A 144179-nucleotide genomic window follows, 5' to 3' on the forward strand; every position below is an offset into this window, starting at 1 on the left:
TTAGTGCACAATGGGGCCCGGTGAGCAGATGCACAAGAGTCAGGCCCGTCGAGAACCCCTCTATACTGCTGCTCACCGGGCCCCATTGTGCACTAAGGGCAGTAATGCCCTGATGGCGGCCCTGGGTGTGCTTACTATATTGCACAGTCTTTCCCAGAGACAGAGCCAATTTTTTACCTTAAAGCGGTGTTTTCTTCTACCATTGGATCAAGGAGTGGTATCCTACTTGTGCACCCATTTACTTAGGTAGGAATTTGGAGTTGACAGGGATATGGTATTTTGAACTCACATGTGCCTTACAGAATTTTATAATATTGGGACATGGAAATAAAACATTTTAGTGGTAAAAAAAAGTAATGTTATATTAGCTGCAAATTTTTCATTTACGCAAAAGGTAATAGGTGAAAATGGTCTCCTTAACATGTTACTCAATTTCTCCCTAAACCATTGATACTTCATATGTCATCGAGTAGCGCTGAGAAGGTAGAAGTGCTATTTAGCTTTTAGGCTATGTGCATAAGTTCAGGAATTTTCGTGTTTTTTCGCTATAAAAACACGATTAAACCGCGAAAAAAATGCATACATTAAGCATCCTATTAGAATGCAATCCGCATTTTTTGTGCACTTGCTGCATTTTTTTCCGCAGCGGAATTGCATTCCGGAAAAAAAGCAACATGTTCATTTTTTGTGCGGAATCGCGGGGATTTCGCACACATAAGAATGCATTGATCCACTTACTTTCTGCATTGGTCTATGCCCACCATGCGGGAAGTAAGCGGATCATGTGCGGTTGGTACCCAGGGTGGAGGAGAGGAGACTCTCCTCCAGGTCCTGGGAACCATATAATTGTTAAAAAAAAAGAATTAACCCCTTCCCGACCCATGACGCCACGTAGGCGTCATGAAAGTCTGTGCCAATCCGACCCATGACACCTATGTGGCGTCATGGAAAGATCGCGTCCCTGCAGATCCGGTGAAAGGGTTAACTCCAATTTCACCCGATCTTCAGGGACAGGGGGAGTGGTAGTACAGCCCAGGGGGGGGTGGCTTCACCCCCCCCGCGGCTAAGATCGATTTGATTGGCTGTTGAAAGTGAAACTGCCAATCAGAGCGATTTGTAATATTTCACCTATTATAACTGGTGAAATATTACAATCCAGCCATGGCCGATGCTGCAATATCATCGGCCATGGCTGGAAACACTGATGTGCCCCCACCCCACCCCACCGATCGCCCCCCCAAGCCACCGATCAGTCCTGCACACTACCCCGCTCCCCTCCGTCCTGTGCTCTGCTCCCCCCGTGCTCTTGTCCGCTCCCCCCGTGCTCCAATCCCACCCCCGTGCTCCGATCCAACCCCCCTGCACTCCGATCCAACCCCCCCGTGCTCCGATCCACCCCCCGTGCTCCAATCCACCACCCCCATGCTCCGATCCACCCCCCGTGCTCCGATCCACCCCCGCGCTCCGATCCACCCCCCCATGCTCCGATCCACCCCCCCCCGTGCTCCCCCCAACCCCATCATACTCACCGATCCTCCCGGGGTCCGTCCGTCTTCTCCATGGGCGCCACCATCTTCCAAAATGGCGGGCGCGTGCGCAATGCGCCCGCCGAATCTGCCGGCCGGCAGATTCGTTCCAAAGTGCATTTTGATCACTGAGATATAACCTATCACTGTGATCAAAATAAAAAAAATAGTAAATGACCCCCCCTTGTCACCCCCATAGATAGGGACAATAATAAAATAAAGAATTTTTTTTTTCCACTAAGGTTGGGGTTAGAACTAGGGTTAGGGTTAGGGTTAGGGTTTCGATATGTGCACATGTATTCTGGTCTTCTGCGGATTTTTCCGCAGCGGATTTGATAAATCCGCAGTGCTAAACCGCTGCGGATTTATGGCGGATTTACCGCATTTTTTCTGCGCATTTCACTGCTGTTTTACAACTGCGGTTTTCTATTGGAGCAGTTGTAAAACCGCTGCGGAATCCGCAGAAAGAAGTGACATGCTGCGGAATGTAAACCGCTGCGTTTCCGTGCAGTTTTTCTGCAGCATGTGTACAGCGATTTTTGTTTCCCATAGGTTTACATTGAACTGTAAACTCATGGGAAACTGCTGCGGATCCGCAGCATTTTCTGCAGCGTGTGCACATACCTTTAGAATTAGGCTATGTGCACACGGTGCGGATTTGGCTGCGAATCCGCAGCGGAATAGCCGCTGCGGATTCGCAGCAGTGTTCCATCACGTTTACAGTACCATGTAAACCTATGCAAAACCAAATCCGCTGTGCCCATGGTGCGGAAAACACCGCGCGGAAACGCTGCGTTGTATTTTCCGCAGCATGTTAATTCTTTGTGCGGATTCCGCAGCGTTTTACACCTGTTCCTCAATAGGAATCCGCAGGTGAAATCCGCACAAAAAACACTGGAAAACCACTGTAAATCCGCAGGTAAAACGCAGTGCCTTTTACCCGCGGATTTTTCAAAAATGGTGCGGAAAAATATCACACGAATCCGCAACGTGGGCACATAGCCTTAGGGTTAGGGTTGGAATTAGGGTTGTGGTTAGGGTTGTGATTAGGGTTATGGCTACAGTTGGGATTAGGGTTAGGGGTGTGTTGGGGTTAGTGTTGGAGGTAGAATTGAGGGGTTTTCACTGTTTAGGCACATCAGGGGTCTCCAAACGCAACATGGCGCCACCATTGATTCCAGCCAATCTTGTATTCAAAAACTCAAATGGTGCTCCCTCAATTCCGAGCCCCGACGTGTGCCCAAACGGTGGTTTACCCCCACATATGGGGTATCTGCATACTCAGGACAAACTGCTCAACAATTATTGGGGTCCAATTTCTCCTGTTACCCTGGTGAAAATAAAAAATTGCTTGCTAAAACATCATTTTTGAGGAAAGAAAAATGATTTTTTTTATTTTCACGGCTCTGCGTTATAAACGTTTGTGAAGCACTTGGGGGTTCAAAGTTCTCACCACATATCTAGATAAGTTCCTTGGAGGGTCTAGTTTCCAAAATGGGGTCACTTGTGGGGGGTTTCTACTGTTTAGGCACACCAGGGGCTCTGCAAACGCAACGTGACGCCCGCAGAGCATTCCATCAAAGTCTGCATTTCAAAAGTCACTACTTCCCTTCTGAGCCCCGACGTGTGCCCAAACAGTGGTTTACTCCCACACATGGGGTATCAGCGTACTCAGGAGAAACTGGACAACAACTTTTGGGGTCCAATTTCTCCTGTAACCCTTGGGAAAATAAAAAATTCTGGGCTAAAAAATTATTTTTGAGGAAAGAAAACGTATTTATTATTTTCATGGCTCTGCGTTATAAACTTCTGTGAAGCACTTGGGGGTTCAAAGTGCTCACCACATATCTAGATAAGTTCCTTTCGGGGTCTAGTTTCCAAAATGGGGTCACTTGTGGGGGGTTTCTACTGTTTAACCACATCAGGGTCTCTGCAAACGCAACGTGACGCCCGCAGACCATTCCATCAAAGTCTGCATTTCAAAACGTCACTACTTCACTTCCGAGCCCCAGCATGTGCCCAAACAGTGGTTTACCCCCACATATGGGGTATCACCGTACTCAGGAGAAACTGGACAACAACTTTTGGGGTCAAATTTTTCCTGTTACCCATGGAAAAATAATAAATTGCGGGCTAAAAAATCATTTTTGAGAAAATAATTTTTTTTTAATTTTCACTGCTCTGCGTTATAAACTTTTGTGAAGCAGTTGGGGGTTCAAAGTCCTCACCACACATCTAGATTAGTTCCTTTGGGGGTCTAGTTTCCAAAATGGGGTCATTTGTGGGGGATCTCCAATGTTTAAGCACATAGGGGCTCTCCAAACGTGACATGGTGTCCGCTAATGATTGGAGCTAATTTTCCATTTAAAAAGCCAAATGGCGTACCTTCCCTTCCGAGCCCTGCCGTGCGCCCAAACAGTGGTTTACCCCCACATATGGGGTATCAGCGTACTCAGGACAAACTGGACAACAACATTTGGGGTCCAATTTCTCTATTACCCTTTGCAAAATAGGAAATTCCAGGGTAAAAAATCATTTTTGAGGAAAGAAAAATTATTTTTTATTTTCATGGCTCTGCGTTATAAACTTCTGTGAAGCACCTGGGGGTTTAAAGTGCTCAATATGCATCTATATAAGTTCCTTTGGGGGGTCTAGTTTCCAAAATGGGGTCACTTGTGGGGGAGCTCCAATGTTTAGGCACACAGGGGCTCTCCAAACGCGACATGGTGTCCGCTAACGATGGAGATAATTATTCATTCAAAAAGTCAAATGGCGCTCCTTCCCTTCCGAGCCCTGCCGTGTGCCCAAACAGTGGTTTACCCCCACATATGAGGTATCGGCGTACTCGGGAGAAATTGCCCAACAAATTTTAGGATGCATTTTATCCTATTGCCCATGTGAAAATGAAAAAATTGAGGCGAAAAGAATTTTTTTGTAAAAAAAAGTACTTTTTCATTTTTACGGATCAATTTGTGAAGCACCTGAGGGTTTAAAGTGCTCACTAGGCATCTAGATAAGTTCCTTGGGGCGTCTAGTTTCCAAAATGGGGTCAGTTGTGGGGGAGGTCCAATTTTTAGGCACACGGGGGCTCTCCAAACATGACATGGTGTTCGCTAAAGAGTGGAGCCAATTTTTCATTCAAAAAGTCAAATGGCGCCTCTTCCCTTCCAAGCCCTGCCGTGCGCCCAAACAGTGGTTTACCCCCACATATGAGGTATCAGCGTACTCAGGACAAAATGGACAACAACGTTCGTGGTTCAGTTTCTCCTTTTACCATTGGGAAAATAAAAAAATTGTTGCTAAAAGATCATTTTTGTGACTAAAAAGTTAAATGTTCATTTTTTTCCTCCCATGTTGCTTCTGCTGCTGTGAAGCACCTGAAGGGTTAATAAACTTCTTGAATGTGGTTTTGAGCACCTTGAGGGGTGCAGTTTTTAGAATGGTGTCACTTTTGGGTATTTTCACCCATATAGACCCCTCAAACTGACTTCAAATGTGAGGTGGTCCCTAAAAAAAATGGTTTTGTAAATTTCGTTGTAAAAATGAGAAATCGCTGGTCAAATTTTAACCCTTATAACTTTCTAGCAAAAAAATGTTATTTATTAACTATTTTGTGTCACATATCTTTCTGGTTTAACAGAATAAAAATTCAAAATGTGAAAATTGCGAAATTTTCAAAATTTTCGCCAAACTTCCGTTTTTATCACAAATAAAGGCAGAATTTATTGACCTAAATTTACCACTAACATGAAGCCCAATATGTCACGAAAAAACAGTCTCAGAACTGCTAGGATCCGTTTAAGCGTTCCTGAGTTATTACCTCATACATGGACACTGGTCAAAATTGCAAAAAACGGCCAGGTCATTAAGGTCAAAATAGGCTGGGTCATGAAGGGGTTAAAATAAAAAATCATGATATTCTCACCTTCTGGCGTCCCCGCGTCCTCGTGAGACAGCTACATCATCCGGGGTCATTATTGGGAACGGGAGTTGCCGGGAGCATCGCGAGAAGCGGGAAGCCTGCGAGGAAGGTGAGAATATCACGATTTTTAATTTTTTAAAATTATTTTTAACATTTGATCTTTTTACTATTGATGCTGCATAGGCAGCATCATGTTGGTCACACTTGTCAAACACTATGTTTGACAAGTGTGACCAGCCTGTCAATCAGTTTTCCCAGCGATGCTACAGATCGCTTGGAAATGCTAGCATTCTGCAAGCTAATTACACTTGTAAAATGCTAGTGTTCAGCGGAAAAATGCATGCTAATTTTGCATGCGTTTTTCCTGCGGCACGGAGTTCCGGAATTGCCACGGAAATTTCCGCGGCAATTCCGGATGTGTGCACATAGCCTAAGAGCGCAAATTTTGCTGGAATAAGTTGCGGGTGACATTTGCAGATCTTTTAAGGTGCTAGAACAGCAAACAATTACTCATTTCACTTACTGTAAATTATCTACTGCTGCAGTGAAATATCTGTAAAGTGCTGTAGGGTGGTAGTTGCGACTAAGTTGCTGTCCGGTTTCGCTCTGGCACTTTACAGGCACTTTACAGACAAGGGGTGTCCCAGTCCTAGTGTGCTGTCAGGTGTGGAGCGCATCACACTCACTTGTAGGCCGCAGGCCTCCGCTGCTTCCAGGCTTCTGTCCTCAGGAGCAGCCGCTCACAATGCATGGGAAACCAAGTTCTTTGTAACAGTCAAACTTTTACTATGCAGTCCAATTTCATCAGGTGGGCACAGGTGAGATAGGGCACGGCAATTCACATGTCCTTCATCCTTAGTACAACTTCTCTCCAGCCTTGCCACCCCTTTCATCCTGGACTACCCACAAGCCCACTGACTCGATCAGCCTCAGGGATTCATTGTCCACTCCGGCAGTGCACCCGGGACCACTCACCTGCCCACCAAGTAATTCCACATACACCGACCTTGTGATGTCAGAAGACCAGACCAGCTCCTTGGTACCTGGCCCATGCCCTAGGCTTCAGACGCTGTTGGAATGTTTTTAGGGAACTCTATTCGGCCTCCCACTGCCTCGAACAGTTGGACCATGGTGACCCCACCAACCCACCCCACCTGTACTTGGCCTTCACTAGGCAATTCACTAACTGACACTGAACTCACTTACCAGGAAGTGCCCCCCCTTTTATCAGAACTAGTGCCCACCAACTAGGCTAGTTCCATCCTTAACCATTTCCTATCTTATATGCTAAACCTATTATCCTTATTCTATTTTTTCTGTTGTCTTGTTTATCCTATGCTATACTCACATTATGCATTAACACTTTACATACTGTAAATCCCCATAATACATTACATTGGACACACATTACTTTTACGTATCAACCCGCGCAACAGTATTCACATAACCCGTCTGTTGTCTTCAGGGGTAGGAACAGGGTAGACAGTCCACAGCCCTACATATCCAATCCATGCTTTTTTATGCTGCTGGAGACATGCACCCTATGAGTTCTTCTCTCCCCGCTATAGCAATGCTAAACTTGTGGATACGAAACATTAGGCACACTGTGAGCCTCAGAACGGAGGGGGTAATTTGGATATGGGAGCATAGATTTCACTGGACTTTTTTTTTTTAAGGGGGTGGGAGGGAAGGTGTCTTTCTTTAGCAGAGCCTTTGTCCTACTCGTAATGTGGAAACCCCCTACGTTTGCATTGACAGATGACAGACCTGAGGGGGGACTTGTTTTTTCTGGATAAGGAAATTTTATATTGGTAACATTTTGAGCTACATAACATAAAATATTTATCACTTTTAATATAAGGCTCGATTCATATTTATCCTGAGCTCTATGATGATCACTTATCGTTTGTTTTGTCTAAATCCTCAAAAAAAGTGGATCACACGAAACCCTCCAAAGAACCACTCACTATAATGAAGCATCTGCAGTTATTTTGAACTCCGTTTCATCACAATTCAGTGGTGTCCTGTTATTTTAGGCATGAAAACTGTGGTCAACCAAATTTTTATGCGTTAAAAAAGATGGACACTGCCGGAACAGAGGCCAGATTAATTATAGTGAATGGCTCCATCAGGGGTTTTATCGTCTGAATCACCTTCTTTGGGGATTGGCACATAAACCCCAAGGTAAGGGTCTAGCAGTGGTGTTACTAAAGTCTGATTGCCCCCCCGTAATAAAATTTCCCATCCTGTAATAATGTGCCCCTTCCTATAATGTCCCCCATGCTGTAATAATGTCCCCATCCTGAGATTCTTCCTCTAATAATGCCCCACATCCTGGCCTCTTCCTGTAATAATGTGATCATCCTGTAAAAATGTCCACCATGCTGGGCTCCTTCCTTTCATAATTTCCCCATTCTGGCCCCTTCTTGTAACAGTGTCCCCCATCCTGTAAAAAAAGTCCCACATCCCGGGTCCCTTCCTATTATAATTGCCTCCATCCTGAGCTCCCTACTGTAATAAAGCCCCCATCCTGGCCCCTTCCAGTAATAATATCCGCCTACCTGAGCCCCTTCCTCTTATAATGTCCCCGGCTCTACCACTCTTCTCCAAAACATTAAAAAAATAAATAAATAAACAATTCTTCTTTCATTCTCTAGCTCCCATGACAAGCGGAATCCCCTACCATATCTTACATAAAGGCCAGCAGTTGAATTCAGTGTGTTCAACATGGGCGGCCCATGATTGGTTGGTGGCGTATATTGCAGTGCAGGGAGCCAGTGGGTCTCTGTGCCACAATACATTTCAACTGAATGCGCCTCCTCGGATACAGATAGAGCTGAAATAGACACTGGTGGAACTGCCTATGGCCAAATGGGCTACATGAGGGTTTATTCTCGGGACAAGTTGATGTTTACCATTTTTGTTTGCATTACATTTTTTAAGTGCTTTTTATTCATTTTAATCTGATGCAGAATGAACAAAAAACAGCAATTCAGCTATTGTTTTTAATATTTCTTTTACGTATGATAACACAGATTTATTCTTCAGGTTAGAATGATTACAACTGACACCAGATTTATATAGATTTTTGATGCTTTCCTACTTTAGACACTGAAAACAATATTTTACAAAAAATGGATTAAGTTACATGACAGTTTTATAGTTCTGGGTGTTCTGGACACTGCAATACCAAATAGATGTACATTTTTTTATTTATTTTTACACAAAAGCTGGGTTTCTAATTGCAAAACAGCTATAGGTGAATTTTTCTTGCTTTAATTTTGTGTTTGTTTTTTTAACATTTTTACAAACTTTATTAAAACCGTTTCAAATGTTCTACTTACTTTTATAATGGGACTTAAATATTTCTTACTTTGATTGCTGATCTTATACACTGCAGTACTGCAATACATGAGACCTCTCAGTTTCACAGACACAGCCTGTTAGACTTTGCTTAAAGCAAACCTGTCAGCAGGATTTTGCTCAGTAAACTAGTAAAATAGGAGGCAGGTCAGTGAGGTATCAGTGGACTGTCATAAGCCATACAGACGAATATGTAAGCAGAGCACCACAGGAAGACCACCCCACAGGCCGCATATCGTTAACTCAGAACTGATAATAAAGATTAAACAACCACAAGATGGATTTAATCAACCAAGTAATCATGTATGTAGGTTACTGAGCACAATCCTGCCGATAGGTTCCCTTTAAAGCCACATTCACACGTTCAGCATTGATGATTATGGCTTACAGCCAATGAAAACCCAAGCGTAATTATCTCAGTAAATTAGATAAACAAAAACACCTGCAAAGGCTTCCTAAGCATTGAAAAAGGTCTCAGGCTCCACAATCATGGGGAAGACTGCTGACTTGACATGTCCAGAAGGCAGTCACTGACACACTCCACAAGGAGGGTAAGCCACAAAAGGTCATTGCTAAAGAAGCTGGCTCTTCACGGAGTGCTGTATCCAAGCATATTAATGGGAAGTTGAGTGGAAGGAAAGAGTGTGGTAGGAAAAGGTGCACAAGCAACCGGGGTAACCGCAGCTTTGTAACAATTGTTAAGAAAAGGCCATTCAAAAATTTGGGGGAGATTTACAAAGAGTGGACTGCTGCTGGAGTCATTACTTCAAGAGCCACCACACACAGACGTATCTAGGACATGGGCTACAAGTGTCGCATTCCTTGTGTAAAGCCACTCATGACCAATACACAACGCCAGAAGCGTCTTACCTGGGCCAAGGAGGAAAAGAGCTGGACTGTTGCTCAGTGGTCCAAGGTGTTGTTTTCAGATGTGAGTTCATTTTGCATTTCATGTGCAAATCAAGGTCCCAGAGTCTGGAGTAAGAGTGGAGAGGCCACAATCCAAGCTGCTTGAGGTCTAGTGTGAAGTTTCCACAATCTATGATGGTTTTGGGGAGCCATGCCATCTGCTGGTGTAGGTCCACTGTATTTTATCAAGACCAAAGTCAGCACAGCAGTCTAGCAGGAAATTTTAGAGCACTTGATGCTTCACTCTGCTGAGAAGCTTTTGGGAGATGGAAATTTCATTCTCCAGCAGCACTTGGCACCTGTCCACACTGCCAAAAGTACCAATACCTGGTTTAAAAACAACAGTATCACTGTGCATGATTAGCCAGCAAACCTTAACCCCATGGAGAATCTATAGGGTATTGTCAAGAGGAAGATGAGAGACACCAGACCCAACAATGCAGATGAGCTGAAGGCTGCTATCAAAGCAACCTGGGCTTCCATAACACCTCAGCAGTACCATAGGCTGATCGCCTCCATGCCACACCGCACTGATGCAGTAATTGATGTCAAAGGAGCCCCGACCAAGTATTGAGTGCATTTACTGAACATACATTTCAGTAGGCCAACAGTTTAGATTTTAAAATCATTTTTCAAGCTAGTGTTATAAAGTATTCTAATTTACTGAGATAATGACTTTTGGGCTTTCATCGGCTGTAAGCAATAATCATCAACATTAACAGAAAAAAAAACACTTGAAATAGATCACTCTGTTTGTAATAACGTTATATATTAGTTTCACTTTTTGTACTGAAGAACTGAAATAAATGAACTTTTTAATGATATTCTAATTTTGTGAGAAGTTCCTGTATAAATCCCCCCCAGTGTATGCACATGATTTGCTGGTTTCTGAACCGCAACTGAATGGAATGTATGCATTATACATACTCCTTTCCAGAGCTCGTCTAGTGGACGCAGCTTCGCTCCATACACTTTTATGGAGCAAGGATGTGCCTTTTACTTAGCTACGCCCACTGCATGGCCTCATCTTCAGTCAGGGTGCGACCTCGCTCAATAGAATTGTATGGAGTGAGGCTGCGCCCACTGGAGGGGATTATATACAGTACGGACCAAATGTTTGGACACACCTTCTCACTTAAAGATTTTTCTGTATTTTCATGACTATGAAAATTGTACATTCACACTGAAGGCATCAAAACTATGAATTAACACATGTGGAATTATATACTTAACAAAATATGTGAAACAACTGAAATTATGTCTTATATTCTAGGTTCTTCAAAGCCACCTTTTGCTTTGATGACTGCTTTGCACACTCTTAATTCATAGTTTTGATGCCTTCAGTGTGAATGTACAATTTTCATAGTCATGAAAATACACAAAAACCTTTAAATGAGAAGGTGTGTCCAAACTTTTGGTCTGTACTGTATAACACAATCATACCCTCTGGTCCAGGCTCAGAAACCGGTGAATCCCCACAGCGCACAGTGTGGGTGCTGGTGGAAATCATAAGTCTGCAGTCAGACAGAGTAACTTGAGACTTATCGATCTGGACCAGGCAACCCATTTAAATGTCCCTGTTTGTGGCATCTGGATAAAAAGTATTTGCACTGTTCTAAAAATCATGTGATGCTTCTCTAATTTGTGTAATTAACAGCACCTGTAACTTACCTGTGGCACCTAACAGGTGTTGGCAATAACTAAATCACACTTGCAGCCAGTTGACATGGATTAGGCTAGGTTCACACTAGCGTTGCGCCGCCCTGCGTCGGCGACGCAACGCGCGACGCACGTAAAAACGCGCGCGTCGTTTTTGACGAAAATCGGACGCACAGAAAATGCTACAATGTAGCGTTTTCTTGCGTCCGACGCTAGCGTCGGAAACGACGCACGTGGCAAAAACGCCACCAAAAACAACGCACGCGTCCCCTATGTTAAACATAGGGGCGCGTCGCCGCTGCGTCGCCGCTGCGTCGCCGGCGCAACAGCGACGCACATTGGCGGAACGCCAGTGTGAACGTAGCCTTAATGTTGACTCAACCTCTGTCCTGTGTCCTTGTGTGTACCACATTGAGCATGGAGAAAAGAAAGAAGACCAAAGAACTGTCTGAGGACTTGAGAAACCAAATTGTGAGGAAGCATGAGCAATCTCAAGGCTACAAGTCAATCTCCAAAGACCTGAATGTTCCTGTGTCTACCGTGCACAATGTCATCAAGAAGTTTAAAGTCCATGGCACTGTGGCTAACCTCCCTAGATGTGGACGGAAAAGAAAAATTGACAAGAGATTTCAACACAAGCTTGTGCGGATGTTGGATAAAGAACCTCGACTAACATCCAAACAAGTTCAAGCTGCCCTGCAGTCCGAGGGTACAACAGTGTCAACCTGTACTATCCGTCGGTGTCTGAATGAAAAGGGACTGTATGGTAGGAGACCCAAGAAGACCCCACTTCTTACCCCGAGACATAAAAAAGCCAGGCTGGAGTTTGCCAAAACTTACCTAAAAAAGCCTAAAACGTTTTAGAAGAATGTTCTCTGGTCAGATGAGACAAAAGTAGAGCTTTTTGGGCAAAGGCATCAACATAGAGTTTACAGGAGAAAAAAAGAGACATTCAAAGAAAAGAACACGGTCCCTACAGTCAAACATGGCGGAGGTTCCCTGATGTTTTGGGGTTGCTTTGCTGCCTCTGGCACTGGACTGCTTGAACGTGTGCATGGCATTATGAAGTCTGAAGACTATCAACAAATTTTGCAGCATAATGTAGGACCCAGTGTGAGAAAGCTGGGTCTCCGTCAGAGGTCATGGGTCTTCCAGTAGGACAATGACTCAAAACACACTTCAAAAAGCACTAGAAAATGGTTTGAGAGAAAACACTGGAGACTTCTAAGGTGGCCAGCAATGAGTCCAGACCTGAATCCCATAGAACACCTATGGAGAGATCTAAAAATGGCAGTTTGGAGAAGGCACCCTTCAAATATCAGGGACCTGGAGCAGTTTGCCAAAGAAGAATGGTCTAAAATTCCAAGAGAGCTTTGTAAGAAACTCATTGATGGTTACCGGAAGCGGTTGGTCGCAGTTATTTTGGCTAAAGGTTGTGCAACCAAGTTTTAGCCTAAGGGTGCCAATACTTTTGTCTGGCCAATTTTTGGAGTTTTGTGTGAAATAATCAATGTTTTGCTTTTTGCTTCATTCTCTTTTGTGTTTTTTCATTTAAGACAAATTAAATGAAGATAACAATACCAAATAATTTGTGTTTGCAATCATTTTCAGAAAGAAAATGAGTATTATCTGACAGAATTGCGGGGGTGTCAATACTTTTGACCATGACTGTATGTACAAGAATATAACTACTATAATATTGCCCCTATGTATAAGAATATAACTACTATAATACTGCCCCTATGTACAAGAATATACCTACTATAATACTACCCCTATGTACAAGAATATAACTACTAAAACACTGCTCCCTATGTACAAGAATATAACTACTATAATACTGCTGCTATGTACAAGAATATAACTACTATGATACTGCCACCTATGTACAAGAATATAACTACTATAATATTGCCCCTATGTACAAGAATATAACTACTATAATACTGCTCCTATGTACAAGAATACAAAAACTATAATAATGCCCCCTATGTACAAGAATATAACTACTATAATACTGCCACCTATGTACAAGAATATAACTACTATAATACTGCCATCTATGTACAAGAATATAACTACTATAATATTGCCCCTATGTACAAGAATATAACTACTATAATACTGCTCCTATGCACAAGAATACAACTACTATAATAATGCCCCCTATGTACAAGAATATAACTACTATAATACTGCCACCTATGTACAAGAATATACCAACTATAATACTACCCCTATGTACAAGAATATAACTACTAAAACACTGCTCCCTATGTACAAGATTATAACTACTATAATACTGACTATATGTACAAGAATATAGCTACTATAATACAACTCCTAAGTATAAAATTGTAACTACTATAATACTGCCTCCTCTGTACAAGAATATAACTATGATAATACTGCCCCTATGTACAAGAATATAACTACTTTACACTGCCCCTATATACAAGAATATACCTACTATAATACTGCCCCATGTACAAGAATATAACTACTATAATACTGACCCTATGTAAGTGAATATAACTACTATTACACTGCCACCTATGTACAAGAATATAACTACTATAATACTTTTTCTATATTTATGTATGGAGGTAGCTGCTCCTGGTATGCACCTATTCACACTAGTTTGGATGTGCGAGTCTTTTTTTTGTCATTACTATAATACTGCCCCACGTACAAGAATATAACTACTATAATACTGCCCCCTATGTACAAGAATATAACTATTATAATACTGCTCCTATGTACAAGAATATAACTACTATAATACTACCGCTATGTACAAGAATATAACTACTATAATACTGCCACCTATGTACAAGAATATAACTACTATAATATTGCCCCTATGTATAAGAATATAACTACTATAATAATGCTCCTATGTACAAGAATAAAACTACTATAATACTGCCCCCTATGTACAAGAATATAACTACTATAATACTGCCACCTATGTACAAGAATATAACTACTATAATATTGCCCCTATGTACAAGAATATAACTACTACTAGATGGAGGCCCGATTCTAACGCATCGGGTATTCTAGAATATGCATGTCCACGTAGTATATTGCCCAGCCACTTAGTATATTGCCCAGCTACGTAGTATATTGCCCAGCCATGTAGTATATTGCCCAGCTACGTAGTATATTGCCCAGTGACGTAGTATATTGCCCAGCCACGTAGTATATTGCCCAGCCACGTAGTATATTGCCCAGCCATGTAGTATATTGCCCAGTCACGTAGTATATTGCCCAGTTACGTAGTATACAGCACAGAACCACATAGTATATTGCCCAGTCATATAGTATGTTGCCCAGTCACGTAGTATATTGCCCAGTCACGTAGTATATTGCCCAGCCACGTAGTATATTGCCCAGTCACGTAGTATATTGCCCAGTTACGTAGTATATTGCCCAGTGACGTAGTATATTGCCCAGCCACGTAGTATATTGCCCAGCCATGTAGTATATTGCCCAGTCACATAGTATATTGCCCAGTCACATAGTATATTGCCCATCCACATAGTATATTGCCCAGCCACGTAGTATATTGCCCAGTGACGTAGTATATTGCCCAGCCACGTAGTATACAGCACAGAGCCACGTAGTATATTGCCCAGCTACATAGTATACTGCCCAGTCACGTAGTATATTGCCCAGTCACGTAGTATATTGCCCAGCCACGTAGTATATTACGTGACTGGGCAGTATACTATGTAGCTGGGCAATATACTACGTGGCTCTGTGCTGTATACTATGTGGCTGGGCAATATACTATGCCACTGGGCAATATACAGTCATGGCCAAAATTTTTGAGAATGACACCAAAATTATATTTTCACATGATCTGCTGCCCTCTGGTTTTTATTAGTGTTTGTCTGATGTTTATATCACATACAGAAACATAATTGCAATCATATTATGAGTACCAATAGGTTATATTGGCAGTTAGAATGAGTTAATGCAGCAAGTCAATATTTGCAGTGTTGACCCTTCTTCTTCAAGACCTCTGCAATTCTCCCTGGCATCCTCTCAATTAACTTCTGGACCAAATCCTGACAGATAGCAGTCCATTCTTGCATAATCAATGCTTGCATTTTGCCAGAATTTGTTGGTTTTTGTTTGTCTACCCGTCTCTTGATGATTGACCACAAGTTCTCAATGGGATTAAGATCTGGGGAGTTTCCAGGCCATGGACCCAAAATCTCTTTGTTTTGTTCCATGAGCCATTTAGTTATCACCTTTGCTTTATGGCAAGGTGTTCCATCATGCTGGAAAAGGCATTGTTGGGCACCAAACTGCTCTTGGACGGTTGGGAGAAGTTGCTCTTGTTGGACATTCTGGTACCATTCTTTATTCATGGCTGTGTGTTTTTAGGCAAGACTGTGAATGAGCCGATTCCCTTGGCTGAGAAGCAACCCCACACATGAATGGTTTCAGGATGCTTCACAGTTGGCATGAGACAAGACTGGTGGTAGCGCTCACCTCTTCTTCTGTGAATAAGCTATTTTCCAGATGTCCCAAACAATCGAAAAGGGGATTCATCAGAGAAAATGACTTTGCCCCAGTCCTCAGCAGTCCACTCCCTGTACCTTTTGCAGAATATCAGTCGGTCCCTGATGTTTTTTCTGGAGAGAAGTGGCTTCTTTGCTGCCTTCCTTGAAACCAGGCCTTGCTCAAAGAGTCTCCGCCTCACAGTGCATGCAGAAGCACTCACACCAGCCTGCTGCCATTCCTGAGCAAGCTCGGCACTGCTGGTAGTCCGATCCCGCAGCTGAAACAGTTTTAAGATACGGTCCTGGCGCTTGCTGGTCTTTCTTGGGCGCCCTGGAGCCTTTTTGACAACAATGGAAGCTCTCTCCTTGAAGTTCTTGATGATGTGATAGATTGTTGACTGAGGTGCAATCTTTGTAGCTGCGATACTCTTCCCTGTTAGGCCATTTTTGTGCAGTGCAATGATGGCTGCATGTGTTTCTTTAGAGATAACGATGGTTAACTGAAGAGAAACAATGATACCAAGCATCAGCCTCCTTTTAAAGTGTCCAGTGATGTCATTCTTACTTAATCATGACTGATTGATCGCCAGCCCTGTCCTCATCAACACCCACACCTGTGTTAATGGATCAATCACTAAAATGATGTTAGCTGCTCCTTTTAAGGCAGGACTGCAATGATGTTGAAATGTGTTTTGGGGGTTAAAGTTCATTTTCTGGGCAAATATTGACTTTGCAAGTACAGTAATTGCTGTTAAGCTGATCACTCTGACATTCAGGAGTATATGCAAATTGCCATTAGAAAGACTTTGGAAAAATTAATATTTGTCTCATTCTCAAAATTTTTGTCCATGACTGTACTACGTGGCTGGGCAATATACTACGTGGCTGGGCAATATACTGCGTGGCTGGGCAATATACTACATCACAGGGAAATATACTATGTGACTGGGCAATATACTACGTCGCTGCGCAATATACTATGTGACTGGGCAATATACTACGTCACTGGGCAATATACTACGTGACTGGGAAATATACTACGTCGCTGGGCAATATACTACGTGGCTGGACAATATACTACGTCACTGGGCAATATACTACGTGACTGGGAAATATACTACGTCGCTGGGCAATATACTATGTGACTGGGAAATATACTACATCGCTGGGCAATATACTACGTGGCTGGGCAATATACTACGTCTCTGGGCAATATACTACGTGGCTGGACAATATACTACGTCACTGGGCAATATACTACGTGACTGGGAAATATACTACGTCGCTGGGCAATATACTATGTGACTGGGAAATATACTATGTCGCTGGGCAATATACTACGTCTCTGGGCAATATACTACGTCTCTGGGCAATATACTACGTCACTGGGCAATATACTACGTGACTGGGCAATATACTACGTGACTGGGCAATATACTACGTCGCTGGGCAATATACTACGTCACTGGGCAATATACTACGTGACTGGGCAATATACTACGTGACTAGGCAATATACTACGTCGCTGGGCAATATACTATGTCACTGGGCAATATACTACGTGACTGGGCAATATACTACATGACTGGGCAATATACTACGTCGCTGGGCAATATACTACGTCACTGGGCAATATACTACGTGACTGGGCAATATACTACGTGACTGGGCAATATACTACGTGACTGGGCAATATACTACGTCACTGGGCTACTGGGCAATATACTACGTGACTGGGCAATATACTACGTGACTGGGCAATATACTACGTCGCTGGGTAATATACTACGTCACTAGGCAATATACTATGTGACTGGGCAATATACTACGTCGCTGGGCAATATACTACGTCGCTGGGCAATATACTATGTGACTGGGCAATATACTACGTGACTGGGCAATATACTACGTCGCTGGGCAATATACTATGTGACTGGGAAATATACTATGTCGCTGGGCAATATACTACGTGACTGGGCAATATACTACGTGACTGGGCAATATACTACATCTCCGGGCAATATACTATGTCGCTGGGCAATATACTATGTGACTGGGCAATATACTACGTCGCTGGGCAATATACTACATCACTGGGCAATATACTACGTGACTGGGCAATATACTACGTGACTGGGCAATATACTACGTCTCTGGGCAATATACTACGTCACTGGGCAATATACTACGTGACTGGGCAATATACTACGTGACTGGGCAATATACTACGTCGCTGGGCAATATACTACGTCACTGGGCAATATACTACGTGACTGGGCAATATACTACATCTCTGGGCAATATACTACGTCACTGGGCAATATACTACGTGACTGGGCAATATACTACGTGACTGGGCAATATACTACGTCGCTGGGCAATATACTACGTCACTGGGCAATATACTATGTGACTGGGCAATATACTACGTCGCTGGGCAATATACTACGTCGCTGGGCAATATACTACGTGACTGGGCAATATACTACGTCGCTGGGCAATATACTATGTGACTGGGCAATATACTACGTGACTGGGCAATATACTACGTGACTGGGCAATATACTACGTGACTGGGCAATATACTACGTGACTGGGCAATATACTACGTCGCTGGGCAATATACTACGTGACTGGGCAATATACTACGTCGCTGGGCAATATACTATGTGACTGGGCAATATACTACGTGACTGGGCAATATACTACGTCACTGGGCAATATACTACGTGACTGGGCAATATACTACGTGACTGGGCAATATACTACGTCGCTGGGCAATATACTACGTCACTGGGCAATATACTATGTGACTGGGCAATATACTATGTCGCTGGGCAATATACTACGTCGCTGGGCAATATACTACGTGACTGGGCAATATACTACGTCGCTGGGCAATATACTATGTGACTGGGAAATATACTACGTCGCTGGGCAATATACTACGTGGCTGGGCAATATACTACATCACTGGGCAATATACTACGTGACTGGGCAATATACTACGTGACTGGGCAATATACTATGTGACTGGGCAATATACTACGTGACTGGGCAATATACTACGTCTCTGGGCAATATACTACGTCGCTGGGCAATATACTACGTGACTGGGCAATATACTATGTGACTGGGCAATATACTACGTGACTGGGCAATATACTACGTGACTGGGCAATATACTACGTCACTGGGCAATATACTACGTCACTGGGCAATATACTACGTGACTGGGCAATATACTACGTCACTGGGCAATATACTACGTGACTGGGCAATATACTACGTCTCTGGGCAATATACTACGTGGCTGGGCAATATACTACGTGGCTGGACAATATACTACGTGACTGGGCAATATACTACATGACTGGGCAATATACTACGTCACTGGGCAATATACTACGTCACTGGGCAATATACTACGTGACTGGGCAATATACTACGTCGCTGGGCAATATACTACGTCACTGGGCAATACACTACGTGGTTGGGCAATATACTACGTGGTTGGGCAATATACTACGTCGCTGGGCAATATACTACGTGGACATGCATATTCTAGAATACCCGATGCGTTAGAATCGGGCCACCATCTAGTAACTGCTATAATACTGCTCCTATTTACAAGAATATAACTACTATAATACTGCTCCTATGTACAAGAATATAACTACTATAATACTGCTCCTATGTACAAGAATATAACTACTATAATACTGCTCCTATGTACAAGAATATAACAACTATAATACTGTCCCTATGTACAAGAATATAACTACTATAATACTGCCTCCTATGTACAGGAATATAACTACTATAATACTGCCTCTATGTACAAGAATATATTTACTATGATACTGCTTCTATGTACAAGAATATAACTACTATAATACTGTCCCCTATGTACAAGAATATAACTACTATAATACTGCCCCTTATGTACAGGAATATAACTACATTATACTGCCCCCTAAGGATGAGATATTTCAGAACGTATGTGTGTGTATATATACACTGTACTATTTATTTTTGACAGTAATTCCGGAACTCACATATCTATGCACAGTCATTTGGGATCTTGCTGTTAAATTATTCAGTAAGACCTCTCTCTTTCCTTGCTCCACTGAAACTTTTCACCTTTTTTATTTTATGCCTGATTTTTATCAAGTACAAGAAAGAAAATGCCGCCACCTCTCTCTATGCGCTTTCTCCTTATGTGACCTGGGTGTGTGTCAAACACTTTCTCTTTCATCATGTAGACTTCTAAAGCAGCCCACAATTAATTGCAACAATTTATTTATCGCTATATATTGTGGCATCAAATAAGTGACTAAATTATGCAAACTGTTCGTTCAAATGTACCCACAAGCCATATGTATTTATGGATTTAAACATCCAATCATTATATAATGCCAAATTAGTAAACCTCCAATTTGTCCACAGTAACGTAAACAAGGACATCTAATTCCCTGTGTACACACATTACAGTATACTATAGAGCTGCACTCACTATTCTGCTGGTGGAGTCACTGTGTACATACATTACATTACTTATCCTAGTCTGATGCTAAGTTACATCCTGTATTATACTCCAGAGCTGCACTCACTATTCTGCTGGTGGAGTCACTGTGTACATACATTACATTACTTATCCTGTACTGATCCTGATTTACATCCTGTATTATACTGCAGAGCTGCACTCACTATTCTGCTGGTGCAGTCACTGTGTACATACATTACATTACTTATCCTGTACTGATCCCGAGTTACATCCTGTATTATACTCCAGAGCTGCACTCACTATTCTGCTGGTGGAGTCACTGTGTACATACATTACATTACTTATCCTGTACTGATCCTGAGTTACATCCTGTATTATACTCCAGAGCTGCACTCACTATTCTCCTGGTGGAGTCACTGTGTACATACATTACACTTCTTATCCTGTACTGATCCTGATTTACATCCTGTATTATACTGCAGAGCTGCACTCACTATTCTGCTGGTGCAGTCACTGTGTACATACATTACATTACTTATCCTGTACTGATCCCGAGTTACATCCTGTATTATACTCCAGAGCTGCACTCACTATTCTGCTGGTGGAGTCACTGTGTACATACATTACATTACTTATCCTGTACTGATCCTGAGTTACATCTTGTATTATACTCCAGAGCTTCACTCACTATTCTGCTGGTGGAGTCACTGTGTACATACATTACATTACTTATCCTGTACTGATCCTGAGTTATATCCTGTATTATACCCCAGAGCTGCACTCACTATTCTGCTGGTGCAGTCACTGTGTACATACATTACATTACTTATCCTGTACTGATCCTGAGTTACATCCTGTATTAGGCCGGCGTCACACTGGCGTATTGCATCCGATGCGGGAGCATCGGATGCAATATGTTAATGACACTCGGTTCCTGCTCGCAGCACAGCAGGAGCCGAGTGTCATGCGTCTGTGCTCCGATTCTCTCGCACAGGGACGATCGGAGCACAGCTGCGGAGAAGGCGGAGAAATTAATTTCTCCATCTCCTCCATTGCTGGGGTCCGCTTATAGCGCACATCACTCGGATGTTAGCCGAGTGGTGTGTGCTGTCTCACTCGCACCCATAGGCTTATATGGGTGCGAGTGAGCTGAGAGTTTTCCTCGGTCCGAGACAATCGCAGCATGCTGTGATTGTCTCGGACCGAGGAGAACGGCCGACAAAAAGTCAGCTGCTGGGAGCAGCCCCATAACTTATCATTGGTCCGAGTGCAATGCGATTTTTTATCGCATTGCACTCGGCCGTTTAAAATGCCAGTGTGACGCCGGCCTTATACTCCAGAGCTGCACTCACTATTCTCCTGGTGGAGTCACTGTGTACATACATTACACTTCTTATCCTGTACTGATCCTGATTTACATCCTGTATTATACTCCAGAGCTGCACTCACTATTCTGCTGGTGGAGTCACTGTGTACATACATTACATTACTTATCCTGTACTGATCCTGAGTTACATCCTGTAGATCTTTTATTATAAAAATGAAAAACATAACAATAATAATAGCAGAAAACATAACAAAAATATTAGCCAGAAAATAATCAGTATACTGAACACTGGTCCAGCCGCTCATTCTCTCCTCTCACACATATTATACAGTATACACAGAATAATAACTACTTTGACCTTCTGGTCCGGTCACCAAACAAAAATAATAATAACAAATAAAATAAACAATGGCAAACAAAAACTATATACATGAACTATTTTTTTTTATTTTTTATAGTTTTAAATAAAATAACTACAAATTACACAAATATATACAATACTAAGCTATCTGTCATGATCCCAATGGCAGGGGATCACAAAAAGGACAAGCACAGATACAAACAAGCTCTAGGGCGATGGAACCTGAGCTGACCGCGACCCTGAACCTAACACACAAATAAAAGTAGTCGGGGAACGTGCCTACGATGATCCTAGACGTCTCGCTCCAGCCGAAGATCTAACTTCCCCTATCAGAAGAAACACAGACCTCTCTTGCCTCCAGAGAAATACCCCACAGCAAATAGCAGCCCCCCACATATAATTACGGTGAAATGAGAGGAAAGCACATACGTAGTATGAAAACAGTTTCAGCAAAATGAGGCCCGCTAAAGCTAGATAGCAGAGGATACAAAAGTGAACTGCGCGGTCAGCGAAAAACCCTTCAAAAAACCATCCTGAAATTACTTGAACTCATGTGCCAACTCATGGTACATGAAAAGCAATTTCAGCCCACTAGAGCAACCAGCAGCAGAGAATCACATATCTGCAGGCTGGACTAAAAACCAAATTAAGCAAAACACCAAACAGGAAAATCCAAACTTAGCTTGTCCAGAAGGTTCTAGGAGCAGGGAGCAGAGGTAACAAGACACACTGGATACATTGATAACCGGCGAGGAAATGCCAGCAAAGCCAGGTTAAATAGGAAACTCCCATATGCTGATGGAACAGGTGGAACCCAGAAACCCAGGAAAGACAAGTCACCCAGTACCATCAGTAACCACCAGAGGGAGCCCAAAAACAGAACTCACAACAGTACCCCCCCCTTGAGGAGGGGTCACCGAACCCTCACGAGAACCACCAGGGCGACCAGGATGAGCCCTATGAAAAGCGCGAACCAAATCATCAGCATGAACATCCGAGGCAACCACCCAAGAATTATCCTCCTGACCATAACCCTTCCACTTGACCAAATACTGGAGTTTCCGTCTGGAAACACGAGAATCCAAGATCTTCTCCACAACATACTCCAATTCTCCCTCCACCAGCACTGGAGCAGGAGGCTCAAGAGAAGGAACAACAGGTACCTCATAGTTCCGCAACAACGACCGATGAAACACATTATGAATAGCAAACGATGCCGGGAGATCCAAACGAAACGACACAGGGTTAAGAATTTCCAAGATCCTATAGGGACCGATGAACCGAGGCTTGAACTTAGGAGAAGAGACCTTCATAGGAACAAAACGAGAAGACAACCACACCAAGTCACCAACAAGAAGTCGAGGACCCACGCGGCGACGGCGATTAGCAAACTGCTGAGCCTTCTCCTGGGACAACTTCAAATTGTCCACCACATGACTCCAAATCCGATGCAACCTATCCACCACCATGTCCACTCCAGGACAATCAGAAGGTTCCACCTGACCAGAGGAAAAACGAGGATGAAACCCCGAATTACAAAAGAAAGGAGAAACCAAGGTAGCAGAACTAGCCCGATTATTAAGCGCAAACTCGGCCAGCGGCAAAAAGGTAACCCAGTCATCCTGATCAGCAGAAACAAAACACCTTAAATAAGTTTCCAAGGTCTGATTAGTTCGTTCAGTCTGGCCATTCGTTTGAGGATGGAATGCAGACGAAAAGGACAAATCAATGCCCATCTTAGCACAGAAAGTCCGCCAAAATCTAGACACAAACTGGGATCCCCTGTCAGAAACGATGTTCTCAGGAATCCCATGCAAACGAACCACATTCTGAAAAAACAGAGGGACCAACTCAGAGGAGGAAGGCAACTTAGGCAAGGGTACCAGATGAACCATTTTAGAAAAGCGATCACACACAACCCAGATGACGGACATTTTTTGAGAGACAGGGAGATCCGAAATAAAGTCCATGGAAATGTGCGTCCAAGGCCTCTTCGGGATAGGCAAAGGTGACAACAATCCACTTGCCCGAGAACAGCAAGGCTTAGCCCGAGCACAAACCTCACAAGACTGCACAAAAGAACGCACATCCCTCGACAAGGAAGGCCACCAAAAAGACCTGGCCACCAAGTCTCTAGTACCAAATATTCCAGGATAACCTGCCAACGCAGAAGAATGGACCTCGGAGATGACTCTACTGGTCCAAATATCCGGAACAAACAGTCTCTCAGGCGGACAACGATCAGGTTTAGCCACCTGAAACTCCTGCAAAGCACGTCGCAAGTCTGGGGAGACAGCAGACAAAATCACCCCATCCCTAAGGATACCAGAGGGCTCAGAATTTCCAAGGGAGTCAGGCACAAAACTCCTAGAAAGAGCATCCGCCTTCACATTCTTTGAACCTGGCAGGTATGAAACCACAAAATTGAAACGAGAGAAAAACAGTGACCAACGAGCCTGTCTAGGATTCAGACGCCTGGCAGACTCAAGGTAAATCAAATTTTTGTGATCAGTCAAGACCACCACACGATGTCTAGCACCCTCTAGCCAATGACGCCACTCCTCAAATGCCCACTTCATGGCCAAAAGTTCCCGATTACCAACATCATAATTCCGCTCAGCCGGCGAAAACTTTCTAGAAAAAAACGCGCATGGCTTCATCACTGAGCCATCGGAGCTTCTCTGTGACAAAACCGCCCCCGCTCCAATCTCGGAAGCATCAACCTCAACCTGAAAAGGGAGCGAAACATCTGGCTGACGCAACACAGGAGCAGAAGAAAACCGGCGCTTAAGTTCCTGAAAGGCCTCCACAGCCGCAGGAGACCAATCAGCAACATCAGCACCCTTCTTAGTCAAATCCGTCAAAGGCTTAACAACACTAGAAAAATTAGTTATAAAACGACGATAGAAATTAGCAAAGCCCAAGAACTTCTGTAGACTCTTAAGAGATGTAGGCTGCGTCCAGTCACAAATAGCCTGAACCTTGACGGGATCCATCTCAATAGTAGAAGGGGAAAAAATATACCCCAAGAAAGAAATCTTCTGGACTCCAAAGAGACACTTTGAGCCTTTTACAAACAAGGAATTGGCCCGCAGGACCTGAAACACCTTCCTGACCTGCTGAACATGAGACTCCCAGTTTCAGAAAAAAACAAAATATCATCCAAATACACAATCATAAATTTATCCAGATATTCACGGAAAATATCGTGCATAAAGGACTGGAAGACTGAAGGAGCGTTAGAAAGTCCAAAAGGCATTACCAAATACTCAAAATGGCCCTCAGGCGTATTAAATGCGGTTTTCCACTCATCACCTTGCTTTATTCGTATAAGATTATACGCACCCCGAAGATCAATCTTAGTGAACCATTTAGCCCCCTTAATGCGAGCAAACAAATCAGTCAACAATGGCAAAGGATACTGATATTTGACTGTAATCTTATTCAAAAGACGATAATCTATACAAGGCCTCAAGGAACCATCTTTCTTGGCCACGAAAAAAAAACCTGCTCCCAAAGGGGACAAAGATAGACGGATATGTCCCTTTTCCAAGGACTCCTTAACATAATCCCGCATAGCAGTATGCTCTGGCACTGACAGATTGAACAAACGACCTTTAGGAAATTTACTGCCCGGAATTAAATTTATAGCACAATCGCAATCCCTGTGAGGAGGAAGCGAACTGAGCTTAGGCTCCTCAAAAACATCCCGATAGTCAGACAAAAACACAGGAATCTCAGAAGGAGTAGATGAAGCGATAGAAATCGGAGGTGCATCATCATGAACCCCCTGACAACCGCAGCTTAACACAGACACTGATTTCCAGTCAAGGACTGGATTATGAGTTTGTAACCATGGCAGACCAAGTACTAGAACATCATGCAAATTATACAGTACCAGGAAGCGAATCACCTCCTGATGAACGGGAGTCATACGCATGGTCACTTTTGTCCAGTACTGAGGTTTATTCATAGCCAAAGGTGTAGAGTCAATTCCCTTCAAAGGAATAGGGACTTCCAGAGGCTCCAGACTAAACCCACAGCGATTGGCAAATGACCAATCCATAAGACTCAGGGCAGCGCCTGAATCCCCATAGGCATCGACGGAAATGGATGATAATGAACAAATCAGAGTCACAGACAGAATGAACTTAGACTGTAAAGTACTAATGGCAACAGACTTATCAACCTTTTTTGTGCGTTTAGAGCATGCTGATATAACATGAGCTGAATCACCACAATAAAAGCACAACCCTTTTTTCCGCCTATACTTTTGCCGTTCACTTCTGGACTGAATTCTATCACATTGCATTATCTCAGGTGACGGTTCAGACGACACCGCCAAATGATGCACAGGTTTGCGCTCCCGTAAACGCCGATCAATCTGAACAGCCATAGTCATAGACTCATTCAGACCAGCAGGCGCAGGGAACCCCACCATAACATCTTTAATGGCCTCAGAAAGGCCATCTCTAAACTTTGCAGCCAGAGCGCACTCATTCCACTGAGTAAGTACCGACCACTTCCGAAATTTTTGACAATAAATTTCTGCTTCATCTTGCCCCTGAGAGAGGGCCAACAAAGCTTTTTCAGCCTGAATCTCTTGGTTAGGTTCCTCATAGAGCAAACCCAATGCCAGAAAAAACGCATCTGCATTAAGCAACGCAGGGTCCCCTGGTGCCAATGCAAATGCCCAATCCTGAGGGTCACCCCGCAGGAAAGATATAATTATCTTGACTTGCTGAGCAGGGTCTCCAGAGGAGCGAGATTTCAAAGAAAGAAACAACTTGCAATTGTTCCTAAAATTCAGAAAACGAGATCTATCTCCAGAAAAAAACTCTGGGACAGGAATTCTAGGTTCAGACATAGGAGCATCTACAACAAAATCCTGTATATTTTGAACCTTAGTGGCAAGATTATTCAGGCTGGAAGCCAAACTCTGGACGTCCATGATAAACAGCTGAGATCAGAGCCATTCAAAGATTAAGAGGAGGAGGAAGTAGCCAGGCTGCAATAAGGCTAGGCAGCAAACTCTGAGGGGAAAAAAAAAAAAAAAACTTCCTCAGACTACTTATCCTCCTACTTCAGCCAATACAATTAACACTTTGTGGGCCGGTTATACTGTCATGATCCCAATGGCAGGGGATCACAAAAAGGACAAGCACAGATACAAACAAGCTCTAGGGCGATGGAACCTGAACTGACCGCGACCCTGAACCTAACACACAAATAAAAGTAGCCGGGGAACGTGCCTACGATGATCCTAGACGTCTCGCTCCAGCCGAAGATCTAACTTCCCCTATCAGAAGAAACACAGACCTCTCTTGCCTCCAGAGAAATACCCCACAGCAAATAGCAGCCCCCCACATATAATTACGGTGAAATGAGAGGAAAGCACATACGTAGTATGAAAACAGTTTCAGCAAAATGAGGCCCGCTAAAGCTAGATAGCAGAGGATACAAAAGTGAACTGCGCGGTCAGCGAAAAACCCTTCAAAAAACCATCCTGAAATTACTTGAACTCATGTGCCAACTCATGGTACATGAAAAGCAATTTCAGCCCACTAGAGCAACCAGCAGCAGAGAATCACATATCTGCAGGCTGGACTAAAAACCAAATTAAGCAAAACACCAAACAGGAAAATCCAAACTTAGCTTGTCCAGAAGGTTCTAGGAGCAGGGAGCAGAGGTAACAAGACACACTGGATACATTGATAACCGGCGAGGAAATGCCAGCAAAGCCAGGTTAAATAGGAAACTCCCATATGCTGATGGAACAGGTGGAACCCAGAAACCCAGGAAAGACAAGTCACCCAGTACCATCAGTAACCACCAGAGGGAGCCCAAAAACAGAACTCACAACAGCTATCCTTCATTCCCAACCCCCCGCACTGACCTGAGAGCTGGTCCTGCGTCTCATGCCTCAGTCCATGTCCAACGTCCATAGGCCAGATCAGGCAGTGCCAGTTTTCCCCCAAACAACCCAGCGTCCTATAGTCCCACAAGACAATCCCACCTCCCCCCTTTTCCCGCCACCCAACCTAACACCTACACCCAATTCTATATCCCTATATACAATATATACATTATATACAGCAGCACACACCACAATAATTACAAATCACGAAGCCCAAGTTCGGCGCCTGCAGCCCTACATCACTGTATAATGATCAAACAAAACAAAAATCTACAGTGTCAGCATCAGCCCACCGCCAGGAAAGGAGATGACCAGACTAGGGCACACTAAAAGAAAAACCCCTCCAGAGGAGAGCGCCCAGTCTCCCATACTCCAGAGAGCGCACCTTCACCAGGTCACCGAGTATGGTCCTAAACACATCTTCCACTGGGAGGATTTTTCCTTGCGTCGATACTAAGCACCTTGCGCTCCACGTGTGATACCTAACCACTGCGCTAACTAGAAATAAGGTGCAGCGGTCCCGACCACTAAGGTCTCTGAATGCTCCATAGGCCCATTCCGCATAGGAGAGACTGGCTAGCCGAGACCAGCCATTGGAGGCGCCCACCCTGTTATACACCTCTGTGTTGAAGGGACAATGAAGCAGGAAGTGGTCCATGCTTTCCAGCAAGGTACCACAATGCTCCCGAGGACAATTCCTGTCCTCAGAGCTCCTACACTTCAGATTGTCCCTCACACACAGTTTCCCATGGAAGCAGCGCCAAGCCAAGTCCCAAAACTTCGAGGGGATCCTGATAGAATTCAAAAGATGCAAACCCACCCCAAGATCCCGACTTGGGCAGTCCCTGAGCGCCAGAGGCCTCTGGGAATGGGTCAACAGAACCCTATTGTCAAGGAGTTTCCTTGGCAGAGTCCTGATCTCCCACATTCCCAGACCCCACCGACGAATTACCTTCAGAACCAAGGTAGCGTAAGCCGGAAGATGTCCATGCGGTGTGCGAAGATCCTTCACTTGCCCTCCTGTCTCCCATTCCTGGAAGAAAGGCTGAAACCATCCCCTACAGGAGAATACCCATGGAGGAGCCCTCTCTTTCCAGAGGTTTGCGATATTGATCTTAATGAAGGTATCCACAAGGAATACCACAGGGTTGACCATACCCAATCCTCCTAGTCTCCTTATACGGTAAGTAACCTGCCTCTTGACCAGGTTCAGTCTATTCCCCCATAACAGTTGGAAGAACAAACTGTAGACCCGAGTCCAGAGAGATTCCGGCAAGATGCATACACTGCCCAGATAAATCAGTAAAGGGAGCAGGTAAGTTTTGATCAGGTTTACCCTTTCCCTTAGGGTCAAAGACCAACCCTTCCATTGGTTCACCTTCTGAGTGGCGATCTCTAGCCTGCTGTCCCAATTTTGTTTGGGGTAATCCCCCTGGCCAAATTCGATGCCAAGGACTTTTGCAGAGACTTTGGGTCCTGGAAGGGTGTCCGGGAGATCAAAACCAGGATCTCCTCCTCCCAGCCAGAGACTCTCACACTTATCCTGGTTGATCTTGGACCCGGATGCCTCCGAGTAGCGATCTACCTCTGACATCAGCCACCCTGCCTCCTCATGAGAGGAAAAAAAACACAGTGACATCATCAGCATACGCCACCACCCTCAGAGTGGCTTCCGGTGCTGCCTGGTCCATCCCGATCCCGGCCAACGGTCCACGCTCCACCCTCCTAAGAAGAGGGTCAATCGCAAACACGTACTTTGGAAGTGCATTTGAACAGCAAGGTGGATTGCTGTTGAGGGGAACTAGAGAAAAAAAAAATCTATAAATCTTCAGCATAGCGAGTGTGAGCGAGCTGAGTGTGACCAGAGCGTAAGTGTGGACGGCGGTAAGTGTGACTTGTGATTCAGTAAAGAGGTATTTGGAAAGCTTTTAACAAACACCTGTGTGAATTGGTGTGAGTTGCTGAATTGGGAGTAGCTATATTCATAAGGGGTTAACTTAGGGTGGGGGCTCATAGTTAAGGGTTTATAAGGGGCAGCTGTTGGGGGCTCAAGTCCTTTTTGGAAGTGCATTTGACTTGTAATTCAGTGACTTTGGAGTCAGGGAGTTTCCAAGGGAGGAATTACTGAATTGCTGTCTGTTTTGTATTAATACTTTGTATTTATTTATTTATTTATTTATTATTTAACTTTTCTGTCTGGTGCAATCCCCATTAGGAAATGTGCTCCACGATTGTTAATGCCATCCAGTGCACGTCTTACCACATGTATGCAGTCCTTGAGCAGCCGATCGAGGGTGCATACTGCTGTGCGAGATGTGAGCATGTTGTGCATTTGGAAACCCAGATTCTGACTCTAAATGTGCAGCTGGCAACACTGAGATCCATTGACAATATGGAGAGGAGTCTTCTGCTCACGGAGCAGACGCTCAATGGGACAGATGACGGGGGGGATGGTAGGATGGAGCTGCAGGACGGTGAAGTAGCATGCTGGGTGACAGTTAGGAAGCGGGGTAGAGGGAAGAGTGCCAGGGAGGCTAGTCCTGATCTGGAACACCCCAATAAGTTTGCTAAGTTGGCAGATGAGGGGGGTGCCAGTACAGGGGTAGCACTGCTGCAGCCAGGCATGTCCTCTGAAAGCCGGGGGAGTGACTGCTCCAGTAAGGAGGGAAATAGGAGAGCAGGGCAGGCCAGACAGGTGCTGGTAGTGGGGGACTCAATTATTAGGGGAACAGATAGGGCAATCTGTCACAAAGACAGGGATCGTCGAACGGTGTGCTGCCTACCTGGCGCTCGAGTCCGACACATCGCTGATCGGGTGGACAGATTACTGGGAGGGGCTGGTGAGGACCCAGCGGTCATGGTGCACATAGGCACAAATGACAAAGTTAGAGGTAGGTGGAAGGTCCTTAAAGATGATTTCAGGGAATTAGGCTGCAAGCTGAAAGCAAGGACCTCCAACGTGGTATTCTCCGAAATACTGCCTGTACCACGTGCCACGCCAGAGAGGCAACGGGAGATTAGGGTGGTTAATAAGTGGCTCAAGAATTGGTGTAGGAAGGAGGGGTTTGGGTTCCTGCAGAACTGGGCCGACTTCTCAGTTGGCTACAGGCTCTACGCTAGGGATGGGCTGCACCTCAATGGGGAAGGTGCAGCTGTGCTGGGGGAGAAAATGGCTAGAAGGTTGGAGGATTGTTTAAACTAGGGATTGGGGGGGAGGGTATTCAATTTATAGGAGGGGAAGATAGTGCAGACAGAGACCTGGGCACAAATAAGGAAGTTGGGGGTGGCGGTGGCATGGGGGGGTGGGGTTAGAACAGTTAATAATTTAAGAAAGAGTAGAGGTACAGAGAGGAACATCAAGTGCATGTATACTAATGCCAGAAGCCTCGCCAACAAAATGGACGAATTAGAACTAATGTTGTTGGAGCATAATTATGACATAGTGGGGATATCTGAAATGTGGCTGGATGAGAGCCATGACTGGGCTGTTAACTTGCAGGGCTATAGTCTGTTCAGAAATGACCATACAGATAAGCGAGGGGGTGGGGTGTGTCTATATGTAAAATCGTCCTTAAAACCCATCCGGCGTGATAATATAGGTGAATTTAATGAAAATGTAGAATCCCTGTGGGTGGAGATACGGGGAGGGGGAAAAAATAATAAATTACTGATAGGGGTTTGTTATAAATCTCCAAAAATAATGGAAGCAATGGAGAATATCCTCGTAAAGCAAATAGATGAAGCTGCGACTCAAGGAGAAGTCATTATTATGGGGGACTTCAACTACCCTGAAATAGATTGGGGAACAGAACCCTGCAGTTCCAGCAAAGGTAATCGGTTTTTGACAACTATGAGAGACAATTACCTTTCACAACTGGTTCAGGACCCAACAAGAAGGGGGGCACTGCTAGACCTAATATTAACCAACAGGCCAGACCGCATAGCAAATGTAAGGGTTGGGGGTCACTTGGGAAATAGCGATCACAAAATAATAAGTTTTCATGTATCCTTTAAAAAGATGTGTAATAGAGGGGTTACAAGGACACTAAACTTCAGGAGGGCAAATTTCCAACGGATGAGAGAGGATCTTGGTGCAATTAAATGGGAAGATATCCTGAGACATAAAAATACACAAAGAAAATGGGAGACGTTTATTAACATCCTGGATAGGACCTGTGCACAGTATATACCGTATGGGAATAAACATACTAGGAATAGGAGGAAACCAATATGGCTAAATAGAGCTGTAAGGGGCGCAATAAGTGACAAAAAGAAAGCATTTAGAGAATTAAAGGAAGTAGGTAGTGAGGAGGCATTAAATAAATACAAAAAATTAAATAAATTCTGTAAAAAGCAAATCAAGGCAGCAAAGATTGAGATAGAAAGACTCATTGCCAGAGAGAGTAAAAATAATCCCAAAATATTCTTTAACTACATAAATAGTAAGAAACTAAAAAATGATAGTGTTGGCCCCCTTAAAAATAGTCTGGGTGAAATGGTGGATGAGGATGAGGAAAAAGCCAATATGCTAAATGCCTTTTTTTCATCAGTATTTACACAAGAAAATCCCATGGCAGACAATATGACTAGTGATAAAAATTCCCCATTAAATGTCACCTGCTTAACCCAGCAGGAAGTGCGGCGGCGTCTAAAAATCACTAAAATTGACAAATCTCCGGGCCCGGATGGGATACACCCTCGAGTACTGCAGGAATTAAGTACAGTCATTGATAGACCATTATTTTTAATCTTTAAAGACTCCATAATAACAGGGTCTGTACCACAGGACTGGCGTATAGCAAATGTGGTGCCAATATTCAAAAAGGGGACAAAAACTGAACTCGGAAATTATAGGCCAGTAAGCTTAACCTCTACTGTGGGTAAAATCCTGGAGGGCATTCTAAGGGATGCTATACTGGAGTATCTGAAGAGGAATAACCTCATGACCCAGTATCAGCACGGGTTTACTAGGGACCGTTCATGTCAGACTAATTTGATCAGTTTCTATGAAGAGGTAAGTTCCGGACTGGACCAAAGGAACCCAGTAGATGTAGTGTATATGGACTTTTCAAAAGCTTTTGATACGGTGCCACACAAAAGGTTGATACATAAAATGAAAATAATGGGGATAGGGGAAAATATGTGTAAGTGGGTTGAGAGCTGGCTCAGGGATAGGAAACAAAGGGTGGTTATTAATGGAGCACACTCGGACTGGGTAGCGGTTAGCAGTGGGGTACCACAGGGGTCAGTATTGGGCCCTCTTCTTTTTAACATATTTATTAATGACCTTGTAGGGGGCATTCAGAGTAGAATTTCAATATTTGCAGATGACACTAAACTCTGCAGGGTAATCAATACAGAGGAGGACAATTTTATATTACAGGATGATTTATGTAAGCTAGAAGCTTGGGCTGATAAATGGCAAATGAGCTTTAATGGGGATAAATAATAATAATAATAATAATAATAATAATAATTTTTATTTATATAGCGCCAACATATTCCGCAGCGCTTTACAAATTATAGAGGGGACTTGTACATACAATAGACATTACAGCATAACAGAAATACAGTTCAAAACAGATACCAAGAGGAGTGAGGGCCCTGCTCGTAAGCTTACAAACTATGAGGAAAAGGGGAGACACGAGAGGTGGATGGTAACAATTGCTATAGTTATTCGGACCAGCCATAGTGTAAGGCTTGGGTGTTCATGTAAAGCTGCATGAACCAGTTAATTAATTTTTTTTTTTTTTTTTAATATAGGCCACACAGGGATCGTTAGGTTAATGCATTGAGGCGGTAGGCCAGTCTGAACAAATGAGTTTTTAGGGCACGCTTAAAACTGTGGGGATTGGGGATTAATCGTATTATCCTAGGTAGTGCATTCCAAAGAATCGGCGCAGCACGTGTAAAGTCTTGGAGACGGGAGTGGGAGGTTCTGATTATTGAGGATGCTAACCTGAGGTCATCAGCGGAGCGGAGGGCACGGGTAGGGTGGTAGACTGAGACCAGAGAGGAGATGTAGGGTGGTGCTGAGCCATGGAGTGCTTTGTGGATGAGGGTAGTAGTTTTGTAATGGATATGTAAGGTCATGCACTTGGGTAGAAGTAATAAGATGTATAATTATGTGCTTAATTCTAAAACTCTGGGCAAAACCCTCAATGAAAAAGACCTGGGTGTATGGGTGGATGACAAACTCATATTCAGTGGCCAGTGTCAGACAGCTGCTACAAAGGCAAATAAAATAATGGGATGCATTAAAAGAGGCATAGATGCTCATGAGGAGAACATAATTTTACCTCTATACAAGTCACTTGTTCGACCACACTTAGAATACTGTGCACAGTTCTGGTCCCCGGTGTATAAGAAAGACATAGCTGAACTGGAGCGGGTGCAGAGAAGAGCAACCAAGGTTATTAGAGGACTGGGGGGTCTGCAATACCAAGATAGGTTATTACACTTGGGGCTATTTAGTTTGGAAAAACGAAGACTAAGGGGTGATCTTATGTTAATGTATAAATATATGAGGGGACAGTACAAAGACCTTTCTGATGATCTTTTTAATCATAGACCTGAAACAGGGACAAGGGGGCATCCTCTACGTTTGGAGGAAAAAAGGTTTAAACATAATAACAGACGCGGATTCTTTACTGTAAGAGCAGTGAGACTATGGAACTCTCTGCCGTATGATGTTGTAATGAGTGATTCATTACTTAAATTTAAGAGGGGACTGGATACATTTCTGGAAAAGTATAATGTTACAGGGTATATACACTAGATTCCTTGATAGGGCGTTGATCCAGGGAACTAGTCTGATTGCCGTATGTGGAGTCGGGAAGGAATTTTTTTCCCCAAGGTGGAGCTTACTCTTTGCCACATGTTTTTTTTTTGCCTTCCTCTGGATCAACATGTTAGGGCACGTTAGGTTAGGCTATGGGTTGAACTAGATGGACTTAAAGTCTTCCTTCAACCTTAATAACTATGTAACTGTGTACAGCAGCGGGCTCAAGGGACAACCCTGGCGAACACCGGACCCAACCTCAAAAGAGCTGCCAATCCAACCATTTGCAAGCGGGAAACTCTCTGCCCCACTGTACAAGGTCTTAAGCCAATCAACAACCCCACCCCCCCCAGGCAGGCCATATCTCAGAAGGACGGACCAGAGGTACTCATGATTAACCCGATCAAACGCTTTTGCCTGGTCCAGTGACAGCATGTACCCCTTCCAGTGACCAGCCCTACCCTGCTCCACTGCCTCTCGGACACAGAGCACAGCACTAAATGTGCTGCGGCCTGGAACAGATCAATGCTGGGCCCCCGGAAGGAGTCGGGGTGCAAATTTCACCAGCCGATTAAACAGCACCTTTGCCAGAACCTTCCTGTCTGCATTGAGAAGCACTATGGGATGCCAATTATCAATGCAAGATGGGTCCTTACCCTTTGAAAAGATGATCAGGGCAGACCTCCTCATTGACTTTGGCAGAGTGCCCGAGGAAAGACACTCATTGAATACCTCAGCCAAGAGGGGAACCAAAGCATCCTTTAAGCTCTTATAGAACTCAGATGTTAAGCCATCTGGATTCGGCGATTTTTTTTTTTGGGGGGGGGGCAAGCTCTTCAATCACCAACTTAACTTCCTCTTCCCTGATCATCCCTGTCAAAACATCAAGAGAGTGGATGGCTTCAGCCATGAAAGCAGACAACTCATCCCAATCAGGATCCCTCTTCCCCAAGAGGTACGAGTAGAAGGATCTGACAACCTCCAGGATCCCTGATCTGGATCGCCTCAGGGACCCCGTAGTGTCGACCAGTCCAGTAACTACTTTACTGTTCATTGACATCTTGCAGTTTCTGTAAGGGACGAATGAGCGGTACTTCCCGTAATCCCTCTCAAAAACCAAAGATGAGTATCGTATCATACTGGCACCTCATAAGTAAAGATTTCACTCTGCAGATCTCGCGGGTGCCTCCAGTTGAGACAAGATGCTTGAGTTTCCTCCTCAGACCCTGATAAAGGCGGTGCCTGCTCAGACTCCTGGGGCTCAAGAGCTGGCGGAAGAATCTCGCCACCCTTTTCTTGAACATTTCCCACTACTCTGACTTACTACTACAAAGATCCAGTAAGGCTACCAGGCTCTAAATAAAATCCTCAAAGCACTGTCTTATCTCCGCTTCTTCCAAGAGAGACAAATTGAGCCTCCCAAAGCCTCTTACCATCCAAAGGGTCTCTGTAATATTCAGAGAAAATAAAATTAAACAGTGGTCGGAGAACTCCACCTCAATAGCAGACACTGCTGAAGAGACAGCTCCCTCCTTTTGGCAGACGCGGTACTGATTAAGGTGCGCGTCTCTGACTGGGGAGCACACAGAGAGCTGCACGTAAAGAATGTCTGTGCCAGATCCCCCCTAGCATCACTCCCCCTTAGTGATGCATTAATTGGAAGACCCCCAGCCGGCCAGTGGGCACTAGAGGGGAGGGGTCCTACGGCCACTCCTACAGGGGTTAAATCCAGGTGTCCGGCCGAGAACTTTCTCTTTCACTCTCGGCAGGACACCTGGAAGCTTTTGTCTGTCCCTGCTGTGATGTCGGACCCCCTTCTTGTTGAGGCCTTGCTGATGAGAGCGGTGCAGGAAGGTGAGTTCTGGCTTCAGGCCGTTTTCATAGGCAGCAGGGCTCACCTCCCTGGGCCCTCTCCTGACCCCCTGCTCACTGTTCCCTTATCCGGTCCAGAAAATTTGTCCTCCCTCACGCCTGCGTCTCCGGGTCCCCCCCCCCTAGGCCTAGGTCACCCCCGCTGCGTGCCAGCACGCCGGCTCCCGACAGGTTGGAGGTCGGAGCTGTACAGAGCCATGTGCGAAGGCTCTCTGCTGCCGGCTGTTCTCCCTCACCCCTCCGCCATCGTGCCCAGCTCACCTCCAATACCTTCGGGAGCACCAGCACCCTGCGGTCCGTCGTTTGGTCCGGCCCCGATCGCTGGACAGGGGCCCCTCTCTGCGCCGCTGTCGGTGCCGGGCCCCTCGGCTGTAGATGGTCTGGGGGCCTCTCGAAGGCGGCGGGGTAGAGCCGGGCGTCGCACCCGTCGGAGGGTGGCCGGCATCTCCTCGCCGGCTCTGGTCCGGACTCCGGTGGGGGCAGAGGGCGGCGATGGGCAGCCGGCGCCGGTGGCTCCGTCCCGGCTGTGCGGGGCTACATCCGGCGGCGCCCGGCGGCGGACGGTGTCGCCCCCTTCCCCGGCCGCTCCGGAGAGGCCGGTGGTGGCGCCGGGTTGCAGGCGATCCGCCCGCTTACCCCGCGCCCCGGAGCGGCTCCAGGTCGGGGAGGGGAGGGCCTCGCCGCCTCGCAGCTGCAGGCGTCTTCCGGAGGCCTCGGACACCGCTCGGAGTGCTGGGAGGCTCCGCCCAGCCACTTCCGGTCCCCGCCCAGCCACTTCCGGTCACCGCAGATGAGCGCTGAACACAGCGCTGGCCAGTCCTCGGTTGCCTTCCCTGCGGGCACATATACGCCGCCCGCAGGGGGTAACCTGGGGGCTGGTTTTAACCCCTCACTTTCCCCACAGTGCGCTGATCGGTCGAAATCGACCGATCAGTGTGCTGATTTGTCACCTGGTCTGACCTCCAGCCTACCCCCGGCAGACGCAGCCCTGATGCCTGTACGGGGGTATCAGGGGTCAGGCCAGAGAGGTCACAGGGCGGCTGAAGAGCGCGTTGTTCGGTCCCATGGGACCGAGCAAGGCGCTCAACAGCCGCGCAGCGGGAATCACGGCGACATCGCAGTAAACGCACCAAGCACAAACACATTATCACCTCCCCCCACTGCCCAAAACCTAAATAAAAATTATCCGGTAACCGCCGCCCCGTCAAATCCCAGCAATGGGGAGGAATATGGTTACCTACTGACGCCCCCCCTTCCGATTAGCGTTACAGGACCAGCTACGGCCAATTATCCCCCTCTGTCTACTGATAGAATCCCCCCCATTGCACCGCATAATAACGGCGGATAACTCCCGTCGCCGTTCCCGCCACTCCTCTAAACGCCCCTCCCGTCACCGTCGCAGACGCAGCTCCCATAGGAGCCGCCGCAGATCCCGGGCCACAGGATGGCTGTCATCAGCAACATCCGAGGGGTCCGAGGTGTCGCTAAGTCCGGATAAGAGTCATCGTGCACGTGGCAAGTCCTCTAAATCGTGGGCACCCTCTAGGGCTTTCAGCCGGGGAGAACAATCCCCCGCGGCTTCCAGCCACAACAACCACCACGCAGCGGGAGCCAGAGTTTCCCCGTCCTGCGACATCACCCTGTCAACATCTGCGGGGGTTCCTCCAGGATCGGTGTACACTCGTCCAGAATCACGCAGCGGTGAGTGTTAGCCAGGGAAGAACAATCCCCCGCGGCTTCCAGCCACGACAACTGCAATGCAGTCGCTGAAGACAGAGCCATTAATCCGCCACTATGTGGTAGTAATCGGGCTCCAACGCACGATATTCAGTGCATCGGCCAGCACATCGGCCAATCCCTCGCTGTAGCGGGAGCCAGAGTTTCCCCGTCATGCGACATCCCCCCGTCAACATCTGCGGGGGTTCCTCCAGGATCGGTGTACACTCGTCCAGAATCACGCAGCGGTGAGTGTTCCAAGGGTAGCGAACCAGCCAGGGAAGAACAATCCCCCGCGGCTACCAGCCACGACAACTGCAATGCAGTCGCTGAAGACAGAGCCATTAATCCGCCACTATGTGGTAGTAATCGGGCTCCAACGCACGATATTCAGTGCATCGGCCAGCACATCGGCCAATCCCTCGCTGTAGCGGGAGCCAGAGTTTCCCCGTCCTGCGACATCCCCCCGTCAACATCTGCGGGGGTTCCTCCAGGATCGGAGCACACTCGTCCAGAGTCACACAGCGCACAGCGCAAGGGTAACGAGGAAATCTTATGTTACAGGGTTAACATAAAGGAAATGGAGCTAACTTCAGCGGTAAAGGAGTTACGCCTACAACTATCACATCCAAACGGATAAGTGGTGAACAAAGATCTGGATCAAAAATAGCTTTAACTATAGATCAGGAAATTAGTCAGAAAATCAGGAGCAACAATTATATTGACATATGGTCGCTGTTATCAGCGGACCAACAAACGGTGGATAAAGCTAACGATAGGGTTTTCGATAGGGGGAGATCAAAAATCGGATTAACCATGAATAATTGGCTCCAGGCCTTCGTAGTATTGGGCTGTATTAAGGGTGGCCCCCTGGCTAAGGCTTTACCCCAATAAGGAAGCGGCTCAGCAACTGCAATCAGGCTTCTCCGACGGGTTCTTTATTCCCTTTAGGCTAACAAGAACGCCAACCCTATCCGATAACCTAAAATCGGCTCGCGAATTCCCAAAATTCTTAGACAAAAATTGGGAAGGAGGTAGAATTGGGTAGAATAGCAGGCCCCTTTAAGTCGCTCCCCTTCAAAAACATTACAATTTCTCCGTTAGGCATCATACCAAAAAAGGAACCCGGTAAATACCGTTTAATCCATCATTTTCACCCAAAGGGCGATTCGGTTAACGATGCTATTTCCCCAGAAAAAGCTTCTGTCTCGTATGTGTCTTTCGATACAGCGGTAGAACTAGTCCGGGCAGCCGGACCAGGCGCCCTGCTAGCCAAATACGACATTGAATCGGCATTCCGTTTGCTACCCATGCACCCCGAATGTTTCCACCTTCTGGGCTGCAAAGTGGACCAACACTATTACTTCGACATGTGCCTCCCGATGGGATGTTCCATCTCATGTCACTATTTCGAGCTGTTCAGCACCTTCCTAGATTGGATAGTTCAGTACGAAACGGGCAGTAAATCCCTAATTCACTACCTCGACGATTTCCTGTTCGTCGGCCCCAGTGATTTTAATCTCTGCTCCGATTTACAAGAAAAATTCAAATCTATCTCACTCAAATTCGGCGTGCCATTGTCACCAAAAAAAAAAAAAAGAGGGTCCATGTAATGTATTGCCCTTCTTGGGCATCGAGATACCAACATGATGGTGTTCCGCTTACCAGAGGATAGAATACAAAAAACCCAACAAATGTCGAAAGGCTTCCGCGAAGTTAAGAAGGTAACCCTACAGCAAATGCAGGCGTTATCGGGTTTACTGACGTTCGCCTGCCGCGTAATGCCGGCCGGCAGAGCATTCTCACGCAGACTATCTTTGGCAACAAAAGGCGCTTCTCAGCACGGCCATAGAATTAGGCTCACTCGTTCGCTAAAAGCAGATCTGCTGGTATGGCAGACGTTCCTACAATCGTACAACGGTCACACGTGCGTCATGGTTAGAGAGATCACAAGCAAAGAATTAGGGCTGACATTAGGGTGGAACAAAACAGAGGGTTTTGCAACAATCTATAAAAAACAATGGTGCCATTCTGGTTGGCCAGAGAATTGGACGACAACAAAGTGGGGGCAAGACCCGGCCCTACGGGAATTGTTTGCGGTAGTAGCAGCGTTGGAGATATGGGCCGATCAGTTGAGAAACATGAACATTCGTTTCCAAACTAAAAATACGAAAACAGCGAAGAGTTTAAATCACATGTCTTCTTCATCCTTGCCCATACTCGCTCTCTTGCGCCGGCTAGCGATGATATGCCTTGAAAACAATATCTGGTGTAGAGCCACCGTGGTGGCGGAAGTAGATGATAATATCATTAACCCATTGTTGTTTTCCAATTGGCAGGCTTTCAGAATCCAGCAGCCCAACGCGCAACCCCTGGGTATCCTGTGTCCACTGTCCCTGTGGGATACAGTGGACAATCATTGATGCCCTTAATCCGGGCCTAGCAGGTGTATGGTAAGGCTTGGGAGGAGTGGCGCTCACTAATTCAGCCAGTTCAGCTGATGGCTGAGTGGTTAAGCTCTTTCACTGAAGAGTGGGAAACATGGTTTCTATCCCCAGTAAAAGTAAATTTCTTCTTTATTTATTGGTAGGCCAGTCGACGAATGCGACGGAGCACGAAGCGCGGTTACAAGCGAATTTTTATTACGGAAATTATCGGGGCTAGCATTTTTCTTTCATCTATTGGGATGGGTAGACGTAACTAAGTCCTTCTGCATAAGACAAGCCATAAAAGGTGGGAAAAGGCTTCAGCCAAGCCAGGAATGTCGCCGCCCCATTTCACTGAGACTATTGCAGGAACTGATTGCTGCGTTGGAAGGAGGCCTAATTAATGAGGGCATAGTTATATGCAGCGACGCCCTGCGCATCAGGGTTCGAAAGTCCAAATGCTATCCCACCGGTAGGGGCACATGGGTCCTAGTTAACTCTACAGATGGCCCAGCTTGTCCGCTAAAAATGGTTAGAAGATACGCCGGGATAAGACACGCTGGTAGATTTTTTCTTCACTCATAAAGACATGTCCCCTCTGACCAAGTACCAATTCCAGGCAATGTTCAAGCTATGCTTGGGAAAAACCGGCGCTAATCCAAAGGAGTACGGAACACATTCGTTCCGCATAGGGGCGGCCACAGCGGCAGCTAAGGCAGGAGTGTCAGAGGCCGAGGCGCAGAGAATGGGTCACTGGAAGTCCGCATACTTCGCCAGATACATAAGACCCGACTTGCTTAATTAACATGTGTTGTCTCTTACAGGGATTGAAATTTGGGTTGTAGGAGATTCCTACGTTTACTGGGCCAAGGAGAGGGCCAAACTGCGGCCAGGAGGAACAAATCTTTACCTCCCGGGCATAAAAGTTAAATGGAGGGGTGTCAGAGGCCTCCAGTGGAAACAGGTGTTCAAGGAGATGGTTGGCATAGCAAGGAGGGCGGAAAGCCCTGTGGTAATGGTGGTACACACGGGTGGCAATGACCTTGGCAAACAAAAGGTGGCCGAATTGAACAAATGGTTGACAACGGATATGGATACAAAAGGTGGCCGAATTGTACAAATGGGTGACAACGGATATGGATTGGTTCAGCTGTCTTTACAGGAACATGATCCTGGTGTGGTCGGATATAACACCACGGGCCGTCTGGCGAAGAGCAAGAGATAAAAGAGCCATAGAACGGACAAGGGGTAAATTCAATGCTCGGATTGGAAAATATGTGAGAGGAAGAGGCGGTATCGTGATCCGTCACCTCCCGTTACAAGGGGATAACACGCCACAACTAAGACCGGACGGAGTTCACCTAACGGACATTGGCCTCGATATTTTTCTGTCTGGTTTACAGGATGGGGTTGAACAGGCCCTAACATCGAGGGGTGGGGTCGGAGTCCCGCGTAGATAATACACGGGATCCTCCGTGGCGGAAAAAGCGGAGGAGGGCAAAGGTCGTAACCGCTCGTTGGGCCAATTCCCCTGTCGATCACGGACAGGAGCTCGGCGCGAGCCGCTCGTTACGATATGTAATTGCCCTTTCTCCGATTATTTAATTAATAAACTGTGACCGACCTGTTCAACCCACCTAGGACTGTGTGTGTTTGATTACGGGATTGATGGGAGGGGGGAAGGCACTGGTTACGACACCCAGGTCTCCACAGTCTGGCAGACGCGGTACTGATTAAGGTGCGCGTCTCTGACTGGGGAGCACACAGAGAGCTGCACGTAAAGAATGTCTGTGCCAGATCCCCCCTAGCATCACTCCCCCTTAGTGATGCATTAATTGGAAGACCCCCAGCCGGCCAGTGGGCACTAGAGGGGAGGGGTCCTACGGCCACTCCTACAGGGGTTAAATCCAGGTGTCCGGCCGAGAACTTTCTCTTTCACTCTCGGCAGGACACCTGGAAGCTTTTGTCCCACCCACCCTCCCTTTTAAAGGCTAATTATGATACTAACCCGCAGGAGAATGTAAATGTGTGAATTATGTTGTAAGTTTAAAAAAAAAAAAAAAATTATTACGTATGTTGATAGAACTAAACCCTGGTAACCTTTATTAAGTCACAGCGGAAAAAGCGGAGGAGGGCAAAGGTCGTAACCGCTCGTTGGGCCAATTCCCCTGTCGATCACGGACAGGAGCTCGGCGCGAGCCGCTCGTTACGATATGTAATTGCCCTTTCTCCGATTATTTAATTAATAAACTGTGACCGACCTGTTCAACCCACCTAGGACTGTGTGTGTTTGATTACGGGATTGATGGGAGGGGGGAAGGCACTGGTTACGACACCCAGGTCTCCACAGTCAAATAAAACCTATCTATTCTGGACCTACAGTTACCTCTATGATTGGTGAACCTCTCGTGGTCTGGGGTGAGCTGAATGTGGACATCCACCGGGCGAGCCTCACTAGCTATTCTATTAAGGGTGACGCTATCAAAAGTCAGCTTGTTTCTGGAACCTCCTTTATCTCGGGGCCTCGTGACCGTATTGAATTCCCCTCCAAAGACAACCTGCTGACTTGTAAAAAGTTAGGGCTTGATCCTCATAAAGAGACACTTTCGGTCCCACTTAGATTGGGGACCATAGATGTTAATGAGCCGGAGCTCTTGTCCTTTCATTAGGACATCTAAGATCAGGCACCTCCCCATTTCTAATTCAATAACCCGTCAGGATTCCACCGGAGCGGTATAAAGGACAGCAACTCTGCTATGCGGCTCGGCCGCAAGAGACCAATAGGTGGGCCCGAGTCTCCACTCCCTCTTAGCTTTAAACACGTTTGGCAGCCTGGTCTCTTGAAAAATAAAAATGTCAGCTTCAACCCGGCTGAGAAAATCAAGGGCCGCAAATCTGGCTGCATTTGACTTTATGCTGGCGACATTAATGGATGCCAGCGTCAACGGAGTGGGTACCGCCATCATTGATGATTGAGTTAAGTGGCTTTCTTCTTCCCACTCCCCTTATCCTCTGCTTCAGTGGAGGAATCCTTCTCTCTTTTTAACATCACAGAGGTGTCCATTCCCACGTGTTTTTCTTTTTATCGTCCTTGTCTCCGGACTCTGGGCCAGTTTCTCCCTCCAAGGACCTTACATTCCCAGAAGAAGGAGACTCAGCACCCCCTGTAAGCCCCACCGAAGCTGGAACCTCACCCTCAGCTTCCTCCTCAGAGGAAGAGATGTTCTCAAGGACTTCTAACCGGTTAGAAAGACCAACCAGAGGGGAGTCAGTTTTTCCTTCCTTAGGTACCTTTGTCAGAGCAGGAGATGTTCTATCTCCCTTCTTTCTCTTCATTTTGGTGCTGAGCTTATGCTTGTCCTCTATCCACTGCCTATTATCCTCATCCATACTTTCATAATGGGATTTGGAGGCAGTGGCGCTTTCCTCCCTGTTGATCCTCCTGACCTCCTCATCCAACTTATCATCCCTCGGGGCCTCTGCATCAAGACTGGCGTCCAGGACAGGGGCCGCCCCAGTAGCCCGGGGCTTGCCCAGCTCCCTCTCCTGTCTGCGCTTGTCTAGGCGCTTCAGTTGGGCAGGTATCTTTTTATTACTTTTTTTTTTTATTGGCCCCTCAGCTCCCTCGCCCCTGTTAGTTCCTTTCCCAGCAGAATCAGCTTCACGGCTTTCTCCCACTGGGGTCACGACTGCATTAGCGAAGGAGCGAGGACAATGGCTGAATGGGTGACCTAAGTCACCACACAGGTGGCACTTAATCTCCACACAAGATCCCCTGACGAAGGAATTCTTCCGAAACGCGCGTCGGGGTGCGTTTCCCACAGGACCCAGCAACCCAAGGTATATATTGCTAATATAATTTTAGATCCCTTCCGCACTCGCTATAATCACACAGCGTTTCACTGTATCCCTTGCAGCATAGCGCTTCATTATATCCCTTGCAGCATAGCGCTTCATTGTATTCCTTGCACCTGAGCAATTACCTCTTCTTAAATATCATATATAGAAATAAATCCTTTGTGGCACATACATATACTCGTTATATGCACAGCACATAGCACTTTCTGTGTGGTTTTCGGCTCATCTGAGCAAAGACACATATTTGTGTAATAATAAGCAGCTGGTCTTTGTGTGCTTTCACACACGGCATCTTTCCTTGGCACTTTAGCATTTATAGATGTACACAGGTATATAAGCAGAATATATAAATTATTTATTTGACACATGTTTTTTATTTTGGATATATATTATATATTTTTATCTTTTTTCATCAGTCTTAGTTTTTTTCATTAGTTTTAGTTTTTTAGATCTTTGTAGCACACAAGCACTTTAATCATTATATCTGGCCTTTGTTGTTTTAATATTTCTACAGTTACATGATTCCATCTTACTACGTTCTGTAATAAAATTGCTAATTTGTTATATATGGTATATAATAATTCATACATATAATATTGGTAGGGATTAATATTGGTAGGGATCAATATTGTTCTGGGTATTGCTGTTAGTATACTATATATTATAACCATTATTGTCCTGTGGTGCGTACTGATATTTGATTTTATATGTTGTTATAATGTTGCTATTTTTGAAATTTTGTAATAAAAACTAATTTTAATAATTAAGATCCTGGTGTGGTGGTAATCTCTGGTAGGTCTGTGGTCACAGGGCAGGGGTGTTTTCTTTACTCCTTGTGGTGGTAGCAATCACACATTGTTTCACAGAGTACCTGGAATCACTACTCAAAATAATTTATGGTATATGTGGCATAGATATATATAATTTGTGATATTCTGTGGTAACTTCTGTGTTATATAATACACAAGATGCAGCAAGATGGTCGATATCCCCACACAATGCACATTTCTGCAAAGTGCAGTTTGCACTGAAGGGTGTGGGGTCACCGCACCTGTGACAGAGCTTCGGTTGCCAACTCACAATTCGACTAGAAGAGCTCAAGCCCCTCTGACTGAACAAAGCTGACATTAAACTCAGGTGTGAAATAGGGATGTATCGAGGCATAGATGTCAATTGCCTTGAAGCCCATCTTCAGCAGGAGTTCCACAACCTTAGACCTTGGAGGACATGCATCACTGCCCCTACACCGAAGACGGACCACATTCCTACGCACACTACCCGGCCCGGCTGTTGGTAGGGACCACACTGCATCCATTTTCCTCCCGGAAGGCCCTGAGGCCATGCCTCTCTATCCAGAAGGATAGATCAACCTCTCGACCTTCTACCATTAGTCATCTCCCCCCCCTTCTTTAGAGCCTCCAGGAGATGCCGCTGCAACATGCTGTCCCCAGAGCCCAGGGATGAGGAGGACGCCCTATTTCCCCAGGAGGTGACAGTGGCATAACTCCTGATAGGTGTTGCCACCACCGGGGGGGCAACCGGACAAGTGACCACATCAACACCAACAGTATCAGTACTACCTACCTCTATAAACCCCTCACCCTCTACCAAACCAGCAACCACAGCACTAGAGAAAGAATTTTCCTCATTCACACCCAACACCACATTCACTCCTGCTGGACGTTTTGACCTCCGCATCATCAGACACAAGGTGCTCAGTCTCCTCCACAGAACTGGAGGTGACCTCACCTCTGGTCTTATGTGTGCCCTCCACATCATCAATTGGTAATTTACGCTGTTTCACAATTGACACCAGATGCCACTGATCCTTTATATCAGTATCTTGTTGACCAGCGGCGCCAACACAGAATAGGACTTTGGGAGGACTGGAACTCTCCACCCGGGCAACCCCCTCACACTGATGCCACGTCTCAACTAAGTGGAGCTGATTCTTCTTTGGAGGCACCAGCAGCTTTGGGGCTTATGCAGCGTAGCTCCTCCTGGAGCATGAGGGTCTTACTCGCAACCTCACGGAGGTGGCTCATGACCCGGGAGCCATAGGTGGACAGACTCCCAGGGTCTCTGCAGCTCCCAACCTTCCTCAGTGAGGTTGGACTCCAGAAGGATTGCCATCTTGCATGCTAACAAGCTTTTCCCTCCATGTTGGAAGTCTTGCAGCTTCTCTGGGTATCTGCAGACCTGGGGGAGTAGGAGCCACATTGTTGAGACTCGTGGTGGAGCATCTCACCCCCGAGTCCTCTGATGTGCAGGCCGTTTGCTGGTTTTTTCTGCCCCTGCCAGCCTAGTCCAGGAAACAGAAGCCTTGGACTTGACTCCTTCACTCATCCCTGGAAACCCACATCCTCCCTGAGTAAGAGAGAGAGCAGGTCCCTGGGCGAAGAGATGGTGGTTCTCTGGAGCTCAGGAGCACACAGCAGGATCAGTAGCAACCGCACGAACAAGCACCACAGTGAGCAGAAGCTGAGCAGAGCTGCACTCACTATTCTGCTGGTGGAGTCACTGTGTACATACATTACATTACTTATCCTGTACTGATCCTGAGTTACATCCTGTATTATACTCCAGAGCTGCCCTCACTATTCTGCTGGTGGAGTCACTGTGTACATACATTACATTACTTATCCTGCACTGATACTGAGTTACATTTTGTATTATACTCCAGAACTGCACTCACTATTCTGCTGGTCAAGATAACTATGTACATACATTACTGATCCTGAGTTAAAGCCTTTATTATATGCAGGTATGTGAGGTTAGGAGACTCTGCTCACAATGAATGGTTGACATGAACAGCTGGAATTGAGTACAAAAGCCAAAAAGCTTTGCGACCAGTTGCCTAAGCGGTTAGCTCCGAAAAGCCAATATGGCTAAGAGAAAGGAACAAAGCACTATTCCTACAATGAAACTGAGCTGCAATACCATAAATAGACACAGGACATGGGGTGGTGCTGTTTCTCTCTGCTATATGTATGAGATCTATATTGTGGAAACTAAGGAGAGGAAAAAAAATAGATATAGAAGGGTATGAGGGAATGTAAATAAATTCTAGTTGGTGAACCAGCCATGTCATCTCATCCTGCCTCTGCTTTGTGAAATGCCGGCCACTCATAAATGTTTTGACTGCGTTATCATTACGATGTGAAGAGTAACAAGTATGTGCCAAAATAGCGTGAAGGACAACATACTGCAGAATAAGAGAGGGAGGCTGAACAAGGAAACAAGGACAGAGGGACCCACATGGGTAATAAACAACGTGGCCTTCCAGCTAAGAGAAGACGAGGACTGCATTTATTTATTTTTAACAGGTTAATGAAAATTAAAAAGGAGTAACAAGAATGGCAGGGCATCCTATATTTTTTTCCATTTTAAGATAGCAAAATAAATAATATTAAAGTAATGCACAATCCCCTTTTATCATTAGGTCATCAATGTCTGACCGGTCAAGGTCCAGCACCCCCTCCGATCAGCTGTTCTTGGTGTTGGTGGCAGGAAATCCTCAATTGCAGAGCTGCTCCGTTTTCCTACAGTGGCCACGGTAGAGTACTGCACATATGCCTCTTTTTGATTTGAGTAGGAGGCGGATATGCAGTACCCTGCCGCGGCCACTATCAGAAGACGGGAGCAGTTCAGAAATTGAGCATTTCCCGGCCGCCGACAAAGAGAAGGGCTGATCGGCAGAGGTGTTGGGGGTAGGACCCCAACCTATCAAGACATTGATGACCTATCCTAAGTATAGGTCATCAATTATAAAGTGGTGGACAACCTCTTTAATATATTGATAAAAAAAGAATTCAATTAATAATAGATTTCCCTTTTGCTCCTAAAAAATGCACGGTAGTTAATTAAAAAAAATTCACTACTTTGATATTTGAAAAAAAAAAAAACTGCATTTCTAGACAAAAGGGATGTCTATTATTAATTGAATTATTGTTTAATATATTAATTTATATTATAAATATTGCTAAACTGTAAAAAAAAAAAATATACATTTTCAAAAGTCAAGAACAGACTAACTGACCTCTACAGGACTGTTTAAAATAATGGTTTTGGGGATCAAAGAGTACAAAAATACTTTAGCCTTTTTTTTTTTTTTTTTTTACACATTTGTACGTTAATTTTTCATGTGAAAAAATTGTGTTCTTTTATAAAATGTTTGAAAGTTTTCTGGGTATAGAATATACCGTCATTACTAAATCTACTTCTATTAATTTGGGATATTTTTATTTTATTTTCTGATCTTTCTTTTTACAGTTTTTTCTTTCTAGAAGATTTTTTTTATTTGAAAAAAAAAAAAAAACACAACTTTTGGAGGCAACATATAAGGAAATTTTATTGTAGAGTAAGTATTGCAGCCATCTGTATGACATACTTCTAATACACAGTAAGCAAAAAACAGTTTGGAAATTGCCAAAGTACAACTGTAAATACCATAAACTGCAGCAAAAAGAACATTATAATGATTAGAATATTTTTTTTAAGTTATTTTTTTTTTTTTTAGAATAATTATTAGGTACTGCATTGAATGTGCTGTAGTTTACATAATTAGACTGGAACAGAACTTGTGATAAAAATTGCCTAAAATACGAACGCCATACATATATGTCACGGAAATATCCGAAAAGGAACAAGCACACAAAGTAGCTCGTAATTGAGCCGAATAATATTATACAGCAATATTTGTAGCTTAAGTTTCGGGACATTTCAACGTTTATATTTATAGATATATATATTTATATGTATATATTAAAATATATAAAAAAAAATTTGCCCAGTTTTTCACACAAAATGCTTCATAGTCAGGCCTGTAACGTGGGATCTTTCTTCAAATGTCCGTTTCATCCTTTTTTTTTTTTTTTAGATTTTTCTCACAGAGTTTAGTGCAATTTCTTAACATTTTTTTTTAATTTTTCTAGAAACATCATTTATTCCACAAAATTCAAGAAATTAGTTAACCTCTTCTTCTCACAAAAAGTGTTAGGTTAGCAAATATGCTTTTCTCATTGTGCATTGTTAAAAACAAAAAGAAAAAAAAGCACATATATATAAAAAAAAAAATAAACATACATAAAAAATGGATATAGGTTTCATTTAGCCGCGGACTAAGCTCTATAATGAACATCAGTCAAAATATTAATAAAACATTTTTTAAGTCCGTAACGCTGCCATTTTGTAGGCTAAACTAATAATTGGAATATATATAAAAACAAAAAAAAGAAAAATTAAAAAACTATTCACCACCTGATTGTAAAAAAAAATAAACCAGCAAGTATTGGGGAGTTTTTGTGGATTTATTTAAGAATTTAGTCTGCATTTTTTATGGTCTGGACCATTCGGATTTGTAAAGTCCAAATTAATAATATACTAAGGAATCGAGGGGTGAGGGGTGTATATGTTCGTTGGGCCTACAAAATGGCAGTTGTGTTGGGTTAATGGCAGGGACGATCATATGATCTCAATACATAACAGAAAAGCATTTATTCTATAAAAAGCCCATTTTTTATCCATCCATAAATCAAAGAATATCTATTAGTTATTTATGTGATTTAGAGGGGGGTGGGGGCGAAGGGTTCAGAGTGCACTTGTTGTTGGAATGAAAACAAAAATTCTAAGATTTACACACAAAAAAAAAAAAATAAAGGCAAAGCCCCAAACACAACTTCAGTCTTAAATTGCCACCTTCCAAAAATTGTGCAACCCGTTAGCAGCCAACCAGGTATTTTAAGATTTGTCTAGTGCAAGTATGAGACTGTCGGAAGAGATAATCTGATTGGCTAGTGTAATTACCCCATTACAGAAATTTGGTCTAAACAATTTTTAAAGGGACACTATGGGAATGCAGGAAAACCAGTAAAAAGAAAAACTAACAAAAACTAAATAAAAAGAGGTAAAAGAATAAAATAAAGTCTAAAACAAAGATTGAGGATTATTTTTCTGCACTCCCATTTTTGAGACAGCACTCATGACTAGTCATTTGTTTTTGAAGAAAAAACAAAGAAAATACAACCTTTATAGACAATAGAGCTTCCCTTTTACCATCGTCACAAACTGAAAAAAAAAAAAGATAAATAAATTGTGTCCCTTTAAAACATAGTTGTGTGTGTATGCGGCGGGGAAATGTAGTAACTTTTTACATTGCTGAATCTTATAGGACTAATACTGGAACAGATTTTTGCAAAATGACAACAACAAAAAAAAAAAGCATTGCATATTTTTGTGACTCTTCCAACAAATTGTGCCGCAAAACAATGCATTTTTTTTTTTTAAATAAAAAAAATTGTGATAGACCCTTTAAAAAAAATTTCATTTACTGCTCAAGTATCATTCTTGCAAAATTCAGCAAGTGTTTGTTCTTCTCCCGACATCGTGTTGATCAGTACACACAAGTGTAAAGTTACTTGGATCCCCAGTAGCAAAGTATAAGAAAGTAATCACACTAGATATTGGTTTGCACATTTTTTTGGTTTGGTAGGGGCAACCAAAACACCCATCTCCAATTTGCGTCATACAAAATCTACCACAGTTTTCAGCCGATCTGGCAATAGGATATGTGCATTATAAACAAGGCTTGTATAGAACCTTGGGAACAGTCCAATGCTTTGCATAACAAGCACCATACAGAACGAGGCACATTATATATAGGATTTAGAGCGAAAGATGGGGGGGGGGGGGACATATTAAAAGTATAAATACCCCTTTGGCCTGGGTCTCTGCACATAAGGAACGGCAATCCTTCAGAGACAGCTGGACTTGGTTTTACCCGGCCACCACCCATCATCATTGAAGGCGTTTGTAAGGCACTAAATTGACGTGACACCAAAATAAATCCTAATGATACCTACAGATGCTTGTATCATACAAAGACGCCACGATCACGTTAGCGAGGGGCAAAAGTTTGGGTTTGGTTTTTTTCCCCTTTTTTTGTAAACAACTTTTCTTTTCCCCCCCCCCATCTGGTAAATTTTTTTTCCTCCACAAAGCAAATTTTGGAAAACTAAATATTTGTGGACTTAAAAACAAAAATTGGAAACAGAATAAGAAAAACTACAAATCAATACTTATTGCCTTATTATACTTTTTGTTTTATATTTTCAGTCCATTTACAGGAGGTCACTGCTGGTTCGAGTTTACCTTGAAAGAATATTTTTATTTTTTTTTTTGTAAAATCTTGTGCAAATTCAGAAACCCCTTATAGGAAGAAGAAGAACAACACTTTCCCACAATCCGTAACCATCTGCCCAAAAACGGAGAGAGTGTGTTTCAGAACACCAACCCTCCCTTGTAAACTTTCTTAAGTCTCTCACCGCCCCTCCCACCACCCATTAACAAAAAAATTTACAATTTACAATGCCTAACCTTTTATTTAAAAACTTGTTCCTCATGGGCGGGGCGGGAGGAAGAGGGATGAGCATTCGTGAAGCATGCTATGATTCGTAGCCCTACAACGATGAACAATTAATAAAAAACATACTCAAAACTTTTTTTTTTTGGTTATTCAAGTCTATACGGAAGCATTTAAAAAGGTGGCACAACAGCTGGTATAATATCACACAGTTTAACAATTGATGCAACAAGTTTTAATTTTTTTCTCTTTAGACTGTCTCTTTAGGCTTTTTTTGCCATGAAAAACATTTTTGAAAAGGTTGTAAATCAGAATTATTTTTACTCCAATTATTATTAAATAAAATGAGAAAAAATATTTCTACAAAATTGAGGGGGGTAGAGAAAGGAATTTACAGATAGATAATTTGTGGGAAATGAGAGCTTTAATCTATTTTTTTTTAGTTACAACAGTATTTTGAATTTTCTCAAAATGGTATTATAAATTATGGGGAGGAAAAACAAAGTGTCTATAGTGATGTTACGGGGTAATAAGGGACGAGATATCCTGTGATATATTGCTGAAAAGCGCTGCTGGCCGGGGAAGGCGTGGAGGGTCCTGTTTGCTTTTAAGCTTGTTAAGGTTGTAACATTTCTGGCTGAATTGCAGTTTCGCTAAAGAGAAGAAAAATATCTTGTCATTTTAAGCTCACGGAGATATAGATTTCGGATGAAATCTCAATTCAGTTCACTTGGAAGGTCCGTTAATCACTATAATTAGCAGTTAGACGAGCTAATTTATGCCGTGCTTGACCCATTGACTCTAATCTGGTGTGAAAAGCTTAAGCGGTGTCCTAGCGAGACATAATATCGTTTAGGTAGCGATAGAGCGACTGTGTTGAAAACTAATCCAAACAACTACTAAAATGCTGGGAGTTGTAGTCAGAGTCTAAAAAGCTCCTGTCGGTCATCATTCAAGACTAGTAAAAAAAATAACTAAAAAAAATTGGCCCATGATGAACACTAAGAAAACTTTCCTACACTAGAAGAGACTTCCTATATCTGTAGCCAGCCCCACTCCTTACCCCATGTTTCCAGGGGGTAATCTAGGACCCATACTTATCAAGTTATGGTATTGAAGAAAAAAATTAGCAAAAATCTGATTATTTCCCCCAAAATTTATTTATTGCCTTAACAGCAGTCAGTGTAGTCTTAAAATTAAAAAAAAAAAAAAAAAGAATTCAGAATGACAAGTAGAGGCATTGTTTTGGGATTTCTTGTGGATTATTTTTGGTCGTCCAAAAACGAGAAACAAAAAATGCATAGGATCTTTTGTTGTGATGGGTCCTGGTAGCTCTTATAGCCAAACATTGAAGTTACTGCTCAATTTTGCCAACCAAGAATGTGTTCTATAATATATATATATATATATATATATATATATATATATATATATATATACACACACATATATATAGATAGATATATATATATATATATATATATTTTAAATAGGAGTCCAGATATAGCCCAATTGGTGGTAGAGTTAAAATCTCCAGCAGGCCCTGCTGAAAGAAAAAAAAAATATTTCCCTTCCCACCGTCCTCTGTTAACGTGTCCTGATTAGTTTGAAAAATTAATACAAATACATATAAAAAAAATTGATGTTATAACCATTTTTGGAAAATTAGATCTATAGTAGCCATCAAAACATAAAAAAAAATATAAGAAATAAATGCCTACAAGTCCCAGCATGTTGGTGAACATTTTGCACAAGCCTGCAATATGGTTTTGCGTTGTTCTGTTGCAAGCACAATGGTAGACATTGACACAACGCCAAGTGGCTGCCGGCGAGCTGAGCATTGGCATTGTACAGGAACGATATGTTTCCTGTCAATCTGTTAAGACCTTTAAGGAAAAGAAAAACAGAATTGTGTAACAGAAGCTCTTAAATAAGAATATCTTTTTTTCCAATTAAGATTAGGAATTTGGCCCAATTACTGCTTCTGGTCTAATAGGGAATGTATCAGCAGTACTGGATGGGTCGGGTCTGAATGTGATGTAGTTTTAAATGTACAATTCTTTTCTTTTTTTTTTTAGTTTTCTTAAACTTTGCGTTCTCGGCAAAAGAGAAATTGCACATAAAGTACTGTCCCTTTAAAAAAAAAGCAGGCACAGGCAAAGAGAGAAGACTATGCATTGATGTAAGCACCATGGGGACTAGGTCCAAAAATAGTGCAGACAAAAAGAAGCGGACCTGCCAAATACAGCCAATCAGATCAGAACTTTCCTAGTGAATAGGCCACATCCTATGTTTTTGGTCACAATCTGACTGCCTTTATTGACCTTAGGGGGGACAGAAGCAGAGTTTAAAGGGATTTTCACCTATCATGCAAATTTTCAAAAACTGGTTGACTTTCAAAAACAAGTTTTTATCAAGAACGGGCATTTAAAACGACACAAACCTAGAGGTAAGTTGATAAGTTACCAGGAAAACCCTTCAAATGTGCCATGTGCTACATCCGCGAAATTAAACATTTTTTGCTTCATAAAGCCAAAATCTTCCAATCCAAGACTTCACCAATCCAAATCTGTGAAAAAAATAAGTGCTGTAATTTTTTTTTAATTATTTTAATTTGGGGGGTTTAGAACATAGTTGACCAATGCAGCACATAACTTTCTTTTTTTATTTTTCCATATTTTTTTTCTTTTTTTTCAGTTTTGTATTTCTTTGTGGTAGACATGATACATTGTTGTTAACACAAGGACTGCTATAGTCATATCAAAAAATAGTGCAATTTTTTTTACATTTATATAAATAACTCTAGTCCCCGCTTTTTTTTACTTTTTTTTTTTTTTTTTTCAAACACTCTTTCAGAGTTGGCACTCAACAAATCGACCCATTCCCCCGAAAAAAAAAATGTTTCTCCATTTTTTTTTTTTAACATCCACTTTCTGACAAACAAAACATCCCAAAATGTAAAGGCCCTTTTCAAATACAAAAATACTTCCCCATCACTCATACTCTTTTTCTCTTAATTCTCATATATATTTAGATATTGCAAGTCTTTTTTCTTTTTTTTTCTTTAACAAAAAGTTTTGTGCAAATATTTCAGGATTTTGTTTCCTTTTCTTTAACATTAAGTGAGATACTTAAAAAAAAAATTACATTATATATATATATATAGATATAAGGTGATGAGGGGTATATAGGTAAGCACTCACGCAGGCTAGTCAACTTCGAAAAGGGCAACTGTGTAAGGGGAATCCAAGACACAGCGAAACATATAAACAGGATTGCAAGCTTCCTCGGCTTGTGCATTCAAACCAGACAAAACAACTAAATATTTATACAGGAAGAAGGTGAAGAGGCCGGGAGGGTTTTCTTGCTTAACATTTATTCGCTCCCTCCTCCCCGTCGTCTTCTTTAAAAGTTTTTGCCACTGCAATCTGTTGGTCATCAGAAAGGCACGCAACCATATTGCGACCCGGCTGACAACGAAACGGGCCGGCTTAGAAGTGCAGCGTTTACGGATTTCCACTTTTTTTTTGCCAATCAGTTCTGTGTTTTTTGATCCTAAAACGGCTGTCCTTTTTGTTTGTCCTTGTCTTTGCTCCGTGCAACTGTGCTGTCGAGAACATTACTTTGCAAGTGAAGTCTGCTGCTTTCTAATATTGAGGGAGTGCCCATGTTTTGTTGATGCTGGTAAAATGAGGACCCAGGGTAATGACCTATGACTTCACTATAAGTTGGCGGTGGACCTTCCATTCTCCCGTTGCTGCTGTAAGAGGTGGCGCTCACTCCGGAGTTGCTGCTCGGGGGACATGGTCCTCCGTAGACCGAACTATCAATTAAGTCACTATCAAAGATGGTGCGGTTTGGAGGCGCCCGCACACTCTCTCGATTCAGTTCCATCTGTTGTTCAGGGTCACGGAGCTGCAAAGTGCAAGGTCCTTGGTACGGCGGTGGCTCCTCTCCGTCTGATAAAGAAATGGTGGGCGGGAGGTCAATCTGGTGCTGAATATAGGGATAGGTGGGCTGGAAGCGGTTGAAGCGATCTCTTTGGAGGAAAGGTGGGATGCTGAGTCTGTCTGAGGGTCTTGGTGTGTAAATGTGCTGTAGGGGGCAACAAATGAAAGAATGTAAATATTAAAAAAATTCAATATAATGGTGCTTGTACATTAATATCATGGGTTCAATTTGCATGCTCCTTTAAGAACTATGAACTGACACTTCAACATAAAAAAAGATAAATATTTCTTTTAATAACGTAAAGACCTTGACACATCAAATCTCAAAATATCTTCACATCCTCACCAAAGTAAAAAAAAAAAAAAAAAAACATGGAAAAAAAGCTGCAGGCACTCGATCTTACCCTTTTTGCAATCAAATCCTTACAATATTCAGGTTGTATGACCATTGGTCAATGAAAGCAGTCAAAATGCATCTGATTTGCCATCTTACCTCTGCCACCCCGTTTCCCGATACTGTGCTCTCTGAAGGCCACAGGCTTCCTTCCTATATCAGACAAAGAAAAAAATACCAATCATAACTATTGGCTTGAGGTCTTGTAGAGCGTTTTGAGCAATAAGATTGGGATTTTATGCATAATGTCAGTATAGAGGAGAGGGTCTCTTAAGAATTCTTTTAACTTCCTGACTTGAATAGGCATTAAGAAAATTCACCCCAATCCTTTATGAACTTTCAGATTTTTTGTTTCACATAAGGTCAGCCCCTTCGCCAAAGGCAGCCTACAGTTTGACTAAGATGATTAGACTCCTGAGCTCCGACATATCCATTCCCTTTATCAGCTTGGAGGAATAGTCGGGATTTTGTATGGGGAAATGGGGTGGGGATAAATAGTAGGTTAAAATATATTTGTGTAAGCTGGAATTTTAAATTGTCACTCCGAAAAGTATTAGCCAGAAACGCTTTTTTTTTTTTTTTTAAGCATTTGATACAGCGGTCTTCAACCGGCATGTGGAGAGCTAAGGCAGTAATTGTAATCCCACTAATACTGGTATCCAACTTCATTCAGGAAAACGTCGCATCTGACGCATTTTAATTAATGTAAAATATCTTTGATTATTAGCGGGAATGAGGAAATTGGCACCAGATAGATATAGATATATACAGTATAGACCAAAAGTTTGGACACACCTTCTCATTTAAAGATTTTTCTGTATTTTCATGGCTATGAAAATTGTACATTCACACTGAAGGCATCAAAACTATGAATTAACACATGTGGAATTATATACTTAACAAAAAAGTGTGAAACAACTGAAATTATGTTTTATAATCTAGGATCTTCAAAGTAGCCACCTTTTGCTTTGATGACTGCTTTGCACACTCTTGGCATTCTCTTGATGAGCTTCAAGAGGTAGTCCCCGGAAATGGTTTTCACTTCATAAGTGTGCCCTGTCAGGTTTAATAAGTGGGATTTCTTGCCTTATAAATGGGGTTGGGGCCATCAGTTGTGTTGTGCAGAAGTCTGGTGGATACACAGCTGATAGTCCTACTGAATAGAGTCTTAGCTGCTTTTTTCTTGCCATAATACAAATTCTAAGTAAAGAAATACGAGTGGCCATCATTACTTTGAGAAATGAAGGTCAGTCAGTCTGAAAAATTGAGAAAACTTTGAAAGTGTCCCCAAGTGCATTGGTAAAAACCATCAAGCGCTACAAAGAAACTGGCTCACATGAGGACCGCCCCAGAAAAGGAAGACCAAGAGTCCCCTCTGCTTCTGAGGATAAGTTTATCCAAGTCAGCAGCCTCAGAAATCGCAAGTTAACAGCAGCTCAGATTAGAGACCAGGTCAATGCCACACAGAGTTCTAGCAGTAGACACATCTCTACAACAACTGTTAAGAGGAGACTTTGTGCAGCAGGCCTTCATGGTAAAATAGCTGCTAGGAAACCACTGCTAAGGACAGGCAACAAGCAGAACAGACTTGTTTGGGCTAAAGAACACAAGGAATGGACATTAAATCAGTGGAAATCTGTGCTTTGGTCTGATGAGTCCAAATTTGAGATCTTTGGTTCCAACCACCGTGTCTTTGTGCGACACAGAAAAGGTGAACAGATGGACTTTACATGCCTGGTTCCCACCGTGAAGCATGGAGGAGGTGGTGTGATGGTGTGGGGGTGCTTTGCTGGTGACACTGTTGGGGATCTATTTAAAATTGAAGGCATACAGAACCAGCATGACTACAACAGCATCTTGCAGCAGCATGCTATTCCATCTGTTTGCGTTTAGTTGGACCATCATTTATTTTTCAACAGGACAATGACCCCAAACACACCTCCAGGCTGTGTAAGGGCTATTTGACCAAGAAGGAGAGTGATGAGGTGCTATGCCAGATGACCTGGCCTCCACAGTCACCAGACCAGAACCCAATCGAGAAGGTTTGGGGTGAGCTGGACCGCAGAGTGAAGGCAAAAGGGCCAACAAGTGCTAAGCATCTCTGGGAACTCCTTCAAGATTGTGGAAGACCATTGCCGATGACTACCTCTTGAAGCTTATCAAGAGAATGCCAAGAGTGTGCAAACCTGTCATCAAAGCAAAATGTGGCTACTTTGAAGAACCTAGAATATAAGACATAATTTCAGTTATTTCACACTTTTTTGTTAAGTATATAATTCCATATAAACTAGGGTGCATCCTTTTGTCAGAAATAAACCAGAAGTGGCAAGAAGTTGTCAAACATCAACGATGACCCTATGAGTAGGGTCCATGATCAACCTCCTAGGGCTCATTTGTTCTATGGACCTACGAGATGGTCAAATATTCAGGGATGTCAGGCAATCCCTCCATGTGTTGCGCCTGTCGAACAGTCGCAGGACATGCAGCCGTGGGGACTCGAACATATTATTCGAGTACGCCGAAGACAATAGGTTAGCACCCGAGAATGCTCTTAAAAAAAACACTAACTTGCTCATCACTAGTCTTCACCTCTTCTTTTTTGGAAAGGGTTAGGGGCAGCATTGCTGGAGCTCTCAACCATGGTTCTCAAGGATTAATTTTATATAGATGTACAAAATCTTTTCAATTCTCTTCCAGGCAACCCTGGGCAATTTAAAGTCATCTTTGTTAAATAAGGCTATGTACACACACAGTTTTTCAAGCAGAACATGAGCAGAAACTCTTCAAATCCTCCTCCAATTCACAAAATTACATCTTCAAATTGAGTTTCTGCTCTGAAAACTCAGCAAAAAAATCTTTGTGTGCAAACAGCCTCCATCTCAATCTCAAACAATTGTGCTCTGAAAATCAAGGTGGGAAGACTTACTGAAGACAGGTTCTCCTCCCTCCTCCTGCCTTGGCTGTGCCGGTGAATGAAGGATCGTGCAGAAAGCTTGTAGTGGTTTAGGAGACATGTGATCACTACGACCATCACCATCATCACCACGACAATGATGATTATCTGAACAAATTCCAGTTCCGCTGCAAGGAAGAGAGAAGAAACCATGAGCTGGTGGTGCTGCCATAGTTAAAACACACAAAATCACAAATAAATTACTCAGAAAACAAAAACGTTTGTTTCCAACAAGAATCACATGGACACCTTGGCTTCTGCTTGTAGAGCTTACTGGCACACTAACTGGAGTTGTCGTCCTTCCCAACACATGTATCTCCGCCGATTCACAATCTATCCTCCGCCTGTAAGGTGACCTTCATTGCATTTTGTTATAGCACCCAGACATGGAAGCTTTGCCAAACACCACAATAAAATGATACCGGAGTCTGATAAACTGGGTAATCATTAACCAATGAATGCGTAAAACAACCAAGGGGGTGATTTATAAAGCGGTGATACTCTAATCGCATAAAACCACTACATTTGGAGACTCAATGTCTGTAGCCAGAGTTGGGTCACAGATTAAAAAGACACCCATATGCTTCATAAAAAAACAAAAACATTTTCCATCTTATTATCTGCTTGTATCATTTGAGGGACAAGAATGTAGGCCAGAATATTGCCCCTGACCCTTTTAGAGCCCATTTAGACAAACTGACTGGGGCCGTTGAATGACCACCAACCAGCTCTATACACACACCAATCAGCGGTCGCTTGAAAGCCCATTTAGACAGGACAACAATGACCGTTCTGTAACCACAGAATGTACGATCAATCAAATTTCAAATATCAGTTCTCAGCAGCACATCACTTGTTATCACAGGGCGATGTGCTGCAGAGAATGATGATTTTAATGACGAAATGAACGATCTAATCACCCTAGCAATAAGATTTTTGTTGGCAGAGTGCCAGCATGTTTACACAAGCTGATGATCCAAGGGCACAGTCAGACAACGGTATAAATCGGACGTAGATTGGACCGCAATGCTCGCACTGGCATGTGGCTCTCCTGACTGGAGCGTGACAGCTTCACGCATTTCCAGTCCGTGCACTGCATTCTGATCCACGTCCAATTTATATGGCGTCTGACTGCGCCCTAACAAACGCTTGTTCCCGATTAAAGTCTCATTTACTCGAACCGATAGACACCAGAACAGCAGTGACATTAACAACTGCAAAGTTCTCATCAACAAATGTCTTGATTCATCTGGTGGGGTCATAAAATAATTTTTGCTGGCCCAACAGTGGTCCTTTCAGAAGATCACTGAAAAGACAAAAAAATAAATAAGTGGAACAGTACTATGTGTGCATTTTTTTCCAAGATGCGTTTGTTCCCATTAGTAGGTATCCCTCCCAAAATTAACCCAATATATTAAAAATATTTGGCAAATATTCATCTCTGGCGTCAAAAAACTTGCACACTTTTTTTATACAAGGATATATTTTTTTTTGCTATTAATTACCGTGAAGGAGAAGGAAACCCCTGTCATATTCAGACAGACATATTCCCGCCCTCAGCTCCCCACAAAAGTGGCAGAACCTAGTTGTGCCCTGGAATGATTAAGGATGGCCTCTGTGGCCTTACCTTGGCAGCTTCACTCTCATGAACTCGGGGAGTACATTCCAGATGTAATTGCCCTGCCCTTGTCAAGATGACCAGTGATTCACAGACTCCAGGCTGGTAGCAAAATATAGACTTCTTTAAAGCAACATGCAGTTCTCTAGAGACACAGCCCCTCCTCGACTATGAGCGAGCTCCTTGTACAGGCTCCCTGGGAGGAACCCTGGCTCTAAACCCATCAGACATGACAAGTTCTGTGCAGATCAAGCCCTGCTATCATCACACAAACAACTATCGAATATAACAGGATGGCGAATGGCCAAATTTTCTTCCTGAACATTGTAACTGACTGGAAGAATTGTTTTTCCCAGAGGCCTTCAAAAACAGTCAAACACTTTTTTGACATGTTAAAAATGCAAAACTACTATGAGTAGCAACCAAATAAAATACTTAAGGCTATGTTCTCACTGCAAGGATTTGGTGCATTTTATAATGCTACTAGATGGTGGCCCGATTCTAACGCATCGGGTATTCTAGAATATGCATGTCCACGTAGTATATTGCCCAGCCACGTAGTATATTGCCCAGCCACGTAGTATATTGCCCAGCCACGTAGTATATTGCCCAGCCACATAGTATATTGCCCAGTCACGTAGTATATTGTCCAGCCACGTAGTATATTGCCCAGTCACGTAGTATATAGCCCAGCCGTGTAGTATATTGCACAGCGACGGAGTATACAGCACAGAGCCATGTAGTATACAGACTTAAAATAAAAAATAAACATATACTCACCCTCCGTTGAAGTCCTGGCCCTGTGCGCGGTGCACACGGCAGCTTCCAGTCCCAGTGTTGGTATGGGCGCAGGACCTGTGATGACGTCGCGGTCACATGACCGTGACGTCATGGCAGGTTCTTGTCGCATACCATCCTTGCCACCGGAACCTGCCGCTTGCATGGAGCAGTCACCGGAGAGTCGCGAGGAGCGGGAAAGGCGACGGAATGTGAGTATATGATGATTTTTAATTTTTTTATTATTTTTAACATTAGATCTTTTTACTATTGAGGCTGCATAGGCAGCATCAACAGTTGGTCACATAGGGTTAATAGCAGCGTTAATGGAGTGCGTTACACTGCGGCATAAAGCGGTCCATTAGCGCTGCCATTAACCCTGTGTGAGCGCTGACTGGAGGGGAGTATGGAGCGGGCACTGACTGCGGGGAGGAAGGAGCCGCCATGTTGCTGCCGGACTGCACCCGTCGCTGATTGGTCGTGGCAATGGTCGTGGGCGTTTTGCCATGACCAATCAGCGACTTGGATTCCATGACAGACAGAGGCCACGACCAATGAATATCCATGACCGAAAGAAAGACAGACAGACAGACGCACAGAAAGACGGAAGTGACCCTTAAGACAATTATATAGTAGATGATTTTCAGCAGCATTTCTGCACCAATTACCGTAGCTATTTTAGGTTAATAAACCTTTTCTTTTGTTATTGCGTGTTTTTCTTTTTTTAAGCTTTTGCCTCTTATGGTAGTTAAAGTCTTAAATTAAAAACTAGTTTGCTTTCGAAATTTCCTGTTTGCTCACATATCACAAGTAAAGTCATCTTTATCACCCAAAAAAAAAACTGGAGTATACAGAACCTAGCCTAATACGGGTTAGAATTTGGGCAAAATCCCAAATAATTGACAAACATGATGTCATGCCAGGCAAAAATGACAATTATCACATCACGATTCTATATGGTAATTTTTACAGTATTTACTGCATCATCAAAACAGCTTAGACCTTGTGATTTTTTAGAACTTCTGGATTTTTCGTTTATATTCAACTTGTTTTTAGAGAATCAACCAGTGCAGTGCAACATACAATAGTGGATTGCCAGATCAAGATTTTTTTTGGTGGAAAAAAATGTATAGGTCACAATGCTCAGCCATCATTTTATACCTAGTTTTTGATTCTCCAGTTTCCCCGTTGAGAAGGTTTCTGGACACATTTGCTAAGTACAGCGAGTAAGAACCAGTCTAAAAAAATAGTCTACTGAGCTGCATGTAACATGACGCAACCTATGAAGGAGTCACCATCTGAACTTCTAATCTACGGTAGGTCTTCACTGAAAAAAATAAAAGCTATAAACATTTCTCTGTATGGCGTCACCAAGCAGATACAAGGACATACTCTTAGCTTAAAAGGCACTCATCAGTTTTTTTCTTTTTTAAACTTGAAACAAATAGTATATTTTTAGGACTCAGTATCTGACCGGCTTGGCAAAGGTCACGTAAGGTAAGAGTTTTGCTTACCGAACGATAATGGAGTCCCAGAAGATCGCTGTTCACCTCTTTCTTTTTATAGTTCAAGAACAATTACACCTAGGATATTTGTTTTGCAGCATGGATAAAATTGGTTCCCATGCTACGAGGCGGTGGGGACAGAGACCCATGTGGTTTGCACATTCTCACAACTGTTAAAAAACATTCAACTTAGGATGGACGACCAACCCAGATTAAATATGGGTGATGTAAAACCAGATCCATGGACGGGGAGCAAAAAAAATTAAGGAGACATGTTTTTAGATCCCTACAAGTACTTCTGATCAACACAATACAAGATTTTTTTTTCATGGACTACTTCAAGGAGGACTTATGTCTCTCTTTATATATAGATCCTAATAATATTTTGTTTCATGGAAACATGGCATAGGACGGATATCATGGACCATTTATGGCACAAAGTTTAGTATAACAAAGTCCAACCATTCAAAATTAAAAACAACAACATTTTGGGTTGGCACGACCAGACACATTTATGCTTTTGCATGTGGAAGCAGAGGTGTGTCTACATGGGTTCACCTACACCGAAAGATTAGGCATTGCTTCTAAGGAAGAAGATGGTACCTTGTTGGGTGGCAGATTAAGTTCGTAAGTATGGGCAAATGGATACTAATTTCATTGGCCCTGCCAATTTTACAGGTAGAACTAGAAAAAATGGTTCTGATGTTTTCCCAAAAAAGTAGCTCCACTCTTGTTTATAGTATTGTAATTATGCGAGTACCAGACACAATACATGGACAGCACGGTGGCTTAGTGGTTAGCACTGTTCCTTTGCTGCACTGGGGTTCTGGGTTCAGATCCCAAGGACGACATCTTCAAGGAATTTGAATGTTCTCCCCGTGTTGGGTTTCATGCTTAAATGAGGAAGATGTCTGTAAAGCAGTGTGAAAATAATGGTGCTATATAAGGGAGTAAAATAAATTAATAAAAAGGGCAAGGGTGGCACTGTTGAGCGAGGAAATTTCTACTCCTTGGCATGTGGCCACCAAGGCTAAAAGATCATCAGAAGAGATGTAAAAAAAAAAAAATAAATAAAACTCTCAGACTCTCTGACTTGTATCCACCGTGCCGCGTCATTTTTGGAATTTGGAAGGGCGACTTTAATTCAGTAAATGCAACCACCGAAGCTCTTTAGCGGCTTCCACCAAAGCGCGGGCATCTCTTCGGATGCTGCTGCTGCTGCCGCCTAAAGCAAGTGGAATTACAAACAGGCGCCCTATTAATGATAAACAGACAGACGGTCAGATGGATAGAAAGACGCTTCATAAAATATGCCATCTCATGCCGCCCCGCAGCCCTGCGGCAGCAAAGTGTAAACACTGGAATTTCGGCACTCACTCAAGCATGGGGATCAGAGAGTCTGAAATGTATAAAAATCTAATCTCGTTAGTTGCGGCTGTCTGTGAAGGGAGACGCTTGGAATTCATTGGGATTCTGGTCCGCAAGCGCTCTGCCACTGACTTTCAACTCCTGTCATACCACTTATCTCAGCCTCTAAAAGATTTAGACTCCCTCTCTCGCCTTGTTCCAAAATTCCACCCCACACCAGAAGATGATCCGAGCACAAAACGATTAGAATGATTTGTGAATAACATATATAATCAGAGCTGTACCTATTCATTTTGCCCATTTTTTTATGGAATATATATTTTTCACTGTAACTTTTTTTTTTTTTTTTTTTTACAAAAGGCAAAAAAAAATACATTCTTATTATTCAGAATTATTTCTATATCAAGTATACAAAACTAAAATTTAAAAAAAAAACGCTTTGAAAAACTCTGAAATTCATCGAGAAGAAAGGGTTAACATAGGTCATTTGGGTAAGTATCAAGCCACATTTTTGGGGGCTTGATTTTTTTAAATTTACATTTTTTTTTTTTTTTAATGAAGCCGTATGTTTTTCTTTTTCTAAAGGACTGAAGTATATTTTTGGACCGTTTGCCTGATAATTTACATGTTTATAAATTTTCCGTATTAAAATGCAATCATGGAAAATATTCGACCCATTGAGATGAAGTCCAGGCTTCGTTATGGCATTTTAAATATAAAAAAAAAAATAAAAATGAAAAATTGCAAAAACAATGACAACCATGCAGCTCGACTAGAAGGGGGGCAAGTTCAGGGTGTTCGGAGTCACAGCTATATTTATATTCCCCGGTAACACAAGTTGAAGTGTGACTCCAGCAGCCAAGCACGGGGCAGGCCCCAGCCACTTCCAGACAAACGGGAGAGCAGCTTTATTTGCATAATGTCTAGACCGTCGTAACAGCTGCTGCCTGGAGAAAACCAGTTTTCGACACACATCTCCCAGGCACCTGTAGATGCTGCCCGCCAGGTGAGAAGGACGCGGGCAGCAAAAACATTAAACAAAGCTTATCATGCTGCCAAAAAAAAAAAAAAAAGCTTACCGACCCCAAGGGCACAGGAGGCAGTAAATACCCATTGTATACTTTTTATCTAATTTTTCAGTAGTCAATTGTTCAAAAACACAGCAAGAGCTCAAAAGGCAGAAATAAGTAAGGAGGTGCGAAGGGGGGAAAAAAATAATTCTGAAAGCAAAAAATAAAAAAAAAATTCCAGGTCAGAAACAAAAGGTTATAGAAAACAATGTTGTTAAATGACACACAAAAAGACGTATTTACAAAAGATTTTACTTCTAAAAAAGATCAAAGGTAGCAATTTTACATTCATGGTAGAAGGCTTAGACAAAGTCGCCCAATATGGGGAACCTCGCAATATTTTAAAAAATTTCAGCAAACAATTTGGATTTTTATTTTTTACAGATGTCGACTGAAGATATTTATGATCTGCTGTTCACTGGGCTCAAACATTGCTTTAGGCAAGCGTAAATTTTATTTTATTTCTTAAAAAAACTTTGGGCCAATTAGCTAGTTCAGTTCTGTAAATTCAATTATAACCTCCCCAAAAGTATCAACCTGAATGTTTCCCGATATCTTAGCAATAGGAGGAAATGCTAATGAGTTATACCAATGTATGTATGCGAGTAAGGTAGCAACACCTAGATTTCTAGATACCATATGTTATCCAACCTGGAAGAAAGCCAATAGGAAACATCATTGAAAGCACGTCTGATTCATGTCCAATATTACATCCATGCTGCACCCTACTACACCTCCAAAATTATTCCAATATTACATCCATGCTGCACCCTACTACACCTCTTCATCTATTTCCATATTACCTCCATGCTGCACCCTACTACACATCTTCATCTATTCCCATATTACCTCCATGCTGCACCCTACTACACCTCTTCATCTATTTCCATATTACCTCCATACTGCACCCTACTACACCTCTTCATCTATTCCCATATTACCTCCATGCTGCACCCTACTACACCTCTTCATCTATTTCCATATTACCTCCATGCTGCACCCTACTACACCTCTTCATCTATTCCCATATTACCTCCATGCTGCACCCTACTACACCTCTTCATCTATTCCCATATTATCTCCATGCTGCACCCTACTACACCTCTTCATCTATTTCCATATTATCTCCATGCTGCACCCTACTACACCTCTTCATCTATTTCCATATTACCTCCATACTGCACCCTACTACACCTCTTCATCTATTCCCATATTATCTCCATGCTGCACCCTACTACACCTCTTCATCTATTTCCATATTACCTCCATGCTGCACCCTACTACACCTCTTCATCTATTTCCATATTACCTCCATACTGCACCCTACTACACCTCTTCATCTATTCCCATATTATCTCCATGCTGCACCCTACTACACCTCTTCATCTATTTCCATATTACCTCCATGCTGCACCCTACTACACCTCTTCATCTATTCCCATATTACCTCCATGCTGCACCCTACTACACCTCTTCATCTATTCCCATATTACCTCCATGCTGCACCCTACTACACCTCTTCATCTATTTCCATATTACCTCCATACTGCACCCTACTACACCTCTTCATCTATTCCCATATTATCTCCATGCTGCACCCTACTACACCTCTTCATCTATTTCCATATTACCTCCATGCTGCACCCTACTACACCTCTTCATCTATTTCCATATTACCTCCATACTGCACCCTACTACACCTCTTCATCTATTCCCATATTATCTCCATGCTGCACCCTACTACACCTCTTCATCTATTTCCATATTACCTCCATGCTGCACCCTACTACACCTCTTCATCTATTCCCATATTACCTCCATGCTGCACCCTACTACACCTCTTCATCTATTCCCATATTATCTCCATGCTGCACCCTACTACACCTCTTCATCTATTCCCATATTACCTCCATGCTGCACCCTACTACACCTCTTCATCTATTCCCATATTATCTCCATGCTGCACCCTACTACACCTCTTCATCTATTCCCATATTATCTCCATGCTGCACCCTACTACACCTCTTCATCTATTCCCATATTATCTCCATGCTGCACCCTACTACACCTCTTCATCTATTCCCATATTATCTCCATGCTGCACCCTACTACACCTCTTCATCTATTCCCATATTACCTTCATGCTGCACCCTACTACACCTCTTCATCTATTCCCATATTACCTCCATACTGCACCCTACTACACCTCTTCATCTATTCCCATATTATCTCCATGCTGCACCCTACTACACCTCTTCATCTATTCCCATATTACCTTCATGCTGCACCCTACTACACCTCTTCATCTATTCCCATATTACCTCCATGCTGCACCCTACTACACCTCTTCATCTATTTCCATATTACCTCCATACTGCACCCTACTACACCTCTTCATCTATTCCCATATTATCTCCATGCTGCACCCTACTACACCTCTTCATCTATTCCCATATTATCTCCATGCTGCACCCTACTACACCTCTTCATCTATTCCCATATTATCTCCATGCTGCACCCTACTACACCTCTTCATCTATTCCCATATTACCTTCATGCTGCACCCTACTACACCTCTTCATCTATTCCCATATTATCTCCATGCTGCACCCTACTACACCTCTTCATCTATTTCCATATTACCTCCATACTGCACCCTACTACACCTCTTCATCTATTCCCATATTACCTCCATGCTGCACCCTACTACACCTCTTCATCTATTCCCATATTACCTCCATGCTGCACCCTACTACACCTCTTCATCTATTCCCATATTATCTCCATGCTGCACCCTACTACACCTCTTCATCTATTCCCATATTATCTCCATGCTGCACCCTACTACACCTCTTCATCTATTCCCATATTACCTTCATGCTGCACCCTACTACACCTCTTCATCTATTCCCATATTATCTCCATGCTGCACCCTACTACACCTCTTCATCTATTTCCATATTACCTCCATACTGCACCCTACTACACCTCTTCATCTATTCCCATATTACCTCCATGCTGCACCCTACTACACCTCTTCATCTATTCCCATATTACCTCCATGCTGCACCCTACTACACCTCTTCATCTATTCCCATATTACCTCCATGCTGCACCCTACTACACCTCTTCATCTATTCCCATATTATCTCCATGCTGCACCCTACTACACCTCTTCATCTATTTCCATATTACCTCCATACTGCACCCTACTACACCTCTTCATCTATTCCCATATTATCTCCATGCTGCACCCTACTACACCTCTTCATCTATTTCCATATTACCTCCATGCTGCACCCTACTACACCTCTTCATCTATTCCCATATTACCTCCATGCTGCACCCTACTACACCTCTTCATCTATTCCCATATTATCTCCATGCTGCACCCTACTACACCTCTTTATCTATTTCCATATTACCTCCATACTGCACCCTACTACACCTCTTCATCTATTCCCATATTATCTCCATGCTGCACCCTACTACACCTCTTCATCTATTCCCATATTATCTCCATGCTGCACCCTACTACACCTCTTCATCTATTCCCATATTACCTCCATGCTGCACCCTACTACACCTCTTCATCTATTCCCATATTATCTCCATGCTGCACCCTACTACACCTCTTCATCTATTTCCATATTACCTCCATACTGCACCCTACTACACCTCTTCATCTATTCCCATATTATCTCCATGCTGCACCCTACTACACCTCTTCATCTATTCCCATATTATCTCCATGCTGCACCCTACTACACCTCTTCATCTATTTCCATATTACCTCCATACTGCACCCTACTACACCTCTTCATCTATTCCCATATTATCTCCATGCTGCACCCTACTACACCTCTTCATCTATTCCCATATTACCTCCATGCTGCACCCTACTACACCTCTTCATCTATTCCCATATTACCTCCATGCTGCACCCTACTACACCTCTTCATCTATTCCCATATTACCTCCATGCTGCACCCTACTACACCTCTTCATCTATTTCCATATTACCTCCATACTGCACCCTACTACACCTCTTCATCTATTCCCATATTATCTCCATGCTGCACCCTACTACACCTCTTCATCTATTTCCATATTACCTCCATGCTGCACCCTACTACACCTCTTCATCTATTCCCATATTACCTCCATGCTGCACCCTACTACACCTCTTCATCTATTCCCATATTACCTCCATGCTGCACCCTACTACACCTCTTCATCTATTCCCATATTACCTCCATGCTGCACCCTACTACACCTCTTCATCTATTCCCATATTACCTCCATGCTGCACCCTACTACACCTCTTCATCTATTTCCATATTACCTCCATACTGCACCCTACTACACCTCTTCATCTATTCCCATATTATCTCCATGCTGCACCCTACTACACCTCTTCATCTATTTCCATATTACCTCCATGCTGCACCCTACTACACCTCTTCATCTATTCCCATATTACCTCCATGCTGCACCCTACTACACCTCTTCATCTATTCCCATATTACCTCCATGCTGCACCCTACTACACCTCTTCATCTATTTCCATATTACCTCCATGCTGCACCCTAGTACACCTCTTCATCTATTCCCATATTACCTCCATGCTGCACCCTACTACACCTCTTCATCTATTTCCATATTACCTCCATGCTGCACCCTACTACACATCTTCATCTATTCCCATATTACCTCCATGCTGCACCCTACTACACCTCTTCATCTATTCCCATATTACCTCCATGCTGCACCCTACTACACCTCTTCATCTATTTCCATATTACCTCCATACTGCACCCTACTACACCTCTTCATCTATTCCCATATTACCTCCATACTGCACCCTACTACACCTCTTCATCTATTCCCATATTATCTCCATGCTGCACCCTACTACACCTCTTCATCTATTCCCATATTACCTCCATGCTGCACCTTTCTACACCTCTTCATCTATTTCCATATTACCTTCATGTGCACCCTACTACACATCTTCATCTATTCCCATATTATCTCCATGCTGCACCCTACTACACCTCTTCATCTATTTCCATATTACCTCCATGCTGCACCCTACTACACCTCTTCATCTATTTCCATATTACCTCCATGCTGCACCCTACACCTCTTCATCTATTCCCATATTACCTCCATGCTGCACCCTACTACACCTCTTCATCTATTCCCATATTACATCCATGCTGCACCATACCACACCTCTTCATCTATTCCCATATTACCTCCATGCTGCACCCTACTACACCTCTTCATCTATTTCCATATTACATCCATGCTGCACCCTACTACACCTCTTCATCTATTCCCATATTACCTCCATGCTGCACCCTACTACACCTCTAAAATTACTCCGATATTACATCAACGATGCACCCTACAACACCTCTTCTTCAACACAGATATTACCTCTATGTTGCACCCTACTACACATCTTCGTCTACTCCCATATTACATCCATGGTGAACCCTACAACCTCTCTAAAATTACTCTGATATTACATCCATGCTGCACCCTACTACACCTCTTCATCCATTCCCATATTACCTCCATGCTGAACCCTACGACACCTGTAAAATTACTCAGATAGTACCTCCATGCTGCACCCTACTATACCTCTTCATCCATTCCCATATCACCTCCATGCTGCACCCTACTACACCTCTTCATCTATTCCCATATTACCTCCATGCTGCACCCTACTACACCTCTTCATCTATTCCCATATTACCTCCATGCTGCACCCTACTACACCTCTTCATCTATTCCCATATTACATCCATGCTGCACCATACCACACCTCTTCATCTATTCCCATATTACATCCATGCTGCACCATACCACACCTCTTCATCTATTCCCATATTACCTCCATGCTGCACCCTACTACACCTCTAAAATTACTCCGATATTACATCCATGATGCACCCTACAACACCTCTTCTTCAACTCAGATATTACCTCTATGTTGCACCCTACTACACATCTTCGTCTACTCCCATATTACATCCATGGTGAACCCTACAACCTCTCTAAAATTACTCTGATATTACATCCATGCTGCACCCTACTACACCTCTTCATCCATTCCCATATTACCTCCATGCTGAACCCTACGACACCTGTAAAATTACTCAGATAGTACCTCCATGCTGCACCCTACTATACCTCTTCATCCATTCCCATATCACCTCCATGCTGCACCCTACTACACCTCTTCATCTATTCCCATATTACCTCCATGCTGCACCCTACTATACCTCTTCATCCATTCCCATATCACCTCCATGCTGCACCCTACTACACCTCTTCATCTATTCCCATATTACCTCCATGCTGCACCCTACTACACCTCTTCATCTATTCCCATATTACATCCATGGTGAACCCTACAACCCTTCTAAAATTACTCCGATATTACCTCCATGCTGCACCTTTCTACACCTCTTCATCTATTCCCATATTACATCCATGCTGCACCCTACTACACCTCTTCATCTATTCCCATATTATATCCATGCTGCACCCTACTACACCTCTTCATCTATTCCCATATTACATCCATGCTGCACCCTACTACACCTCTTCATCTTTTCCCATATTACCTCCATGCTGCACCCTACTACACCTCTTCATCTATTCCCATATTACCTCCATGCTGCACCCTACTACACCTCTAAAATTACTCCGATATTACATCCATGATGCACCCTACAACACCTCTTCTTCAACTCAGATATTACCTCTATGTTGCACCCTACTACACATCTTCGTCTACTCCCATATTACATCCATGGTGAACCCTACAACCTCTCTAAAATTACTCCGATATTACCTCCATGCTGCACCCTACAACACCTCTTCATCTATTCCCATATTACCTCCATGCTGCACCCTACTACACCTCTTCATCTATTCCCATATTACCTCCATGCTGCACCCTACTACACCTCTTCATCTATTCCCATATTACCTCCATACTGCACCCTACTACACCTCTTCATCTATTCCCATATTACCTCCATGCTGCACCCTACTACACATCTTCATCTATTCCCATATTACCTCCATGCTGCACCCTACTACACCTCTTCATCTATTCCCATATTACCTCCATGCTGCACCCTACAACACCTCTTCATCTATTCCCATATTACCTCCATGCTGCACCCTACTACACCTCTTCATCTATTCCCATATTGCCTCCATACTGCACCCTACTACACCTCTTCATCTATTCCCATATTACCTCCATGCTGCACCCTACTACACCTCTTCATCTATTCCCATATTACCTCCATGCTGCACCCTACTACACCTCTTCATCTATTCCCATATTACCTCCATGCTGCACCCTACTACCCCTCTTCATCTATTCCCATATTACGTGCATGCTGAACCCTACAACCCCTCTAAAATTACTCCGATATTACCTCCATGCTGCACCCTACAACACCTCTTCATCTATTCCCATATAACCTCCATGCTGCACCCTACTACACCTCTTCATCTATTCCCATATTACCTCCATACTGCACCCTACTACACCTCTTCATCTATTCCCATATTACCTCCATACTGCACCCTACTACCCCTCTTCATCTATTCCCATATTACGTGCATGCTGAACCCTACAACCCCTCTAAAATTTCTTTGATATTGCATCTATGATGCACCGTAAAACACCTCTTCGGCAACTCAGATATTACCTCCATGTTGTACCCTACTACATCTCTTCATCTTAATCATCTCAGTGTATCACGCCTTCATTACTCTACCATGCTAGAGTCTTCATGCCATCAAGGTTTGATAAGAACATGAAGTCAAAGGGCCCAATCTGTCCCATTAATGGGAAGAGCACTCACACAATCTAGAGGAATCTTAGTATCGACATAGAAGGTACCAACTTTGGAGTCCTTCCAGATTGTTGGCCTTAAAAACAATTCTGATAAAGTACTGAGCCCTCTTGTAAGAGTGATGTAGGGAATAGTCTTAAACGCCTTCCTAAGCTCAAGATGGCTGTAGGCTAAATGATCGTTCGGCCAATAGTTATCTTGCCTGACTCTATAATACAGATGAGTGCTTACTCGGCTGAGTTTGCTCTGTGAATGCCACTGTGAGACATCTCTAGTGGCAGCTTATCTCCTATAGCAATTTGGAATCAGACAAGACGGATCCTTCTCTTTCCCGACAATTTTCTGGAAAGAAAGTTGAGGGGGGAAATCCAATACACATTAGACTGTTGGCCGATCCACTCAATATTGGTGGGTTCACATAACATTAGTTTGATGTGTATGGGGACCTTTTCATCTTTTACTTATGGCCTATTTTTCATCTACACGGCTGCTGAACTTACAATGTACCTACATCGACATTCTGCAAACTTCTCTCGTGCTGCACCAATTTTATTAATGACGACTAGGCCTGCTCAAAGGATACAGTCAGGTGAAAAATAAAAGCTTTATAGTCATAATCACGTTTATTATACATCTTAAACAGGGCCTGCCACCAGGACAAAAGTGTCCAGTTTTTGATCTTCCGTTATTCCCACAGCTCTCCTGGAATTTAACTTTATTTTAATCGGCCGTACAGTTCTAGATATGGGCTTTTTAATTCAGTATTCATGATTATGGTCTTTACAAGGGTGCGTTTCGCACAGGATCCTCTGGGGCGTGTCTATGGTATGCTCTGCGTTCTTACTCTGAAAACCGCTCTCTTGGAAAGACCATAAAAATGACCTCTAAATAAAAAGGCTCATATCTCTGGAACGACCATATTTAAAGTTCAGCTAAATAGCAGAGAATTTAATAAGAGGGGCTTCCAGACACTTGAAAAGGGATCGTATAAAATCATGAAAAAGGGTTTGACGTCTATTCAAAAAGACCGCCACTCGTATTGAATCAATTGAATCGGGCTGAGCCGCAGGATCCTGGCCATTTCTCCAGCGATCAGTCCAATTATCCATTAAAAATTTCCAGATTTCTTCAGTAACAGTATTGCATACATTTAATCCCTTATGGATAACATTTCGACACATTATATATATATATATATATATATATATATATATATATATATATATATATATATATATCCTCTATGATCTCTTTACAGAGACTACGCTATGATTGTGGGTGGAAGTGTCACATCATATCAAGTTGCATAATGAAAGGCAGGAATAATTTTCTAAAGTTTTGAATTTTTATTTTTTTTTTATTATTGCCAATTAAACAAAATGCAGAAATGTATTACAGCTTCCCAGTGAGTGTGTTACAGGCACAACATGCTGCAGCAATAGTGTAAAGTACCGTACATAATTATTGTCATACACCACGGCCTGACTCACAGGTTTCTATAAGGACACCCGCCCAGACTATACACAGACGTGTAGGCAGGAGGCAACATTTTCCGTATTTCCTTGACACAAAGCAATTGACCTGCGTGGACCTTGGAGATTCCTACAAGACCAGAGAAGAGGAAAGTCTGGCTAGACTGCGACTGGTACATTGCCCTTCACCTGCCCTTGTATACATAACCTGCTGCCACGCGGGAGGTGCCAGCTTATAATGCTGCCATACAAGATTCCTGCATGTCTGGCTCTCCGCCTTCACCAGACAATATAAGATTAATGATCCACATGAGAGGATGAGATCCTTAACAGGTGCAGCCCAGATGCTCATGGCTAATTACACGGCTGACAACATCTTTTTCACATTTACTTAATATTTTTAAATTTTACTGTCTGAAGACCCCCATAATACGAGACAACGATGGGTTGACATGCTCATTGGTGGGGAAGAAAAAAAAATAAAAATCTCAGACTGCATCAGCCATGTTGGATTATTATTTTTTTTTATTTGGACATGGTCATCACCGGCTGGAAAAGTAATCCAACATACTCGATGGGCTTATAGAATAGCAAAGCTGATGGTGGTTGACTATGGCCAACTACTATCCAAGGAGTATGGGTGGGGGGCATTAAGCTCATATATGCCTACGGCTGGGGTCACAGTGCCCGCCCGTTGCGCGGCTTCTATTTGAACCCATGATGAAAGATTCAGACGTGCATCCAGAGGAGTGGTTGACTACACCTTTGGCCTTCTCTCCGGCAGTGTATGATTGTTGGTTGGACAAACTGGGTCTAGTAGAAAGATAGGATGTAAAAAGAATTTGGGGCACATTTTTGTCAAACTGGCAGGAATTTAACCATTTTCAGGGAATTGCTCTTTAAGTTAGAGGGTTTGCCCACTACTGGACAACCCCTGCTTAAAATACAAACAAATGGATACTCGCCTACCCCAGCGGTGCCGTTCCTGCAATGTTGGCGCCGCTATTCCTGATGGGTAGTGACACTTACGTCAGGTGACCACTGCAGTCGATCATTGGCTGCAGCTCATCAATATTATGATGCTGCTTTGACAAAATAATAAAGGCTCCATATGAAAGTGGATGACATGGATTAAAAAAAATATATATATATATATATATATATAAAAATGTACCAGCGCAGACATCGCCAAAAAGGTACTGCTGTGGGAGGGAAGTACCCAGAAATTTTTTTGTCTGCTTTTTTTTTAACTGGGCTCTGAAGGGGTTTATCTGTAGCAGGACAAATGTTATTTGGGAAAGCATTAAAAAAAAATAGAAAGCAGATAAAAAAAAAAAAAAAATTCAGTTTTTGTTGTAAAGGTAACGTTCTATAAAAGGCCAACAGTACCAAGACCAGTTAAAAAGCAAACGTAAAAAAAAGCTATGACAGGATTTATTTTGGATGATTCTTTGCTTTGAAAAAAATTAATATATTATCATTGATGACTACAAATTAACCCACCCAAAAAAGAAAAAAAGAACACTTTTTAAAAAAGGGTCAGTCTTCCTTTAAGCGCCCCTGTGTTTCCTTGTGATAGCGAACACTTGTTTTCCCTTTCGGAGAGGACAGAACATTCGGAGACTTCGCTATCAGACAGACAAGATTTAAAATTCCAGACAAAATGCAAATATGCAAATATTGCATTTATCTGTCTGGAACCCAAAAAAAAAAAGAAAAAAGGTTGGACTTTTTTTTTTTTTTAAAGGGACGGTGTAATGAAATTAACGGTGGAAGAGGGGGTGAGGACAACAAACAAATCCTTTGTATCTTTGCTAAAGAGGGGGAAGCTGCACAACAGACTGACATGTCATATGCTCCGTCCTGCCAGACATCTGATGTTTGTTAAGAGTCTGTGAGGAAGAGGAGGTGAAATCAGCCTCAGTGCAGGCCTCACGGTGTCAGTCACCCTCTGTGACCTGCTCAGTCACCATTCATGACGGTGCACTATATCTGCAGCGCTGCTCCCTGACAGGGGTAAAAGACACCATTTTAGATGACATGTACTTGTCTTTTTTTCAGAGTGGGGGGGAGGGTTAGGGGCATGGGAAAGCAGCTGATCCCTTCATTAAGAATTGGTGACATCACAAAAGACAAAAACCTTGACTCAGCAAGGAATACGGCTGCCAACATGGCACATTACAGAGACAAGGAGAGGATTGTTAAAATAGTCGCCTCCAACGTGCGCGTGTTTAGTCGGAGGCGGTACACCGTCCGTAGGAATAACTCTGGAATTATGGATTTGGAATTTAGGTATTCAGGTGAAGAGAAGACTAATTAATTTCTCCATCTTCTCCATTGTGTCTGAACGTGCACAGCCTGCAATCACATGTCATCCGAGTGCAGTCCGATGTTTCACATTCACCCATAGACTTGTATGGGTTCCGTGATCCAATTATCGGATGCACTCGCCACATGCTGCAATTGCTTCCTCCTGCCAAATCAGCATGAAAAAATAATCTTAGTTCTGCTCTGCCCCATAGTATAACATTGGGCCGAGTGCTATCCGATAAATCATCAGCACTTGGCCGTCTTATACGCTCGGGTTCTTAACCCTGCTGTTCTGTTGGTCAAAAATGACCGACTTTGAACTTCAATATTCTTTAAAATATTCAAGATGCGGCTCTGAAACCCGTGGCCGACCGACCCATCCTCATTTAAGTCAATCAACCACAAGTTTCAGAACCGCATCTTGAACACCCCAAAAAATACCAAAGTTCAAAATAGGTCTCCCCAGACCGAACAGAACAGCAGGGTTAAGGATAGAACGAGCGAGTGAGTGAGCGAGCGAGCGAGCGAGTATATATATATATATATATATATATATTTTTTTTTTTAAAAGATAAAACACATATACCGTATATATATATATATATATATATATATATGTATATATATATATATACGGTATATGTGTTTTATCTTTAAAAAAAAATATATATATATATGTGTGTGTATATATTTTGTGTGCAATATATATACAGGTATATATATTTCTATTACACATAATATGTATGTGTTTTATCTTAAAAAATTATATATATGATTTTAAGATAAAACACCTACATATTATGTGTAATAGAAATATATATACCTGTATCTATATTGCACACAAAATATATATGTGTATATATATATATATATTAAAATAAAACATACTGTGTTATAATATATAATAAAACATGGAATACACACATATATATATATATATATATATATATATATATATATATATATATATATATATAGATTTGTTTTCACATAAAAACCCACACTCATTTTTAAATGGCAGTTTTATTTTTGGGGTGGAAGGGTCATGTTGCTGTTTGGAATGACTCTGGATGATGATCTACATATGTCCCTCTTTTTACCCTGGGCATAAAATGATGATGGATTGATGGCTTTCTTTCACTCAGGACAATGGTCAGTAAAGAAAAGCTGCTCCCCTTCCCCCTCCAAACCCCAACCTGACCACTCTATAACCTCCAACCTCTCCATGGCCTTGGAGGAACGGTAACCTCATAACTGATGGGATATATATACCCCCCCACACACATGATCGTATCCTTCAACCCAACTTTTTTTTTTATTGCTTTATGCAACAGAGTAAGAAAGGAAAAATAAAATCCCGTCCTTTCTAGGTCATCATATATCTTGATTGACAAAATGTACTTAAGATCTTTTGGTGGACCTTAAAGGGACACTGTCACCTGAATTTGGAGGGAACAATCTTCAGCCATGGAGGCGGGGTTTTGGGGTGTTTGATTCACCCTTTCCTTACCTGCTGGCTGCAATATTGGATTGAAGTTCATTCTCTGTCCTCCATAGTACACGCCTGTGCTGTGCAAGATTACCTTGTGCAGGTATGTACTATGGAGGACAGAGAATGAACTTCAATCCAATATTGCAGCCAGCATGCAGCCAGCGGGTAAGGAAAGGGTGAATCAAAAACCCTAAAACCCCGCCTCCATGGCTGAAGATTGTTCCCTCCAAATTCAGGTGACAGTGTCCCTTTAAGCTCAAGGAAGAAACTGGGCCCGATTGGAGCCATTTTTGACTAATCGAGGTAATCTGTCTGCAGCCGGATTTCCACACTCGCAGCCAAATAACCTACTAGTACAGAATGTCTGAGGACCGCGGGAATCCGTTTTTGAGCACCTGAAAGAAACCAAACAAACATTGTTGGGAAGTACAAACCACCATGAACATCCCGCCTGCTCGGAATTGAGCCCGGGGTTCCAGTGCTGCACATCAGGAATGATAACGACCGTGTCCCCATACCATTAACCCTCAAAAACATCAACAGTATCAGGAGTAACCACTGGGTTAGAGGGTAGGACCTGCACATGCAAAAAAAAATAAAGATCAGCCAACCCTACTGAACCATGGCCAAAAATGTCTCAAAAGGGGAGGGGTGGAGCATAGATTTTAATTTTATTTTAAAGGGGACATAATAAGTATAAGTACGGTAGTTATGTATATTCTCAAAAAGACTGCAAAAAGTAAGCCAATATCATTTATATATATATATATATTCTAATTTTTGTGTGTTTATGTAGGTTTTCATCTAACCAGTAGAACTGGCTAATGGTAACTTGGTGACATGTCCTCTTCATTGTCACCCGTGACAAATGTCCTGTGACCTAGCGTGGGTGTCACACCAGGAGAATCTGCTTATTAACAAGCATTACGACGGTAATTAGCGGAGAGAATCTGGATAACCAAATAAAGAAACGCTTTAATGCGGCAGACGGTTATTCATATCGTCCCACGCAGGTTGCGTCTTATGGATCTGTCATTACGGATAGTCTGAAATGGGCAAAGAGTGGGAAGGGCAACCGAATGGTATATATATTATTTATTTACTAGGTTGGTGTGTATAATTTATTTTTTTTAGAGCTAGATGAGGCAAGGTCGACTGGCTATTTTTTTAATGTCTGTAGTGTTGCTGTTTTTATTCTTTTTTGTGTTTTTTTTTACAGTTCCCTAGGCAGCTTGAATATTGTTTTTATTGATAATTATCGCCCTTTATCAATATATATATATATATATATATATATATATATATATATATATATATATACACATTAACTATATAATATGACATTGGATAAAGAATTCAGGGAGCAATTGGATCATACATATTAACAATTTATATTATTAAAGAGACAAAAAATAAAAAACCTTGTGAACATTTCATTCAGATCCTTATTCCAGATCTCGATCTGAGGACGATACCTTGGTTTATAGACAAACGTGCAATTGATACGTGTATGGACCCATTGAAATTATAACATACGCATATTTAAAAAGAAAAAAAAAAGTGAGACTATTCCCCTGCTACAATCACATCTGCACGCTGTCTAGACACAACGATCATACAATTGAATGAACAGCCCACTGCCTCTCCACAACCCTTTTTTTTTTTTTTTAACATAAGAAGCTTAAAGACAATGTATGAGATAGCGGTTTATTAGAAAATATAAAAATTCTAGTTTTTTTAATAGGCTTTAAGAATAACTGAGGTAGCGCAAATAAAATAAAAAATAAAAAAACCAACATCTCCTCGTTCTTCTCCCAGCAACCCAAATATTCTGGCTGTGCTGTGTCTAGACACCAGATAACAAAGGCCATTTGAGGCTGCGCAGGAGACATAGAGCGATAGTAGTCATTTAAAGATGCGGCGAGCGCTCGGTCTCCCCGGATCTGTTTGTCAGACGAAGTTAAAATGGAAATGATTAGCTATCACTTTGTGTCACAGCGTGAAGGAGAAAAAAAAAAAAGGCGGAAACAGAACAAGCTGTAAAAACTTTTTTATTCTTTAACTAAACCAAAAATCTATAATAATAAAAAAAAGTACGGTATATAAAAAAATAGAAATATTATTTGTGGATTTTTTTTTAACGATATGTATGAAATGTCATTTCAAGCAGATCAGGCAAAAGTAAATACATATAGATTTTTTTTTAATGAACGTGCGTCGCCTACACATTCGCGTATTGTCATATTGTACAGTGACAGAAAGCATCTTCGTACCAGCTGCGACAACATCTGGCGTCCACGTTGGCACTTTGCTCGTCCTGATGGTAAACTAAAAGCACGTTTTGGTGGATCTATTTAGAGCTAAATATGGCATTAGAATATAAAGATGTCTTCTCTGGTTTATATGCCACCAACATGATCTGGAGCAATGTTAAAGACTTGTTAAAAAAAAAATAGTAATACTTGGTGATTTATAGAAAAATAGGAAAAGTTACAAATGAGAAGCAGAAAGTGCCAAGTTCTCTTACTAGTCCCCCTGTGCGCCACCTACCAACCCAAATAGTCAAGTAGGTGTGGCATTGTGAGAAGTCCCTACACATCTTCAGCAAATCAAGAACACCCAAGTAGCTAATGTGAATGAAGATTGGCCAAAAAAGAGACATGGACTTCTTAATAATAATACCGCCTGCCTGACTACTGGGGTAGCAGGGACATAATATAGGGAGGATGTGGGCAACTGGTGCCGGGAGGCTGCGAACAAACCACTGTGATGTATGAACTGGGGGTAGCAAGGGCATAATATAGGGAGGATGTGGGCAACTGGTGCCAGGAGGCTGCCAACAAGCCACAGTGATGCATGAACTGAGGGTAGCAAGGGTATAATATAGGGAGGATGTGGGCAACTGGTGCCGGGAGGCTGCCAACAAGCCACAGTGATGCATGAACTGGGGGTAGCAAGGGTATAATATAGGGAGGATGTGGGCAACTGGTGCCGGGAGGCTGCCAACAAGCCACAGTGATGCATGAACTGGGGGTAGCAAGGGTATAATATAGGGAGGATGTGGGCAACTGGTGCCGGGAGGCTGCCAACAAACCACTATGATGCATGAACTGGGGGTAGCAAGGACATAATATAGGCCCCTTAAAAAATAGTGAGGAAAGAATGGTTGTAGATGACGAGGAAAAAGCTAACATATTAAACACCTTCTTCTCCACGGTATTCACGGTGGAAAATGAAATGCTAGGTGAAATCCCAAGAAACAATGAAAACCCTATATTAAGGGTCACCAATCTAACCCAAGAAGAGGTGCGAAACCGGCTAAATAAGATTAAAATAGATAAATCTCCGGGTCCGGATGGCATACACCCACGAGTACTAAGAGAACTAAGTAATGTAATAGATAAACCATTATTTCTTATTTTTAGTGACTCTATAGCAACAGGGTCTGTTCCGCAGGACTGGCGCATAGCAAATGTGGTACCAATATTCAAAAAGGGCTCTAAAAGTGAACCTGGAAATTATAGGCCAGTAAGTCTAACCTCTATTGTTGGTAAAATATTTGAAGGGTTTCTGAGGGATGTTATTCTGGATTATCTCAATGAGAATAACTGTGTAACTCCATATCAGCATGGGTTTATGAGAAATCGCTCCTGTCAAACCAATCTAATCAGTTTTTATGAAGAGGTAAGCTATAGACTGGACCACGGTGAGTCATTGGACGTGGTATATCTCGATTTTTCCAAAGCGTTTGATACCGTGCCGCACAAGAGGTTGGTACACAAAATGAGAATGCTTGGTCTGGGGGAAAATGTGTGTAAATGGGTTAGTAACTGGCTTAGTGATAGAAAGCAGAGGGTGGTTATAAATGGTATAGTCTCTAACTGGGTCGCTGTGACCAGTGGGGTACCGCAGGGGTCAGTATTGGGACCTGTTCTCTTCAACATATTCATTAATGATCTGGTAGAAGGTTTACACAGTAAAATATCGATATTTGCAGATGATACAAAACTATGTAAAGCAGTTAATACAAGAGAAGATAGTATTCTGCTACAGATGGATCTGGATAAGTTGGAAACTTGGGCTGAAAGGTGGCAGATGAGGTTTAACAATGATAAATGTAAGGTTATACACATGGGAAGAGGGAATCAATATCACCGTTACACACTGAACGGGAAACCACTGGGTAAATCTGACAGGGAGAAGGACTTGGGGATCCTAGTTAATGATAAACTTACCTGGAGCAGCCAGTGCCAGGCAGCAGCTGCCAAGGCAAACAGGATCATGGGGTGCATTAAAAGAGGTCTGGATACACATGATGAGAGCATTATACTGCCTCTGTACAAATCCCTAGTTAGACCGCACATGGAGTACTGTGTCCAGTTTTGGGCACCGGTGCTCAGGAAGGATATAATGGAACTAGAGAGAGTACAAAGGAGGGCAACAAAATTAATAAAGGGGATGGGAGAACTACAATACCCAGATAGATTAGCGAAATTAGGATTATTTAGTCTAGAAAAAAGACGACTGAGGGGCGATCTAATAACCATGTATAAGTATATAAGGGGACAATACAAATATCTCGCTGAGGATCTGTTTATACCAAGGAAGGTGACGGGCACAAGGGGGCATTCTTTGCGTCTGGAGGAGAGAAGGTTTTTCCACCAACATAGAAGAGGATTCTTTACTGTTAGGGCAGTGAGAATCTGGAATTGCTTGCCTGAGGAGGTGGTGATGGCGAACTCAGTCGAGGGGTTCAAGAGAGGCCTGGATGTCTTCCTGGAGCAGAACAATATTGTATCATACAATTATTAGGTTCTGTAGAAGGACGTAGATCTGGGGATTTATTATGATGGAATATAGGCTGAACTGGATGGACAAATGTCTTTTTTCGGCCTTACTAACTATGTTACTATGTTACTATGTTACTAGGATGTGGCCAACTGGTGCCGGGAGGCTGCCAACAAGCCACTGTGATGCATGAACTGGGGGTAGTAAGGGCATAATATAGGGAGGATGTGGGCAACTGGTGCCAGGAGGCTGCCAACAAGCCACTGATGCATGAACTGGGGGTAGAAAGGGCATAATATAGGGAGGATGTGGGCAACTGGTGCCAGGAGGCTGTCAACAAGCCACTGTGATGCATGATCTGGGGGTAGCAAGGGCATAATATAGGGAGGATGTGGGCAACTGGTGCCGGGAGGCTGCCAACAAGCAACTGTGATGCATGAACTGGTCACAAGTCCCCTTGAAACCCTTGTATATGACCCAGCAGCTGGCCATTTCTTGGCCTACAGTGAAGAAGAGTCCAGTTACAGTAGCGTGGTGTAATAAGGGGACTGCTCTTAAAGGTATTGTGCAAGTGTCTTTCAAGGGAAAATCCAAAAGTTTCCTGGTTGTAATTACTCTTTAGGCAAAAGGAGTGATAGAACATAAAGATAGATCAAGTGAAGTGGAAGATGGAGACAAGACTGTCAGGCTGACCCGGAATTGGAAAACATGGCTTCCAGAAACAGCGCCACACCAGTCTACAGGTTGTATGTGGTATTGCAGTTTACCCCATTTACTTGACTGGAGATCAAATGCAATATCAAATATAACCCCTAGACAGATGTTGCCCCATTTTTTAGAAATAAAAAGTAAAGCCCATATATAGGTCTAATATTGCAGTTGAGGAGCAGGTTCCCACAACAAATCTAACAAAAGTGAAGTCATTTTGCAGTTGGGATAAAGGTGGTCTGACAGGAGCCCACATTCACACACAGACCCTCAGTGCTCAGATTTCCACTCCTGACTGGCCAGACGGATGAGGCAATTTCTAATTAATCATTTTCCAAAAACATCAAAGGATGTGTTCAGGGTCCGGTCACAGTCTTGAGGCGCCACCACCATCCTCCTCACACCATATCACAAAGTTGACTTTCTGCTCGCTCGCAGCTTATGGGGGTGCATAAAGTGGTCACCCAACTTTCTCAGTGGCAAAATGTCAGGGAGAACATTTCCATAAGAGGCCGAGAGTCTGCCACGAGAAGGAGTTGCTATGTTGAGCGGGCCCGACAGACAGCAGGGAAGCTTTTCAAAATCACTGACGCATTCCCAGAGAAGAACAACAAAATTCGGAGGTGGGTTGAGAGTGAGTGAAGCGGCTTCTGCGGGTTATTACATAGTCTCTGAGGCGGTGAGTAATAACACGGTTATTTTTAATACGTCTTCTTTTGTATCCAAGAACATTGGGTGGAATGCATTAAACGTCGCGGCCCAGATCCGCAGAATTGGGCAGCGTGCAATGAATATGTCCCCGGCGCACGGACAAAAGCTTCGTTCAGTCTCCCAGATGGAAATGAACCCCTTTAATGAGACACAAGAACCATTATGTACAGATCTCATACACTCCCCGCAACACTAGGGACAAAAAAAAAATTCATAGAGTCTGCCAAAAAAAGAGAAATCAAAGGCCCACCACGCCTGCTGGAAGAACCAGGGAATGCAGCACTGAGATGGGGGCATACAGGGCTATGTGTAGTCCCAGCCAAACATTCCGCGGAGTCCAAAATGACCAACAGCCCATGTCTGGGCCTCATACAAGTTCATGTATCCCTTTAAAAGGACACAAGAAGATTGGGTCTGTACCAATTCCCAAAAGTAATGGGCAATGGCACCTATATTTATGCTACCATTTCAGTAGCCAAATGCCATATTCCCAGGATTACCCCCGAAACAATTTTGGGTGTATCGTTATTATCACCCCCTTTTGTGATCCTATTTAAGGGGAAGGGAACCCATCATGTCGAAACTGGTATCTGATCTGCAGACAGTGTGTTATAGAACAGGAGCTTTATATCAGCTTTATATATAGTTTTGTGGAAAAGTTTCATGAAACTTTTTATTTTATTCACTAAAACAAATTCCTGGTGTTTGCATATATACACGAGTCCAGTGGGCGGTCTTACTCATGAGTCCAGGGGGTGGTTCTATTAAGTGATTGATTAATCACTATTAGGACCGCCCACTGGACTCCTATGCAAAAAAAAACAAAACAAAACACCAAGCAAATACAAAGTTATTCGGATTCTTTTCCAACAAACTGATATTCAGCTCAGCCTTTTTTATATCATTCTGTCTACAAATCCCTTAAAAGCAACCGTCTTTGCAAATTTAGACTACTGGCAAAAATCCGATATAATAAATCCTAAACTGTGCGATATTTTAGGCATTGCCCCCTTGTTCTGCTCACAAATTAACATAGTAGCGACCATTTTATGGATATGCACCTTTCGGAGGACAGCCCCATTAAATATAGGGCTTCCAATCTTAGTGAAGAGTCAGACGGCCGTATAACTCGGATGGGGATGGCAACTCAATGCTGGTGGGCGTCTCTCCCAACTAGAGGGAGGACTACACAGAAATACAGGCTGTCACGCTCGGGTCAGGGTAGCCGTCGGCTGTCTGACTGCACCTTTAGTGTGCCGATGAGGGCCTTAGCCCACAGACATCTCCTAAGGCCGGGTCACACTTGCAAGTGCAATGCGAGAAACTCACACGAGTCTCTCGCATCAATACCCGGGACCGGAGTGTGCGGCTATATGTATTTCTATGCAGATAAAACGCTCCGGTCCCGAGTGCCGGCGGCAGTGACGGGTATTGATGCAAGAGACTCGTGCTAGTTTCTCGCATTGCACTCTCAAGTGTGACCCCGGCCTAATAAAGGGGTACAAGTCAAGACAATTTTGATGATGTTCTTCCTTAAGCTTAGTCACTTAAAGGAATTACCCATCTTTTCCATAAACGCATATGTACCTGGTCACAAAAACAATAATAAAAAAAAATATCATTTAACTTCTAATCAGCATACACTAAGGGAGACGTAATGGCGGCCATATTGTTTGCCAATTATCATCCAGCAAAGACGAGGAAAGCCTGAATAAAAATGAGCAAAAAGGACATTTGTATGTCTTTAAATTTAAGAACTGGGTTGGAGGAATACTATTTTAGTTAACTGACAGGGTGGCAATTTCTAGGCCCAAAGCCTGAGCCAGAGTAGGATAACACCTGCAGTGTAACATGGAGGCCAGACATCAAAGACTCTGATCTAGAAACCGTCTTATCGCCTCCTTCTAATCGTCTGGGACTAAGGTTCCTTGAAGCTCTTTGTAACGTCATGGACTTGGAAGAGATTAGACTGCTGCTTCCTCCTGAGGAACAATTAAGACCTTGTAAAAACAAAACCGCAGGAGGAACTGGGCGCTGAAAGAAGACACCGTCCCATAAAAATACTGTACAGAAAAAAATAAAAATAAACAGGCAGAGGAAACCCAAGAATTGGGGCGACAATGGGCTGGGCAAGAGCAGGCGTGTCGCAACAGGAACAAGGAGAAAATGTGATCCACCGCATGAAGAGACAGCAGGGAGGACACCGACTGGGTATACGGAAGACATGGCGAAAGCTCTCCTGCTTCTTTTCTATTCCCCAGCCCAAGTTCCTTTTATTGTGAATGTGTCAGTCTTCACTGCGGATCAGATATTCAATTCATGAAGTAGGAGGCTCAGGATGAACAGATCTACCAGTCTTCCTCAGACAGAGAAGTTTTTGGAATGTAAAAAATGTGAGATTTTACCAAAATTGTATAGAAACGATGCTATCTACAGGGATATATAAAGTAGGGTCCTAGATTAATCAGTGACACGGCAGATATCGGGAAGGATACAGAGCGATTGTAACCGTAGCACTAAAGGCTGCTCCAGCTGTACATGTATATAAAGCGATGGGGACGCCGCCCGCAGCAGGCAGCCATATCCTACGCGAATTGCATGACTCCAGATGAACGGTCAACTGTTCTCCAGAGTGACTGGAGATGACAATGTGAAAACTCTTCAACATCTCATGATCTCCACGCTGCATGAGTCAGAAGTAAACAGGGAGGGGGTCATAACGAAAATCAGATATTTTAGAGGGATGACACTTCGCTGAATAATGATGAGCATCACCGAGTCCTAGAGGATCGTAACCAACACCTGGTGAGACAGCAACGACATAATGGGATGATTGCAATGTGGTGGGGCTGTGAAAAATCAGAAAATGGAGGGTAATTCGCATTACCAGGTCAAAGGCGGACAAATTTTGCTTGTATTTTATTTTTGCTGTTATTACAGAGGATTACGTTTTTTTCTTCTTAAAAATCTGGCGTATGGTTCCAGATATATATGGGGTCTTTTTAGCTTAGGCAAATTTTTGTGGTGTTTTTCAAGGGCGTGTGGCCCACAGGATTCTCTGGGGACGAGTTTTAGGCTCTTCTGTATTATCCTGTGAGCAACGCCCCCTTGGAAAACACTGTTTAAAATCAGCGCAAAAAAAAAAAAGGCCCATATCTCTGGAACCACAGGGTGGATTTTTAAGAAGAAAAAAATTGTAATACACAGGGGAGCATCGGGGATAAAATTGGAAAAAAAAACAACTATTTTCATTTGGCCTGTCTCTAGCCATAAATATATAATATTTTCACCTGGTTAAATGCCATTGTCTTCCTGAATTTGGAGTTTTTTTTCCTTTACTGTATATAAATCTAGCCTTCTTAGCAAGTAGGCATGGTCCAACCGCATCTATTGGGAGTCTTGCAAGCCATGCCCACTGCCCACTTTGCTAAGATGACTAGATTCAAGTATAGAGGGCCATATCTCAGGAACGAAGAGGCGCAGAAACAAAAGACGAACACTGCTGGATTCAGGAGAACAGCGGCATTTACACCTGGCAAAAATGTATATTGTCCTTATGGCAAGTGACAGGTCCTCTAATGTTGCACCCCCTTGTACAATGCATTAAATTGCTCCTCTCTAATAAGTGTAGATCCGATTCGGTAGCGGAACAAGGCACAATGCCCATGACATAACCGTTTTAGTATTTGCCATAAACAACCATCCGCGAGTATCTTTTCTTAAACCTGTTGTGCCTTTCCTGTTATTCCTCTAGGAAACGGATGTACAATTTGCAAGATGGGAGTTATTATTCTGCTGGACAATGTGGTGTGCCCCCAGACACTTTGGACATTGTCAGATTATGTAGGGGCAAGTCCCAATTAAACCCCGTTGTCAACTTACCCATACAATTCCAGAAATAACAGAGTGCCGGTATACTGGATATAAGAAAATACTCTCCAGAAATATTAATGTCACACAGAAAACAAGTATTTACTAGAGCAGAATTGTCAGAAGAGCCCATTTAAGACCATTTTTGTGACTACTTTTGCAAGTAAATTGTGGCTCACGAAATGGGGGAGGCCGTTTTAATGCCCATTATGAGCCCATTGTGTCCATATATGCCAACCTTAGGTCAAATTGTTATATATGTAGCCCATTTTTTTTTCTTGGGATGGTCACAAAGGCCAATCGGACATGCCAGTAACTGATGCTAGACAATTGAGGACTGTTATGATTCGGACTCCTACCGCTGTAAAAACCGCCTCAAACAAAAGCCCACAGCTGCCATCATTCTAATATGTAGTAACATTTTTGAGCCCAGCCATAGAGGTCGAATCCACAGAGTCGTCCTCATCAGACATGGAGGCCCTTCCAGACTGAAGGCCGGTGGTGGGGCCTGGGTGAGGCGAACAGAGGGTGGCAGAATTTTTGGCTCTTGACTCAGCTACAATTTAGGATTCTGGAGAGATGATGCGATAAACAGATGGCTCTGTGTTCCACTAAAATGTTCACGTATTTCAAAGCACTAGAATATTTTCCGAAGCGCAGACTGCAGAGGCCCGAAAAAAACAAAAAAAAACAAATGGGAAATATGCAGAGGCTTTAACCCAGACATAGCCAAAAGGAAGCGAGAGAAATATATTTTAGATAGGAGGGGTATGATATTTTTTACCCCACTGGAAAATTATGTAAGAGAGATCTCAAGACCTATAGGAGCCACCAGGAAACTAGAATCACCATAAGCCACAAATATCTGCCAAAAGTCTCCAAAGACCCACGTGATCCCACTCTGAATGTCCTAACCATGATCACTTTTCCTAAAGCCCTGAATGACAAATCCACTCAGAGACTTGTATACACAATTGAAGGGTTTTTACTAGGATTTTAGGATAAATGCCTTCACATAAGTGGTGTCCATTGTAAAAGTTTGTCCACATAATAATGGTGGGAAGTGATACTGAAGTAGTATGAAGAGTAATATTCACACATATGGTGGGGAAAATAACATTGCAAAGTAATGTCTGTCTGGGATTACATGAGGAGATAGAAGGATTTGCACAAGCGACATTCACAGAAGATCTGTGGTTAGTTCTCCAAGATGTTTGGAACAACCTCCCTGCCTGCCGAGCTCCTTCCAAAACGGTGTGTGAGAATATCTAGAAGAACTGATGAAGGCAAAGGGTGGTCACACCAAATACTGATGCGATTTAGTTCCCTCACTTTGCATTTTGTTAATTCATGAAAATAAACTATTATCACTTCCATTTATCAAAGCATTTTTACACACCTGCCTAAAACGTAATGCCCAGACTGGCCGCAGGTCTCTAGAAGCCTTCTCAAATGTAGGTATTTGAAGTATTCATGGAAAAATCCGTGGCTGTTATTACGCCAATATTCAGGCCTCATGTTTGCCACAGTCCCTGCGGTTCAGTGTCATGGGGCTGTAAACACTCAAAGTGCCGCCATATGGTACCACTGTATGATACCCCATTAATACACCATCCAACAGAAGATGCCCTGAACCTCCATATTGTGCAGACACATAAATCTCTATACAACGACACTCTACCATAGGGGATACAGGCATAAAACGAGTCTGTATGGGGGACCCCCCCCCATATAAAAGAAAAAAGTACGGTAAAAGAATGAAAATTAAAAATTTAGATCTATTCTCCGGCAAAGCATCAAAAAAGTCTCTCTCCCCCAGACAATGCATGCATTGTGATATCCCGCTCCATAACTTCACATTCATTTTCATCACAAAAGGCCAAAATTTCTCTCTAGATCTTGTCGTCTGGCTGTGAACACATGCAGCTATCTGTCTGACGGAGGAGGGGACGTCTCCAAGATCATTCAAGGGCCTTTTACTATCGCATAAAACATCACATTATAAAGTTTCCATTCATTCTTCACTGTAAACACACAGCGAACACATAAATCAGGCAAAATTTAGTACTTTTTTTCCTTTTTTTCTTGGCGTGCTGGCCTAAATATTATCCATAGCCCATCAAGTAAGCAGGATGTCGGATTATAAGTGCATAGGAGGAAAAAAAAATTATCTACAGTATATAATCATATATTTATATATTTTTTTTTTTTTTGAAACACATTTCTGCTGCAAAAACCTCACCAAAAATACAAAACCTTTATAAAAATAAAGGATGCACATTTTACAGTGATTTATGTGCGAAACAGACAACAAAAACTACATTTGAACAAACCTAGTTTTTTTAAAGAGGATTCTGAACCATATCTGATTCGAAATCCACATAAGAAACTGCTTCAAATACTCTTTGAAGTGGATTTTGAAGCAGATTCACATCAAAGAGTATTTGAAGTAGATTGTGATGTGGATTTTGGGGCCGATTGACTTCAAAATCCACATTTAAAAAAACACTCCAAAACTATAAACCTAGTCTTTTTTTCAAGAAGAAGATGCTTCGTTTCCTGATATTTTTCACAATGATTTTCCGATGGTTTTTGGGACTTTTTTTTATTTTCCAGGTTTATTTTTCATGCCAATGAATAATGAAGAAACCTCTAGTGTTTAAGCAAAAGTGATGGTAAAACTCTCCAAAATACATCTTGGCTTCTTTTGAGCTTTCCCATTGAACAAGGCATCTTCCGAGCAGAAAATGCCTTAAGAATGGTCAGGCCACTTCTTTTTACAGCTTGGCATTTTTAGAAACCTGATGTAATTAAAAGCTTGAACATGTGAACAGTGAGTGATTTTTACACAGACTTGGACATGTTCATTCTTTACAGGGTTTTCTGGCGCTTTCCACAACGGAATCTGCCCGAAAAACATGTTGTGTGCACATAGCTTTGGAGTATTTTATCCTTTATCAATTGTTTCAGAAGTCATATTTTGAGCATTTGTACATCTAACATCGCTTTAACCCCTTCCCGACCTGTGACACAGCGTATGCGTCATGAAAGTCGGTGCCAATCCGACCTGTGACGCATATGCTGTCACAGAATGATCGCGTCCCTGCAGATCCGGTGAAAGGGTTAACTCCCATTTCACCCGATCTGCAGGGACAGGGGGAGTGGTAGTTTAGCCCAGGGGGGTGGCTTCACCCCCCCGTGGCTACAATCGCTCTGATTGGCTGTTGAAAGTGAAACTGCCAATCAGAGCGATTTGTAATATTTCACCTAATATAACTGGTGAAATATTACAATCCAGCCATGACCGATGCTGCAATATCATCGGCCATGGCTGGAAACACTGATGTGCCCCCACCCCACCGATCGCCCCCCCCAAGCCACCGATCTGTCCTTTACACTGCTCCGCTCCCCTCGGTCCTGTGCTCCGCTCCCCCCGTGCTCTTGTCCGCTCACCCCCGTGCTCCAATCCCACCCCCGTGCTCCAACCACCCCCCCTGCAGTCCGATCCACCCCCCGATGCTCCGATCCAACCCCCCGTGCTCCGATCCGACCCCCCGTGCTCCGATTTACACCCCCACGCTCCGATCCCCGCCCCCCCCCCCCCGTGCTCCGCCCCACCCCATCATACTTACCGAGCCTCCCGTGGTCCGTCCGTCTTCTTTCCTGGGCGCCGCCATCTTCCAATGCGCCCGCCGAATCTGCCGGCCGGCAGATTCGTTTCAAGTGCATTTTGATCACTGCGATATAACCTATCACAGTGATCAAAATAAAAAAAACACTGAATGACCCCCCCCTTTGTCACCCCCATAGGTAGGGACAATAATAAAATAAAGATTTTTTTTTCTTCCACTAAGGTTGGGGTAAGAACTAGGGTTAGGGTTTCGGTATGTGCACACGTATTCTGGTCCTCTGCGGATTTTTCCGCTGCGGATTTGATAAATCCGCAGTGCTAAATCGCTGCGGATTTATGGCAGATTTACTGCGGTTTTTCTGCACATTTTGCTGCGGTTTTACAACTGTGATTTTCTATTGGAGCAGTTGTAAAACCGCTGCGGAATCCACAGAAAGAAGCGACATGCTGCGGAATGTAAACCGCTGCGTTTCCGTGCAGTTTTTCTGCAGCATGTGTACAGCGATTTTTGTTTCCCATAGGTTTACATTGAACTGTAAACTCATGGGAAACTGCTGCGGATCCGCAGCGTTTTCCGCAGCGTGTGCACATACCTTTAGAATTATGCCATGTGCACACGGTGCGGATCCGCAGCGGATTGGCCGCTGCGGATTCGCTGCAGTGTTCCATCAGGTTTACAGTACCATGTAAACCTATGGAAAACCAAATCCGCTGTGCCCATGGTGCGGAAAATACCACGCGGAAACTCTGCGTTGTATTTTCCGCAGCATGTCAATTCTTTGTGCGGATTCTGCAGTGTTTTACACCTGTTCCTCAATAGGAATCCGCAGGTGAAATCCGCACAAAAAACACTGGAAATCCATGGTAAATCCGCAGGTAAAACGCAGTGCCTTTTACCCGCGGATTTTTCAAAAATGATGCTGAAAAATCTCACACGAATCCGCAACGTGGGCACATAGCCTTAGGGTTGGAATTAGGGTTGTGGTTAGGGTTAGGGGTGTGATTAGGGTTAGGGGTGTGTTGGGATTAGGGTTAGGGGTGTGGGGGGGTTAGTGTTGGAGGTAGAATTGAGGGGTTTCCACTGTTTAGGCACATCAGGGGTCTCCAAACACAACATGGCGCCACCATTGATTCCAGCCAATCTTGTATTCAAAAAGTCAAATGGTGCTCCCTCACTTCCGAGCCCCGACGTGTGCCCAAACAGTGGTTTACCCCCACATATGGGGTACCAGCATACTCAGGACAAACTGCGCAACAATTTCTGGGGTCCAATTTCTCCTGTTACCCTTGTGAAAATAAAAAAAATGCTTGCTAAAACATCATTTTTGAGGAAAGAAAAATGATTTTTTATTTTCACGGCTCTGCGTTGTAAACGTCTGTGAAGCACTTGGGGGTTCAAAGTGCTCACCACATATCTAGATAAGTTCTTTGGGGGGGGTCTAGTTTCTAAACTGGGGTCACTTGTGGGGGGTTTCTACTGTTTAGGCACACCAGGGGCTCTGCAAACGCAACGTGGCACCCGCAGACCATTCCATCAAAGTCTGCATTTCAAAAGTCACTACTTCTCTTCTGAGCCCCGACTTGTGCCCAAACAGTGGTTTACCCCCACACATGGGGTATCAGCGTACTCAGGAGAAACTGGACAACAACTTTTGGGGTCCAATTTCTCCTGTAACCCTTGGGAAAATAAAAAATTCTGGGCTAAATAATTATTTTTGAGGAAAGAAAACGTATTTATTATTTTCACGGCTCTGCGTTATAAACTTCTGTGAAGCACTTGGGGGTTCAAAGTGCTCACCACATATCTAGATTAGTTCCTTGGGGGGTCTAGTTTCTAAACTGGGGTCACTTGTGGGGGGTTTCTACTGTTTAGGCACACCAGGGGCTCTGCAAACGCAACGTGACGCCCGCAGAGCATTCCATCAAAGTCTGCATTTCAAAACGTCACTACTTCAATTCCGAGCCCCGGCATGTGCCCAAACAGTGGTTTACCCCCACATATGGGGTATCACCATACTCAGGACAAACTGGACAACAACATTTGGGGTCCAATTTCTCCTATTACCCTTGGCAAAATAGGAAATTCCAGGCTAAAAAATCATTTTTGAGGAAAGAAAAATTATTTTTTATTTTCATGGCTCTGCGTTATAAACTTCTGTGAAGCACCTGGGGGTTTAAAGTGCTCAATATGCATCTAGATAAGTTCCTTGGGGGGTCTAGTTTCCAAAATGGGGTCACTTGTGGGGGAGCTCCAATTTTTAGGCACACGGGGCTCTCCAAACGTGACATGGTGTCCGCTAAAGAGTGGAGCCAATTTTTCATTCAAAAAGTCAAATGGCGCTCCTTCCCTTCCAAGCCCTGCCGTGCGCCCAAACAGTGGTTTACCCCCACATGAGGTATCAGCGTACTCAGGACAAAATGGACAACAACTTTCGTGGTTCAGTTTCTCCTTTTACCATTGTGAAATCAAAAAAATTGTTGCTAAAATATAATTTTTGTGACTGAAAAGTTAAATGTTCATTTTTTCCTTCCATGTTGCTTCTGCTGCTGTGAAGCACCTGAAGGGTTAATAAACTTCTTGAATGTGGTTTTGTGCACCTTGAGGGGTGCAGTTTTTAGAATGGTGTCACTTTTGGGTATTTTCAGCCATATACCGTAGATCCCGTAAACTGACTTCAAATGTGAGGTGGTCCCTAAAAAAAATGGTTTTGTAAATTTCGTTGTAAAAATGAGAAATCGCTGGTCAAATTTTAACCCTTATAACTTCCTAGCAAAAAAAAATTTTGTTTCCAAAATTGTGCTGATGTAAAGTATACATGTGGGAAATGTTATTTATTAACTATTTTGTGTCACATAACTCTCTGGTTTAACAGAATAAAAATTCAAATTGTGAAAATTGCGAAATTTTCAAAATTTTCGCCAAATTTTCATTTTTATCACAAATAAACGCATAGTTTATTGACCTAAATTTACCACTAACATGAAGCCCAATATGTCACGAAAAAACAATCTCAGAACCGCTAGGATCCGTTGAAGCGTTCCTGAGTTATTACCTCATAAAGGGACACTGGTCAGAATTGCAAAAAACGGCCAGGTCATTAAGGTCAAAATAGGCTGGGTCATGAAGGGGTTAAACACTCTTTGAATCCTGTGAATAAAAAACAACAAAAGAAAGATACCCCAAAACACAGCCCAAGGGGAGGAAAATCTTTAAAATTTGATCATAGGGATAAAAAAACATTACTTCTTTCGTTAGAAAAATGAAGAGGAAAAACAAAAAAGCACAATGCCTGCCCTGAGTTCATCTCCATTGAAGTGAATTAGCTACAATACCACATGCAACCTGTGAGCAGGTGTGGCGCTGTTCAAAAAAAAGAAGCTGTATTTTTCTAAATCTTATCGTGGACCCAAGTCCAAGCATAGTCTTGGCCGCAGAGATGTCCGTCCGTCCTGGGCACATTGCAGTGAATCACTCCCGGCTTATATGACTGGTTTGGAATTACAGTAAGATGTGCCCGGCTGGTGGAGACACCGATAAATGAATCATGCTTTCCGCAAGAATAAACCTTTGGGCTTTTACAGACATCAATTAGGGGCGAAGCTAAAGGAACAAAGAGCGCCAGACGTGTTTGTACAAAGTCATGTAAAAGTGGATTAATTGGATGCAAAATTAATACGACCGCTACAATATCCAGTATTCCGTCCTGTCAGGGGCAGCGGGTAAGGATACCGAGGGCCGGTCCGAGGCTCATAATCTTTCAACTCCTCACAATTTGCTCTAAAAAAAAAAAAAATCATCATCTGACAGTCGCTAAGTGCATTTATATGAAAACTGGATGACAGCAACCATAGGCTTCAAGAGAGTGGTCCAGAATTAGGGAAGGAGCTGCAGTGCCACACACAACCTGTGGACAGGTGTGGCACTGTTTTTGTATGAAAGGAGTCATGTGTTTCCAAATCCAAGGAAAACTCCTATAAATGGTTTCTAGAAAGTATAGAAACCATCAGACACCTTCTTGATCGCTGGGGGTCACACTGCTGGGAAACCCATTGATACGAAGAATAAGGCTCTGAAGAGCTTCATCTGAATGGAGCAGAGGTCGAGCATAGACACCTTGGGCCCACATATTCTCTTTAAGACTGCAGGAGAGCGTATTGTGGTTACTCAAGGCCAAAAAGTTCCCTGCCCCTTAGACTGGCTTCAAACATCCAAGTTTCATAGTCCATGCAGGGCTGTGGAGTCAGTAAGCCAAACCTCCGACTCCAAAATTTCCATGACACTGACTCCGACTTCACCAAAATGGGTTCTGACTCAGACTCCACATCCCTGGGTCCATGGCCAAGTTTTGGTTAAGGGAACCCGCGGCTAGCCTGGTTCAATACTTGAGGAGTTGTTAGGGAGAAGTAACCTAACTACTCACATCCAAGCGCTCCTATGTAAAAGGAAGTCGGGAAAGGAAGCTATGGGCCAAACCATAGGTCGTACGTCCGACATCTATCTATTGTTTACGGGGCAAGCAAGTAAACCCTCCATACATGATAGATAGCTGAGGGACGATGGTACGGTTTGCTGGCAGCTACATCTTAGGAGCACTTGCTTACTAGAACGATGGTTTTGCTGGCAGCTACATCTTAGGAGCACTTGCTCTTTCAAGTGCTCCCGGGTTCTCCACGACAGTCCTCGTCAGACCCCTCTTGCAATAGCTTATGACAAAAAGATCCTTATCTCCCCAGATATCATCATCAGTTTGGGGGGTGAGTGAGAATTGGGAAGCCCCCCACACACAGATTATTATTAGATTATGTATATGGGGGGGTCCTTTATCCTCAGATTCTAGCTTCCATCGGCAGAGTCTCAAAATGAATGATAACAGAAGTGATGGTGCTAGAACTTACACCATTATTTTGTACAGAATGGGGGCAATTATTTTTGGATGACGGAAAGGACTGATGGAAGTTTGCAGAATGGAGAGTTTTGTAGGAAAATATCAGATATGGAAATCGTTATTGAGACAAGACAAGGATGACAAGCTGATCAAGCCAGGTCAAAGAATGGGGCCATGAAGATCCTTTGTAGTACTGTGTGACTGGAAGGTCATCTTCATAATCTTTTCAAAAATTGTCCTAAAAACCAAACTAGATCAAATGTGTCCAATTGTGTCAGGGTTGAGAAAGTCTTTGGTTTATGGTAGTGTGCAAAACGGGAGAGCAATAGGATAGTAAGCCCAACTTACAAGAACAATCATGAACTCCTGACCCTGATGCCCAAGAAGCCACCATACTACAGGGGCATCCAAAACAATCCAACAGACCACAAAAGAAAAAAAAAAAAGGGAGGGTCAAACGGCTTTTGAAGACTCCCAGCAATTATACTAGGAGGCCAAGAATCGGCCCCTCAGTGCCTTTGTGATGTTTATAAGACAATTGACCTTTAAACTTCACTAATAACCTTCACAAAGACCTTTCCCACCGATCTGATCCTTGTCCTTAAAGACCAGGCATGTGGAGGTGACACAGACGTTAACAGCTGGGGCTTTTACTAGTTTGGCAGGAGACACCATAAAAGACCAGATACAAAAAAAAATTGCTTATAAAACAAGACATGGGTTTGACCTCAGATCATTTTTATGGGAGGACTTTGTAAGAAGGAGAAGAAGATGTCCACCAGCTATGTTCCCGGAAATTAGAATAATTTTTATTAATTTTAGCCAATCCTTTTTTTTTTATGAATCCAGAAATGATCCCGGACAAGACACCACATACCTTACCATAGCACTGGAAATAAATATTGGAATCCTTTAGTGTCAAATGCCAGATATGGTTCCCAAGGGAAGTGCTATCTAGTCCCTCAAAGGGTCATGCCAAGTTTAAGAAGACCCCATGCCCTAGTCAGCATTGACAGGGGCAACCTCCTCCATGACACATTCTATTGATACAGAGAATGGGGAAATGGAGATACTTTGTTTGGGTTGATTTGCTATATAAATGGCTGCACATCGGACCTGACCTTCACGAGTGACCGGACTTCTACACTTTGATCACTTAGATTGTGTCTTTTTTATTTTTTTTATTTTTTGGGGGAAAATATTGAGCTCAATTATACACAAGTCCATCTGGCACTGCAGGGGGAAATGTTATTTGGACAAATACAACTGGACTACATCCCACATAGAATATTATAATTGGGGCACAGTTGTCCCTTGATATACAAAGAACAAGGGAGTTTTCAACAGTGAGACCCCAAACAATCACCAAATTTTGCCCACCCTGGAAAGAGAATTTGTGTGTTCTACACCTTTTAGATCACTTTTCCAAATGGAATGATAAATCTCCTTTTCATGGTTCATCTCACAAGCGAGAAGCGATTATTTACATCGTTTTTCCGTTAACGATAAGAATTAAGTTTGTTCTTTCAAAACGAGTCAGTCCTCTACCAAGTAACCCATTACTACATTTATTAATTGAGATAAAACCCACAAAATTAAATCAGTGATGAGCCTACCTTTTTTGTGCTGCATCTTCAACAATAAGATGAAAAATAAAACACTAATTGTCTGGCAGACCGCGGCGAATTCCAGCTAATTCTGCTACTCCTGTGAACCTTCCGAGCATTTGTGTGTTTATCTATCCCTGAGACACCAGAGGTTAAATAACTAATCACAGAGAAAGTAATCAATGGGAAAAGCTATACAGAGGAGGAGAAGGGGCGCCTGGCAACGCTGCTCAGGGTATTCATAAAGAAAAGGTGCCAGAATATGGAGTAAGGCAGAAAGCTTACATATACGGTGCTAGTTCATAGGGGGCAGTATTTTAGTAGTTATATTCTTGTACATAGGGGCAGTATTATAGTAGTTATATTCTTGTACATAGGAGCAGTATTATAGTAGTTATGTTCTTATACATAGGGGAAGTATTATAGTAGTTATATTCTTGTACATAGGAGGCAGTATTATAGCAGTTATATTCTTGTACATAGGGGAAGTATTATAGTAGTTATATTCTTGTACATAAGAGGCAGTATTATAGTAGTTGTATTCTTGTACATAGGAGCATTATTATAGTAGTTATATTCTTGTACATAGGGGCAGTATTATAGTAGTTATATTCTTGTACATAGGAGGCAGTATTATAGTAGTTATATTCTTGTACATAGGAGCAGTATTATAGTAGTTATATTCTTGTACATAAGGGGCAGTATTATAGTAGTTGTATTCTTGTACATAGGAGCATTATTATAGTAGTTATATTCTTGTACATAGGGGCAGTATTATAGTAGTTATATTCTTGTACATAGGAGGCAGTATTATAGTAGTTATATTCTTGTACATAGGAGCAGTATTATAGTAGTTATATTCTTGTACATAGGAGCAGTATTATAGTAGTTATATTCTTGTACATAAGAGGCAGTATTATAGTAGTTGTATTCTTGTACATAGGAGCATTATTATAGTAGTTATATTCTTGTACATAGGGGCAGTATTATAGTAGTTATATTCTTGTACATAGGAGGCAGTATTATAGTAGTTATATTCTTGTACATAGGGGCAGTATCATAGTAGTTATATTCTTGTACATAGGGGCTGTATTATAGTAGCTATATTCTTGTACATAGGATGCAGTATTATAGTAGTTATATTCTTATACATAGGGGGCAGTATTATAGTAGTTATATTCTTGTACATAGGGACAGTATTATAATAGTAATATTCTTGTACATAGGGGCAGTATAATAGTAGTTATATTCTTGTACATAGGAGCAGTAATGCAATATATAGTAATATTAACCTGAAAAGTAACTGGAATCATCCTTCAATATTTACAGATGATTACAGCGTAACAACTATATTACAGCACTATCGTACTCAGTTGTAAAGCGTAGATCTATTATACCTAGGTCTTAGCTCAAGAAAGGCACCTATTGGAAGATGAATATATGGCGGATTGTGCCCCATAAGTGGAAACCAAAAGTGTTCAAAGGAAAACCTCGTAGACACATTTCTGACCATAACTGGAGCGCTGATCTATAGCATTTTAAATAGTCAATAAACCACAGCAGGATATGAGGTGACTACACAGATACCATCATGTACAAGGCACAAGACAATTGATTTAAAGGGCCAGTGGCTTGTGCTGGAGTGAGGAGCAGCTGATGTCAGTCACATGTGGAGTAGATGTCTGGGGGAAGGGTGTATCAGGTCTTGGGATTTGTGACACAAAGTAGTGATAATTGGGGGAGGGGGTTTGATATTTCTTGTTATTATCACTTTTATAAAATATTGCAGTGATAACAAAATGACTGATAAAAGGGGACAATAGAGACTCCTACTCGGTAATTAAGTCATGGATATATGATGAGTTTGGCTCCCACAGCTTCCATTCTTATTACCCCCTTACAATGGACATTATTTTATTATAGGGTTGGGGGGACATATGCAGCCCCCGCCTAAGGGAGCCAGTTTGGCAAATCCTTATCCGTCATGCAAAATGGAAATTAGCAATAAAAGGATTTGTGGATGATGAAGAAACCCAAAACTACTCATCCTGGGCTTCCAGGTGCATGAACAACCATTAAAGCATTCACTCATACTGAAGTATTTTCTTTTTCAATTTAGGAGGCAAGGTTTTGGAAAATGGAATGGCGGTATTATTTTTGCATCCTGTGTCCCCTTTAAACCTGGCTGGTAGCGCAGTCTGAGCGGGGTCATGGAAGGTGAGTGTTCGTGGCACGTCTGTTTCCTCCCAGGCAGCGTCCAGCGCACGGCGAGGAGCGGTTTAGCAGGATACGGTAACTACAGGTGACATAACACCACAAGCTGCCGTGGGTTGGGGAACATATGTGCAGATCTCGGCTTCCCAAAGATTTGTATTATTTTCTCTGCTGTTCCAAATTCTGTTCTTTCCCTGATAAAATTAGATTTGCAGAACAGATAACAGATCTCAGCATCCAAGAGGACACAACGATGAGAGTTTCTGAGGATTGCCAGGACATGAAATCCGCTGCAAAGACTGCAGTCTGAGCAGGTAATACCGCCATATAGTGAATTTAAAAGGGAACTAATCCTGTATCTTTTAATGGTACGGGATCCTTATATCAACAGTGGCCGATATCAACATATACAGGGAATGGAGTTTCTCAGCGCTGGGGATTTGGGATATAAATTAGGGATCTTGGTGGTAGGGCGTTTCTTAGGCTACGTTCACATTTGCGTTGTGCGGTGCAGCGTCGGCGACGCAACAAACAAAGCAAATGTAAACGCATGCACAACGCAGCGTTTTGTGACGCATGCGTTCACTTTTGCATGGTTTTTGGCGCAGAAAAAACTGCATCATGCAGCGTCCTCTGCGCCCTGACGCATGCGCCACAGTGACGCATGCGTCACAAAACGCAAGTGCAATGTTAAATATAGGGGAGCATGACGCATGCGTCGCCGCAGCTGCGCCCGACGCAACGCAAATGTGAACGTAGCCTTAGACATTAGGTCAGTCATCCTATGGATAAAACTGCAATCAGACTCACTACAGCCTGAAAACACTGATAACAGGGAGCAAAAGAGTGCAGGATAAATGAGTACAGTCAGCCTTGTCTGGCTGATAACAGGGAACAATAGAGTACAGGATAAACGAGTAGTACAGTCAGCCTTGTCTGGCTGATAACAGGGAGCAATAGAGTATAGGATAAATGAGTACAGTCTGGCTGATAACAGGGAACACCACATTATCAGAGAGGTGCCCAGGCAGGATCTCTGTAGTCGGAAATGTATTCACCTGTCTTGCAGTCAATTTTTGCAGGCTAGAAATGGCTGATAACGGGGAACAATAGATTACACGGCACAGGAAATTTTAGGATATATCCAGTTTAGCTACAATAGCCAGAAATGTCGGTTTTGGCGCCATCAAAGCCGCCATTATCTATCGTTCACAGTCGGATCAGCTGAATTAATACATCTATGGCCAGGTATCTATAGAAAGGCTGGCATAGTGGGTAAATGCCCAATTCTGAGCTGAATAAGAAATATTAGCAATGACATTCGCTTGGCAATAAGACATCTTTTGATTATCCAAGATGTTCTGCAGCAGTTCTCAGTGAAAGCGCTACCCAGCAGGTTCTGCAGACTGTTTATAAGCGCGCTCACAGTGTCTGATTATTTGCCCCCAGACAGGAGAGAAAAAAAAAAAATCCCAGACAGACGTCTGCAAGATGCTGCTGTCCTGGAAGATCGAGACGGAGGAATCAAAAGCGATGAGTCAACGGCGTAACCCGTGGGGGAAGCGCGTCTGTACCATAGACGGCCATCACACTATACCATACCTTAGTATTTTTATGTATATAAATTAAAGGAATAAATTAAGAAAATTCTGACAGAAATTATTTACGGCCATAACATTAAAACCACGGACACTGGATTTGAAGAACATGATAATCTGGTGACAATGGCACCTGTCGGGGGTGGGATGCGTGCGGCTGCAAGTTTTTAGTCAGTTCTTGATATTGATGGAATGATACAAAAAAAAAAAAAAAAAAAGGCAAACGTATCAGACAAGAACCAAATGGCGATGTCTAGACGACTAGGTCAGAGCATCTCCAAAATGCCTGGTCTTGTGAACCAATGCCAGGGTCATGGATGCCCAAGGCTCATTTGTGGAGAAGTTACTGCCGGCTATGACAGAAACGTGTCAGAACGCGCAGAGCATCGCAGCCCGCCGTCTGAGGCGGCGTAGTCGCTGACTGGCGCACATCACTTTGGAGCCTGACGCAGATTGCCCACCCTAAAGGGTCACACTTTTATCTTCTGCTTCATTCGCATAGTACCTGATGGGGTTAACTATCGGACCCGGGTACAAATCGTTACAACTAAGACCCCCATCCCCAGTACTGCGGGGGGGGGGGGGGGGTTATTCCTATGCACATTTTTATTAAATGTCCGTGAAATAAATTCGTCGCAAACCGCAATTTCACGCACGTTCCCGAGAGCAGCGACTAAAAGCAAGGAAAGACTCAGGACTCAATTCTATAATCGCTCAGGGGTCGGTGCCATTGAATGTAACCTCACAGGATGCGCGCCCCATGACTTTAGGACGCGGTGCGGATGTCTCTGGCGCAGGTATCAGACTGACAGGAGGCTGATTACACCGGCACGGCTGCGCTATGATCGCCTACGCCGGAGCCACTTCTCATCACAATGGCAGAGTTGATGACTTTTGACAATTTTCTCCTCCTAATGACCTTGACGGGGATGAAGGGAGGGTGGAAGACTTATGCAACGCCCTATAAGACATCATGGGTGACAAATTTAATGAGACTGAATGCATAAGGAATCATCGGAGACCATTTTTAACCTGTTACTGCACAGCTGAGGCATCCCAGGCAGACATAGATGTAGCAGAGCTGAATTTGTCATTATTTCAGTCTCCGGGCATTAAATAGTCTCTTTGAGGACACATAATGCAGAGTTAGTGACGGCGTTCTGGAACATTGCAGGTACCACAGTACCATTAGACTGGTGACAAACTCGGCTCTGCTGCTTCACTATGGCAGATTCGTACAATGACAGCAAGAAAATTTGGGATCCTTGTCTGGGGTGAACCAGCATATTATAGGATATAAACTACAGTTGTTATGGCGACGTATTACATAGGTGCTCCCCTTTCTCACTATCTCAGGCTGAACTGATAAGTGCGGTACAGAAGTCATTACACATAATGTCCAGATGTAGCAGAGTTGGTTTTGTCACTGACCAGGCTTGGGTTTGTCTGCAGTCCTATGTAAGAGCCCCAAACAAAGCAGAGTCACCAGTACCAAGAGAAACAGTTCTGCTATGTCCTCACAGACGATGTGATACAGACGAGACCCTCACAAATCTGGTGACAGATTCACCAAGGATGAAGCGCAGCACAACTCAGCCTGCGATGGCGACGTTCATAGAAAAAAGCCAACAAGAAACAGAGTCCAAAAAAAAAAAATCCGTCCCCGCAAGACGGCAGAAAGCAGGAAACGCAGACGCTCCTGGATCTGACACTTCACCTGGGGGAAACTGATGGCATCTTCTGCTTACAGAGAGTCTGCCGCAAGTAATTACCCTCTGTATACTGACTCATATATTCCCAGGCTCCATCCTACAGTCATCCCTGAGTCAACGGACATCAGACCATAGACAGACCGTGACAGGGACGGCGCTCCAGCCTCCATCAATGAGGAATCCAACTGGAATGTTATATACACACACAGAAGCATCCACCTCCATATACACATCTATCCACACCTGTGTACAGAGACATACACAGATATACACACACCTGTGTACAGAGACAGGGACACGACCACCTCCATATACACATCTATCCACACCTGTGTACAGAGACATACACAGATATACACAGATATACACACACCTGTGTACAGAGACAGGGACACGACCACCTCCATATACACATCTATCCACACCTGTGTACAGAGACAGGGACACAACCACCTCCATATACACATCTATCCACACACCTGTGTACAGAGACAGGGACACGACCACCTCCATATACACATCTATCCACACCTGTGTACAGAGACAGGGACACAACCACCTCCATATACACATCTAGCCACACACCTGTGTACAGAGACAGGGACACAACCACCTCCATATACACATCTATCCACACCTGTGTACAGAGACAGGGACATGACCACCTCCATATACACATCTATCCACACCTGTGTACAGAGACAGGGACACGACCACCTCCATATACACATCTATCCACACACCTGTGTACAGAGACAGGGACACAACCACCTCCATATACACATCTAGCCACACACCTGTGTACAGAGACAGGGACACAACCACCTCCATATACACATCTATCCACACCTGTGTACAGAGACACGACCATCTCCATATAAACAGATATGACACACACCTGTGTACAGAGACAGGGACACGACCACCTCCATATACACATCTAACCACACCTGTGTACAGAGACAGGGACACAACCACCTCCATATACACATCTATCCACACCTGTGTACAGAGACACGACCATCTCCATATAAACAGATATGACACACACCTGTGTACAGAGACAGGGACACGACCACCTCCATATACACATCTATCCACACTTGTGTACAGAGACAGGGACATGACCACCTCCATATACACATCTATCCACACACCTGTGTACAGAGACAGGGACACGACCACCTCCATATACACATCTATCCACACACCTGTGTACAGAGACAGGGACATGACCACCTCCATATACACATCTATCCACACCTGTGTACAGAGACAGGGACACGACCACCTCCATATACACATCTATCCACACACCTGTGTACAGAGACAGGGACACAACCACCTCCATATACACATCTATCCACACCTGTGTACAGAGACACGACCATCTCCATATAAACAGATATGACACACACCTGTGTACAGAGACAGGGACACGACCACCTCCATATACACATCTATCCACACCTGTGTACAGAGACAGGGACATGACCACCTCCATATACACATCTATCCACACACCTGTGTACAGAGACAGGGACACGACCACCTCCATATACACATCTATCCACACACCTGTGTACAGAGACAGGGACACGACCACCTCCATATACACATCTATCCACACCTGTGTACAGAGACAGGGACACAACCACCTCCATATACACATCTAGCCACACACCTGTGTACAGAGACAGGGACACAACCACCTCCATATACACATCTAGCCACACACCTGTGTACAGAGACAGGGACACAACCACCTCCATATACACATCTATCCACACCTGTGTACAGAGACAGGGACATGACCACCTCCATATACACATCTATCCACACCTGTGTACAGAGACAGGGACACGACCACCTCCATATACACATCTATCCACACACCTGTGTACAGAGACAGGGACACAACCACCTCCATATACACATCTAGCCACACACCTGTGTACAGAGACAGGGACACAACCACCTCCATATACACATCTATCCACACCTGTGTACAGAGACACGACCATCTCCATATAAACAGATATGACACACACCTGTGTACAGAGACAGGGACACGACCACCTCCATATACACATCTAACCACACCTGTGTACAGAGACAGGGACACAACCACCTCCATATACACATCTATCCACACCTGTGTACAGAGACACGACCATCTCCATATAAACAGATATGACACACACCTGTGTACAGAGACAGGGACACGACCACCTCCATATACACATCTATCCACACTTGTGTACAGAGACAGGGACATGACCACCTCCATATACACATCTATCCACACACCTGTGTACAGAGACAGGGACACGACCACCTCCATATACACATCTATCCACACACCTGTGTACAGAGACAGGGACATGACCACCTCCATATACACATCTATCCACACACCTGTGTACAGAGACAGGGACACGACCACCTCCATATACACATCTATCCACACACCTGTGTACAGAGACAGGGACACAACCACCTCCATATACACATCTATCCACACCTGTGTACAGAGACACGACCATCTCCATATAAACAGATATGACACACACCTGTGTACAGAGACAGGGACACGACCACCTCCATATACACATCTATCCACACCTGTGTACAGAGACAGGGACATGACCACCTCCATATACACATCTATCCACACACCTGTGTACAGAGACAGGGACACGACCACCTCCATATACACATCTATCCACACACCTGTGTACAGAGACAGGGACACGACCACCTCCATATACACATCTATCCTCACCTGTGTACAGAGACAGAGACACAACCATCTCCATATACACAGATATACACACACCTGTGTACAGAGACAGGGACACGACCACCTCCATATACACATCTATCCACACCTGTGTACAGAGACAGGGACACAACCACCTCCATATACACATCTAGCCACACACCTGTGTACAGAGACAGGGACACAACCACCTCCATATACACATCTTGCCACACACCTGTGTACAGAGACAGGGACATGACCACCTCTATATACACATCTAGCCACACACCTGTGTACAGAGACAGGGACACGACCACCTCCATATACACATCTATCCACACCTGTGTACAGAGACAGGGACACGACCACCTCCATATACACATCTATCCACACACCTGTGTACAGAGACAGGGACACGACCACCTCCATATACACATCTATCCACACCTGTGTACAGAGACACGACCATCTCCATATAAACAGATATGACACACACCTGTGTACAGAGACAGGGACACGACCACCTCCATATACACATCTATCCACACCTGTGTACAGAGACAGGGACATGACCACCTCCATATACACATCTATCCACACACCTGTGTACAGAGACAGGGACACGACCACCTCCATATACACATCTATCCACACCTGTGTACAGAGACAGGGACACGACCACCTCCATATACACATCTATCCACACCTGTGTACAGAGACAGGGACACGACCACCTCCATATACACATCTATCCACACACCTGTGTACAGAGACAGGGACACAACCATCTCCATATACACATCTATCCTCACCTGTGTACAGAGACAGGGACACGACCATCTCCATATACACATCTATCCACACACCTGTGTACAGAGACAGGGACACGACCACCTCCATATACACATCTATCCACACCTGTGTACAGAGACAGGGACATGACCACCTCCATATACACATCTATCCACACCTGTGTACAGAGACAGGGACACGACCACCTCCATATACACATCTATCCACACCTGTGTACAGAGACAGGGACACGACCACCTCCATATACACATCTATCCACACACCTGTGTACAGAGACAGGGACACAACCATCTCCATATACACATCTATCCACACACCTGTGTACAGAGACAGGGACACAACCATCTCCATATACACATCTATCCTCACCTGTGTACAGAGACAGGGACACGACCACCTCCATATACACATCTATCCACACACCTGTGTACAGAGACAGGGACACGACCACCTCCATATACACATCTATCCACACCTGTGTACAGAGACAGGGACACGACCACCTCCATATACACATCTATCCACACCTGTGTACAGAGACAGAGACACAACCATCTCCATATACACAGATATACACACACCTGTGTACAGAGGCAGGGACACAACCATCTCCATATACACATCCATCCACACCTGTGTACAGAGACACGACCACCTCCATATACATATCCATTCACCCCTGTATACAGAGACAGGAACACGACCACCTCCATATACACATCCATTCACACCTGTGTACAGAGACATGACCACCTCCATATACACATCTATCCACACCTGTGTACAGAGACACGACCATCTCCATATACATATCCATTCACCCCTGTATACAGAGGCAGGGACACGACCACTTCCATATACACATCCATTCACACCTGTGTACAGAGACAGGGACACGACCATCTCCATATACGCATCCATTCACACCTGTGTACAGAGACAGGGACACGACCATCTCCATATACACATCCATCCACACCTGTGTACAGATACAGGGACACGACCATCTCCATATACACACCTGTATACAGAGACACAACCATTTCCATATACACACACCTGTATACAGAGACACGACCATCTCCATATACACACCTGCATACAGAGACACAACCATTTCCATATACACACACCTGTATACAGAGATAGGGACACACCATCTCCATATACACTGTATACAGAGACACAACCATCTCCATATACACACACCTGTATACAGAGACACGACCATCTCCATACACACACCTGTATACAGAGACAGGGACACAGCATCTCCATATACACACCTGTATACAGAGATAGGGACACACCATCTCCATATACACACCTGTATACAGAGACACAACCATCTCCATATACACACACACACCTGTATAGAGACAGGGACACGACCATCTCCATATACACATCCATCCACACCTGTGTACAGATACAGGGACACGACCATCTCCATATACACACCTGTATACAGAGACACAACCATTTCCATATACACACCTGTATACAGAGACAGGGACCCAGCATCTCCATATACACACCTGTATACAGAGATAGGGGCACACCATCTCCATATACACACACCTGTATACAGAGATAGGGACACACCATCTCCATATACACACACCTGTATACAGAGACACGACCATCTCCATACACACACCTGTATACAGAGACAGGGACCCAGCATCTCCATATACACATCTGTATACAGAGATAGGGACACACCATCTCCATATACACACACCTGTATACAGAGACACGACCATCTCCATATACACACCTGTATACAGTGACACAACCATTTCCATATACACACACCTGTATACAGAGATAAGGACACACCATCTCCATATACACTGTATACAGAGACACAACCATCTCCATATACACACACCTGTATACAGAGATAGGGACACACCATCTCCATATACACTGTATACAGAGACACAACCATCTCCATATACACACACCTGTATACAGAGACACGACCATCTCCATACACACACCTGTATACAGAGACAGGGACACAGCATCTCCATATACACACCTGTATACAGAGATAGGGGCACACCATCTCCATATACACACCTGTATACAGAGACACAACCATCTCCATATACACACACACACCTGTATAGAGACAGGGATACGACCATCTCCATATACACACACCTGTATGCAGAGATAGGAACACAGCCATCTCCATATACACAAATATACATAACTGTATACAGAGACAGGGATACAACCATCTCTATAAACACACACACCTGTATACAGGGACACAACCATCTATTTACACATCCATCCACACCTGTATGCAGAAAACAATCCGTCTCCATATACACACCTGTATAAAGAGACAGGGACTCAATCTCTGTATACAGGTGTGAATATCTGTGTATATAGAGACAGTGAGACGACCACCTCCATATACACACATCTGTATGTCGATAGGGACACAACCATCTCTTTATACACATACTTGTATACAGAGACATTTAGATATACACCTGTATACATCTCCATGTATACAATCATTTCCATATACACAAATTTACATAGCTGTATACAGAGACAGGGACACATCCATCTCCACATCACAGATATACAGGCAGCGATACCTACATCTCCATATACACACACAGATATACACAATCCAGTATACACACAGGGATACAACCATCTCCATATACAAATAGATATACACACACACACACACTTGTATGCATACAGGGATACGACCGTATACACAGATATATAGTCAGGCACAACCATCTATCCATCACAGACAGCGACAAAATTCAATGCCACATATACACACACCTATATACAGAGGCATACACACATCCACCTACGTACATATATTCACACACAAATACATCCATGCACATCATACAGTAAATACATATCTACATATACAGCGAGGACACACACATATATAGGATTTATGTGAATGTAACACACCAGTAAAGATGATGAACTTGCATTAACCCATTAATTCTTAAAGCAGCAGATTTTATACCATCTACGGCTGCGATCTTTAAGACTACTACATCTATGAAGAAAACAACCCCCATCATCCATATCTATATGTAGATACATTTATTTTTCTATTGTAGCGATCAGTAATCACCATATATCAGGCTGACGCACCTGTAAAGTAATACAACACCCCAGATGACCCCATAATCCTCCACCCTCTCATGATACAAACTTACACAATTCCATGACTCCGGCAATAAACGTAGTAATCTAGAACTCTTAGAATAAAATACTTTCAGCCTGAACTGATAACAATTTGTGATATGCGCACAAATCAGACACATTCGCCTAATGGGATTCTACAATGTCTCCTTAAATACACTGTGCTGCGGCCAAGGGCAGAGCACGGACGGTTGTAGATCCTGCCGGCTGCTCGCCTCCTCGGATGCCCCCTTTTTTCCTCCCATCTCCCAAATGTTTTGGTGCAGTCACCATAATCCCTTTTAAACTTCAGTGCAGGGACATTAAATCCCGGCTGCGGCGATAAGAAACGTCTCGTCTCACGCTATTAAGACTTACGCAGTAAATTCCCAGCTTCCTGGGAGAACTCATAAAAACATTCAGCGAGTTCACATTTTATTTGAAGTTCTCCTATGTAACATGGGCTTGTGTGGCGCAGTCACCCCAGGGGTGCAGAAATCCCTCTACTGCATTCCACGCGCTACGGAAAAGGTGATTAATCCCGCTGTATGGAAGAGTTTCTACGCAAAAAAAAGAAAATTCTGGAGACGCCGTCTCAGTGCCGCAGACTTCGGTGGCTGAGGTCATGAATACTGGGGTGGAAAAAATGGGGGTCAGCACAAGAATATGGAAAGGAAGGGCTGGGGAGAAAGTTTTAAAGTTTATAGAAAAGGTCTGGGGCTGCTAAGGGGGTCTGGTTTGAAGGGCTGCGTTGGGGGTCTACAAGGCTGTATGATAGGGGTTCTATAGGATTGTACATGAGGGTCTACAAAGCTGCGGGCTGAAAATGTGGTCTACAGAGACGTTGAGAGGATACAGAAAGCTGCAAGACTCTGGAGGGGATCTAAAGGGCTTTAAATGAGTGTGGGGGGAGAGTGGGGGGGTCTACAAAAAATGCAGAGCTGCAGAAGGAGTCTGAAGGACTGTGAATGTGGTCCACAAGGCTATGGTGGGCTCTACATGGGAGGTGAGACGATCCATAGGGCTGTGGAAGGGGTCCCAGAGGCTGTCGGGCTTCGAATGGGGGTCTAAATAAGAGATCATGAGTGAGTCTACAGGGGGGCTGAGTGGATCTAAAGAGTATTTGAGAGTTGAAGGGTCTTCTAGAAACAAGCAAAAACAAAACAATCCCGACTGAAAATCAAAAAGGGACAGTAAACCTCCATAAAAAGCAGTGTAATGACTTTGCAAACCCCGGCCAAGTAAGGGTTACTACAACCCCCCCCCCCCCAAAAAAAAAAGGGTCAACAATAATGACACTGACAGGCCTGGTCTACGAAATAGTTAAACAGGGGGATATTCAAGGAACAGAAATCAAAACACATAAAAAGGGAAAAACAAACGAATAAGGAAACAATGAGAAAACAAAGGCAACAATGTATAAAGAAAAAGTAGCAAGAATAAGGAGCCAGGAACAGAGGAGCTGAGGCCGCAGAGAGAGGACAGAGGAGCTGAGCCCGCAGAGAGGGGACAGAGGAGCTGAGCCCGCAGAGAGGGGACAGAGGAGCTGAGCCCGCAGAGAGGGGACAGAGGAGCTGAGCCCGCAGACAGGGGACAGAGGAGCTGAGCCCGCAGAGAGGGGACAGAGGAGCTGAGCCCGCAGAGAGGGGACAGAGGAGCTGAGCCCGCAGACAGGGGACAGAGGAGCTGAGCCCGCAGAGAGGGGACAGAGGAGCTGAGCCCGCAGAGAGGGGACAGAGGAGCTGAGCCCGCAGAGAGGACAGAGGAGCTGAGCCCGCAGAGAGGGGACAGAGGAGCTGAGCCCGCAGAGAGGGGACAGAGGAGCTGAGCCCGCAGAGAGGGGACAGAGGAGCTGAGCCCGCAGACAGGGGACAGAGGAGCTGAGCCCGCAGACAGGGGACAGAGGAGCTGAGCCCGCAGAGAGGGGACAGAGGAGCTGAGCCCGCAGAGAGGGGACAGAGGAGCTGAGCCCGCAGAGAGGGGACAGAGGAGCTGAGCCCGCAGAGAGGGGACAGAGGAGCTGAGCCCGCAGAGAGGGGACAGAGGAGCTGAGCCCGCAGAGAGGGGACAGAGGAGCTGAGCCCGCAGAGAGGGGACAGAGGAGCTGAGCCCGCAGACAGGGGACAGAGGAGCTGAGCCCGCAGACAGGGGACAGAGGAGCTGAGCCCGCAGAGAGGGGACAGAGGAGCTGAGCCCGCAGAGAGGGGACAGAGGAGCTGAGCCCGCAGAGAGGGGACAGAGGAGCTGAGCCCGCAGAGAGGGGACAGAGGAGCTGAGCCCGCAGACAGGGGACAGAGGAGCTGAGCCCGCAGAGAGGGGACAGAGGAGCTGAGCCCGCAGAGAGGGGACAGAGGAGCTGTGCACGCAGACAGGGGACAGAGGAGCTGAGCCCGCAGAGAGGGGACAGAGGAGCTGAGCCCGCAGAGAGGGGACAGAGGAGCTGAGCCCGCAGAGAGGGGACAGAGGAGCTGAGCCCGCAGACAGAGAACAGAGGAGCTGAGCCCGCAGAGAGGGGACAGAGGAGCTGAGCCCGCAGAGAGGGGACAGAGGAGCTGAGCCCGCAGAGAGGGGACAGAGGAGCTGAGCCCGCAGAGAGGGGACAGAGGAGCTGAGCCCGCAGAGAGGGGACAGAGGAGCTGAGCCCGCAGACAGGGGACAGAGGAGCTGAGCCCGCAGAGAGGGGACAGAGGAGCTGAGCCCGCAGAGAGGGGACAGAGGAGCTGAGCCCGCAGAGAGGGGACAGAGGAGCTGAGCCCGCAGAGAGGGGACAGAGGAGCTGAGCCCGCAGACAGGGGACAGAGGAGCTGAGCCCGCAGAGAGGGGACAGAGGAGCTGAGCCCGCAGACAGAGAACAGAGGAGCTGAGCCCGCAGAGAGGGGACAGAGGAGCTGAGCCCGCAGAGAGGGGACAGAGGAGCTGAGCCCGCAGAGAGGGGACAGAGGAGCTGAGCCCACAGAGAGGGGACAGAGGAGCTGAGCCCGCAGAGAGGGGACAGAGGAGCTGAGCCCGCAGAGAGGGGACAGAGGAGCTGAGCCCGCAGAGAGGGGACAGAGGAGCTAAGCCCGCAGACAGGGGACAGAGGAGCTGAGCCCGCAGAGAGGGGACAGAGGAGCTGAGCCCGCAGAGAGGGGACAGAGGAGCTGAGCACGCAGACAGGGGACAGAGGAGCTGAGCCCGCAGAGAGGAGACAGAGGAGCTGAGCCCGCAGAGAGGGGACAGAGGAGCTGACTCCCCCGCAGAGAGGACAGAGGAGCTGAGCCCGCAGAGAGGACAGAGGAGCTGAGCCCGCAGAGAGGACAGAGGAGCTGAGCCCACAGAGAGGACAGAGGAGCTGAGCCCGCAGAGAGCGGACAGAGGAGCTGAGCCCGCAGAGAGGACAGAGGAGCTGAGCCCGCAGAGTGCAGACAGAGGAGCTGAGCCCGCAGAGAGGGGACAGAGGAGCTGAGCCCGCAGAGAGGACAGAGGAGCTGAGCCCGCAGAGAGGAGACAGAGGAGCTGAGCCCGCAGAGAGGAGACAGAGGAGCTGAGCCCGCAGAGAGGGGACAGAGGAGCTGAGCCCGCAGAGAGGGGACAGAGGAGCTGAGCCCGCAGAGAGGGGACAGAGGAGCTGAGCCCGCAGAGAGGGGACAGAGGAGCTGAGCCCGCAGACAGGGGACAGAGGAGCTGAGCCCGCAGAGAGGAGACAGAGGAGCTGAGCCCGCAGAGAGGGGACAGAGGAGCTGAGCCCGCAGAGAGGGGACAGAGGAGCTGAGCCCGCAGAGAGGGGACAGAGGAGCTGAGCCCGCAGAGAGGAGACAGAGGAGCTGAGCCCGCAGAGAGGGGACAGAGGAGCTGAGCCCGCAGAGAGGGGACAGAGGAGCTGAGCCCGCAGAGAGGGGACAGAGGAGCTGAGCCCGCAGAGAGGACAGAGGAGCTGAGCCCGCAGACAGGGGACAGAGGAGCTGAGCCCGCAGACAGGGGACAGAGGAGCTGAGCCCGCAGACAGGGGACAGAGGAGCTGAGCCCGCAGACAGGGGACAGAGGAGCTGAGCCCGCAGAGAGGGGACAGAGGAGCTGAGCCCGCAGAGAGGGGACAGAGGAGCTGAGCCCGCAGAGAGGAGACAGAGGAGCTGAGCCCGCAGAGAGGAGACAGAGGAGCTGAGCCCGCAGAGAGGGGACAGAGGAGCTGAGCCCGCAGACAGGGGACAGAGGAGCTGAGCCCGCAGAGAGGAGACAGAGGAGCTGAGCCCGCAGAGAGGAGACAGAGGAGCTGAGCCCGCAGAGAGGAGACAGAGGAGCTGAGCCCGCAGACAGGGGACAGAGGAGCTGAGCCCGCAGAGAGGAGACAGAGGAGCTGAGCCCGCAGAGAGGGGACAGAGGAGCTGAGCCCGCAGAGAGGGGACAGAGGAGCTGAGCCCGCAGAGAGGGGACAGAGGAGCTGAGCCCGCAGAGAGAGGACAGAGGAGCTGAGCCCGCAGAGAGGGGACAGAGGAGCTGAGCCCGCAGAGAGGGGACAGAGGAGCTGAGCCCGCAGAGAGGGGACAGAGGAGCTGAGCCCGCAGAGAGGGGACAGAGGAGCTGAGCCCGCAGACAGGGGACAGAGGAGCTGAGCCCGCAGAGAGGGGACAGAGGAGCTGAGCCCGCAGAGAGGGGACAGAGGAGCTGAGCCCGCAGAGAGGACAGAGGAGCTGAGCCCGCAGAGAGGGGACAGAGGAGCTGAGCCCGCAGAGAGGGGACAGAGGAGCTGACTCCCCCGTAGAGAGGACAGAGGAGCTGAGCCCGCAGAGAGGACAGAGGAGCTGAGCCCGCAGAGAGGACAGAGGAGCTGAGCCCGCAGAGAGCGGACAGAGGAGCTGAGCCCGCAGAGAGGACAGAGGAGCTGAGCCTGCAGAGAGGACAGAGGAGCTGACTCCCCCGCAGAGAGGACAGAGGAGCTGACTCCCCCGCAGAGAGGACAGAGGAGCTGACTCCCCCGCAGAGAGGACAGAGGAGCTGAGCCTGCAGAGAGGACAGAGGAGCTGACTCCCCCGCAGAGAGGACAGAGGAGCTGACTCCCCCGCAGAGAGGACAGAGGAGCTGACTCCCCCGCAGAGAGGACAGAGGAGCTGACTCCCCCGCAGAGAGGACAGAGGAGCTGAGCCTGCAGAGAGGACAGAGGAGCTGACTCCCCCGCCTGCTTCATATACTACACAATGTACAGCCAACTCCAGGAAAAGTTTGTGTAGAGGCAGCACAAGTGCCAAGAAGCTGCCAGCACACTCCCCCACACCCAGACAGCACAGGGTACTCACTGATCTCCATGCTTTGGAACAAGGACCTCTTGCAGTTGCAGGAGCAGGAGACATTGGACTGGATGGCAGAGCTGGTGCTGTTCAAACCCATCAAGTCATACATTAAAGAAGAGGAAACTCCTGGAGGAAGAGGCACAGAGTCACTGGGGGCCACAGGGCTCGGGGTTTGGCTTCTGCTGGAACATTGCAGACAGGGCTGTGGTGGAGGGGGCTGCTGCCGCTGCTTCTCCTGGATGGAGGGGGGCTGCAGAGTTACTTTGTGGCAATCCCAGCTTCTGACATCTACACTGGGACTGGAGGAGAGGGTCAGCTCCAGCTTAGAGGACAAGTCCACAGCTCCACTCCCAGGCTGGGTTTGTGTAAGGAGCACTCAAGTCCCAGTCCTTCCTTCCTTCCCCCTCCTCAAGTCCAAGGAGATTGCCTTGCAGCCGGATCCAACCCCAGGCAGCCAGACGGGCCGTGACGTCAGCGCCAGACTGGGACTGCCCTTCCACTGCTGGAGGGGGTGGGGAAGCTGGTGTGACGGACAGCAGCAGGAGCCAATCCGGGCAGCAGGAGGGAGGGTGCACTTCTTAAAGGCGAAGCTTCCTGTTAAAACTCCACTGCCCAATAGAGGGAGGATTAGGAAACTTGTAGACTATTAAAAGTGATTTACTGGTGCAGAATGTATTTTAGTTCCAAGTATCATGCACAGGTGGAGTTATCTTTTCCTTCTCATAATTTGGGGTTGCAAGAGTTATTCTATAGATTGCAGGAATTTTAAGCCATTACTTTAACTTCTGATTTAGCAAGAATTTTAAATAACTTTCAAATATAATTTTTCATTTTTTTTTTCTGCCATTAAACGATGAAAAGATTGGAAATGATGCTTGAAAGTGCCTGGCAAAAGATGGGCAGATGCCAGCGCTCATTGGGGGCTTGGAGAGGGACTAGCACAGTGCCATGGTGACCCCATTGTGTACCTGGATGTCCTAGCTGGCAGAGGCATCATCAGATAATGTAGGGATTGGCAGTTTGGGGGCTCATAAGGGGCACTGTGTAATGTAATGGGCACTGCAGTGGGGACTGTAAGGGGGCAGTGATAAGGTAAGGGGCAGTGAAGATAAAGTTGGGAGCACTGTGAGAAGGAAGTATTGGTGTGCTGTGTTGGGCATTGTCAGAGGGCACTGTAGAAGATAAAGTTGAGGGCACTGTGAGAAGGAAGTATTGGTGCGCTGTGTTGGGCATTGTCAGAGGGCACTGTAGAAGATAAAGTTGAGGGCACTGTGAGAAGGAAGTATTGGTGCGCTGTGTTGGGCATTGTCTGGGGCACTGTAGATGATAAAGTTGGGGGCACTGTGAGAAGGAAGTGTGGGTGTGCTGTGTTGGGCATTGTCAGAGGGCAATGTAGATGATAAAGTTGGGGGCACTGTGAGAAGGAAGTGTGGGTGTGCTGTATTTGGCATTGTCAGGGGGCAATGTAGATGATAAAGTTGGGGGCACTGTGAGAAAGAAGTGTGGGTGTGCTGTGTTGGGCATTGTCAGAGGGCACCGTAAATAATACAGTTGGGGGCACTGTGAGGAAGAAGTGTGGGTGTGCTGTGTTGGGCATTGTCAGAGGGCACTCTAGATGATAAAGTTGGGGCACTGTGAGAAAGAAGTGTGGGTGTGCTGTGTTGGGCATTGTCAGAGGGCACTCTAGATGATAAAGTTGGGGCACTGTGAGAAAGAAGTGTGGGTGTGCTGTGTTGGGCATTGTCAGAGGGCACTCTAGATGATAAAGTTGGGGCACTGTGAGAAAGAAGTGTGGGTGTGCTGTGTTGGGCATTGTCAGAGGGCACCGTAAATAATACAGTTGGGGCACTGTGAGAAGGAAGTGTGGGTGTGCTGTGTTGGGCATTGTCAGGGGCACTGTAGATTATAAAGTTGGGGGCACTGTGAGAAGGAAGTGTGGGTGTGCTGTGTTGGGCATTGTCAGAAGGCACTGTAAAAGTTAAAGTTGGGAGCACTGTGAGAAGGAAGTATTGGTGTGCTTTGTTGGGCATTGTCAGGGGCACTGTAGATGATAAAGTTGGGGGCACTGTGAGAAGGAAGTATTGGTGTGCTTTGTTGGGCATTGTCAGGGGCACTGTAGATGATAAAGTTGGGGGCACTGTGAGAAGGAAGTATTGGTGTGCTTTGTTGGGCATTGTCAGGGGCACTGTAGATGATAAAGTTGGGGGCACTGTGTTGGGCATTGTCAGGGGCACTGTGGCTGCTTCTGTAACGGGGCATTGGATGGGGGCAGTGGGCACTATGAGAAGGTACCGTGCCAGTAATGAACTAATGTGATGAAAAGGACTTATCTCACTTGTCAGGGGCACAGAGGTGGCAAATGTATATAAACCTGTCTGGAATAAGCGGCAGGTCAGGGGGTTCAGCATGAGCCTTGGCTCTCGTGCAAATGTTAACCCTTAAAACCCCAAATCCCCTATTTGTTCTCATGATGCAATGAACTATAAATAATAAGTGACATGGCTGATTTTAATAGTGCAGAAAGAGCAACAGCACTAATGCCTTAGTATGAATATAAGTGGCACTGCCATGGGCACTCTAAAGGGCCCGCAATGTGCTTATACCTCACACGCTCCTACTTATAAGTGGATATCAGGAATGAAATTCGCTAAATAATAAAAAAAAAAAATATATAGCAAACAGCACCTCCTTAGGCATTTTATACTACATACTGCATTGTTAGGGGCAATTGGGGTACACTAGGATGGATTATACATACAATACAGCCTTCCGTGCCAGTAAGCTGCCTGTAAGCTTTTCCAATAAATGTTGTTGTCATATGATTAGATACTCTCTGAAAACATATGCATTGTTTCGATGGTGGTCATGGTACCTTGAAAACCAAGTACCACTGATCCTAGTGATGAGAAAGGTTGTCAACTTGTCACCATGAAGGCATGAAAGGGGATCTGATAATAACATGGTCCAAACGTAAAACAATGGCTGAACGGGTAAACTGAGGATAACCCGACCATAATATGAGAAATTCTGGGTGGAGTCGCCTTTAAAACATTATATGCATATAATAAACCAGCTTCCTGTGCATTTCCTGAATCACTGGCTCATACACTAACAGGGAATCTGCATCCAAAATAATGCTTTATAATTAGCCCCCGGTGGATTATTTTGGTTTGTGGTGGTAACAGTGTAGCCTTGGCACAACGGGCAACATGAAATCGCTTTCTGCTGTCAAGTTGTTAAAAATTCTTCAGTGACACTTAATTTGTTCACCATCACAGCTTTTCCCGACTCCAGAATGGCCAATCTTCCTAGTTTTGACCCTCACGGATTTGGGAAAGCTGGGTGACACCCACGCCAATTTGACATTTTCGCAGCTTCCGACTCAGCTTTCCCTCAGTAAATAGCCACGGAGCTATGGAGTGATATTATAATCCATATATAGCGGTCTAGATATGCAGTCGTATGATCTAGTTGAATTTGCCATTCAGGAGCCTGGTAAAGCTGGGTGACAGCTTTATAAAGCAAAATTGATTTGAGTAGTGTGAATAGTGCTGAAAGTGATCAGGTCTGAGGACACTCTGGAATATCATGGATATTCCCCATATTGGTCTCAACCAAGCTTTATCAGAGTCCTGAAAGGCAAATTAGCTTACTTGTATAGTGATTTATTCCTTGCGCCCACATCACAGAATTGCAGCTTTGCAGTCTGGAAATGACAAGTGGTGATGTAATCAATAGTACAATCCCGCATATACCACACAGCTGTCCCAGAGACCTGAATGGCAAATCTGTCTAGTGATATATCCAATTGTTTTCTTTGCCAATACATAATAGTTATTTTTGACTTTCAGGGGACTGGTAAAACTGGGTGAAAATCAACCTGGCCATATCGCAACTTCTTCTATAACCCAACTTTCCTATTGTCCCGAAAAGCATATCTGATATGTTCTGCTCCATGTCTACATGACAGCTTCTATATCGTGGCATAACTATGCACATGTGCCATTCTGGATGCTGGGAAAGTTGGATTGCAACAAATAACTTTTTTTTACATACTTTTTTTTTACCCAGCTTTCCAATAGTTCTGAACGGCAGGGTAACATACTACACTCATATGGTTGTGCACCTGGGCAGAACTGCCATGCAGGAGCCTGGATAAGCTGGGTGCCTGGATAAAGATATGGACTTTGCACCCATATTGCCAGCATGGTGGCATTATAATAGCAGCCTCCATGCCCATAGACTGCAGGGGCATCTGCAGAGCAGTCTGCAATGACAAATCCTGCAAAGTGATGGCACAGCAGTGGCGGAAGATGGCACTGAGGAGCGGGTGCCTAGGTGGGTAGGATGTCTATTTTGGTACATCTGTTCCCATTCTGCAGTCACAGGAATTTCCAAAAGCCTGTCTAGACATATCTATTAGGATTTCAATGCTAGACATCCCCCCCCCCCCTCCTCCCCTGCATCACTTAACACCTTCCCTGCCTGACAGCTCCATGAAAGGACCCTGCACCCAGCCGGGGATGACTGCGAGGAGACAAAGGACCAATGCAGAGAAATACATGGAGACTTCTCAACTTTTTGGAATTTTTTTTCCGAATGCAGTAAGAAGCCGCGTCCTGGCAGCGCTGCTGGAGACAGACTTCCCCTTTAATGCTGCGGTTATGATCTAGGCTGGTGGCAGGGCTGCAGCAGTGACAGCCCTGTGGGATGGATTGCATGGAAGTACTCCCAGATGTAGCAGAGCTGGGGATGTTTCGTGGCATTGCGGTGGTTCTCATAGCTCAGGCTCACGCTCGTTCGCTTTTCCTCGCAGATCTGACGCGGTTTCATGTCTGCAGCTTGTCCATTCTTTCAGCATTTTTGCAGCTTTTTATTCATCGTCTCTAATGAATGTGGGAAATGCAACAAAAACTTGTGAAAAAAAAATCGCGGCAAATCATTGATATTTTACACAGTGTTTTTCCTGCCAACGCATCAGATTATCTGTCTATGTCACATATTTATCACCGATCTCCTGGAGCCATCAATCCATTCATCTATGGATCAATCATCACTTGTCTTTCATGGCTACAGGATCCATTGGTTTATGTCATATCTATTTGTATATTTCATATCTACCTATATTACTCACTTATTATTCCACAGCTCTGTGTAGACATCATCACTGTGCCCATTGGGGCTCACACTATGTTATCTGTATGTTTTTAATACAGGTAACGAGTCTGTAGGAGCCAGAAAGCTTAATGGTTCCTAGGGGTCAAATACTTATTTCTCACTGCAAAATGCAAATACATTTATATAATTGATATAATGTGATTTTCAGGACTTTATTTTTGATATTCTATCTCTCAATTCTAAAATGAACCTACCCTTAAAATTATAGACTGTTCATGTCTTTGTCAGTCGGCAAACTTACAAGATCAGCAAGGGATCAAATACTTATTTCTTCCACTGTATGGATCCGTATCTATCATCTATCTAACCCATATCTAGTTATCTATCACAAATTTATCTATTTATCTCATTTCTATCTCTGATTTCTATCTATCTCATATCCATCTATCTCTCATATCTATCTATTCATCTAACCCATATCTATCACAAAAATTTATCTATTTATCTCATGTCTATCTCTCATATCTGTCTATCTATCTATCTCATATCTATCTATCTATCTATCTCATATCTATCTATCTCATATCTATCTATCTATCTCATATCTATCTATCTCATATCTATCTATCTATCTCATATCTATCTATCTCATATCTATCTATCCATCCCATATCTATCTATCTCATATCTATCTATCTATCTCATATCTATCTATCTATCCATCCCATATCTATCTATCTCATATCTATCTATCTATCTCTCTCTCTCTCATATCTATCTATCTCATATCTATCTATCTCATATCTATCTATCTATCCATCCCATATCTATCTATCTCATATCTATCTCTCTCATATCTATCTATCTCATATCTATCTATCTCATATCTATCTATCCATCCCATATCTATCTGTCTCATATCTATCTATCTATCTCATATCTATCTATCTATCTATCCATCCCATATCTATCTATCTCATATCTATCTCTCTCATATCTATCTATCTCATATCTATCTATCTCATATCTATCTATCCATCCCATATCTATCTGTCTCATATCTATCTATCTATCTCATATCTATCTATCTATCTCTCTCATATCTATCTATCTCATATCTATCTATCTCATATCTATCTATCCATCCCATATCTATCTATCTATCTATCTCTCTCATATCTATCTATCTCATATCTATCTATCTCATATCTATCTATCTCATATCTATCTATCTATCCATCCCATACCTATCTATCTCATATCTATCTATCTATCTATCTATCTATCTATCTCTCTCATATCTATCTATCTCATATCTATCTATCTATCTATCTCATATCTATCTATCTATCTCATATCTATCTATCTCTCATATCTATCTCTCATATCTATCTATCTATCTCTCATATCTATCTATCTATCCATCCCATATCTATCTATCTATCTATCTATCCATCCCATATCTATCTATCTATCCCATATCTATCTATCTATCTATCTATCTCATATCTATCTATCTCATATCTATCTATCTATCTATCTATCTCATATCTATCTATCTATCCCATATCTATCTATCTATCTATCTATCTATCTCATATCTATCTATCTCATATCTATCTATCTCATATCTATCTATCTATCTCATATCTATCTATCTATCTCATATCTATCTATCTTATATCTATCTATCCCATATCTATCTCATATCTATCTCTCATATCTATCTCTAATATCTATCTCTCATATCTATCAATCTGTCTATCCCATATCTATCTATCATATCTATCTCTCATATCTATCTCTATCTCTCATATCTATCTCTCATATCTATCTATCAATCTATCTGTCTATCCCATATCTATCTATCTATCTATCCCATATCTATCTATCTATCCCATATCTATCTATCTCATATCTATCATATCTATCTCTCATATCTATCTCTATCTCTCATATCTATCTCTATCTCTCATATCTATCTATCTATCCCATATCTATCTATCTATCTATCTATCCCATATCTATCTATCTCATATCTATCATATCTATCTCTCATATCTATCTCTATCTCTCATATCTATCTCATATCTATCTATCTATCGATCTCATATCTATCGATCTCATATCTATATATCTCTCTCTCATATCTATCTATCTTATCTATCATATCTATCTCATATAATTTTTCCTTAGAATCTCATTTTTGTCAGACATATTCTCTCTGGATATAATTCCTGTAGGGGGGATAGCGCTGGAGCCAGTGCTGCAGACTCATCCTGCGCCCGGCTCTCCTGCACCCGCTGCACCCACAGCCAGCAGTGATGCCAGGAGACCTGTATATGGAGTATCCGGCTCGTCTGCTGTCAGGGATACTTGTTTGTCCTGTTACTGTAGAACTACGACTCCCATCATTTATTCTGCAAACGGGACTTTCTGTGACGTGAACATTTTCACCAGCAGCAGCTTCGCTATGTACAGCCTGATAATCCTTGTGAATATGATACTATTAGATAAGTCACTGATTACAATGCCTCGTGCAATCAGTAACATCATGTCCCCTGACAACAACCCCCCACCTGTGTATCTCAGGAGAGAGCCGGGCTCATGCACTGTTCACACGTGGCGCTACGCACTGGGCACTATGTGGGTGTCGGGCAGACCACGCTTTGTGCATGTCTGAAAGAGAAAAGATACTGCCAGGACAGAGACCACACCGCGTCCACGGTGACTCCGCCGGCTTCAGTGACATGAATGGCCCTATCAAGGTTACCCTGAGAAAACTGTTTTTTGGGGAATCTGACAGAAACTCTAATGCAGAGCACTGTACAAAAGGGATAGGCAGGTGTGGAAGCCATGCTGTAAAGTAAGAATGCTGACAGAAATAGATGTGATAATAGTTTATTTTTATTATTTAACAAAATGCAAAGTGAAGGAATCAAAGAGAAAGTAAATTAAACCAATATTTGCCTTCATCACTTCTTCTAGGTACACTTGTCACTTGCACACAGTTGTTGAAGGCGCTCGGCAGGGAGGTTGTTCCAAACATCTTGGAGAACTAACCACAGATCTTCTGTGGATGTCGCTTGTGTAAATCCTTCTGTCTCCTCATGTAATCCCAGACAGACTGGATGATGTGAGATCAGGGCTCTGTGGGGCCGTATCATCACTTCCAGGACTCATTGTTCTTCCTTACACTGAAGATAGTTGTTAAAGGGGTTGTCCGGTCCAAATCAAGAAGTCCGCAGTCACTCTGTGTGAAAGCAGACCCATGACTCCCCTCAGCACAGCACCGGTTTCTGAGCCAGGGAGGGTGGGTGTGTGTTATACATACTCCCAGGCCAATGGGCATGGCCTCACTCCATACACTTGTATTGAGCCGATGCTGCACCCAGACTAGTCACATAGCCGCCTAGTGTGCGTGGCTGACTAGTGGCACGGCCTTGCTCTATACATATGTATGGGTCGCATCCATTGGCCGGGAACATGTATAAAATCATACATACCCTCCGGTCCTGGCTCAGAAAACAGCGAATCCCTGCAGCGCACAGTGCATGTGCTGGAGGATTCATAAGTCTGCAGTCACACAGAGTGACTACAGACTTATTGATTTAGACCGGACAACCCCTTTAATAACGTTGGCTGTATGTTTGGGATCGTTGTCCGGTTGCAGAATACATTTTGAGTCAATCAGACGCCTCCATGACAGTATTACATGATGGATAACTATCTGTCTGTATTTCTCAGCTTGAGAACATCATCCATGCACCATGCTTCAATGCCGCCTGTAGATACTCAATATTGCACCTTCGGGAACAAACCGCCTTCTGTTACAGAACAATATTTCACATTTTGACTCATCAGTCCAGAGCACCTGCTGCCATTTTTTGCACCCCTGTTCCTATTGTAAGATTGCTCTCACTAAGTGTATTGGGGGACACTCGCTTGGCACGGGATTAACGTAGTCAGGCACGATTTTTCGCTTAAACACAGTCTATACGGTTTATTAAAGTGTCATAAACCGGGTTGCGCACAGTTCACTTTATACATTTCATCAAACACAAAAGGCACCAACTGGTGATATTAACTTGCAGCTTTGTCTTAAACACTTCATTTACGGCTTTGTTTCACAGACACTAAACATGCTGGACCTCTCACTTCGCCCAATTACCATGGGTGTCTGTACGCCGTACACTTCACCAATGTCCCAAGTCACATACAGCGCATATTACACTGGGTCGTGGTCTCTAAACACGCCGAACCTCACTCTGTTCATTCACTGTGGGAGATCACACATTTCATGGAACATCACAAGCACCAACAGTCTGTATAGGTACCTGACGTGAGCTCCTGCTCCACCTGCTGACTCCTTGTCAGTCCACTCCTCCGGGAAAGCTGCCTCACAGGGATCACCAACTTGCCTGGCGACATATCTTAGTCAGTCCAGACCCACAGAAGGACGGTAGCTTCCCCAACATAGACCATCCAGAACCACAGTCACTGTGCGCTATTCAGGGATCCGGTCCTACTCCCAGAACCTCCCAACACACCAGCATGTGCTCTTCAGGAAGCCTCCTCCCAGGTCTTCCAACACAGGTTGCCCAGTGTGCTATTCAGGATTCCTACTCCCGGGAAATCCAACACACTGGCATCTCCTCCTCACATGAACCGCACATGTGACCTGTCCAGGTGCTATTCAGGACCTCATCCAACACCCCAGGCATATGACCTGTCCAGGTACTATTCAGGACCTCGTCCAACACCCCAGGCATATGACCTATCCAGGTGCTATTCAGGACGTCAGTCCAACACCCCAGGCTACTAGCAAGTCCAAAGCCCCACCATGTGCTCTTCAGGACTCCTACTCCCAGGAAATCCAACACAGGTTGTTCAGTGTGCTATTCAGGAATCCTACTGCCAGGAAATCCAACACATTAGCATGTGCTCTTCAGGATTCCTACTCCCAGGAAATCCAACACATACTTCCAGGACCTTCACCACTCAGGTCCAAACACTGAAACCACACAGGAACATGTGACCCACACCTTGGTCACATTATATACCCTTAACCACTCCCCTGGGTGGGAATGTGGATGTGTGGCTAGTTTGTCCCGCCCATCTCACACAACTAGACTAGTAAGTCTCCCTTACAACTACACCGTACATATACACACTCTTGAGGGACTACAGGTCCCAGAACAACAACATTGCATCAGACTTACCACGCAGACTCCCTCTGCGACACATATCGGCCATTTCACCACGATCATCACAATAGATATGCCTCCATGCACATCCCAAGGAGTACTCATCGAGCGCCCTAGCTGACACTATGTTTTTGTGAATAGTTTAGTCACTTTGCCTTGTTTCCATGTTTATTTATTTTACTCATTAACTCTGCTGCACTTTACAGACATTATAATCACTGTCACCATTGGGGCTCACAATCTATATTCCCTATCAGTAGGTCTTTGGAGTGTGAGAGGAAACCGGAGAACCCAGAGGAAACACACGCAAACATGGGGAGAACAAACTCCCAGCAGATGTTGATCGTTTCTTTTTGTCTGCAATTCCTCCATGAAGACCACTTGTGGCCAGATTTCTATGAAGAGTAGATGGGTGTAGCTGGTTCCCACTGGTTACTGCCAGTTCTGAGCTGATGACACTGCTGGACATCTTTCAAATTTGAAGGGAAGTAAGCATCAGGTGTCCTTCATCTGCGACAATTTCCTTAGCCGACCACTGCATCGATGGTTCTCAATGTTGGCCACTGCTTCGACAAAATATCTTGAGCAGCACATCTCAAAATCCCAGTCTCCTTGAAAATCTTTGCATGGGAAAGACCTTGCTTCTGCAGTATAACTACCTTGTTTCTTGTTGGTGTGCCCAGTCTTGCCCAGTCTTGCTATGGTGTATGACCTGTGACATGAAACTGTCTTCCACAACCTCACCTTTGTAGCAAAATTCCTCACCCAATTTTAAGTCTCCTACATGGCTGTTTTTATTTCAGTTAATGACTCTGTTTCAACCTGCGTATGAAAATAATGATTATTATCACGTTTGATATAATTGGTTATTCATGGACCTGACTATAATAATACAAACTTTGTGAAATTTGAGCATTTCTATCTTCAAGAATTAATGCCATTTGCCTTTACACTTTGATATTAATAAACTATTGACAATTATTTTTTTTTTAAGTATTTTTGTGATCCAACACGTGACTAAAACTAATTCACAGTATTTTAGTGGTCAGCGAAGCACACTGTATGTGTGTGCAACTAGTCTAATAATACTAACTGATTCCTGCCTTATAGATCAGTGTAACAATTCTGGCTGATACCCTCCTGCCTTATAAATGTATATATATGGCTGGGTCTGACGGTACAGGGACATGGTCTGATCATACCACATCTAGACAGAGAGGAAGCAAAAGATTATACAGACATGACAGCACAGGATCACAGCTGCTGGTTTCTGTGAGGTAAAACATTTTGCTGCCTGTTTTACCTCACAAAAATAATCTGCTGTGATCCCGTGCTGTAATGTCTGTATACTCTTTTGCTTCCTCCCCTGCCCAGGAGCTGTGGTATGATCAGACCATGTCCCTGTACGGTCAGACACGGCCATTACACAGTACACAGCAGGGGCACATGTATAAGATTATCTCGGCACAGGGACATTTTATTTACACACATCCAATTGTGGAAATTATTATTATTCCAAGATCTATTGATTAAAATGTTCTTTGTTCATGGGAAAGAAGGACGCCTATGCACTTGTTACCCTTGTAAATTGGACAACACTCCCAAATTCAAATCTATGTGGGTACAAAAAGAAAAAATTGGATGCCGCATGATGCTAAAGTCTAGCATCCATTTTTTAGGGATACATTACAGTTCTGTAAAACAAATACAAAATGCGATTACAAGCTGTGACACTTTCAAAATGGGGTGCTACTAGGCACTAACCATGCAGGATGCGCAAACTTTTGCATCGGTAAATTTTACTTTTTGTAATTTTTAAAATGTAAAAAATGAAAATATACAGGTGCATCTCACAAAATTAGAATATCATCAAAAAGTTAATTTATTTCAGTTCTTCAATACAAAAAAATGAAACTCCTATTTTATATAGTCATTACAAACAGAGTGATCTATTTCAAGTGTTTGTTTCTGTTAATGTTGATTATGGCTTATAGCCAATGAAAACCCAAAAGCCATTATCTCAGTAAATTGGAATACTTTATAACACCAGCTTGAAAAATTATTTTAAAATCTAAAATGTTGGTCTACTGAAACGTATATTCAGTAAATGCACTCAATACTTGGTCGGGTCTCCTTTTGCATCAATTACTGCATCAATGTGGCGTGGCATGGAGACGATCAGCCTGTGGCACTGCTGAAGGGTTATGGAAGCCCAGGTTGCTTTGATAGCAGCCTTCAGCTCGTCTGCATTGTTGGGTCTGGTGTCTCTCATCTTCCTCTTGACAATACCCCATAGATTCTCTATGGGGATAAGGTCAGGTGAGTTTGCTGGCCAATCAAGCACAGCTCTGGGGAGCCATGTCATCTGCTGGTGTAGGTCCACTGTGTTTTATCAAGACCAAAGTCAGCGCAGCCGTCTACCAGGAAATTTTAGAGGACCAATATTAACAGAAATAAACACTTGAAATACATCACGGTTTGTAATTACTCTATATAAGAGATTAATTTTTTGTATTGAAGAACTGAAATAAATTAACTTTTTGATGATATTCAAATTTTGTGAGATGCACCTGTATTACTTTTTTGCCTAAAAATCAAAGGAAATGTGTAACATTTTCTCTATATATCCTACCTCATATATCAGACAAGAGTACTAATACTGCCTGACATCCCCTGTCTCATAGACATATCAGAGTAATAATACTGCCTGATACCCACATGCCTCATATATCAGAGTAATAATACTGCCTGATACCCCCGCCTCATATATCAGAGTAATAATACTGCCTGATACCCCCGCCTCATATATCAGAGTAATAATGCTGCGTGATACCCACCTGCCTCATATATCAGAGTAATAATACTGCCAATACCCCCACCTTATATATCAGAGTAATAATACTGCCTGATACCCCCTGCCTCATATATCAGAGTAATAATACTGCCTGATACCCACCTGCCTCATATATTAGTGTAATAATACTGCCTGACACCTCCTGACTCATATATCAGAGTAATAATACTGCCTGATACCCACCTGCCTCATATATCAGAGTAATAATACTGCCTGATACCTACATGCCTCCTATATAAGTGTAATAATACTGCCTGATACCCACCTGCCTCATATATCAGAGTAATAATACTGCCTGATACCCCACCGCCTCATATATCAGAGATAATACTGCCTGATACCCCCGCCTCATATATCAGAGTAATAATACTGCCTGATACCCACCTGCCTCATATATTAGTGTAATAATACTGCCTGACACCTCCTGACTCATATATCAGAGTAATAATACTGCCTGATACCCACCTGCCTCATATATCAGAGTAATAATACTGCCTGATACCTACATGCCTCCTATATAAGTGTAATAATACTGCCTGATACCCACCTGCCTCATATATCAGAGTAATAATACTGCCTGATACCCCACCGCCTCATATATCAGAGATAATACTGCCTGATACCCCCTGCCTCATATCACAGTAATACTGCCTGATACCCACCTGCCTCATATATCAGAGTAATAATACTGCCTGATACCCCACCGCCTCATATGTCAGAGTAATAATACTGCCTGATACCCCCGCCTCATATATCAGAGTAATAATACTGCCTGATACCCCACTGCCTCATATATCAGAGTAATAATACTGTCTCATACCCCCGACTCATATATCAGAGTAATAATACTGCCTGATACCCCCGCCTCATATATCAGAGTAATAATACTGCCTGATACCCCCTGCCTCATATCACAGTAATAATACTGCCTGATACCCACCTGCCTCATATATCAGAGTAATAATACTGCCTGATACCCCACCGCCTCATATATCAGAGTAATAATACTGCCTCATACCCCCGCCTCATATATCAGAGTAATAATACTGCCTGATACCCCCGACTCATATATCAGAGTAATAATATTGCCTGATACCCCCGCCTCATATATCCGAGTAATAATACTGCCTGATACCCTCGCCTCATATATCAGTGTAATAATACTGCCTGATACCCACCTGCCTCATATATCAGAGTAATAATACTGCCTGATACCCCCTGCCTCATATCACAGTAATACTGCCTGATACCCACCTGCCTCATATATCAGAGTAATAATACTGCCTGATACCCCACCGCCTCATATGTCAGAGTAATAATACTGCCTGATACCCCCGCCTCATATATCAGAGTAATAATACTGCCTGATACCCCACTGCCTCATATATCAGAGTAATAATACTGTCTCATACCCCCGACTCATATATCAGAGTAATAATACTGCCTGATACCCCCGCCTCATATATCAGAGTAATAATACTGCCTGATACCCCCTGCCTCATATCACAGTAATAATACTGCCTGATACCCACCTGCCTCATATATCAGAGTAATAATACTGCCTGATACCCCACTGCCTCATATATCAGAGTAATAATACTGTCTCATACCCCCGACTCATATATCAGAGTAATAATACTGCCTGATACCCCCGCGTCATATATCAGAGTAATAATACTGCCTGATACCCCCTGCCTCATATCACAGTAATAATACTGCCTGATACCCCCGCCTCATATATCCGAGTAATAATACTGCCCGATACCCCCTGCCTCATATATCAGAGTAATAATGACGTCTGATACGCCCTGCCTCATATATTAGAGTAATAATACTGCCTGATACCCCCTGCCTCATATATCAGAGTAATAATACTGCCCAATACCCCCTGCCTCATATAGCAGTGTAATAATACTGCCCGATACCCCCACCTCATATATCAGTGTAATAATACTGCCCGATACCCCCTGCCTGATATATTAGAGTAATAATCCTGCCTGATACCCCCGCCTCATATATCAGAGTAATAATACTGCTTGATACCCCGCCTCATATATCCGAGTAATAATACTGCCTGATACCCACCTGCTTCATATATCAGAGTAATAATACTGCCTGATACCCCCGCCTCATATATCAGAGTAATAATACTGCCTGATACCCACCTGCCTCATATATCAGAATAATAATACTGCCTGATACCCCGGCCTAATATATCAGAGTAATAATACTGCCTGATACCCACCTGCCTCATATATCAGAGTAATAATACTGCCTGATACCCCCGCCTCATATATCAGAGTAATAACACTGCCTGATAACCACCTGCCTCATAAATCAGAGTAATAATACTGCCGGATACCCCCACCTCATATATCTGAGTAATAATACTGTCTGATACCCACCTGCCTCATATATCAGAATAATACTGCCTGATACCCCCGCCTCATATATCAGTAATAATACTGCCTGATACCGCCGCCTCATATATCAGAGTAATAATACTGCCTGATACCCACCAGCCTCATATATCAGTGTAATAATACTGCCTGATACCCACCTGCCTCATATATCAGAGTAATAATACTGCCTGATACCTACATGCCTCCTATATCAGTGTAATAATACTGCCTGATACCCACGTGCCTCATATATCAGTGTAATAATACTGCCTGTTACCCACCTGCCTCATATATTAGTGTAATAATACTGCCTGATATCCACCTGCCTCATATATCAGAGTAATAATACTGCCTGATACCCCCGCCTCATATATCAGTGTAATAATACTGCCTGATACCCTCGCCTCATATATCAGTGTAATAATACTGCCTGATACCCACCTGCCTCATATATCAGAGAAATAATACAATAATACTGCCTGATACCCACTTGCCTCATATATCCGAGTAATAATACTGCCTGATACCACCTACCTCATATATCAGTGTAATAATGCTGTCTGATATGCCCTGCCTCATATATTAGAGTAATAATACTGCCTGATACCCCCTGCCTCATATATCAGTGTAATAATACTGCCTTATACCACCTGCCTCATATATCAGAGTAATAATACTGCCCAATACCCCCTGCCTCATATAGCAGTGTAATAATACTGCCCGATACCCCTATCTCATATATCAGTGTAATAATACTGCCCGATACCCCCTGCCTCATATATTAGAGTAATAATCCTGCCTGATAACCCCGCCTCATATATCAGAATAATAATACTGCCGGATACCCCCACCTCATATATCTGAGTAATAATACTGTCTGATACCCACCTGCCTCATATATCAGAATAATACTGCCTGATACCCCCGCCTCATATATCAGAGTAATAATACTGTCTGATACCCACCTGCCTCATATATCAGAATAATACTGCCTGATACCGCCGCCTCATATATCAGAGTAATAATACTGCCTGATACCCACCTGCCTCATATATCAGTGTAATAATACTGCCTGATACCCACCTGCCTCATATATCAGAGTAATAATACTGCCTGATACCTACATGCCTCCTATATCAGTGTAATAATACTGCCTGATACCCACGTGCCTCATATATCAGTGTAATACTGCCTGATACCCACCTGCCTCATATATTAGTGTAATAATACTGCCTGACACCTCCTGACTCATATATCAGAGTAATAATACTGCCTGATACCCACCTGCCTCATATATCAGTGTAATAATACTGCCTGATACCCACCTGCCTCATATATCAGAGTAATAATACTGCCTGATACCCTCGCCTCATATATCAGTGTAATAATACTGCCTGATACCCACCTGCCTCATATATCAGAGTAATAATACAATAATACTGCCTGATACCCACTTGCCTCATATATCTGAGTAATAATACTGCCTGATACCACCTACCTCATATATCAGTGTAATAATACTGCCTGATACCCCCGCCTCATATATCAGTGTAATATTACTGCCTGATACCCTCGCCTCATATATCAGTGTAATAATACTGCCTGATACCCACCTGCCTCATATATCCGAGTAATAATACTGCCTGATACCCACCTGCCTCATATATACGAGTAATAATGCTGCCTGATACCGACCTGCCTCATATATCCGAGTAATAATGCTGCCTGATACCCACCTGCCTCATATAGCAGTGTAATAATACTGCCTGATACCACCTGCCTGATATATCAGAGTAATAATACTGCCTGATACCACCTGCCTCATATATCAGTGTAATAATACTGCCTGATACCCACCTGCCTCATATAGCAGTGTAATAATACTGCCTGATACCCCCTGCCTCATATATCAGAGTAATAATACTGCCTGATACCCACCTGCCTCATATAGCAGTGTAATAATACTGCCTGATACCCCCTGCCTGATATATCAGAGGAATAATACTGCCTGATACCACCTGCCTCATATATCAGTGTAATAATACTGCCTGATACCACCTGCCTCATATATCAGAGTGATAATACTGCCTGATACCCACCTGCCTCATATAGCAGTGTAATAATACTGCCTGATACCCCCTGCCTCATATATCAGAGTAATAATACTGCCTGATACCCACCTGCCTCATATATCTGAGTAATAATACTGCCTGATACCCACCTGCCTCATATATCCGAGTAATAATACTGCCTGATACCCAGCTGCCTCATATAGCAGTGTAATAATACTGCCCGATACCCCCTGCCTGATATATCTGAGTAATAATACTGCCTGATACCACCTGCCTCATATATCAGAGTAATAATACTGCCTGATACCACCTGCCTCCTATATCAGAGTAATAATACTGCCTGATACCACCTACCTCATATATCAGTGTAATAATACTGCCTTATACCCACCTGCCTCATATATCACAGTAATAATACTGCCTGATACCACCTGCCTCATATATCAGAGGAATAATACTGCCTGATAACCACCTGCCTCATATATCCGAGTAATAATACTGCCTGATACCCACCTGCCTCATATAGCAGTGTAATAATACTGCCTGATACCACCTGCCTCCTATATCAGAGTAATAATACTGCCTGATACCACCTGCCTCATATATCAGAGTAATAATACTGCCTGATACCACCTGCCTCCTATATCAGAGTAATAATACTGCCTGATACCACCTACTTCATATATCAGTGTAATAATACTGCCTTTTACCCACCTGCCTCATATATCACAGTAATAATACTGCCTGATACCCACACCTCATATATCAGTGTAATATTACTGCCTGATACCCACCTGCCTAATATAGCAGTGTAATAATACTGCCTGATATGTTATGATCTGGTGGCCTTGGAGCAGCATGAAACGTACTCTGGAGAAGGTGGTCCCTGTCGTGACCGCAAACCCTGAACCTAGCAGCGCAACTAAAAGCAGCCGTGGGGGGTACCTAACACTCCCTAGACCCCTCGACACAGCCTACGATCTAACTACCCCTAAAGACAGAAACAGGAAACCTATCTTGCCTCAGAGAAAATCCCCAAAGGATAGATAGCCCCCCACAAATATTGACTGTGAGAGGAGAGGGAAAAAACATACGCAGATATGAAATCAGATTTTAGCATAGGAGGCCATACTAGCTAAAAAGAAAGGATAGAACAGAGTACTATGCGGTCAGTATAAAAACACTAGAAAATATCCACCACAGAAAATACGGATCACCACATCTGACTAAAGACATGGGGGGTATATCTGCATCTCCAGAGAAATAGCTAGGCTGCAAAAAATCCTTCACAGACCAAGCTGGACAAGACAAAAAAACATGAAAATGCACAGAACTATAAGGTCCACTGCAGGTGGACAGCAAAAACAAAGCCAGGACTTATCTTTGTAGAAAAACACAGCAAACTGGAGAGACCAGCAGGGAAGTGAATCCTTCAAGAACAATGGACAACTGGCACTGACTAAAGGATCCAGCAAAGCTATATACCCCAGTCAGTTTTGCAATTAGTAGATACACCTGTCCACTCCTGCAGTCCAGGCACAACTGCATTATCCTCTACAACCATCGGAGGGAGCCAAAAAGCTGAATTCACAACACTGATACCCACCTGCCTCATATATCAGTGTAATAATACTGCCTCATACCCACCTGCCTCATATAGCAGTGTAATAATACTGCCTAATACCCCCTACCTGATATATCAGAGTAATAATACTGCCTGATAACCACCTGCCTCATATATCCGAGTAATAATACTGCCTGATACCCACCTGCCTCATATAGCAGTGTAATAATACTGCCTGATATCCCATGCCTGATATATCAGAGTAATAATACTGCCTGATAACACTTGCCTCATATATCAGAGTAATAATACTGCCTGATATCACCTGCCTCATATATCAGAGTAATAATACTGCCTGATACCCACCTGCCTCATATATCAGAGTAATAATACTGCCTGATACCCAACTGCCTCATATAGCAGTGTAATAATACTGCCCGATACCCACCTGCCTCATATATCAGTGTAATAATACTGCCTGATACCCACCTGCCTCGTATATCAGTGTAATAATACTGCCTCATACCCACCTGCCTCATATAGCAGTGTAATAATGCTGCCTAATACCCCCTGCCTGATATATCAGAGTAATAATACTGCCTGATACCACCTGCCTCATATATCAGTGTAATAATACTGCCTGATACCCACCTGCCTCATATATCAGAGTAATAATACTGCCTGATAACCACCTGCCGCATATATCCGAGTAATAATACTGCCTGATACCCACCTGCCTCATATAGCAGTGTAATAATACTGCCTGATATCCCCTGCCTGATATATCAGAGTAATAATACTGTCTGATAACACTTGCCTCATATATCAGAGTAATAATACTGCCTGATATCACCTGCCTCATATATCAGAGTAATAATACTGCCTGATACCACCTGCCTCATATATCAGTGTAATAATACTGCCTGATACCCACCTGCCTCATATATCAGAGTAATAATACTGCCTGATACCCACCTGCCTCATATAGCAGTGTAATAATACTGCCTGATATCCCCTGCCTGATATATCAGAGTAAAAATACTGCCTGATACCACCTGCCTCATATATCAGTGTAATAACACTGCCTGATACCCACCTGCCTCATATATCAGTGTAATAATACTGCCTGATACCCACCTGCCTCCTATAGCAGTGTAATAATACAGCCTAATACCCCCTGCCTGATATATCAGAGTAATAATACTGCCTGATACCACCTGCCTCATATATCAGAGTAATAATACTGCATGATACCCCTGCCTCATATATCAGTGTAATAATACTGCCTGATACCCCGCCTCATATATCAGTGTAATAATACTGCCTGATACCCACCTGCCTCATATATCAGTGCAATAATACTGCCTGATACCGCCTGCCTGATATATCAGAGTAATAATACTGCCTGATACCACCTGCCTCATATATCAGTGTAATAATACTGCCTGATACCCACCTGCCTCATATATCCGAGTAATAATACTGCCTGATACCCACCTGCCTCATTTATCAGAGTAATAATACTGCCTGATACCCCCGCTTTATATATCAGAGTAATAATACTGCCCGATACCCCCTGCCTCATATATCAGTGTAATAATACTGCCTGATACGCACCTGCCTCATATATCCGAGTAATAATACTGACTGATACCCACCTGCCTCATATATCCAAGTAAGAATACTGCCTGATACCCCCGCTTTATATATCAGAGTAATAATACTGCCCGATACCCCCTGCCTCATATATCAGTGTAATAATACTGCCTGATACCCCCGCCTCATATATCAGAGTAATAATGCTGTCTGATACACCCTGCCTCATATATTAGAGTAATAATACTGCCCGATACCCCCGCCTCATATATGAGAGTAATAATGCTGTCTGATACACCCTGCCTCATATATTAGAGTAATAATACTGCCTGATACCCCCTGCCTCATGTATCAGTGTAATAATACTGCCCGATACCACCTGCCTCATATAGCAATGTAATAATACTGCCTGATACCCTCGCCTCATATATCAGAGTAATAATACTGCCCGATACCCCCTGCCTCATATAGCAGTGTAATAATACTGCCCGATACCCACCTGCCTCATATATTAGAGTAATAATACTGCCTGATACCCCCTGCCTCATATAGCAATGTAATAATACTGCCCGATACTCCCTGCCTCATATAGCAGTGTAATAATACTGCCTGATACCCCCTGCCTCATATAGAAGTGTAATAATACTGCCCGATACCCCCTGCCTCATATATCACAGTAATAATACTGCCCGATACCCCCTGCTTCATATATCAGAGTAATAATACTGCCCGATACCCCCTGCCTCATATAGCAGAGTAATAATACTGCCTGATACCCCCTTCCTCATATAGCAGTGTAATAATACTGCCCGATACCGACCTGCCTCATATATTAGAGTAATAATACTGCCTGATACTCCCTGCCTCATATAGCAATGTAATAATACTGCCCGATACTCCCTGCCTCATATAGCAGTGTAATAATACTGCCTGATACCCCCTGCCTCATATAGAAGTGTAATAATACTGCCCGATACCCCCTGCCTCATATATCACAGTAATAATACTGCCCGATACCCCCTGCTTCATATATCAGAGTAATAATACTGCCCGATACCCCCTGCCTCATATAGCAGAGTAATAATACTGCCTGATACCCCCTGCCTCATATAGCAGTGTAATAATACTGCCCGATACCCCTGCCTCATATAGCAGTGTAATAATACTGCCCGATACCCCCTGCCTCATATAGCAGAGTAATAATACTGCCTGATACCCCCTGCCTCATATAGCAGTGTAATAATACTGCCCGATACCCCCTGCCTCATATAGCAGTGTAATAATACTGCCCAATACCCCCTGCCTCATATATCACAGTAGTAATACTGCCCGAAACCCCCTGCCTCATATAGCAGAGTAATAATACTGCCTGATACCCCCTGCCTCATATAGCAGTGTTATAATACTGCCCGATACGCCTGCCTCATATATTAGAGTAATAATACTGCCCGATACCCCCTGCCTCAGATATCAGAGTAATAATACTGCCTGATACTCTCGCCTCATATAGCAGTGTAATAATACTGCCTGATACCCCCTGCCTCATATAGCAGTGTAATAATACTGCCCGATACCCCTGCCTCATACAGCAGTGTAATAATACTGCCCGATACCCCCTGCCTTATATAGCAGTGTAATAATACTGTCCGATACCCCCTGCCTCATATAGCAGTGTAATAATACTGCCCGATACCCCCGCCTCATATATCAGAGTAATAATACTGTCTGATACCCCCTGCCTCATATAGCAGTGTAATAATACTGCCTGATACCACCAGCCTCATATATCAGTGTAATAATACTGCCCGATACCCCCGCCTCATATAGCAGTGTAATAATACTGCCTGATACCACCTGCCTCATATATCAGTGTAATAATACTGCCTGATACCCCCTGTATCATATAGCAGTGTAATAATACTGCCCGATACCCCCTGCCTCATATATTAGAGTAATAATACTGCCCGATACCCCCTGCCTCAGATATCAGAGTAATAATAATGCCTGATACCCTCGTCTCATATATCAGTGTAATAATACTGCCTGATACCCACCTGCCTCATATATCAGAGTAATAATGCTGCCTGATACCCCCTGCCTCATATAGTAATGTAATAATACTGCCCAATACCCCATGCCTCATATAGCAGTGTAATAATACTGCCTGATACCTCCTGCCTCATATAGAAGTGTAATAATACTGCCCGATACCCCCTGCCTTATATATCACAGTAATAATACTGCCCGATACCCCCTGCTTCATATATCAGAGTAATAATTCTGCCCGAAACCCCCTGCCTCATATAGCAGAGTAATAATACTGCCTGATACCCCCTGCCTCATATAGCAGTGTTATAATACTGCCCGATACGCCTGCCTCATATATTAGAGTAATAATACTGCCTGATACTCTCGCCTCATATAGCAGTGTAATAATACTGTCTGATACCCCCTGCCTCATATAGCAGTGTAATAATACTGCCCGATACCCCTGCCTCATACAGCAGTGTAATAATACTGCCCGATACCCCCTGCCTCATATAGCAGTGTAATAATACTGCCCGATACCCCCTGCTTCATATATCGGAGTAATAATACTGCCCGATACCCCCTGCCTCATATATCACAGTAATAATACTGCCCGATACCCCCTGCTTCATATATCGGAGTAATAATACTGCCCGATACCCCCTGCTTCATATATCACAGTAATAATACTGCCTGATACCCCCTGCCTCACATAGCAGTGTAGTAATACTGCCCGATACCCCCTGCCTCATATAGCAGTGTAATAATACTGCCCGATACCCCCTGCCTCACATAGCAGTGTAATAATACTGCCCGATACCCCTGCCTCATATATTAGAGTAATAATACTGCCCGATACCCCCTGCCTCATATATCAGTGTAATAATACTGCCTGATACCACCTGCCTCATATATCAGTGTAATAATACTGCCCGATACCCCCGCCTCATATGGCAGTGTAATAATACTGCCCTATACTCCCTGCCTCATATATCAGAGTAATAATACTGCCTGATACCCTCGCCTCATATATCAGAGTAATAATACTGCCTGATACCCCCTGCCTCATATAGCAGTGTAATAATACTGCCTGATACCTCCTGCCTCATATATCACAGTAATAATACTGCCCGATACCCCCTGCCTCATATAGCAGAGTAATAATACTACCTGACACCCCCTGCCTCATATAGCAGTGTAATAATACTGCCCGATACCCCCTGCCTCAGATATCAGAGTAATAATACTGCCTGATATCCTCGCCTCATATATCAGTGTAATAATACTGCCTGATACCCACCTGCCTCATATATCAGAGTAACAATACTGCCTGATACCCCCTGCCTCATATAGCAGTGTAATAATACTGCCCTATACTCCCTGCCTCATATAGCAGTGTAATAATACTGCCCGATACCCCCTACCTCATATAGCAGTGTAATAATACTGCCCGATACCCTCTGCCTCATATATCACAGTAATAATTCTGCCCGATACCCCCTGCTTCATATATCAGAGTAATAATACTGCCTGATACCCCCTGCCTCATATAGCAGTGTAATAATACTGCCCTATACTCCCTGCCTCATATAGCAGTGTAATAATACTGCCCGATACCCCCTACCTCATATAGCAGTGTAATAATACTGCCCGATACCCCCTGCCTCATATATCACAGTAATAATTCTGCCCGATACCCCCTGCTTCATATATCAGAGTAATAATACTGCCTGATACCCCCTGCCTCATATAGCATGTAATAATACTGCCTGATACCCACCTGCCTCATATATCAGTGTAATAATACTGCCTGATACCACCTGCCTCATATAGCAGTGTAATAATACTGCCTGATACCCCCTGCCTCATATAGCAGTGTAATAATACTGCCCGGTACCCCCTGCCTCATATATTAGAGTAATAATACTGCCCGATACCCCCTGCCTCAGATATCAGAGTAATAATACTGCCTGATACCCTCGCCTCATATATCAGTGTAATAATACTGCCTGATACCCACCTGCCTCATATATCAGAGTAATAATACTGCCTGATACCCCCTGCCTCATATAGCAGTGTAATAATACTGCTCGATACCCCCTGCCTCATATAGCAGTGTAATAATACTGCCCGATACCCCCTGCTTCATATATCACATTAATAATTCTGTCCGATACCCCCTGCTTCATATATCAGAGTAATAATACTGCCCGATACCCCCTGCCTCATATAGCAGAGTAATAATACTGCCTGATACCCCCTGCCTCATATAGCAGTGTAATAATACTGCCCGATACCCCCTGCTTCATATATCAGAGTAATAATACTGCCCGATACCCCCTGCCTCATATAGAAGTGTAATAATACTGCCCGATACCCCCTGCCTTATATATCACAGTAATAATACTGCCCGATACCCCCTGCTTCATATATCAGAGTAATAATTCTGCCCAAAACCCCCTGCCTCATATAGCAGTGTTATAATACTGCCCGATACGCCTGCCTCATATATTAGAGTAATAATACTGCCCGATACCCCCTGCCTCAGATATCAGAGTAATAATACTGCCTGATACCCTCGCCTCATATAGCAGTGTAATAATACTGCCTGATACCCCCTGCCTCATATAGCAGTGTAATAATACTGCCGATACCCCTGCCTCATACAGCAGTGTAATAATACTGCCCTATACCCCCTGCCTCATATAGCAGTGTAATAATACTGCCCGATACCCCCTGCCTCATATATCACAGTAATAATACTGCCCGATACCCCCTGCTTCATATATCGGAGTAATAATACTGCCCGATACCCCCTGCCTCATATATCACAGTAATAATACTGCCCGATACCCCCTGCTTCATATATCGGAGTAATAATACTGCCCGATACCCCCTGCCTCATATATCACAGTAACAATACTGCCTGATACCCCCTGCCTCACATAGCAGTGTAGTAATACTGCCCGATACCCCCTGCCTCATATAGCAGTGTAATAATACTGCCCGATACCCCCTGCCTCATATAGCAGTGTAATAATACTGCCCGATAACCCTGCCTCATATATTAGAGTAATAATACTGCCCGATACCCCTGCCTCATATATTAGAGTAATAATACTGCCTGATACCCTCGCCTCATATATCAGTGTAATAATACTGCCTGATACCCACATGCCTCATATATCAGAGTAATAATACTGCCTGATACCCCCTGCCTCATATAGCAGTGTAATAATACTGCCTGATACCCCCTGCCTCACATAGCAGTGTAATAATACTGCCCGATACCCCCTGCTTCATATATCAGAGTAATAATACTGCCCGATACCCCCTGCCTCATATAGAAGTGTAATAATACTGCCCGATACCCCCTGCCTTATATATCACAGTAATAATACTGCCCGATACCCCCTGCTTCATATATCAGAGTAATAATTCTGCCCAAAACCCCCTGCCTCATATAGCAGTGTTATAATACTGCCCGATACGCCTGCCTCATATATTAGAGTAATAATACTGCCCGATACCCCCTGCCTCAGATATCAGAGTAATAATACTGCCTGATACCCTCGCCTCATATAGCAGTGTAATAATACTGCCTGATACCCCCTGCCTCATATAGCAGTGTAATAATACTGCCGATACCCCTGCCTCATACAGCAGTGTAATAATACTGCCCTATACCCCCTGCCTCATATAGCAGTGTAATAATACTGCCCGATACCCCCTGCCTCATATATCACAGTAATAATACTGCCCGATACCCCCTGCTTCATATATCGGAGTAATAATACTGCCCGATACCCCCTGCCTCATATATCACAGTAATAATACTGCCCGATACCCCCTGCTTCATATATCGGAGTAATAATACTGCCCGATACCCCCTGCCTCATATATCACAGTAACAATACTGCCTGATACCCCCTGCCTCACATAGCAGTGTAGTAATACTGCCCGATACCCCCTGCCTCATATAGCAGTGTAATAATACTGCCCGATACCCCCTGCCTCATATAGCAGTGTAATAATACTGCCCGATAACCCTGCCTCATATATTAGAGTAATAATACTGCCCGATACCCCTGCCTCATATATTAGAGTAATAATACTGCCTGATACCCTCGCCTCATATATCAGTGTAATAATACTGCCTGATACCCACATGCCTCATATATCAGAGTAATAATACTGCCTGATACCCCCTGCCTCATATAGCAGTGTAATAATACTGCCTGATACCCCCTGCCTCATATATCACAGTAATAATACTGCCCGATACCCCCTGCTTCATATATAAGAGTAATAATACTGCCCGATACCCCCTGCCTCATATAGCAGAGTAATAATACTGCCTGACACCCCGCCTCATATAGCAGTGTAATAATACTGCCCGATACCCCCTGCCTCAGATATCAGAGTAATAATACTGCCTGATATCCTCGCCTCATATATCAGTGTAATAATACTGCCTGATACCCACCTGCCTCATATATCAGAGTAACAATACTGCCTGATACCCCCTGCCTCATATAGCAGTGTAATAATACTGCCCTATACTCCCTGCCTCATATAGCAGTGTAATAATACTGCCCGATACCCCCTACCTCATATAGCAGTGTAATAATACTGCCCGATACCCTCTGCCTCATATATCACAGTAATAATTCTGCCCGATACCCCCTGCTTCATATATCAGAGTAATAATACTGCCTGATACCCCCTGCCTCATATAGCAGTGTAATAATACTGCCCTATACT

At 43.8% G+C, this 144179-nt stretch overlaps 1 protein-coding gene across 1 annotated transcript; it reads right to left on the bottom strand.

Annotated features, from left to right (window-relative positions):
- Positions 1–54715: 54715 nt before the first annotated feature.
- PMEPA1 (prostate transmembrane protein, androgen induced 1) lies at positions 54716–116999 on the bottom strand. The gene is made up of 4 exons (XM_069750965.1): positions 116581–116999; positions 59292–59446; positions 56465–56518; positions 54716–56116 (listed from the first exon to the last, which is right to left on the bottom strand). Exons 1-4 carry the CDS (start codon positions 116681–116683, stop codon positions 55577–55579), a joined length of 852 nt encoding a protein of 283 aa, XP_069607066.1. The 5' UTR covers positions 116684–116999; the 3' UTR covers positions 54716–55576.
- Positions 117000–144179: the final 27180 nt, after the last annotated feature.

Source organism: Ranitomeya imitator, chromosome 2 (assembly GCF_032444005.1).
Source record: "Ranitomeya imitator isolate aRanImi1 chromosome 2, aRanImi1.pri, whole genome shotgun sequence".
Taxonomy (NCBI): domain Eukaryota; kingdom Metazoa; phylum Chordata; class Amphibia; order Anura; family Dendrobatidae; genus Ranitomeya; species Ranitomeya imitator.

What these genes read in the sequence shown, in the direction of transcription:
- PMEPA1 (XM_069750965.1), bottom strand. Translation starts at nt 116,683, where the DNA reads ATGTATGACTTGATGGGTTTGAACAGCACCAGCTCTGCCATCCAGTCC. An exon ending in GTTCCAAAGCATGGAGATCA is followed by an intron (nt 59,447 to 116,580) that starts GTGAGTACCCTG and finishes TCTTCCTTGCAG; the next exon opens with CGGAACTGGAATTTGTTCAG. An exon ending in GGGAGGAGAACCTGTCTTCA is followed by an intron (nt 56,519 to 59,291) that starts GTAAGTCTTCCC and finishes TGTCTGATATAG; the next exon opens with GAAGGAAGCCTGTGGCCTTC.